Here is a 132,177-nt window from a genome sequence, read left to right on the forward strand (position 1 = left end):
GTATATAGTGAATGCTGCAGGATTTAAAGTTGAGTGGGTGGAGCTTGCACTTGAAAATACGCCAAGACCTCAATATCTGAAATAAGCAAAGACTGTGTCGAAACTCCTTCCTTTTTTTTTTTTTTTCCCTTGCAGTGTTGTGTGTTCTACAGGTTGACATGTCCACATTATTTATCATTAAAAGCTGATCTTTTTCAATCTGTCAGTGTATAGACAATGGTTTACACCAGCATCCCCCAGCATTTAATGCTCTTCTGTATTATATTCCATTTTTCCTGTTGTTTTCCACCCTTCTCCATCAGCACCATGATGTATTTATACTCCTGTGAAAGTGTATTTTAAGTCTCTAATTACCATTTAATATACAGTTAACTAAGTTATAAGAAGTCATGAAAAAAGACTTGATGTTTTGGCAGTAAAAAGCAGAAAAACTCTTTCCAAACAGCCGGCGGAACTGTAAATGGTCGATAACTGTATTTATGGTACTGCTTGATGGGGTGTTCCTCAGTAAACCCCATGTACATGTATGTATATATATATATATTATAAATAGTGCAAATGTTTGCTTCCGCATGTACTTTGTTCCTTTGCAGGTGGTGTAATTATAATATTATAATATGTATTCTTGTTATATTATAATATTATAATGTTTGTGTGCATTTTTATGATTTGAGCCCTAAATATTTTTTCTAATAACCTTAGTCATTTTTGTTGAGATCGGGCTCTTTACCTATATGTGCCAGAGATTATGGCCTCCCATTTCTCAGCTATAATGTATGGCCAGTCTCTCACGCACCGTATGGACTCCAACCTGTCTGCCAAATCTATATAATGTAATGGTGCGTGACCTCCACATTTTATCTAATTGCCATTGCAGTGTTTAGGGTTTTCTACTGAAAATAGACATTTGTGTTTTAAAGCGATGCGTCCGCCAGTATCTGATGCAAATGAGCATGCTGCAGTGTCCATTGACTGTTTTATAGCTGCCCGAAGGGGTGGTTATTTAACTGGCAGTGTATGGACTGCTTTTGTGGTGAAGATCTGGTAGCACAATGTCTTAGCCACACTTTAGCTTTTTGCCAATGATGCCATGGGGCCTTTTCCTGGATTGTCACCTACCAGTGTAGCTTGAGCTTTACTTTGAACCGATGCTGGGACTGTATTGCCTTGTCTAGACCATTGCTTAGATCATCCTTAAGTTGTTGCAGGAGGTAGATGCTTACAAAAAGAAAAAAATCTTGAAATAGATGTTGGTGCTTCACTGTGTTTCTGTGAAGTAGTTGACAGAACTCCTTTTACAGGAAAATTGTCAGGTAGATGAGATTGTTTTATAACTAATTAGCCAATAATCATGATTTTTTTTTTTTTTTTTTGCTGAAAGCTGCAGCATATGGATTTCCCACTGATTTGAGCTTCATCAAACATTCTGTATAATTAGACGATCGTGGACTAGTTTGAGGTGTTCTTATTACCATTTGTTTCCTTCATGATCTAGGTCAGTGATGGCGAACCTCTGCACCCCAGATGTTTTCAAACTACATTTCCCATGCTCAACTACACGAGCATCATGGGAAAGGTAATTCCAAAACATCTGGGGTGCCAAGGTTTGCCATCACTGATCTAGGTGCTCAGGTTTAGAATTCAGAATATGCGGGGCCCATAGTTCTTCTGGCTCAGTTGACTTTCAGCTAATGCAGCCAGTTGCTGACCAGTGAAAGAGTTCTGTCAGTGGCACCAAGAACGTTCTTTTTAAGGTGCAATCTGCAGCTGTCTCGGCAGCAACCTAGCTAGAAGAGAGAAATGCTAAATCAGCAAATGGATGGAAGGAAAAGCATCTGGTTTCCTGTGTGCTTTGTTTGCCTTGATTTTTAAGGTTTATTAAACCTGTCTAGCAAATAAAAGCAATACAGAAATGGAACCACAGGCCTGATATACTGTAATGGTAGAAAAAAATAAAGCTTCAAATTGCAGCATGCTTATTTACACTTCAGGGTAGGTAGATGCCCCTCAACAGAATTCCTGCTTTAAGGGGAACACTTGAAAACTAGTAACTGGCTAAAGCCAAGGAGCAAGCAACATATTTAGTGGTGCCTACAGAATTGAGTTCATTTTAATTCCTTTCTTTTTCATTTTTAAGGAAACCTTTCTGTTTTCGTTTTCTGCTCTCTGAGACTCGCTTCAAATTTATATCTTGAGAAAGTCTGAAAATAGTTTTTGAAAACAATGTTATGGTTAAAAAATAAAATATTTTTATAAATATATAAGCAGTAAAAGTTGTAAATACAGTCACTCAGAAAGCTTTATAAGAACTTCAGAGAGAGAAAAAAAAATGTAAAAAAAAAAAAAAAAAAAATCCAGTGGTACCCTTATATCCTTCGTAGTCATTACTCTTGTAAATCTGTTAATAGAGTAAGCTTATTTCAATATTTCAGGGGGATTTTAAATGGTTTAAGAATAAATATTTAAATTCTGGTTGTCGTGTCATATTTTCTTTTCTCCCCGGACAGAACATCTATGCCTACTGCCATGACATATTTACATATTTGATTTGTAACCATGTGAGCTTAAAGTGTTTCTAAAGCCATATTTTTTGTTAAAATAGACATGTTTTATTTGCCTGCTCTGTGCAATGGTAATGCACAGAGCAGCCTCAAACCACCTCCTCTTCTGGGGTCCGTCACTGGTGAAGTTGGCTCCTCCTGTTCTGTCTACCCCCATAACAAGCCACTTGCTGTGGGGGCAGACATGCAGGGGTGTGAACCTGAGACGGGGCTGTGTCTCTCATGCAGTCGCTGGTGAATGGCTGCAGGAGCTTTCAGTCTTCAATTACTTTCATTGGGAATTCCTGCCTGCAGCTGATAGCAAGGAATGCCTGCAAACCATATTCAAAAGTGTGAATGGGGCCTGTGCATTATGGTGATGGGCAAGAACTTGTGGATCACAAAATATCTTTAATCGTCTGGATGGAAATATCAAGGCCACAGAATTTTCAAAAAAAGTTTTTACTTGCGTATGAAAAATATACACACACTGTATAATGGTTATGTTTTCTTGAGGACATTTATTAGAATAGAGACAGCACAATTTACTGTTATCAATTGTTCTTGTGTGGTGGTTTCTGTTTTGCCTCAATTGTTCCATCCCCTTAAAAGCGGTACTAAACCCAAAACCAAACATGGAATAATATTGCAGCTTACCAATCATTAGATGTGGTGGCTGCATTCATTTTCTTAAGGCTTTTTCTACCTGGTGATCTGGCCAGTAACACACCACACCTGTATTAGGGTGCCTATTGTCTGCCTGAAGGAGCACCTTTAGACAACAGTATTGTCAGTCTTGGGGGAGGGGAGTGTTGGATGTACTAGCAGATTTATATACACTAACAGATTGAAGCCAAAAATCCAGCTCACGCTATAAATACAGCAATATGTTTTTGTTTTTTGTCCTTTGGGATAAATGTTTTATATAAATAACAGCTGCCCATTGTAAGCACCCTTGCTGGTGTTCAATGGTTTGTCTTCAACATTAACTGCTACATTTGTAGGACCGCTTGTTCTCTTCTGAAAACAAACAAAACTTACTGGCTTGATCACCAGTTGAAAGAAGGCCTGAAAAAAAGAAAACAAATGCAGCCATCACATTTATGAATTGGTAAGCTGCAATATATTTGTTAGTTTAATACTGCTTTGAAGAAAGCTCTGTCTCAAACAACCATACCTGGCTCCCTGTATGTGTGGAAACACCCTAGTTATTATTGATGAATGGATCTCTCTGCCAGGTTTCTGTGCACAGGGCCCTGTAGCTGCTGGTTTCCTAAGAACATCAGGATTTTATTTTACAGGGGAACTCTCAGCTCCCCTGTCACCGCCTTTTTCTTTTTGAAACTTTCTCTCAGCAGCACATTGTACACAGTATGGGCATACCACCTGCAGTAGGCAGTTTAACCCCTTCCCGCTGAGAGTACGCAGATGTGCATACTCGGCTTTCCGGGGGTATACCAGATAATGCCCGCAGCTGCAGGCATTATCCCGCTACTGTTTTTTTAGAGCTGGCGATCGGCTATCCAGTTATAACAACCGATGCGGCTAAAAGCCGCTCGGCTGTTCTACCGGAGGAGCGGGAGGGGACGTCCCCCCCTCCCCCCGCTCTTACCGGGCTTCCCGTTCCAATGTCATGACGTCACTTCCCATTTACTCAGCTGCCCATGGCGCCGGTTTAAAAAAAAAAAAAAAACGCAGTATTCAGAATCGCCGTTTTCGGCGATCTGAATACTTTGAAGTGCAAAGGAGGGATGGGGGGTCTTTTAGACCCCCCCCCATCCCTCCATAAAGAGTACCTGTCACCACCTACACAATTAATAAATATAAAAATAAAGTAAATAAGAACAAAAAAACATTTTTTTAAAGCGCCCCCGCGAGCTTGTGCAGCAAAGAAAATGCATATGTAAACGGTGTTCAAATCACACATGTGAGGTATCGCCGCGATCGTCAGAGCGAGAGCAAGAATTCTAGGACTGGACCTCCTCTGTAACTCTCTAATCTGGTAACGTAAAAAAAATTTAAAGCGTCGCCTATGGAGATTTTTAGGTACCGTAGTTTGTCGCCATTCCACGAGTGTGTGCAATTATAAAGCTTGACATGTTTGGTATCGATTTACTCGGCGTAACATCATCTTTTACACTATACAAAATTGGGGTAACTTTACTGTTTGGTTTTTTAAAATTCATGAAAGTGTCCCTTTTCCCAAAAATTTGCGTTTAAAACACCACTGCACAAATACCGTGTGACATAAAATATTGCAACAATCGCCATTTTTTTCTCTAGATTCTCTGCTAAAAAAAAGTATAATTTTTGGGGGCTCTAAGTAATTTTCTAGCAAAAAGTACGGATTTTAACTTGTAAACACCAAATTTCAAAAATAGGCTTAATCATGAAAGAGATAATCGTGGATTCCCAGTGCCACTCTCTGCATACTATAGCCATCACGTCCATGCTGCTCTCCCAGCAGAGGAAGCAGACTGAGATTAGGAAATGGGGTCCCTTATAATAGTTATTATGCACCTACCTATTGAGACATCAGAATGAAAAAAATGACTTGCAAAGCTTTACATGTTTGATGTATTTTACTGAGTTTAGCTTTAAATCAACCAGTCCTCTTGCTAAAACACGGGATATGTGATCGTTATTGCCATGTGTGCACCAGGTGCTGTAAAACGCTTCTGCAGACAAATTTGAGAAAACAGTACTTTTAGGTTTGTGTTTCCATTCACACAACATACCAAAAAATGATTTCCTTTGTAGATGCCTTTTAGGAAAAGGTTTCATATTGAACTGACCAAATCAAGTTGTAAATATTTTTGTAAAGCTATACTATGGGGAAATGCACCAAATATAAAGTAATTATCGCAATTTGGCTGGAAAATTTAAAATATACTTTAAAAAACAGTCTACGTTGTCGCACTATTTCATATTCTACCTTACTGGGTGCATTTACCGGTTGGATATGACATTTACACACTACAGCTGAAAGTCTTTGTTCAAATTTTTGGTTCAATTACTGTTTTATTTGCAGTATTTAACAAATTGTTTAAAATATTTATTTCACTACATATATTCATTTAATCATGACAGTAATGACTAGCCTAAACATGTCCTTTCTGAGCAGTGGCACTGCTGAATAATGTAAAAATCAAGCTGGAATCTTTCAATTAGATGCTAAAGCAGATTTTAGTATTAAGAAAAATAATTGTAGCACTTGCATGTTCTTCAATAAGAGGTTACTTTGATATACAGTTGATGTGATTTGGTAAATATCTGTTTAAAGTGACCCTTCCTGTCACTCATGCAGGTCAAAGAAAAAGGTTCAACTTCTCCCCCTGCAGTAATGATTAAGCACATTTCTGTTGTGTGAAACGCGTCTACCTTGACCACTGCTGGTATCCTCTGGTGTCATTTTGGATATTTTGATATTCCAATAAACGTTACTTGGAGCCTACGTGAGGTGCAGCCATTTCTTATTTTGATGATTTACCACGGAGCTGACTCTGGGCTAGCACTCAGGTGTGTGTATCAGTTACACCTGGAGCGGTTTTCGAGTTCTTTTCACTTCCACTTCTCCCCAGCAGTCCATACTTAACTTTTCTCACTACATCCTTGAACGCCGGCCAACATCGGCCGGTTCAATAAAATCCAGCGGACCTTTGGCCCATGTGTATGCCAGCTGCTCTGACAGAAGGCTGCTGGCTCCTGAGCAACGCTGGCTCGCAGTCAATGGCTGGACACAACAGCTCAGCATTGGGGTGGGGGTCCCTGTACTAATGTTGGATCGTTAGTACAGCTGCTCCAACCGGAGCTGACAGTTTTTTTCCCATTCAACCCAGTAGGTTAAACTAAAAAAAAAAAAAAAAAAACAAGTGTATCCAGGATTTACTGGCTGCAGGGACCAGTGAAAGTAAGCCCCATGTAAGCTCCAAACCAGCTTGCTGAATCTTAACCAGAGCTATGGGTGTCTTTCCCAGCCCAATGTAGCAGTGGTCTATGCTCAACCCCACCCAGATTTCTCAGTAATTTTGCTTGCAGCTGCATGGAATTGTGCAGGGAATGGATTGAATTGATCTTTTTCAAGGAAAGGCCCTGACTTATGACATTCTTTTTCCCATGTTTATGACTCTGAATTGATTCAGTAAACTCGCTCTCCTGTAGCCACCTGGATGCATTAAAAATAAACAGTTATAAACAAATGCAAACTTACCCCATGATTAGATCCCAACCTGCATGATAGTGGTCAATGCCTGGGTAAGCCGCTACCATGGGGAAACCCTGCACAGATCTATGTATCTCCAGTGGAATGAAAACTGACTTCCAATGTGGGATTTGCAAGCAATAAATTACAAATAGACTACTGTATGAATTGTCTTTCACCAATTAAAAAAAAAAAAACTACATGCATCAAATTTGAAAAATTTTAGCTGCCTTTCTACTATATCTGATTGCACACTGTAGAAATAGGAAGAGAGCCCATCCCACGCACACCTCACCCAGCCCCAGTGATTAGCAAGTAAATGTAGTTGTGAAGAAACGTGCAGGGCAGAGCTTGTGATGTCACCATGCTTGTTTGAGGCAGGAAGTGTTTGGAGTGGGGACACAGGAAGGGCGTGTTGTGTTACACCTTGAAAACTTTGGAGCACTTTTGGATTGGAGCACATCAGTCATTTTATATGGACTTTCACTTTTATTAATGAATTGTTTTCAATTTCACTTTTATATTGTGTTTGCTAGCACTGTATTTTTATATATATATATATATATATATATTTGTACTTGTTCAAGTGAATAGCGCCTTGTATACAGCAGCTGCACTTGTCATTTTATTTTTCACTTTATTTTGTACACCATCAGCACGGGTATATATATTTAGAATAAATATTTTTTACAGTGTTTGGATAGATTCCCAGAATTTGTATTTGAGCGCTTTTACATTTTTAATAGTGTGAGTGGCTTCCTATCCTTTTCCCTAAACGTCTTTCAGGACAGCCACCTTTGAGAGACTTCGGCTCCTCCCTTCACAGGAAACGCCGCCTTAGCTTCAAGATTTAAGCCCCTCCTGCCCCACTGGGCCATCAGTTTCAGTGTTTCCTCTGACGGGGAGACATCGCTGGGAGCCAGGGCGGATCAACTGGGGAAGTTGAAGCCAGTTTTTACTGCGGGGAGAAGTGCTCCCTATCTATTTTTTCATTGGCGGAGCCCTGGGCCTTAGGGGAGGTACCGTTTGGTCCACCTCTTAGCCACCCCAGCTTCTCCTGAGGGTGGCGAAGAAGCTTTGGGGCCACGCTCTCATTCTGCCCCGGGGGGGGCATCTTAGGTGCACCGTTCCTCCCCGTGTTGTGTGACCAGTGAGGGAGCTTGAATCTGGGATGGAGGGTGTAGTGACATCATGTCCGGTGGGGGCGTGCACTTCTGCCGGGGCCATGGCTTTGGTTCCAGTAGCAGTTTGAGAGAGGGCAAGGCTTTGGTGCAAGCCTGCAAACACTCTGGATGTCAGCAAGTGGCTCAGGAAGGCGGGACCACCACGATCCTCAGCAGGAGATGGCCAGATGGCAGAGGCGGCCCAGACTACTGGTAATACCAGCACCAGCCACTATGGTGAGAGGAACCCTGTGGTGGGTATTCCCTTTCACCTGCACATCTGCGTAGATCCATGGGTGTAGACCACTCTGGTGGTCAAGGGGGTGGGAGGTGGTACTGGGACCTTAGTGGTGTTTGGTCCTAGGGACACTCCTGGTGACACTCTGCTTTGGATTATGGCCTTGCATTTGGTTTTAAAAGTGAGCTGGAGGACTGCCATGCCCAGCATGCCCTTTGTGCAGCCTGAGGAATTGCAGTGCCCAGCATGCCCTTTGTGTAGTGAGCCTGAGGAACTGCAAATGCCCAGCATTCCCTCCTGTTCAGTGAGCCTGAGGAACTGCAATCCCCAGCATACCCCTTTTTCAGTAGGGTTCAGACCCGGACTAGCCCCCTGCCAGCTCAGCAGAGTATTGCACCTGCCTGCCGGTCTTATCCTCTGCTAATAGGGGGGCACTAGTGACAAGCTGAGGAGGAACCAGTTAGCACTTCTTCAGGCTCCCAGGTGGAGTCATAGGGAGAGGGGTTGGATGGTGAGCCCATTAGCCCCTCTCTCGCTACATGCCTTCCCTTGAGGGGGTGGAGGATCTCTAGGGAGACATCTGTACCATCCTGGGAATCCAGGAGAAGCTGTTATTGTTCCATGACCAGATGTATCAGGGCTTGGGGGAACAGAAGTTGTTCCTGGCTCAGGAAGGTCTGGTGGAAGCCATCAACGATTGGCAAGATCTGGGGAGAAAACTTCCTTTCAGGGGCCCTGAAGCCTAGGTTTTCTTTTCATGGAGGACGTCAGTTGGTAGGGTACTCAGACTGGACGCAGCCTTCTATCAGGTTTCCAGGCATACAGACCTTACCTGGGAGAGACCCCATGGACAAGAGGATGCGCACATAGGGGCAGGGATGGAACGGAGACAATCTTGTCGTACTTTCCCATACTCTTGCAGGGGGTGACATATAGTGTGAATGCCTCGTCTGAGTCACTGCATATGTCTACCAGATCCTAAGCCCTAGTCATCTCAGTTAAAGCTTGGCAGTAGGACAGCGCGTCCAAGGCTAAGCTCTGCGGGATTCTCATGGAGGGCTTGTTTTGGTTAGGTCCTGCTCTAGAAACAGTTTAGATTGGACAGCTGATGGGTGAGAGTCCTTTCCTGTCTGGTGTAGTATGGGGAAGCAAGCAAGGAATAAGTCTCACTCTCAAAGAGAATTCAGGGTCCCAAAGACCTACCTTCCAAAGAGGCCTTTGGGTTAGAAAGACGGGGCAAAATGGGGGGGGGTTCGTCCTCCCGAACAGTCCGAAGGAAGATTGGGGGCCTTCCTCCCATAGAGCAGGTGTCCTCCAATCATTTTTTCTAGGGATGGTAAGGAGGGGTCACCGGCTTGATTTTGCAAGCCTACCCTCCCCGGCCGCTCATCACCAGCTTACCAAACTGCACAGAAAAGCGTCAGCCTTACTACCTTCCTTGAAAAATCCTAAACGTTTTATCAACAGTGGCTTAGTGGCTGGCACTCCGGACTAGCAGCACTCAAACCATGGGTTCAGCCTCGGACAGGGTATCGCCTGCTTGGGGCTTGAATAGTAAACAGCAGAGTATCCTAAAAATAGGCAAGGGCCTAGTTACCAATGCCACATCAGTCTGTTGTTTTAAAAGTGGATACTGCTAATCTGGGAGGACATTCATCTCAGTGCCATTCTGCTGTCCCCAGGTAGAGTGGTGGATTCTCCCTGCATGGCTTCCGAGGAGGAATTGCTAATGGCAAGAGCTTCTCGGATGGGGTAGTGGCCCTGCTAAGTAGCAGGAAAAGGGGAACCCGCTCCATCTACCAGACACATTTGCAACAGCTGGTACGCAGAGGGCATTCCCACTCAGGGGCCCCCTTTTTCTACAAATATTTCCATATCAGGTGTTTTCTTTAAGAGGGTAGCCTCAAAGTTTCACAGAGGCCAAGAAGTTATTTTTTCAACTTTAGGTTCAAATCCTGTGGGTGAACATAAGTTGGATGTTAAAAGGTTGTAGCACCTTTGCCAAACTCTACAGGTTGGACCTGTGGATCGCTAAGGATCGGACCTTCGGGGGAAAAAAAGGGGTCCTACAATCGGTGGTCCTACCCTAGGGTTAAGTACTCGTTTATCCTCTCAAAGGTAGCTGTCCTGAAAGACGTTTAGGGAAAATCAGAGTTGCGTACCGGTAACATCTTTTTCCAGGAGTCTTTCAGGAAAGCACCGATACCCACCCGAAAAATGTGTTAAGGAGCAATAAGGAGACTGCCCACTGGCTAAGTGGGTAGCAGTTTCATTTAGCAGCACTGGGGTTGCTGGTTCAATTCCCCAACATGCTAATGGAGTCCCTGACGGGAACAGTCAGGAGGATTAAAAGAGTATGACATGTTCTTGTGTCTCCCCAGCTGGCCGGAGGTACTCTTAGAAGATTGAGGGCCCGGTGGGGTAGGAGGGGCTTAAATCTTGAAGCAAAGGCAGTGTTTCCTGTGAAGGGAGGAGCCGAGGTCATTCAAAGAAGGCTCTCTTGAAAGACTCCTGGAAAAGACATTACTGGTACGTAACTATAATAAAAAAAGCTTTATACGGTTTCCCGCTGTGATAGTTTTCTCTGATTCTCTTTTACTGTATGGTTAATTATTCTGTGGTACTTGATGGGATATTTCATTGTGTGTGGAGATTTGGCGGTGACAAATCTCCATACATTGAGTTCCCCAGAGGCAAAATATTAAAATCCCATGCGATTTTGACAATTTTTATACGAAGAGTCCTGGTGTTCTTCGAGTCCCCTTCATCTCAGATGGTAATGCACAGTGGTGTTGCAAGCGTCCAGATTTCTTCATTTGCACACTTAGGGAATTTGATTTAGACACACCAGGGCTGTTATTTGCATCTTCACTTTATTTTATTTTTCATGTTTAAGGCAGCAGGTGATATTTACCGGTAATTGTTTTAATGTGTGTTATATTATATTTGGTTATTGGCAGCTGAAAGCAGGATAGGCAAGGTGTGCGACAGCCAGGCTCTCTCTTCCTATTTCTACAGCATGCTTTAGGTCTGGAGGAACCTTTCCCCAGCCCAGTGTTTCTCAACTCCAGTCCTCATGGTGCCCCAACAGGTCATGTTTTCAGCCTGTCCATTATTTTGCACAGATGATTGGATCAGTTTCACTACCTTAGTAATTACCACAGCTGTTTTATCTCAGGGAAATCCTGAAAACATGACCTGTTAGGGCGCCTTGAGGACTGGAGTTGAGAAAACCTGCCCCAGCCTACACCCTCAATAGTCAGTTGCATACAATTCAAGGGACCTTTTAAGCCTGAGTAGGGGTTACTAAGCATATATCTAACTACAGTTACAAAAACAGTACTGATAGTCCTAAAGTAAAATCATAATGATGTCAGGGGCTAATGCAATCAAATCCTTCATTACATTTATAGAGTATTCCTTCATGGCTATTAATCTGCTTGTACCATGTGCCAATGCATTGACTAAACAGCTAAATGCATGTAGGGTGAAGTTTGCTCATCTGGTGTCATTCTGGTTTTAGGCTACAATCACACTTGTCTGCATGGCAAATCTCCATATTTTTATTTTATTTTTTTTAAATGTCAAATAGTTTCCACAGTACACTGTCCATCACACCAGTATTGTGGTATGAATGGGGCACATAGAAAACATTTATTTTCTATGTGACTTGCCATTATCCAGTGCATATAATGTGAATGAGATTTTATGGTACTGTTTTTGTGTTTTTTTTTTTTTTTTCTTCTTTAAAAAGCCCATGGCGTGTGAAACGCACTCAAACTTCACCCAGTGCCAAAAAAAAAAAATGTGCACACACATAAAGATTGAAACACAAAAAAAAAAAAAAAAAAAAAGCAACGGGTACACAAGCCCTCTGAAATCAGAGGGCCTTGCCCTGAATTCCCTGGGGCGTTAGGCTTCTGACGGGGATAAGGGTACTTACACTTGGTCCATCTGGCCAAAGCCTGACGGACCCCTTTCTCTGGAGGGACTGCTGACACAGACCCCCCCCCCCCAAGTACGCGGTTGGGCTCCCCCAAAGAGAGACCCCATGAGAGAGGGCAAACCAAGCCAGAAGGCCATGTCCACCCCCTCCCAAGACTTTCAGGGCAGGCCCAAGTACCTGCAACCCTACCAGTCACACAGTGCAAAACCGTGTACAAACAAAAAAATACAAAAAACCTGACACACAAAGGGAAATAAATAAAAAGAAAGTGGGGGAGAAGGAAGTAGAGGAAGAGTGAAAAGCTGGCCATTGTGCAGCATAATGGCCAGGCCCTCCGCCCAGGAATAAAAAAAATTCCTTCGGTCCCAGACAAAAGGCCCGGCCCAGGAGGCAGGTGCAAAAAAAAAAAGCGTGTAATGGTGCAGTGACCGTGGTGCCTTAAAGTGACCCTCACTCACAGTGATCTTCAGGCACCCCTGGACTGTCACTCCAGGGGCACATACACCATAGGCTTTTGTGACCAGCCCTGGCCAACAACCATTCACCCCTATAGAAGCAGCTTGAGATCTGTTAATATTAATATTGCTCTAATATTGCTCTTCTTTGTTCTGGTGGAAGACTCCCATTTTTTTTTTTTTCCCCTTTTGTGTGCGTGCACTAGGGTGGATATGGGAGAGTGGCATAAGCATGTACCAAATCGCTACTGATATCGGATGTGTGTGTTAATCTTACAGCGTTGGCAGCTTTTGCTTAGGAAGAGTGTAGTTTCCTGATTGTTTTAAGATATGATGTATGATCTAAACACTGCCCTCCTTGTATACTGGATAATGTGACAAGACCGCTCCATGAAGATTTACATTTTGGCAAGGCATACTGGGTAGAAAACTACTTAAGTTTTGTCTCTAAACTCTAAAACAGCTGTTATCCGTTCTTGTAGGTAAGTGATGGATGTGCACTCCTAATTGGTCCCTGTTAAAGTAGACAGGGGGGTAGTTTTATTTACTAAAAGGAATGTGTTGGCTATTATGCTGCAGAAGAACAAGTGCCTGGACAGGCTCATTGTAATGTGAACATGATTATGAATGTGGACTGCTTAGTTCAGATCTTTGAACTGAGCCTACTGCTTTGCAGATTGAGCTGTTTGTGTTCCTAAACTATACCCGTAACCTTATGGCTGCCACAGACCTACCCTGGGTAACACTGCTGGTTCTCGGGGAAGACCAAACCTAAGCAGTGTTATGCAGAGCACTCCTGACAGGGGCCTACTAACCTGCCAAAGGTAACGACGTTGAGTGCTGTCTAATAATAAAAGACAGAGCCAAACAAAGCTACACCTTTCTGTGTTTAGTGCTTCTGCTATAGGCCCCAATGCTGAACTGGTATTTGCGCTTTGGCTCGTAATGTTCAGTCCTCTGCTCCAAAATTTTCAGTTATAAATATCCTTAAGTATAATAATGTTTCCTCTCTGATTTGGGTTTCCTGCTTCCCCATGCAGGAACATTTAGTGGAACCTCCGCTTCGTCATCTAGCTGCAGGCTGCCTGATGACAGCCTGACTCTAGCCATAGGATGGCTTATGTTTTTACCAAAAACGGCATAGTAGTATGGATTTATAATCTCAGATTCAGAGTCACTGGATTCAGTCCCACTGTAGACATATCGTTCTGTCATTTGTGGACCTTTCTTTGAGGAGGATGATGATGGTGCAAGAGTGGGAGGTGGTGGAGGAGGGGGAAGTGGTAATGGAATAAGCTTATGTGGCAAGGGGTTTCTTGAGACACTTGAAGTCCTGGTTAAGATAGGGTAAGGACCTAAAGGTCTGAATTCTGACCCACGTGGGAACCATTCAGACTTCATATCTGAATGACTCCAAGATCTTTTAGGATAAGGATCTTGAGAATCTTCCATATTTGTGATATGTGCATCTGTTTGGTTTACCACACTAGCACTACCTTTGCAGCTTGTCCTCGGGTAGACTGGCTGGTGATACTCCTTCAGTCTTCTAGCACTTGGACTGCGATCTGCTGGCTGCCCTGGAAAAAGCTTAGATTGACTAGTAAGCCTCATGATTTCTTCCACTACAGCAGAGGCCTGTGCTGGCAATTGGGTTATTCCATCTGTATAGCAGTATCTATTGGGTAATCCCTTTTTCACATAATGTCTTGTAAAACATGGGTCAGGGCCTGTATCAGTGTAGTAAGTCCTTGGTGATGAAGGCAAAACCTCTCTCATGCTACCTTCAGATGAGCTTTTGCGGTTTTCAGAGAAATGGTTACTTTCCTCATAACAGGACACAGGTCGCCTCTGGATTTGATGAGATGCATTACTTAGTAGATCACTATAACTACAACCAGGAAATGAGGCACTGCTTTTGGACTGTTGCAAAGCTACTGGCTCCATCTCCTCAGCTTTGAAGCGTTCCACCCCTGTACTGAAGAGTACTTCAACAGCAGAGTTCCTTCTGTTCCTGTCCATAAGTGGATCCCACTCCACACTGTTGACACTTCTAGAACACGGTCTGCTTGTGTACACCAGGCGTAGTTCATTAGGCTGGTGGACATAAAAAAAAAAAAAATAAAATAAAAAATGAATGTATTGAGAACGTGGTACATTTTAATGCAAAACTTTAAGTTCTTCTGCTAACCTTTTTATTTTTTCTCTTTTGTGTCTTGTGAGTTGACTACCTTATCTTTGGCACTTCCAGGTGTGGTCTGCACCCTGGTGGCAGCCAAGTGTGAAGATGGAGAAAAACATATCACCAGAAGTGATATCACAAGGTCCACCCACAAGCAGGTGCCAAAGATGAGGTAAACACAATCCAGGAGCAAGGCTTTATAACATCAGATTCCTTGCACCCAGCACTCAAGGCCAGTTTTAGGCCAGCCAAAATCATACAGCAAACAAACAGGTTCACTTTAATGCCCCCTCTCCAGGTTCATACATACTCTCTGTGCTTAATACAAGACCTTCAGCCATGTTGAAACAACCCTATATGTGCTCCAGTTGAAGTCATGCTATGACTGACTTGTTTCAGAAGTAGTATGCTTTAGCAAGGTCGTTATCCTTCCTCAGAGGGGTTTGACTGACAGCAGCAGAAGCCTGTGTCTCCTGCTGCCCTTAGTGTCCTGTGTGTGTGTGTGTGTGTTTTTTTTCTCACCTTATTTCGGGGAATGCATTGTAAAACACCTTTAGACTTTAGAACTACTTTAAAGGAGAAGTTCACCTTTTAACAAAAAATAAAATAAGTGCATATTTCTTTTGCAGGTTGAAAAAACAAAAAAAAAAAAGTGCATTTACTATTTTTGTGTTTTGGGAGCCTGTAAAGCATTTTACCAGTGATCAGCAGATTGCTAGTACCATGCAGAACTCCTGCAGATCTGTCACTGTATCTGTTTCTTCGTACCCTGTACGGGCATGCAGATTTTCACCAACAGGAAGAATGAATGAATGAACTAACACGGCGCTGTTAAGAACTACAAGCTGACAGACTCAGACTGTCGGGACTTGTAGTTTCCCATTCACAGGACAATGAATGACACGGCCTGGGGAGCAGAGCCCTGCACGGCCACATTAGTTTCAAAGAGTGACAGTGTGTGCCCGGAGAAGATGCCCACTCACTGTCACTGAGAAGGGGTATGGCTGCAGCTGCTGGACCATGTTGCACTCTAAATACAGGTGTAAAGTTAAACGTACCTTTTAAGTACGGGTAGGCTACAAAACTGACCATTTTGTTCTTATGTGTTTGGATACGCTTTATAGATGACCTCCAGGCATAGAACCATTAATTAAAATATATTCCGCGGTAGTCTCAAAGGACACAAATCTACATTTTGTTCACTAAACTCCTTTGGAAATCCAGATGTTATCTTGTAAAACTAGCAGAGGCATCATTCTTATGCTTCACATGGCCCATGCAGGGAGCAAAGCTATGGAAGGGAACCAGCAGGTCCTCTCCATTACCTGCTTTCGGAAGAAAACCAAAGGAGGAGGCACATACAGGACCGGTCCTCTGCACAAGGCTAGAATAACAGGTCTTATTACTCCTGCACAGAGGCAAAGTGCATGACTGGTTTTATGCTGCATTACTGTACACATTTGTGAGAAATACTAAAGTTTTTTTGTTGGCCTGATGTCAGCTTTAAAGTTGTGGGAACCTCACAATAAGTCCACCATTGCAAGACAATTTATGACAATGTAAGCCAACTATTTTAATACCTAACAAATATTGCAAGAATTAACTTATGCTCAAGTAGCCAAGAAATTAAACTAAAAATGATCAGAATCAAGAATCGGCGTCCATATCAGTCCTATCGGGTACACCAGGGGGTTAACGCTGTTCCTTCCCGTGCAATTGCAGCAGCAGTAGCAGTTGCCTCAGAGACTGGAAAAACGCTCCAAATTGTGTAAGACAAAATGAACAGAGGGTGCAATCTAAGCGCAGTACTGATCGCATTTAGACTATTGGCAACTTACAAAATGTTAGGAGAAGCACATATTACATCAACTCTGAACTAACAGGGCTGTCATTTAGGCCTAGTTCACACCTATGCAGGTTGCAGTGGCATATTCATGGTGCATTTTGCGTTTTTTAAAAAAAGGTTTTGATCCATTGAAGTCTGGAACCAAAACTCAGAAAAAAGTCCATAGCCCTTTCCATAAAATGCACAGATGTGAACTACATCCATAGAAAGCCATGTTAAATGGACTGTAGTGTGTGAACCAAGCCTTAAGAATTCATCTTGCTTGCCAGGACAGCAGGGAGACCACCATCCTCCCGTGTCTCGGTGAATACAGCATACTGAGAGCAGCCTGGTTGGCTCAGAGTTGTGCTTCTCCTTCTGTCATTTTGAAAATTGCCGGTTGTGCGCTTAGATTGCGTCCTCACTAATGTCTGATTTCCTGCCTAGTCTGGCTATAACAAAAGCTCAAGCTTTAGCATATAGTTTACATTCTACCTGCTTTGCCACTTCAGAAAGGAGGTCAGGAGAGGATCTACACTGTCTGTCATGAAGATTTGCTTTTAAGTGTTTCCTGGAATGACATAAGAAAATCATTAAGTGTTGAGGAGCAGTTAGTCTGTATCAGGTGTTAGAGACAAATGCTTACCTTTCAAAAGGGAGATTCTTAGCTTTTCCTTTAGTCCAGGAATCAAACAGTTGTTTTTGGGTTCTTCCACTAAAAAAAAATCAAATTTTTATAAATAAGAATGAAATGTTATTCCATACAAAACAGATATTTTAATATCGGATGTTCAGTTTTGTGTTTGATCACTTCCCAACTTTGTACTGTGAAAGTTCCTAGCTCTGCCTACCCGCTGCAGCTTTACAAGAGACTGAATTTAAAGGCCATTTCTAAATGCATTTAAATGTATGTAATTTTCTTTTCAACGTGATCATTCAAACTAAGCACTTACATGCCCTCAGGTGCAGTCAGGTTAGCTGCATTTTGAGACACTACTCCAGGACTGTGCCTCCAGGATCTGATTGCATGTAGTTGCATCTAAACATTTCTAATCGCACCTAAATGTGGCTAATCCCACTCTAAAGCACATCTAAATGTAGAAGAAAGTCATGTTGGAAGATTAAAAAGTTTATACTTCCCAGATAATTTTTCCAGCAGCTGCCCCTTGAGCCCAGGCTACCCGGGAACGTCTGGAGCAGGGCTGGTGCAAGGATGAGTGGAGGTAATCTGACACTGACTGCTTCCAGTGCCCTGCTACAGAGAGCACATGAGGTGTCTCCTGCCTCAGTGTTGTCAGGCTGCCAAAGTTAAGTGCAGCCCGACTCCTCTGCACTGCCTGTTATGCTATCCCTACTCCAGACTCTGCCTTCTCACTTCCATCTGGTTTGCTGCTGTTCCTATCTTGTCCTGCGGGTGGAGATGCTGGTCGGGCTGCTAAAGAATTCTCTCCTCTCTTGTGATGTTCTGCAGAGCTGGGAGAGGGAAGACAGGTGTGATGTTCTGCAGAGCTGATAGAGGGGAGACAGGTGATGTTCTGCAGAGCTGGGGAGATAGGTGTGATGGTCTGCAAAGCTGGGAGAGGGGAGACAGGTATGATGGTCTGCAGGGCAGGGAGAGAGGAGACAGCTGTGACGGTCTGCAGGGCAGGGAGAGAGGAGACAGGTATGATGGTTTGCAGAGCTGGGAGAAGGGAAAATAAGTGTGATATTATGCAGGGCTGGAGACAGGTGTGAAAAAAGTAGTGAACCCGCGCAGTGGAGATGGTGAAGATGTGATTGCAAACAATTTGGAACTGCTGCCACCCAACATGCAGTCACCATAAATGGGGACAGCTAGATTGATTAATTTAATAGAAGGGTATGGCGCTGTTCCTCTATCAAACTTGTGATTTCCTATATATGTGTTATATAATTCATAAAATAAAATGAAAACATGAAAAAATCTGAAAAAATCAAAAACCATGCATAGTGCTGCTGTATATTTCATATGTGTCAAGTAGCACCTTGTGTATGGATGTGCATACCAGTGTGGAAGAAGTGGTGAAGGGGGGGGGGGGGGGGGGGGTGGTTAAAAGACAAAAGTAAATGGAAATAATCCACTGTATGTCCAAAATCAGACTATTAAAAATTGCACTCGTGCAGCCAAAATTATATAAAAGTCCTTATTTGCACAATAAATTGGTACATGTGATGTTCGTGTTTATAATCCTTCTGCTGATAAAATCCCGTGCTCTAAATGTGCAGCCACTCACCAGCTCACTTCACCCCAGTTGGGGTATCAGGCAGTCACAGTCTAAGCCACTGTGCGGCAATCTCTGGCATCGGACGTCTACGGGAGCGTCATCGGACGTCTACCCGCTCCCATAGACGTCCAAAGACGAAACGCGTAGGGCGTGGCCTAATCTGTGCTTCCCAAACAACTCTGAACAGCTGATGGTTAACCGAGAATTTTGTCTTTTTTTGCCTGCTACATGCTTTTAAATTGTGAGTACCTCTCTACTTGTTTTAAATAAACTTTTTTAAACGATCTTACACTATGGGCACCCTTTCTCTTTTTATATGACATACTGCGATCCTGAGACTGCCAGAGATTGCCGCACAGTGGCTTAGACTGTGACTGCCTGATACCCCAACAGGGGTGAAGTGAGCTGGTGAGTGGCTGCACATTTAGAGCATGGGATTTTATCAGCAGAAGGATTATAAACACGAACATCACATGTACCAATTTATTGTGCAAATAACGACTTTTATATAATTTTGGCTGCACGAGTGCACTTTATTAGACTGATTTTGGACATACAGTGGATTATTTCCATTTACTTTTGTCTTTCAACCACCCCCCCCTCCCCTTTCCCTCTTCCCTCCCCCCCTCCCCACCCTTCACCACTTCTTCCACACTGGTATGCACATCCATACACAAGGTGCTACTTGACACATATGAAATATACAGCAGCACTATGCATGGTTTTTGATTTTTTCAGATTTTTTCATGTTTTCATTTTATTTTATGAATTATATAACACATATATAGGAAATCACAAGTTTGATAGTGGAGACAGGTGTGATGGTCTGCAGAGCTGGGAGAGGTGAGACGGGTGTGATGTTCTGCAGGGCAGAAGACAGCGAACAGTAATGTGCTGTAACCTCTAGCAACCAATCGCTGAGCGGTAATGATAGGCAGTAACCTCTATCAACCAATGGGTGAGCAGTAATGATGTACAGTTATGTCTAGCAACCAATCAGTGAGTGTGAACCAGTTCTTTGTTTACATTATTAAAGGTTTTTTTTTTTTAGATAAGTATGTGTGTGCTTTTTTTTGTTTTTTTGTAGCTACTGTAAGTCTGTCTATGTGCAATGGGATTTTGTGGTGGAGAGCAAAATTGCATGTAAGAAAATATCTGCCTTGGGTCCAATCAATATTAAAGAAGACCCTGCCTACAATTTGCAGATCTGGATGTTTATTTGACACAATTTTTATTTATTTTACTTCACATAAATGAGGAACTTTTTAAGTTTTAACCAAAAATCACAGAATCTCACAAAATCCCCTCTAATGTCTGCCTGCTCTACCCCTGAGCCCCCTCTTGGGCACTGAAGGTAATGAGGAGTCTGGGACACTTTCAGCATCAGTGTCTATTTTCAGCACTGGAAGTCATTGATAAAAACAGCGACCATTATACTTATGCTTTGGTAAACCAAGCCTGGGTATGATCTTAATTGTATGGTTACATTGATCCAGTGTAAGCATGCATATCTCATACCTATAGGCTGGTATGTAGGCTATAGGCTGGTATGTAGTAGCAGTTGAGCTATTAGTGACTGCCACCATCTTCCAGATCCTATGCCAAGCAGCTGCCCCACTGCTTGCTGAGCACAGGGGGCTCATTCTGCAATGCCACCATTCAAGGGAATGCCTTGTATTAATTTCAATTAAAAGAACAGAGCAGTCTCTTATTGGAAAAGGTAGAGATTGTGAAGAAAATGAAATGCTTTTAAATGTAGCCTAACAAAGTATTTGGCCTTTGGAGTACACACCCCAGCCACAAGCCCCGCTCCCACGGCAATTTATGTGGAAATAAACCAGCCGAGCTTGGGTAAAGTTTTTTTTTTAAGTTGGAGATGATGTTGTTGCTGTCCCTCCTAGACCTCCTCCAGTCAAAGAACGCTTTGTATTCATTGAAAAAATACATTGCATTCATGAATAGCAGCATTATGGGTGGAACTGCATATAGATGTGCGTAGTTCAAAGTTAATCATTGGAGTTTGTTATAGACCACCCAATGTTAATGAGGAGGTGGAGACTCAGCTCCTTGCACAGATTGAAAGGGCTGCAAGGGCTGGGACGGTGATAATAATGGATTTTAACTACCCAGAAATTGACTGGAGTAATGGCACTGCTGGGAAAGTTAAAGGGCAAAAATTTATAAACCTATTACAGGACAATTTTATGGTCCAGTTTATTGAGGCCCCAACAAGCAATGATGATGTGTTGGACCTGGTAATCTCTAACCATGCAGAGCTTATTGCTAATGTTCATATAAAGCAGAGATGCAATTAGCGGACCTCCAGTTGTTGCAAAACTACATGTCCCATCATGCCTCTGCCTCTGGGTGTCATGCTTTAGGCTGTCAGTCTTGCTATGCCTCATGGGACTTGTAGTTCTGCAACAGCTGGAGGTCCGCTAATTGCATATCCTTGATATAAAGGAACATCTGGGTAGCAGTGACCATAACATGATTTAATTTGATGTTAGCTGTAAGCAAAAAACACTTGACTTCAAGAGAGCAAATTTTCCAAGGATGAGGGCTGCTCTCGAGGACTTGGACTGGGAAGGAATATTGGCATCAATGGGCACAGAACAGAAATGGTAATTCTTCAAAGTGACTGTTTGTGAACTCACTGCAAAGTATATTCCCATGGGCAATACGTTTAAAAGGCTAAAAATATGTGGCTCATGGCCAAAGTTAAAAAAAGCTATAAACAATAAGAAAAGAGCTTTTAAAAAATATAAAAATAAAGGAACACTAGTGTCGTTTAACCACTTCAATACCAGGCACTTATGCACCTTCCCACCCAGACCAATTTTCAGCTTTCAGCGCTCTCACACTTTGACAATTACTCAGTCATGCTACACTGTATCCAAACAAAATGTTTATAATTTTCTTCTTACAAATAGAGCTTTCTTTTGGTGGTATTTAATCACCACTAGGTTTTTTATTTTTTGCAATATAAGCGAAAAAACAGTGAACATTTTGAAAAAAAATAAACTTTTTTTTAGTTTCTATTGTAAAATTTTGCAAATAAGTAATTTTTCTTCATAAATTTGTGGCAAAATTTATATTACTACATATCTTTGGTAAAAATAACCCAAATTAGTGTATATTATTTGGTCTTTGTGAAAGTTATAGTCTACAAACTATGGTGCCAATCACTGAAAATTGATCACATCTGATGTACTGAAGGCCTATCTCATTTCTTGAGACACTAACAAGCCAGGAAAGTACAAATACCCCCCAAATGACCCCTTTTTGGAAAGTAGACAGTCCAAGGTATTTACTAAGAGGCATGGTGAGTTTTTGAAGTTGTAATTTTTTCCCACAATTCTTGGGAAAATTAAGATTATTATTTTTTTTTTTTTACACAAACTGGTCATATTAACAGGTTATTTCTCTCACAGCATAGGCATAATTGCAACTACACCCCAAAATACATTCTGCTACTCCTCCTGAGTATAGCAATACCACATGTGTGAGACTTTTACACAGCCTGGCCGCATACAAAGGCCCAACATTGAAGTAACACGTTCACGCGTTCTACAAGCATAAATTGCACTTATCCTTTCTCAGCACATCACCCATAGTTATTACCTCATGTATCCCTTGACCTTCCCTCTTAGATTGTAAGCTCTAAGGAGCAGGGCCCTCTGATTCCTACTGTATCAAATTGTATTGTATTTGTACTGTTTACCCTCAAGTTGTAAAGCGCTACGTAAACTGTTGGCGCTATATAAATACTGTATAATAATAATAATAATCCTTTTTCAACCACCTATTACACTTTTGAAGGCCCTGGAGCACGAGGACGATGAAATTATTCACAAAATGACCCCATTTTGGAAAGCACACACGCCAACGTATAATCTATGAGGCATAATGAGTCTTTTGAATGGTTCATTTTTTTTTTCCAGAAGGTTTTGGAAAATGTGAAAAAAAATTAAAATGCATTTTTTTTTTTTTTACACAAAGTTGTCAATTTATAAGATATTTCTAACACATAGCATGTACATAGCAAAAATGACACCCCAACATTTTCTGACGACCGATCACATTTTTGAAGGCCTTTCATATTTCTAACACATAGCAGGTACATACCAAATAACAAAAGATTACCTGTGGTTTTAGAAGTGCAGTGGTCCACAGAGGAGAGCATTGGTCCAGGCAGCAGGCAGGAATGAGGTCAGCAAAAGCAATCATCCAGGCAGCAAGCAGGAATACTGTCCATAGTTCGTACAGGCAGAGATACCGTCAGCACAGCCAAAGAACAGGTCCAGGTAGCAGGCAGAGGTGTCCCGGCAGAAATACTGTCCAAAGTCAGTAGAGGCAGCAGTCAGATATATGGTCCTTCCAAAGTATTGGTCCAAACAGCAGGAAGAAACGTGGTACATAATGTCATGGGTCATTACAGGCAGCAATATGGTCAGCACAGCCAAAGTATTGGTCCAGGCAGCAGGAAGGACCATCAAGCTTGGGGACAGGGGTAGAGGCTTCTCCCACCCAAATTGCTTTGAAGCCTCCGGGCAACCAGACCCTTTTTTGGGAGCACAGAAAACGAAAAACTGGTTTTCTCTACTCAGAACGCTATTCTGAAGCCCCTCACATATGTGAGACCCCTGTGTACTAAAGTAGATGGGCAAAAGATCAGTCCAAGTGGCAGACAAAAACATAGTCGATTAACAAGCCAAGGTCGGTGCACGTGGAAGTCAGAAACGTTATTTAAATCTGCAGGCAGAGGCATCGTCGGTAAACAGACTGAGGTTGGTGCACGTGGAAGTCAGAAACGTGGTTTAAATCGGCAAGCAAAGACATCGTCGGTAAACAGGCCAGGGTCAGTTAATTAACATGGTAGCAGGGAAATGGCAGTCTGGTAATAATAAAGGGAACTAATATTGGATGGATGTATAATCATTTTTGAAGCAATCTCCAATGCACAGGCCAGGTTGGGAGAGACATTGGGGACAATAATAGCTGGTATCTCTTCTTACTCTTTCTCTGCTGCATACACGGGAGACAAAGCACTGTCAGTAAACTAAGGAACTTCCAATAGTTTTTACCTTGCTACTGGGCCCCCATATCACGGAGCTCTCCAGACCCGCTTTCACATGGCTGTAAAAACAGGGGATATGTCAGCTATGTCAGCTCCCAGACAATTTTCCCACTGGTTCCAATATATGTGGGGCAGTCATGGGGCTGGAGCTGGAAGTCTTTGCCTTTGTAGATCTGGAATGTGAAGACGTATCCAATGGCTCTATCACATAATTTATTTAACTTCAGCCCATACCTGGCTCTCTTGTTTGGTATATACTGCTTGAAATGCAGTCGGCCAGTGAAATGTATGAGGGACTCGTCCGCACAAATTTTTTGGTCTGGGATGAAAACTTCTCTAAATCGCTGGGAAAGGGAATTGATTAGGGGGCGTATCTTGTACAATTTGTCATGGTTGGGTTGATCTCGGGGAGGGCACTGTGAGTTTTCATTGAAGTGAAGAAAATGCATAATCATGTCGTATCTTGTCCTGGATATTACAGCAGAATATATGGGCATGTGTTGGATGGGGTTGGTGGACCAATATGCATGGACTTCGTTGTTTTTTGTAAGCCCCATATTGAAAGTAAGGCCCAAAAAAAATTTAAATTCATCCAGTGTGACACATCTCCACTGGAACATGCGGGCGTAGGAAGAATTGGGGTTGGCAGCAATAAATTGGGATGCATACAAATTAGTTTGATCCACCATATTCTGCAGAAAATCTTGTGGGAAAAATAAAGAAAAATAATCGAATTGAGAAAAATTTGTAGTGTGGGGCTGCACACCTGGCTGTGCGGTGAAAGGGGGAAGGATAGCAGTTCCTGAGTTGGCAGGCAACCATAAGGGGTTTGCCAGGGCATCGGGATGGTAGGACTGGGGCTGGATACTTTGGGTTGGGCGTGTATTTCCAGTACTTGTACTGGGCTCCTCTTCCTGGGGTCTGGCGCTGCTGGTGGTGGGCAGATCTCCTGATCTCATTCTTTTGGGAGGGACAGTTTTCTCCTCGGACTCTGATCCACTATCCTCCACTGGCTCATATTCCGAACCAGAATCGGATGATGGGAGCTCCCTGCTGCTCTCATCATCCGACATGGCAAGAATATCATATGCCTCCTCAGGTGTGTAAACCCTTTGGGACATTATCGCAGTGCTTAATTACGGGCCTGTGTAATGGTACTGCTGGTGGTAGTGGTACCGATGGAGGTATTAGTGGCGGGCCTGTGTGGTGGTACAGATGGCGGTGGTACTGATGGCGGTACAGGTGGTGGCGGCGGAGGTACCGGTACAGGTGGTGGTACAGATGGCGGTACGGGTGGTGGCGGCGGTGGTACCGGTACAGGTGGTGGTACAGATGGTGGTACGGGTGGTGGTACTGATGGCGGCACTAGTGGCGATACTGGTAGTGGTCTGTGTGGCAGTATGGATGGTGGGCCTGTGACAGATGGGCTGGTTGGCTGGGCTGTGTGACAGGTCCTCTTTATTGGGGGGGCCGTGTTGTGCACAGTACAATACGATACAATATGTCAGGCAGACACTGATTTCACTCACTGATCACTGCTCTCTCCTCACACGATTTGTGTGTGAGGAGAGAGCAGGGATCAGATAGTAACTGAGCGCACCGCCGAGTTTGTTATGACAGGTGATCGGCTGTGACTTTGACACAGCCAATCACGTGGTAAACAGTCAAATTCATTGGCTGTTTACCGTGATCGGGGAAGCGATGTGTCCGAGGGATGTCCGCCGGCATGTTATCCTGCTGGACGTCATATGACGCCCAGTCAGGATAATGCAACCACTTCCCAGACTTCAATATGCTATTGACCGGGCGGGAAGTGGTTAAATGTTACAAAGAATATAACAGAATATGTAAAAAAGAAATCAAGGATGCAAAAACTCAAAACGAACGATAGATTGCAAAAGAAAGTAGGACAAACACCAAAAAATTCTTCAAATATATTAATAGTAAAAAGGTCAGGTCTGAGTATGTAGGCCCTTTACAAAATAATCTAGAGTGGGTGACTGGGGACAAAGAGAATGCACATGTATTAAATACTTTCTTCAGCTTTGTGTATACAAAGGTGCATGGGGGAGCTCATGTCCATAATGGGGTTGGTAGTGACAGCCCCAAATGATCCACACTGGCTCAAAAGGGATATGGTCCAGAAATATTTAGACAGAATAAAGCTGGATAAAGCACCTGGACCAGATTGCATCCACCAACGGATCCTAAAAGAATTGAGCTCTGTAATTTCAAAGCCATTGTATCTAATTAGGGACTTATTAATGATGGGAATTGTACCACTGGATTGGTGTAGGACCAATGTGGTGCCTATATTTAAAAAGGGAATAAAGTCTTTACCAAGTAACTATAGACCTGTTTAACTTCTATAGTCGGAAAGATACTGGAGAGTTTAATAAAAAAAACACAGACGAGTTCTTGCTGGAAAAAAATATTTTAAGCAACAGAGAGCATGGATTCATAAAAGACAGAAGTTGTCAAACAAATCTGATTTCTTTTTATGAGGAGGAAGTAAAACCTTGGACCGAGGGGTGGCAGTGGACATGGTATACTTGGATTTTGCAAAAGCGTTTCACACAGTTCCCCACACACGGCTCAAGTGTAAAGGTAAATTCTACAGGCTTGGAAATAGAAAACTGGCTAAAAGACAGAATTCAGAGAGTAGTGGTTAAGATTCTTACTCTGAATGGTCTAAGGTTATCAGTGGTGTACCCCAAGGTTCAGTGCTGGGACACTTACTTTTTAATATCTTTATAAATTAAATTGGGTCTGGGATTAAAAGTAACATTTCTGTCTTTGCAGATGCCACTAAGCTATGCAGTGGAATAACGTCCTTACAGGATGTCTCCAATTTACAAGCCGACCTCAGTGCACTGATTGTCTAATTGGGCGACTGTGGCAGATGAGGTTTAATGTTGATAAGTGTAAAGTTATGCACTTGGGGGGCTAAGAATATGCATGCATCATACATACTAAGGGAAATTGCTGGTGGAGAAGGATCTGGGGGTTTTGGAAGATCATAAGCTCAATAATGGCATGCAATGCCAAGCTGCGGTTTCCAAAGCAAGCAAAGTTCTTTCTGGTATTAAGAGAGGTATGGACTCCAGAGAGGTAGATATCATTTTGCCCCTGTACAAATCATTAGTAAGACCTCATCTGGAATATGCAGTTCAGTTTTGGGCACCAGTTCTCAAAAAGGATATCGGGGAACTGGAGAAAGTGCAGAGAAGGGCAACCAAACTGATAAGCGGCATGGAGGAGCTCAGCTATGAGGAAAGATTAGAGGGGGGGACGTGTCCTGATGTGAACAATGGCGGATGTGTTTCTGGAGAGCTCCGGATATCCTGCCTGCCATCCGTGCATCTACCAGTCTGGTGAGCATATACATCACCACCAGACTGTTCCTCTCCATCCCCTTCACTTTCCCGGCCCAGTAGTGAGCGGTGTTGCTGCCCGGGAGAGAGGATATTTGGCCGGCCATGATCGGCCTATACCTCCCAGCCGCTGCCATCTTGCCCGACCGGAGTCCCGCAGCGGAGCCCTGGACCCTATCCATCCACACCCCCAGAACACTGCTCAGCCATCCTGAGCCACCATCTCACTCCCCACACCCTGGCTGTGGCCTGAAGGAGCGCTGGGCCAGAACGACTTGTGGAGGGCCTGGTAGCTGCGGCCATTTTGCTGGCCCGGGACTCGCGGCTGTAAAACCCCTATCCCAGGCTCTCGAGCACACACCTGACAGCCCCATTCATCCTGTCACCCCCTTACCCCCCTGTTGGGGCTTGGGCGTCCGCTGAGCCGTCAGTGTCCATAGGAGCCGGCCGCAGCCTGGTAACGGCCACCATCTTCGCTGCCCCCATCCTGCTACATTGCCTTGGACTGCTCACGATTGGGGGCCCAGCAGCACAGTCTCCGCATCTCTAGACTCCCATTCATCACACTGCCAAGTGAGGGAAGCTGCTGAGCCGAGCCTGCACACACCTATCCTGACAAAGGTACATAGGGCCTAGTCAAGACCTCCATCTGGGTGTCCCCTGCCCCTCCCATAGGCGCTGCCTATGTCCTCTCTAGTGCAGATGCCCTCAAAAAAGAGTTACCCCAAGTCTGCCAAGTCTACTACATAGCAGATACCACCGCCATCTCCTTCTCCACAGCCAGACGCCATTTTGGTCAGGAGGCTCCAGGCCTTATTAGCCGAACTAGAAATGAATCCCGGAGATGCTCCGGTGGTGGCGACATCAACCCCCTTACCCCAAGATAGTACAGCCACGATTCTAGCAGCTATTGAACAGCAGGACCTCACTGCTAATGCGCATAGACCATCTTGCTGAAGAATGTAACTTGATAAGGAACAACCTGGATAAGATCAGGGGGCGAATGACAGAGTCTAAGTCTAGGATCTCTGTGACCGAGGATCTTACTGCCACCCACGGCACATCCATTGCCAAGTTACAGCGCATGGTACAGGCCCTGGTCGCGAAATCTGATGATGCTGAAAATCGACTCCGGCGGAACAACATTAGAGTCCTTGGCCTGCCGGAGGGAGAGGAGGAGGACCATCCAGGGGAATTTGCAGAGGAGTTCTTCAAGGGCCTACTGGGTCTTACAGCTGTTACCCCTACATATGTGGTTGAGAGAGCCCATCGGGTATCCACAGGCCGAGCCATCCCTGGGAATTTCCCCAGACCCTTCCTAGTCCACTTTCTCAATTACAGGGAGGGACAGAGACAGGATCTTAGCCGAAGCTCGTAAGCATCCCACACTACCACACGGCAATGCCTCCATCCTCCTCTTCCCTGATTTCTCGGATGAACTGCAGCGGAAGAGGAAATCCTTTAATGATGTCCGCAAAAGGCTTAGAGCAAAAAACATTAAATACGGCATGATTTACCCCAGTCGACTGCGGGTTCAACATGACGGCAATGTCGCTTTTTTTGACACCCCATCTGGGGCAGACGACTGGCTGGCTACTTTGAGATAAAAGTTTCCTGTCACTTAAGATTATCTGATGCACGGATCTTCCACATCCTGAACTCTATTATCCTACCATTCTCATTTCCACTAGTACCGGAGCCATGGCCAGTGCACCTTTACATTGGATACACGCTTACCCCTCAAGGTATGATCTTATGAGGAGACTCCACACCTATCCCTGGTGGACACGAAGTTCTGCATGAAGAAACAGAATTTTTTCATCTGACTATGCCGAACTTTTGACACCACTGGTTGGACCTCTTTAGTTTTTTTGTTCTTTGGGCGCAAGCTGCATACTGGATTGTTTTTGTTTTTTGGTTGTAAGTTTCTGGTATAACAGCAAGGGGGGGGGTACCATATAGCATGTTACTTGACTGCTTCTCTAGATATTTTGCACCAATTACTGCTTTAACTCTGAAAATATGTCCCAGGAGCTGGAAAGCCACTGGATCATATATTCTGCTTATTTCTCAGGTTTATTACCAATGGATAGCAACCTTAAGATAGTGTCCTGGAATGTAAGGGGATTGAATAGTAAATTTAAAAGAGCAGCTATTTTTCAGTACCTTAAACAGGTAAAGCCGCATGTCGTCCTCCTGCAGGAGACACACCTGGAGGGAAGTAAAATTCTATTCCTGCGCAAGGCTTGGATGCAAAGAGCACTCCACTCTACGTATTCCACATACGTTAGAAGAACCTCCATTCTAATTAGCAAAGCTGTCCCTTGCACGATCCACCGGGTGTTCTCGGACTCGGGGGGTCAATATGTGGCTGTGGTGGTAGATATACACTACCAGAAAATGTTGATAGTGAATATATACTTGACCCCTCCTGTGCAGATACAAGTGCTTTTTGACCTTATGGTGAAACTAGCCCCTTTCTTTAATCTGCCTACCATGTTTCTGGGAGATTTTAATGCCATTTTAGATCCTGCACTGGATTCCTCCAATACCAATAGACCGGAATCAACGGATTTATGTAACTGGATGTCTGTGTCAGGCCTCACTGAGTTATGGCGTTGGAGGCACCCAAGTGTTAGATCCTATTCTCACCTCTCCAACACACATAGATCATCTGCCAGAATAGATTTAGCATTTGGCAGCCCTTTGCTGCTAAGATATGTTAAAGAGACAAAATACCTGGCTGGGGGAACTTTAGACCACTGCCCACTCTTAGTCACCCTGGCACTCCCAATTGGGGGGAAGCGGGGAGGCTGGAAGCTGTCACCGGACTGGTTACAAGAAGAACAGGTCACCTCACAGGTACAGGGCTCCATGACAGCATGCTGGTCAACCAATGTGGATACGGCTGATCTGTCCATAGTTTGGGATGCATTTAAAGCGGTGACAAGAGGTGAATGCATCTCTGCGATCAAGGCTGCCAGGAGAGACAATAATGCACAAGGGGAACTACTCCTAAATAAGGAAAGAGAGTGCGCGGGTGTTCATGCTGACTCTCCGACAGAGCCCAATTATACAGCTCTGTTGGAGACTCGGCAACTTGTTTCTGTACACTTCTCGGAACTGGGCCGAGCTGACGTTGGGAAGAAGGCAGAGTCGCTATTTGCTCAAGAGGACAAAAATGGCAAACTTCTAGCCCTTTTAGCGGCAGAACATATAACACCAGTTAGTATTCCTATCATTAAAGCCACTGGAGGGAGTGAGGTTTCAGACCCTTCTGATATACTGGAGGAATTTGTACTATACTGCACTATACTCTCCTATACCTGCGTACGATGCTATTGAGCTAGGTGGGCTATTAAGTGACCTCTCTCTCCCCACGTTATCAGACTCAGATGTTACACTTCTAGATGCTGATATATCTGCTCTAGAAATAGAAGCAGCTTTTCCGCCACACAAGTCTCCGGGCCCCGATGGTTTCCCGGCAGACTTCTATCAACACTATATGGCACAATTAACCCCAAGACTCAGTGTCCCTTTTTACCATTGCCTTAAAAATGGAGCCCTCCCTAGTTCAATGATGGAAGCATATATGGTCCTGTTGTTGAAACCGGGTAAAGACCCACAAGAATGTTCGTCCCATTGCTTTACTAAATGCAGATTTAAAGATACTAACCAAAGTGTTGGCATCACATCTGGCCAAGGTCATTCCTTCACTAGTGGACATTGACCAGACGGGATTTATGCCCAGGAAATCCACGGACACCAACCTTCGGAGATTGTTCACTCATTTACAATTAGATACTGCAGAAACTCCAGAAAAAGTTATAGTGTCTATCGACATTGAAAAAGCCTTTGACTCAGTCGACTGGCTCTATATGCACAAGGTATTGGAGAGTATGGGTTTTGGACCTAATTTCCGGCGATGGGTCACTTTACTGTACAGTGGCCCGCGGACGGCAATTCGATTGGGGCTCCTGACTTCAGAACTTTTTGCAGTTGGAAGGGGAACTAGACAGGGCTGTCCTCTTTCCCCCTTTCTCTTTGCCCTAATGATGGAGCCTATAGCGAGAGCACTACGTCAGTCTCAAGAAGTGGGTGCCATTCAGGTGGGTTCCTATATGGGAGAGCCTTGCTCTCTATGCAGATGACCTGCTTCTGTTCCTCAGAGACCCGGGAACATCGCTACAGGCGGCCTTGCGCATACTCAACAAGTTTGCCACCTTCTTGGGTCTTCAGTGAATTGGACCAAGTCTTCAATACTACTGTTGGGTCCGAGGGCGCAAAGGGTAGATGAGGGCAATCTCCCACTGCAGTGGGTTTCCACCGTCACTTACCTGGGGGTAAAGGTCACGGCTAATATACGGGATTATATATCACTAAACCTACCACTGGTTCCTCGTCTGACGCAAAAAATACAGGTTTGGAAACGGCTCCCTCTATCTCTACTAGGACGTATAAATCTCCTGAAAATGAAGTTCTTGCCAGTAATTCTGTACTTCCTAAGGCACCAGTAAGGGTCCCCAAATCATTTTTCCACAAACTGAACAGTATTATTGGATCCTTTCTGTGGTCTCCCAAATCACCCCGCATAAGCATGAAGGTACTTCAGGAACCATGGGGACAGGGGGGACTAGTACTACCTGATTGGCAGACGTACTACCTAGCTGGTCAGATGGTTTTTGCAAGATGCTGGTTGATGGCGGAGGATGGGGACTCGGCCACGGTCCTTGAGGCTGCTCATTTGGCCTCCTATGAGAATTTGTGGCTTGCACTCTATAGAGGCCCAAAATCCAACCTACCTTTAACAGAATCCATGAAGGCAACAATTAAAGCTTGGGAAATAGCCACGACTCAAATGTCCCCCAGTTATGTGGGAATCACTCCATCTGCCCCATTATGGATGAACCCCAACTTACCTCAATTCTATTCCCTGCCAGATCCCATGGTTTGGGCTAGTAGGGGGGTTAAAGTACTAGGAGATATTACAAGTGAAGGAGAACTCAACGTTTGACCAACTAAAAGCAGGACATAATTTACCTAACTCTCACTTTTTCCGGTATTTACAATTACGCCATGCGTTCCAGATACAATTCTCCACCCGGAAGGTGGAGGCAATAACCTCTGCTCTTGAAGATCTGTTGGCGGGGGAGGAATTGCCCAAACCTTTATCAGTTAGGTATAAGTCCTTTTTAAAAAAAACGCCACCTGCAGTAACTAGATGTAGGGAAAAATGGGTAGCAGATATCCCTAAAATCCAAGGAGAAGATTGGGAAGATATGTAGGACTATCCTTTTAAGCACCTGGTATCTGCTAGGGACCGCCTTATACATTTCAAGTATCTACACAGGATCTACTAATACGCCAGCCAGGCTGGCGCACATATATCCCTCTGCTACAGATGAATGCTGGAGGTGCTCTTCCTCATCTGCAAATGCAGAGCACATTTTCTGGAGTTTCTTGCGGATCAAGAGCTTCTGGTCTGCGATCACCTCTTGCCTGGCAGAGGTTCTCAGTATCCAAATCCCTACAACCCCAAGAGTATGCCTCATAGGTTTAGTGGAGGAGGTAGTCCCTTCTTTGGCTCACCGTATTTTACTTAATATAGGGCTGTTCTATGGTAGGAAGGCTATTCTATTACATTGGAAAAAGGCAAACGCTCCTACAATAGCATACTGGAAAGGTCTAATGAACTCAGTAATCCACCTCTATAAGGCTACCTACATTTCTAGGGGCTGCAAGAAAAAATTCTACAAAGTATAGCAACCATGTTTGGACTCCTCAACGACTGTGATTTGATACAGCCAATTCTAGCCTAAAAGATTACATAATCTCTCAAATAGGAATTAGGTAAGGTAGATTTTTTTTTCCTTGTCAAAAGAAGTTTATTGAGTATACAATGTTATAAAGATACATAAAGTAAGTTTACAAGGATCTATAAAGTAAGCTCATTGTTTTACAGTAGGGTTTATATAGGTAAATATCATGAAATTTCAAATATTAAACATTGGGTTCACGTAAACCTAAATTAAAGATATATATCATTTCCTTAGTTACTTTTGTAGGTATTTAAATGATTTATACCTACTATACATATTGTTTACAAGTAGAGTGTATATAGGTCAAATAAATTCTGATAATGAGCTTTAATCGTAAGGTGGAGAAAAGGAAAGAGAAAGAAGAAAAAGGGTTGAAAGGTAGAGGTATGGTCCACAAGGTTGTCCCGCTCGTCAGTTTATTATTCTTTTTAGTTCTCTTTGAAGCCTTAGAATGGGTGTCTCTGTAAGTCATTTAATCTGTTACCATGGCAACAGGACAGAGTCATTGAAGTTTGACAGGAACCGTTGTTTTATCCAAGGATGCCAAAGTTTTTCAAATTTTGGAATTTGATTTTGATCGATGGCTACCATCTTAGCATGGGACATTGTATTATTAATTCTGTGAATTGTTTCTGCTAGTACCAATGTAGGAGATTTTCATGCCTTGGCCACTGTTTGTTTTGCAGCCGTTATTAGTTGGATCATAAGTTTGAATTGAGAGAGTGTTAACCATTCCGGTTTTAGATTAAGTAAAGTTAAATATGGATCTGGTTGTATTATTTTTTTAAATATTTTAGATGCAATCACGAAGACTTCCTTCCAGAAGGTTTGGATTACTGGGCACGTCCACCATATGTGTAAATATGTGCCTATTTCTGGGCATCCTCGAAAACAAAGAGTTGAGGTATTAGGTGAATATTTTGCCACTCTAGCGGGTACAAGGTACCAGCGAGTTAGGACTTTATAATTTGTCTCCAGTGCTAAGATGTTGGGTGAAGATGACTTAGATGTGAGCCATATGTTAGACCAGTCCGTGTCTTCTAAAGTTCGTCCCAGGTCCTCCTCCCACCTCTGAACGTAAGAGGGTCTATTAAGATTTGCTACTCCATATAATTGATTATAAAGTGATGAAATTGTACCTTTAGCAAATGGATCTTTTGTACAGATTGATTCAAAAATGGATAATTGGGATAATGGTGTATCCCCCTTTAGGAATGGTGTATAGAAATTTTTGATTTGGAGATATCTAAATATCTCAGAGTTTGGTAGATCATATTTTTCTCTAAGCGATGGGAATGAAAGGAATGATTTAGATGCTATGAAGTCATTTAGTGTCTGAATGCCTGATGTTGTCCAAGCTTTAAAAGAATTTGGGTAGATCCTTGCCGGATAAAAGGCCGGATTTCTGATAAAAGAAAGGAGAGGATTGTGTGGAGATTGTAACTGATATTTGGTTTTTAGTTTATCCCAGAGAGATAAGAAGTGTTTAGTTATGGGATTATGAATTTTAAAGCGGTCTTTAGGATCAAGCCATAATAAATTTGATATTAATAGAGGGTCATTTTCTGAAGCCTCTATAAATACCCATAATGGGATTTCCTGTTTTGCATGGTATTTGGACAGACTGGCCAAATGTGCTGCTCTGTAGTAGTTAGTAAAATTAGGGTATCCCAGGCCTCCTTTATTTTTGGGAAGATGTAGTGTGTGTATAGGTATACGTGGTTTAGAAGAGCCCCATATAAACGAAGTTGCTCTTTTTTGTACTATTCTCAAAAAATAGGAAGGAATTGGAATAGGGAGGACTCTGAATAGATAAAGCAATTTGGGTAGAATAGTCATTTTGATTGCATTAATCTTCCCTATCCAGGATAAAGGAAGTTGCGACCATTGTTTTATTAGATTTGTGATCTGTCTTAATACAGGAGGATAATTGGTTGAGAATAAGTCAGAATGAGATGCTGTTAAATGAATTCCAAGATATGGGATTGATTTTTCTGCCCATGTGAATGGGAGTGCAGCCCTAGCCGGGATCAATCCCATGTTTGTGAGTGAAATATTAAGCACTAGGCATTTCTTAGGATTAATCATAAGGCCGGATAGGGCTGCAAATCCATCAAGAGCTGGTATTAAGTTAGGACCAGAGACCTGTGGTGATGATAGAAAAAGTAATATATCGTCTGCAAATATACATAATTTGTGTGTAATACCTCCTACTTCAATGCCAGTTATAGTTTGGTTTGTTCTGATGTATTGGGCCATGGGTTCGAGTATAAGGGCAAATAATAAGGGAGATAATGGGCAACCCTGTCGGGTACCTCTTTCGATATTAAAGGCTTCAGATTTGTATCCAGCATATTTTATATAGGCTTTGGGTTTATTATATAATGCTTTGATCCATGTTAAAAAGTGGGGTCCAAAACTCCATTTTTGTAATGAATATTGCATATATTGCCAGGATACTGTGTCAAATGCCCTCTTAATATCGAGAGATAGAAAACATAAAGGGATTTTCCGTTTTTTAGCAATATGTGCCAATAACACTGCCCTGCGTATATTATCGCCTGCCTGTCTATTTGGCATGAAGCCTACTTGATCTCTATGTATTAATTTTCCTATAATGCTATTGAGGCGTTTTGCTATTATTTTTGCTAATAATTTAATATCGAGGTTTAACAGAGAGATAGGCCGATAATTCACACAGGAAGTATCATCAGAAAGGGGTTTTGGGATCATACAAACAATTGCCATTAGTGTTTCTTGCCGAAAAGAATGTCCATCTAGAAGTTTGTTAAAAGTTTCAGTGAGAATGGGAGAGAGTATTTCTGAGAATGTTTTATAGTATAAAGCCGAGTAGCCGTCTGGGCCTGGTCTTTTGTTAAGTTTTAGGTCTTTTATGGCGTTAGCAACTTCATCTATAGTTATAGGCTCATCCAAACTGCTTTTTTGATTCTGAGATAACTCAAGGTTATTTTTGAGAAGAAGGATTCAGCTTCTGTAGGATTAAATTCATTGTTTGTCTTGTATAAAGTTGCGAGATGTGAGTGAAATTTATGGACTATTTTAACTGGATTACAAGTGTAAACATTTTTTGATAATTTCAAACGTATTGGTTTGAAAGATTTGTTAGTTGAATTTAATGCCCGAGCCAAATATGTACCTGGTTTGTTTGTATTCATGTAGAAATTGTGTTTGGAGCGTTTGAGGGATTTATCAACTGACTCAGTGAGAAATAGATCGTATTCCAATTTAGATTTTTCCAGATTAGATTTTGTACTCTGAGATGGATTATCTTGAAATGATATGTAGGCTGCATTAAAATTGTTCTAGTTTTTTTGCTAGATTTTTGCGTTCCCGTTTAAATAGTGCCATTTGTCTTTGTATTGTACCACGCAAGACAGGCTTATGAGCTTCCCACAGTGTTATTGGGGAGATGTCTGTTGTATTATTAATTGATATGTATTCCTTTAAAGCTTGTTCAATGGCCATCTGATGTAGTGGGTGTTTGAGCATTATGTCCGGTAAGTACCACGTTGGGTCATGCGCTTTTGGTATGGCTGAGGCTATAGTAGTGTATACTGCATTATGGTCAGACCACGGAATCGGAATTATATCTGATGCAATAATTTCTGGTATCATTCCTATTGTTAGAAAAATATGATCTATTCTGGTGAAGGTTTGATGAGGGTGTGAGAAATAAGTGAATTTCTTTTTCATTGGGTTACTTTCTCTCCATGAATCTACCAGATTGTATTTGGAAAGAAGTTGAGAAAAAGGTAATCTAGAGGTTATTTTGGATGGTGATTTATCTAGAAATGGGAGGAGGACCTGATTCGAATCCCCACACATTATCACTGTTCCTATTTTGTGTGTATTAATCACTTGTAATATATGTGAGAGGAATGGTGTAGGTTGTTTGTTAGGAGCGTAGTAGGAAATCACCGTGATTGCTGTATCCATTATATAACCCATGAGTATCAGGTATCTACCTTCTGGGTCTTTAATTTCTGATGATAAGGTGAATGGTGTGGATCGGTGAAATGCAATTAGAGTTCCCCTTTGCTTGGTACAGGCAGAAGCCGTGTAAATTTGTTGATAAAAAGGAGAAATATATTTTGGAGTAGAATCTTTGGTGAAGTGTGTTTCTTGGAGGCATACTATGTGAGCCTTCTTGTTATGGAAAGTACGGAAGGCTTTGGTCCTTTTTTGAGGGACATTTATTCCCTGAACATTCAGGGAAAGTATATTCAGTGGTGCCATGGCAACAGATCAAATAGTTTTGACTTACTTTTTGTTATGCAGAGCTGACTGCGCAGATCAACCTGTGTGGACTGAAGAGATGAATAGATAGAAAAGAAACCAGTGAATTCTGGAGTAAAGAGTAAACAAAAAACATATGAGATTAGATGATACATTGTATAAATTATTTTTTGCAAGTAATCACAATTTACCCGTGAAAGAGAATAAATATCTCTCTCAGGGGAATAAGTGCCTTCGTCACACTCCCACATAATATGGTTGGGAGAATGAGGAGGGCTAATGGGGGTACACGGATCTTCCGCTTACAGGAGAGAAGTGCTATGTCAAAATGATGTTTCATTAATTGGAGTGCAGAATATAGTTTCTGTTGAAATTATTTATTCCAGGGTGGTTGTATATGGTTAGTCTTGCCCTAGGCTAAATAATCCAGTTAGAAAGGTACTGTTAATAACTTTGGTATTGATGAAGATAGTTTGAATTATTTTGGGATTTTAACCCTTTTAGAGTAAACAATTACATATTTTATTCATATGTAACTGTTTAGATATGTTAACTCATAAAATTGAGGTTGTATTGCTTCAGATTAGAATAAACAAAAACATAATTCTAGGAACTAGTTAGGTAATAATATATTTGTTTTAAGAAAAGAAAGAAAAAGCTTCCATTACTTCTGGATTATTGAACATATTTGTCCTAAAAAGTAATAAATCTATTGTTATTACCTGATAATATATAACTGAACAAGAATGTCCTTATTTCACTTATATATTCTAAGGCTATATGAATCAGAAGTAATAAGAAATATAACTGGAATGTAACATGATCCCACACAGTGTGTGACTATCAGAATGCAGTTACATTCAGTTATAAATATAGGTTTTTTATAGAGAACCATCTCTTAGTATAATAAATGAAGAGATATCAGGAATTAGGATGTCAGTCCATTGAATCTTCTTGGTCCATGGATGATGTGGCATAACGGCCTCTTTTGTGAGAATGATGATTCCCATTTTGTTCTGAAATTTTCTGGGTGCTGCCTGAAGGTGAAGATGACGCCATTCTTCTGCGTGTGGGAGTGTTGCTGCTTGTGGGTTCTGTCAGATTTAATTTTAAAAGGGTTTGTTGTAGTTCATCTGCTGATCTGCTTCTGTAAATTGTACCTTGGTAGTTAAATCTGACTGAAAAGGGGAAGCCCCATTGATACATAATGTTGTGGCGTTGCAGTTCCATTAGTTGGGGTTTCATGGATCGTCTTTTAGTAATAGTAAGTTGGGATAGGTCAGCAAAAATTTGATAATTGTGTCCTTGAAAATTAAGTTCCTTTTTTTCTCTTGCAGCAATTAGTATTTGTTCTTTCGTTCTGTAATAATGAAATTTTGTGATTATATCACGTGGGGGTCCATCTTTCTTTTTGGCTGTGAGGGCTCTGTGTACTCTGTCCAGTTCTAAACGCTCAATAGGGATATCTGGCTTTAGTTCTTGTAATAGAGCAGCAATAGTAGATTGCAGGTCTGTCACAGTTTCAGGTATTCCCCTTATGCGCAAGTTTGAACGTCTGGCTCTATTTTCGTAATCTTCGAGCTTAGTTTGAAGTATTAAATTCTCTTTTTTTAATTGTTCCAATTCTGTTATATTTTCTTGGGTTGTAATTTCAATTTCATCCATTTTTATTTCTAAGGCTGCGGTGCGGTTTCCCAGCTCTCTTATTTCTTTGGTTAGGCTTTTTGTTATTTGGTCTGAGGTTTGTTTTAAAGCCTTATGAAGCATCTTTTCAAATTGTAATAATATTACTGGGGATACTGAGGAGGCTTGTGGAGAAGTTTGTGAGAGGATTTGTTCTGTATCTGACTCAAATGGAGAGTCTTGCTGTGACATTTTCTGTCTGTGAGAGCGCCCTAATGCTGTATCTTGTGAGGTGACTGGAGCTGCTTCAGCTGCAGTGAGTGCCTGTGAGCTCTTTGTGAGGTGATTTTTATTTCTGCCACGGTTTCCTCCCAGTACCATATTTCCTGCCCAAACTTTCACAGTTTGTTCCCTGGGGCAAAAAGGTTCAAATGGATACCTTTTGAGCCTGCAGGCTCCGCTTTGTCCTTCTCTTCTCTCCTCAGCGGTGTGGAGCTCTAACAATGCATGTCTGCTCTGCTAGGCTCCGCCTCCTGCCCCCCCAGGTAAGGTAGATTTTTAATACTGATGTTGAAAGACCTGCTCTGCCCTGCTCTGCATGTATATATGATTGCTCTACTAACTATTCCCAAGTGTTGCAGATGGACAAGTGGCACAAATGAGCTCTGATTACAATTTTCTGGTGCTTCATTCATTCTGGACTTGTGCTGATGGTTGAGTTTTTTTTGGGGGGGAGGGGGGGGGTTTAGATTCCACTTAGGTGGTTAGTTGGACTATGTTAGTTCCAAATGTTGGCCCTGTGAGGCCAGGAGGAGAGAGGGTATGTTGCCCTCTTGACCTCTATATTTTTGACTGTATAATATGTGTGAAAAAACTGAATAAAAAAAACTTTTTAAAAAAAAAAAAAAAAAAAAAAAGGAAAGATTAGAGGAACTGAATTGATTCACTCTTGAGAAGAGGAGATTAAGGGGGGGGGGGGGTATGATCACCATGTATAAATCTATAAGGGGTCCATATAGTGAACTTAGTATTGAGTTATTCACTTTTACGGTCAACGCTGAGGACAAGGTGGCACTCTTTACGTCTAGAGGAAAAGAGATTTCATCTCCAAGTAGGGAAAGGTTTCTTCACAGTAAGAGCTGTGAAAATGTGGAATAGACTCCCTCCAGAGGTGGTTCTGTCCAGCTCAGTAAATTGCTTTAAGAAAAGCCTGGATTCATTCCTAAATGTACATAATATAACTGGGTTTTTACATTTATAGGTAAAGTTGATTCAGGGAAAATCCAATTGACCCTCTGGGACCAGGAAGGAATTTTTTCCCCTGCTGTAGCAAATTGGATCATGCTTTGCTGAGGGTTTTTTCACCTTCCTCTGGATCAACTGTGGGTATAGGATTGGGTATATGGGATTGTATGATATTTTTATTTTATTTTATTTTATTTTTTACGGTTGAACTAGATGGACTTGTCTTTTTTCAACCTAACTATGTAAGTTGCCAAGCGAACAACCCCCTGTGGTCAGTATGCATTGGGGTTGGCACAGAACCCGGAAAAGATCTCATCACTGTAGTAGTGCCAACTATTATAGTGATCATCAGCCTGCACAGCGGTCCCTTAGATATGAAATATTCATACACGCTGAACAAATGTAACTATGCATTTAAGATGATACCTGAAGTATCGCTTTAAGGATCTGTATTTTTCTTTCTCCTTTAATGGTAATTTCATCAATGCAGTTTGAAAGCTATGTAGAAGTTAGTGAGTCACTATGTGTTGCACTTTGCCCTCAAGCATCTGTTCTCCGCATTACAATGATTCTCTATACAGCAGTTTTTTAAAAATTTTCAAAATAAGAAAACCCAGTGGTAAATAGCACCAAAAGAAAGCTCTATTTGTGTGAAAAAATGATAAAAATGTCATTTGGGTACAGTGTAGCATGACCACACATCATTCAAAGTGTGAGAATGCTGAAAGCTGAAAATTGGCCTGGGCAAGAAGGGGTTATAAGTGCCTGGTAAGCAATTGGTTAAATAACTAGATAAACAACCCTTACAATATCTTCATTGCATTAATAGTGGTTACTATTGTGCTGGATGTGACAACTTCACTCTTCTTTGTAAAGGATTATAACTATTAGAAAATTAAGCTCTATGGTATATAAGTTTAGATGTAAATACAGTATTATGTATTAACCACTATCTATCCATCAGAATCATTATAATTAAACTGCCCACTTTTCCTTGTTCATATATTACTTCAGTCACTGAATATTGCATAATACTTTACTCAACTGAACAATTGTTTTCAGCAACCAAAGTGTGTAAAACCACAAATTAATCAAGACTGATAATGTTTTTAGCTGGCTAGAGAAGGTAGGGCCATCCCACTTTTTGAAAGTCCAACCTCTTGTTTGCTAGCTACAGCTTGGTGAGAGACAGGAAGGGCTGAGGGAAACATGAAAGAAAAAATTGCTATGAAACTAGGGCACAATCTTATTATTTGTGGCCAGGGCTTTTTTTCAGCGAGAACGCGGGGGAACGCAGTTCCGGCACCTCCAGCACTGACTGTATGTAACGGTAAGGGGTGCTGGGGTGTGCTGCAGGGTCTATTGATGCTGGTTATCAATAGGAATGGTGCAGTGCTAAAAAATATTAATGTAAAAATGTCCCAATAAGAACCAAAATAAATGTGGTCAAACAAAAGTCCTCTCCGTCAGGAAGAAATAATACTCTAATCTAATCACTCTATAATAATAATAATAAAATAATAATAATACTCTAATCTTTTTTCGTCCTCACTCAAGACACCTTTTAAAGTTTATTTTTATTTATTTTCTCTTCTCCATCCATCCTGTCGGGTTCAGCCTCTCCCAATTCAGAAGACCCCCCCATATAGGCTGTAAATCTCCTGAGGAGAAATTGCTAAGGACTGCCGCACAGTGGCATACACTGTGACTGCGTGTTACCCCCGCAGGGGTTAAAGAAGCTGGTGAGTGTCTGCATGATCACAACACAAGACACGAGCACCCGGTCACTAAAATTAATACAGGCAGCAGATGCATGTATGGTTACACCTGCCTAGGTCTAAAGAAACACCAAGAATTTTACAAGGACTGTTTAAAATCACTTATGTTGCACTGAGCACCAGTCACGGTTTATTTCATCCAGTTTATTACAAGTGTCTGATAAATAATTTTTTATGTCAATTAATTTTTTATGTCAAACAATTTATGAGTATTATATATATACTATTTCAACCGCACTGAGCACAAGTCACGTATTATATGTGGTTTTGAAACTTTATTGAATATATGTAGCACAGTCACTTTGGACGTTGCCAATTGAGATTTTCCCTATCCCTTCCACTCCCCCCCCCTCCACCCCCACTCAAGTGGATCACCTTTCATATGGTTATTTGGTTTATATGCAATTTATATGGTATCCATTAGTTTTATTTAGGACAGTGCCACACCCACTATTAACCCTTTATTCATTAGGCTATAATAAGATTACTAGGACCCTGAAACTGAGCCAAGACCATACAGCTGTTTAACAGGACAGGTTCTACTCAGAACAGGTCTTGCCATGGTCGACCAAAGAAGTTGAGTGCAAATGCTCAGCGTCATATCCAGAGGTTGTCCTTGGGAAATAGACTAATGAGTGCTGCCAGCATTGCTGCAGTTTTTGAAGGGGTGGGGGGTCAGCCTGTCAGTGCTCAGACCATAAGCCGCACGTTGCATCAAATTGGTCTGCGTGGCTGTCTTCCCAGAAGGAAGCCTCTTCTAAAGAAGATGCACAAGAAAGCCCACAAACAGTTTGCTGAAGACAAGCAGACTAGACATGGATTACTGGAACCATGTCCTGTTGTCTGATGAGACCAAGATAAACTTATTTGGTTCAGTTGGTGTCAAGCATGTGTGTTGGCAACCAGGTGATGAGTACAAAGACAAGTGTATCTTGTCTACAATCAAGCATGTTGGTGGGAGTGTCATGGTCTGGGGCTGCAAGAGTGCTGCCGGCACTGGGGAGCGACAGTTCATTGGGAGAACCATGAATGCCAACATGTACTGTGACATACTGAAGCAGAGCATGATCCCCTTCCTTCAGAGACTGGGCCACAGGGCAGTATTCCAATATAACAACCCCAAACACACCTCCAAGATGACCACTACCTTGCTAAAGAAGCTGAGGGTAAAGGTGATGGACTGGCCAAGCATGTCTCTAGCCCTAAACCCTATTGAGCATCTGTGAGGCATCCTCAAACGGAAGGTGGAGGAGCGCAAGGTCTCTAACATCCACCAGCTCAGTGATGTCGTCATGGAGGACTGGAAGAGGACTCCAGTGGCAACCTGTGAAGCTCTGGTGAACTTCATGCCCAGGAAGGTTATAGCAGTGCTGGAAAATAATGGTGACCACACAAAATATTGACACTTTGATCCCAATTTGGACATTTTCACTTTGGGGTGTACTCACTTTTGTTGCCAGCGGTTTAGACATTAATGGTTGTGTGTTGAGTTATTTTGAGGGGACAGCAAATTTACACTGTTATACAAGCTGTACACTCACTACTTTACATTGTAGCAAAGTATAATTTCTTTAGTGTTGCCATATGAAAAGATATAATAAAATAATGTGAGGGGTGTACTCACTTTTGTGAGATACTGTATATATAAATAAAATAATATATGCAGGTTTTAGCTCTGAACTTTTCCCTATTTTCCAAGGCACTTGCCAGGGCTGCTCTTTATCCCCAATCTTCTTTATCTTGGCCTTAGAGCCTCTCACTGTTGCAATTCAAGCAAACACCTCAGTTTTTGGTCTTGAGTTTGCAGACACCCAACCCAAAGTCATGCTTTTTGCTAATGACATTTTTTTGAATATTTACAATCCACGCATTACTCAACCAAACCTTTTTAACATCCTATTGGAATTCGTAGTTGTTTCAGGATTTACAGTGGGGACGGAAAGTATTCAGACCCCCTTAAATTTTTCACTCTTTGTTATATTGCAGCCATTTGCTAAAATCATTTAAATTCATTTTTTTCCTCATTAATGTACACACAGCACCCCATATTGACAGAAAAACACAGAATTGTTGACATTTTTGCAGATTTATTAAAAAAGAAAAACTGAAATATCGCATGGGCCTAAGTATTTAGACCCTTTGCTGTGACACTCATATATTTAACTCAGGTGCTGTCAATTTCCTCTGATCATCCTTGAGATGGTTCTACACCTTCATTTGAGTCCAGCTGTGTTTGATTATACTGATTGGACTTGATTAGGAAAGCCACACACCTGTCTATATAAGACCTTACAGCTCACAGTGCATGTCAGAGCAGATGAGAATCATGAGGTCAAAGGAACTGCCTGAAGAGCTCAGAGACAGAATTGTGGCAAGGCACAGATCTGGCCAAGGTTACAAAAAAATTTCTGCTGCACTTAAGGTTCCTAAGAGCACAGTGGCCTCCATAATCCTTAAATGGAAGACATTTGGGACGACCAGAACCCTTCCTAGAGCTGGCCGTCCGGCCAAACTGAGCTATCAGGGGAGAAGAGCCTTGGTGAGAGAGGTAAAGAAGAACCCAAAGATCACTGTGGCTGAGCTCCAGAGATGCAGTTGGAAGATGAGAGAAAGTTGTAGAAAGTCAACCACCACTGCTTTATGGCAGAGTGGCCCGACGGAAGTCTCTCCTCAGTGCAAGACACATGAAAGCCCGCATGGAGTTTGTTAAAAAAAACACCAGAAGGACTCCAAGATGGTGAGAAATAAGATTCTTTGGTCTGATGAGACCAAGATAGAACTTTTTGGCCTTAATTCTAAGTGGTATGTGTGGAGAAAACCAGGCACTGCTCATCACCTGTCCAATACAGTCCCAACAGTGAAGCATGGTGGTGGCAGCATTATGCTGTGGGGTGTTTTTCAGCTGCAGGGACAGGATGACTGGTTGCAATCGAGGGAAAGATGAATGCGGCCAAGTACAGGGATATCCTGGACAAAAACCTTCTCCAGACTGCTCAGGACCTCCAGACTGCTCAGGACTGGGCCGAAGGTTTACCTTCCAACAAGACAATGACCCTAAGCACACAGCTAAAATAACGAAGGAATGGCTTCACAACAATGCCGTGACTGTTCTTGACTGGCCCAGCCACAGCCCTGACTTAAACCCAATTGAGCATCTCTGGAGAGACCTAAAAATGGCTGTCCACCAACGTTTACCATCCAACCTGACAGAACTGGAGAGGATCTACAAGGAGGAATGGCAGAGGATCCCCAAATCCAGGTGTGAAAAACTTGTTGCATCTTTCCCAAAAAGACTCATGGCTGTATTAGATCAAAAGGGTGCTTCTACTAAATACTGAGCAAAGAGTCTGAATACTTAGGACCATGTGATATTTCAGTTTTTTTTTTTTTTAATAAATCTGCAAAAATTTCAACAATTCTGTGTTTTTCTGTCAATGCGGGGTGCTGTGTGTACATTACTGAGGAAAAAATGAACTTAAATGATTTTAGCAAATGGCTGCAAGATAACAGAGTAAAAAATTTAAGGGGGTCTGACTACTTTCCGTCCCCACTGTAAGTCAACATAGCTAAGTCCAAAGCTTTAAATATCACTCTAAACCCCCAATTATGCACCAGGAGAACTACCACTGCACTTGACCCTTCAGCCTTACCTCACTTAGGCATCAATATCCCCCCTCATTTGGTTCCCTATACAAAGCACACTAAATATTCCTTATCATGGAACTCTCAAGTCTAATAACTGTCTGCCATTCTTTCCCTGTGTTCTGGTTTGGCAGGGGACACACTAGCAAAATGTCATATCTCCCTAAACCTCTTTATTTTAGGGATTTAAAAATGTCCATACCCAGATATATTCTTAGATTGAACAGGGGAAAATCGTAAAATTTGTATGGGGCTTGCAGAGATTGAGTAAGCAGACTAGAAACACACTCTCAGCATCTTTCCAGGCTAGAGAATATAGTGTAATCCCTTGCGCCACTAAGTGAACAAACAAATAAAATCAAATATAAGTGAATAGAATATAATCAAATATAAGTGGATAGAATATACATGCAAATTGCTGCTAGACCTTTAGTGTACACAGTGCACAAAAAAAAATGGGTATAAAGGTAATAGTGATCAGCGCAACTTCCTATAATTGGATAACATACACTGAAATGATTACTGTGACAAAATCCATCAAAAAATGCACAAAAATTATAATGATAACGGTCAGTCAATTGCTGTGAAAGAAAGTCCTTTTCAAACAATGTGCCAAAATTCCTGTGAGGTAAGAGCTCTGGGAGCATTAAATTCACACGAAGATCACATATAGAAGAATCATTCATTACAAGAATTGTTTTTCACAAGATTTGTAGATCACGGGAATTTTGGCACATTGTTTGAAAAGGACTTTCTTTCACAGCAATTGACTGATCATTATTATAATTTTTGTGCATTTTTTGATGGATTTTGTCACAGTAATGATTTCAGTGTATGTTATCCAATTATAGGAAGTTGCGCTGATCACTATTACATTTATACCCATCTTTCCAGGCTAAATCAGAACATCAAGTGTGGTCCAACATTATGTTCAGCTTCCTATCCCAAGCTATAACAGTCCAGAAATGATCGATCCAGGTATATGATTTAATCAGAGCTATTCTCAACAAAAAATCTAATCCATAACCCTTGGGAAGCCTTACTTCATAGACCTATTTCTGACCTCACCATACGCAATAGGAGTCTCTAGCCAGGCCCCCCGACACTCGTTTTCCCTCCCTCCCCCTTCCTAGACTCCCTCCTACTTCTTCTGTATCCTATTACTCTCTACATCTTACATTTAGGCTGGCATTAACCCTCTCTCCCCTTCCCTGGCCCTTACTCAACTGCCCTAATTTTTGCCAAATTACCTCTGAAGTCCACTTTAATATCCTGAACCCTAGGCAGCTATACACAGAGATCTTGACCCACACATTGTAGACCCCATTGTGTGCAGGTAGTATAGTACAGATACATCCCCCCCCCCCGTTCCCACCCAACCAACAATTATCTATATCCTTAGGTTTCCCCTGCTGGAATTTGCCTTTAGCATGTCTAGTTGACGGCATGTATATTCTTCTATTCATTTGTACTTGCAGCACTTGATATCTGAAATGTTAATATATAATTTGTTTGCTCTGCCTTCATTGTATCAAACCTTATCAAAATTCCAATTGGCTGGTATAGCATTGCTCTTTGCTTTATTCAGTAAGCTTACAGTACAGGAGATTTTTCCTTACCTGTATCTGAAATTGGAACCCTTACTACACAGGAAAGGCCTTGTTTTGCACTTAGGCTCTTCAGACAGACGAAAGAAGGCATGATATTCCACACAGGTTTTCCAGAAGGCTTTACAGGCATCCCGAGTAACCATAGTGAATTCCAGGGTATCCTTGCATAAGGTCTGCAAAATTCAATGATTGTCAGACTTTTAGGATACTGAAAAGATGATCAACACATAGTATTTCCCTTTGTAAATACTTTTTATGCAATGCATTATTATACAGCCCCAGATCCAACAAAGCATCTCAAAGAATTATTGTTTTTGTTTCTGTGGTCACCTTTCCCCAGAGGGAAGGGGGGTGGTAAAAACAAGTCATTACTGCACATGCCAATTTCATTGTTCACTAAGTTAATTTGCTCTGTGTGCTACTTTAGTAATACATTTAACCACTTGCTTACTGGGCACTTAAACCCCCCTCCTGTCCAGACCAATTTTCAGCTTTCAGCAGATGCACTTTGAATGACAATTGTGCAGTCATAAAACACTGTACCCAAATGAAATTTTTATCATTTTTTTCCAAACAAATAGAGCTTTCTTTTGGTGGTATTTGATCGCCTCTGCGGTTTTAATTTTTTGTTAAAATTTTTTTTAAAAGACCGATTTTTTTTTTTTTTTTGTAATTATATTTTGTTATGAAATTTTGCAAACGGGTAATTTTGCTCCTTCATTGATGTACGCTGATGAGGTGGCACTGATGGGTGGGCACTGATGGGTGGCAGTGATGAGCATTGATCGGTACTTGTTAGTTACACTGATAGGCAGCACTGCTAGCTGGCACTGATTGGCACCACTGGTGGGCATTGATAGGTGGCACTTGTGGGCATTGATAGGTGGCACTGTGGGTACTGGCAGGTGGCAATGGCAGGTGGCACTGGTAGGGGGTAGTGGTGGGCACAGATGCCTTTGGGACCGATGTCCCTTGCACATAAGCCAGTGATCCACTTTTTTTTCTCCTCGCGTTGTCAGCGTGAGGAGAAAAAAAAAATCGATTATCGAGCTTTTGTTTACATCATGTGATCAGCTGTCATTGGCTGACAGCTGATCACGTAGTAAGGGGCCGGGATCGGCTCCTTACTCGGATCTGTGATCACCTGAGTCTCAGTGACTCGTGATCACAGAGCGCACCCTGCAGGGCGCCCGCAGGGAGCGTGCAAAGGGGAGGCTGTCATATGACGGCCTCCCAGAAATTCAGGTCCGCGGTGTGGCTGTCATTCAGCATTAGCGCAGACGCCAAGTGGGTAAACAATATTTAGGATTATTTCCTGCGTTGTTTAAATTGGCACAATTTCATACCACTGGGCTGGTGCCTTTAGAGCTTGCAAAGAATTATGGACTATTCTACTCCAGGAAAAGATAGGATTTTGCTGGTTGAAGTAATGCTGGGTTAAATCAAAGAACAATAAAAAAAGAAAGCTGCTTCCACTGTGGATACCTTACAAGCACATAGTAAATACATTGCATCGTCTAATAAGAGATATTCTACAACTTAGCATGAACAAACAACTTAGGAAATGCTCACATCAATATGGGGATGAAGTTTGATCAGGAAATGTTTCCTTTTGAAGCTCAGCTTTCTGATAGTAGCCCAGTTGAAGGTATTTATTTTAGTGTTTCCCTAGAAAATGAAAAAAGAGAAAAAATGATTTCAAGTGAACCTAAACTTAGGCAACCCTATTTTTTAAAGAAAGACAAATCAGTTATAGCACTTACAGTGGGCATTCTGTTTCTGCTTTTTCCAAGCCCCACTTTATCATCTATTCAGCATTGCTGTGTGGCTATAAAGTAGCTGCTATACTATTGGAAACATAACTTTGTCCCTGGGCAGCACTCCCAGTTCTTAGAACCAGCCTCTAATCACATCATTGTAAACCAGTGATCAGCAATGGGCAGGATATGCCTCTTATTTCAAATACATAAAAGGCTCTTGTAAAAGTAGAATACAGAACTATACCTAAGCACTGTCACATGTGCAGGGGGGATCTGCTGCTTTTAATCAGAAATAATATGCGAACAGGATTTTTATACCTCATTTATGCGACCATGTAACATCAAACATCGTCAAAAATTACATATTTGTTCAGGGGGTAGCACAGGTAAATGCGATCACCTGTGCTACACGCTGCACCAATGCTCTCATTTTTTGGATGTGTATGGCCCTGCTCGACTGTGTAAATAACACCTAATTTTTCTAATTGGATAGCCACACTTTAATTTTAAGTATAGATTTGATTTTAATAATTTAAATGACAGGACAACTAAAACGGTAGATTGGCAAATATAAAGCTTGATGTACATTACATTTATGTGTATTGTTTACTCATCTACAGCCTTAAAGTGGTTGTTAAGCCACTGTAATATAATTCTCTTATTCCCTATGTATCATAAGATCATGTGTCCCTGTGCTTGTGTAATATAAAAGTCAGCCGATCTGTAACAATATAAGCTCCACTCCGGGCGCACCGCTGATTGCTCTCCTCTCTTCTGTTTCGGCTCACAGCTGAAGTGGGTGGGGCTGAGCTGTCCCGCTGACGTCAGCTGGGGAGGCAGGGGAGAGAGAGAGACGACGATCAGCTGGCACCGGGAGCCGTTTATACAGGTACAGATCGGTGGAGTTTTTACATTACACAGGGACAGATGTTCTAACGATACAGAGGGGATAAGAAGATTTATGATAGGTAAGACAGGAGAGGGGGGGGGGGGAGGACAGAGGACACAGACAGGGAGAGCTGCGGCTGATGAAATCATGCAAATAGACCACGGTATCAGGGGCTTAGCAGTCATGATTATCGTGGTCTGTTTGCAGGGGGGAGGGTATAGCCAGGCAGGATCAGACAGGTTTTTTAGGGTATACAGGGGGCCAAATGACACAGCACAAGCACTGTGCTGTATAATATGCTTTAAGGGAACAGGATCAGGTTATTTGTTAACCCAAAAAAAGCTTTAAAGCTTTTGAAACTGCTACATCTTGCCACTTTGTGTCACTTGTGTTGGGGGATTTCACCTTAGATAGAAATGGATCTGATACCTACAGTATACCATGAAAATTAATAGCCAACAGTACCAATCTGTGGATGAAGGGCACCAAGTTAGGTGTAAATGAATATGTGAACAGGAAGTGACTCCTGCCTTCCCTAAACTTGAGGTTGGTTGCCGTTTAAAGTTAAACTCCAAGACACAAACAAATTTCATACATCATAAAATATATTTTTTTTTCAAAGCAAGTAGTGCATGTACCTTTATGTGACTTGGCATTAGTCTCTTGCAGTCTCTGTCTACCCAGAGCCCAGAGCCCAGGGCTTTATTGTGTGACAGAGCTCTGTAAGTCTCAGGACTGGATGGACAGAACTGAAAATCGTTTTGCAGGTAAAACAACCCCTCTATCAGCTTTAAAAAATACTCCCAACTGTAACAGAGAGTTCATGGCCTCAGTGGCGTTGCTATGGGGGTGCGGCCCACTCCGGGTGACACCCTCCAGAAGGGTGACACCGGGGCCGCCACTAAACACTACTATAGCTTGCAGCGGAGCGGTGTGTGCAGGGCATCCAGCAGTGCGAGGGAAGCTGCCTATAACATTCCAACTTCAGGTTAAGCTGTCACTCGGGGATCTCCAATATCTCCCGAGGCAGCCGAAGTTGGTGGGCGGAGCTGAGGGTGTGGCCGTGCCGCCTCCTCCACTCCTCCCACAGACCCCTTCACACTGGCTGATCCTGCAGCTGAAGGAGTTAGAGGCCAGGACACAGCAGACCTGACCAAGTCTTCATCTGCAGGCATGAGGCATGCTGTAAGTTACTGCACAGCACACTCTCACTGCATAGATTCCTAACCTGCTCTATACCACCTCAACCTGACCTGTGTTATCCGAACCTGGACTGTGCCACTCCAACCTGCCCTGTACCACCCCATTCTGCCCTGTGCCACCCCAACCTGCTCTATACCACTCCAACCTGCCCTGTGCTACCCACACCTGCCCTATACCACCCCAACCTGCCCTGTACCACCCCAACCTGCCCTGTGCCACTCCAACCTGCCCTGTGCCACCCCAACCTCCTTTGTACCACCCCAACCTGCCCTGTGCGCCACTCCAACCTGCCCTGTGCCACTCCAACCTGCCCCGTGCCACCCCAACCTGCCCTATACCACTCCAACCTGCCCTGTGCCAGCCTAACTTGCCCTGTGCCACCCTAACTTGCCCTGTACCACCCCCATTTGTCCTGTACCACTCCAACCTGCCCTGTGCCACCCCAACCTGCCCTATACCACTCCAACCTGCCCTATGCCGCTCCAACCTGCCCTGTGCCGCTCCAACCTGCCCTGTGCCACCCCAACCTGCCCTGTTCCATTCCAACCTGTCCTATACCACTCCAACCTGCCATGTGCCACTCCAACCTGCCCTGTACCAGCCCAACCTGCCCTGTGCCACCCCAACCTGCCCTGTGCCACCCCAACCTGCTCTATACCACTCCAACCTGCCCTGTGCCACTCCAACCTACCCTGTGCCACCCCAACATGCCCTGTGTCACCCCAACCTGCCCTGTGTCACCCCAACCTGCCCTATACCACCCCAACCTTCCCTGTGCCACCCCAACCTGCCCTGTGCCACCCCAACCTGCCCTGTGCCATCCCAACCTGCCCTATACCACCCCAACCTGCCATGTGCCACCCCAACCTGCCTTTTACCACACCAACCTGCCCTATACCACTCCAACCTGCCCTGTACCACCCCAGTCTGCCAATATACCACCCTAACCTGCCAATATACCACCCCAACCTGCCACTATACCACTCTATACTACCCTAACCTGCCCTGTGCCACCCTAACCTGCCCTATACAACCCCAACCTGCCGCTATACCACCCCAATATGCCAATATACCACCCTATACTACCCTAACCTACCACTATATCACCATACACTATAATTTACAGGGGCCGGTTTGGGGTGCGCCCCATAACTGTGCGCTACATGCAGGGTGCTGGGCAGCCCAGACAGGAGGGGGTGACACCATGTTTTACCGCACCAGGTGATACCAACCCTAGTGATGCCACTGCATGGCGGCCTGCCTTTAAAAGGACAAACCACAACTGTAAAACCTTAAAATTCTTGAAGCATTTATGGCATGTTTTATTTACAAAATTAACAAGACAGAGTGACATAACCAACATTCAGAATAAAGGTCCAGTTATCTAAAATATTTAATTTGGTCCGAGATTGTAGTAAAGTGCCCTTATATAATACTTCCTAGTAATAGGCCTACACATGATTGTACTGACCCGTATCACTAGGACTCCCATATGAGCAACTGCAAGATTGATTTGCATGTTCTCTCCATCGATGGCCTGATGAGATTTGATTCCATACATGTCCAGTTTCCGAGCTATGTCTAACAGCTGCATGTCTGCCTCTGCTGGTGATTTCCCTCTGTAAGAAAAGCATACCTAGTAAAGGCTGTCATCCGAACTATACTACCGTAGCAATGACCAATTCCAGTATAGACCTTTTATGCTCCAAATTGTATAATCAAGAGTAGATTTACATTGATAAAAATAAACATTTGTGCTCCAAATCTGTCTCTTCTAGTACACCTGTCAATTTTACACAGAAGGTTTTCTTCCTTTTTGAGTCCTGCTTTAGGTCTCTTGTACACAGGCATTTGAGATCCTGCAACTTATACCGTACAAGTGTATGCAAAAGAAAAAAAAGGAAATTTTCTATTCTTTGCATACGACCGTAAACTATACTTGTGTTTATGCAAACACTGGCATATGCCTGAGTACATTGGTGCACAGCCAATCATGTCTATGGGTACACACAACACCTGGACTCTGAGTGGGGGAAATACTCTGAAACGTAAGGTGCACGGACACCCATGTCTGCAAGGCCTAGAGAAGAGCAAGTGGCAATATTTTAACAAGTGGACCCTTGAGTAACTTTACAAGTCTACTTCAGTACATTCCTGGAATATCACATTATACAGCAACAGTATAACCTCTTATAATTAAGAATAAGCCCTTGCTCTCCGGTCAAGTGACTTTGTCCTGGGTGAGGTGATATCATCAGCCTGCTAAAGGCAGGAGGAAGCATTTCCTTAGTCCTCTCTCCCCTGGTTTTCAGATATTGTAACTCTGCAGCAAGCCACAAGATGAAAGCAGAGGTCTGATCTGTGGCAGACATTGGTGAAAGCTTTATTTTACCCAGGTAACGATAAATAAAACCAGAAGTAGTTATTTACATTTAGCTGGACTTGATCTGTAACGTTTCACCACTCATCCGAGTGGCTTCCTCGGTTCTCTAGTTTCAGGAACATGATAAATGAGGTAACACATTCAACACTACTGAACAAGTCCAACTGTAGGTGACTAACAGCTACTAGTCATTTTGGTCCCACATTGGCCTGGTGGCTTTTCCTGTTTTCCAAGGTCTTACATTAAAAGGGGTTTTCATTTAATGAATACAAAGAGATTTTGACTTACACATGTCGCTGATAATATTTAAGGATCTTGTTGTCCAGATACTCCTGGTTTGGCAAGTACTGATTCTGTTCCAAATGTTTCTTGGCAGTTTCCTCTTCATAATCTCCCAACTCAGCTACAGTAGCAAAAAAAACAAAAGAACATGCAAATTCCTTCCAGCAGACACATATTGTACCCTTAGCTCTGAGAGAAATCCCAACCTGCATCTTGGAACAGTGCAATAGAAATAAAATATTACTTACCCTGAATGATGTAAGATGTCATTAAGGCACCACTGTTGTCATTACAAGGTAGTTTCCCAGATGCTAGATCTTTTTTTATTTGTAAAGCGAAGAGATACCTGAAAAAATACATTGTATAACAAATATATGGTACACTCCTCTCACCTGTATTTTAACAAAACTTAATAAAAAATGCAGCCTGACCAATCACATGGGATGCTGGGCTCCTGCTCCATATGGGCTCCTGCTCCATACGGAAAGCAATTCTTGTACTACTGACCAGCTTGTTTGCCCAAATCTTTGCACTGTATGTAGAAGATCAGTTTGGAATGGTTCTCTTTAACCATCTAAATACAGTGCATTTTCACCCCCTTCCTGCCCAAGCCATTTTTCAGCTTTCAGCGTTGTCACACTTTGAATGACAATTGCACGGTCATGCAACACTGTACCCAAATGAAATTGTTATCATTTTTTCCCCACAAATAGACTTTCTTTTGGTGGTATTTGATCACCTCTGCGGTTTTAATTTTTTGCGCTATAAACAAAAGAAGAGTGACAAGTTTGAAAAAAAAAAAAACGCAATATTTTTTACGTTTTGCTATCATAAATATCCAATTTTTTTTTTTATTTTAATTTTTCCTCAGTTTAGGCCGATATGTATTCTTCTACATATTTTTGGTAAAAAAATCGCATTAAGCGTATATTGATTGGTTTGCGCAAAAGTTATAGCGTCTACAAAATAGAGGATAGATTTATAGCATTTTTATTTTATTTTTATTTTTTTACTAGTAATGGCGGCAATCTACGATTTTACGATTCTAACTGTAGGGGGAGGAAATTCACAATGGGAGGAGACCGATCGGTGTTCCTCTACTGGGAACACACCATCGGTCTCCTCTCCTCTGACAGGACCATGGATCTGTGTGTTTACACACACAGATCCACGGTCCTGCTGTGTTACCGGGCAATCGCAGGTGCCCGGCGGACAACGCGGCTGCCAGGCACGCGCACCAAGTCCCCAGTGACACGGCGGGCCGAGAAGGCGAGGGCGTCATATGACACCCTCCCAGAACGAGAGCCGCGCCGCCTGGCTGACATATGACAGCCGGCGGGCGGCAAGCGGTTAAAGACCAACTTTAGCTTTAGCTACATGTTACTCCACCTGACCCCAGAAGGGATCCCCTGTGACAGCGTGCAGGCCCTCCACCCGGTTGCTGCTGCCACCACATTTGCAGTTGGGTTGGCTATGTGGGGCTCTGCTGACACAGCAATGTCATTCGTTCACAGAGATCTGTGAATGAACTACAAGTCCTGTCTTCCACCAAAGCATGCAAATCCAGAGATCCCGATTGCCTTTTATTGTTAACAGTAATAACACCAAAGACACCAACATGAGGTCACGTAGACGCGTTTCACACATACATCTTGTGCTTAATCATTACCTGCCACCAAAGCAAACAGACTTGTAATTCTCAATGGAACGTGAGTGCAGTAATTACTGCATTCATAGAGCTAAGGTGTGAATGCAGTATTAGAGTCTTTGTTAAGATCTTTGAGAATGAATTACAGCACAGTACAAGCAGCAAGAGAAGTAAAGGATGGCTTGTTATCAAGTTATTTTATTGCCTTTTAAATATTTAATGGTACTTTATAGATCATAGTCTAGGCACAGGCACTTTAAGTTTATTTAGACTTTCAGAGCTGATCCATGTATCAAACTGTGCCTTCCACACATGGACAATCACAGGCTATAGCCAGGAATGCTTTAGGTGTGTTATGTCAAACAAGGATAGTGTCCTGATTGAGGCATATTACATTAAAAAACACAAAAGTAAATAGAACGTATTACCTAGTTAACTCACTCCGCAGTTGTCCCGGGTCCACTGGGAAGAACTTAACCATGAATTTGAAAATGGTTTCCTTAGGATCTTAAAGAAAAAGCACATTCTACACAGGGAAGTAATGCTCTGGCCTGTTATGCAAGTAAAATACATTTTTCTTTAGAGTACTTTTACAAGTTTTAAATATTTTTCCTAAGTTTTACAAACTTACTTTTCACCTGTTTGGTTATGGGTTTCAGAAGTCCCAGCCACACCTGCAACAATAAGAGGATTCACTCTTTAGTATATACAGTTGTGCTCATAAGTTTACATACCCTGGCAGAATTTGATTTTTTTGCCCATTTTTCAGTGAATATGAATACACAAACTTTTCTTTCACTCATGGTTAGTGTTTGGCTGAAGCCATTTATTATCAATCAACTGTGTTTACACTTTTTAAATCATAATGACAACAGAAACTAGCCAAATGACCGTGATCAAAGGTATACTTACCCCAGTTCTTAATACTGTGTATTGCCCTCTTTAACATCAATGACAGCTTGAAGTCTTTTGTGGTATTTGTGGATGAGGCTCTTTATCTTCTCAGATGGTAAAGCTGCCCATTCCTCTTGGCAAAAAGCCTCCAGTTCCTGTAAATTCTTGGGCTGTCTTGCATGAACTGCACGTTTGAGATCTCCCCAGAGTGGCTCAATGATATTGAGGTCCAGGGACTGAGACCAGGGACTTCCGTGTTTCACAGTAGGAATGGTGTACCTTTCATGATAGGCCTTGTTGACTCCTCTCCAAATGTAGTTTTTTTGGTTGTGGCCAAAAAGCACAATTTCGGTCTCATCACACCAAATGACTTTGTGCCAGAAGGTTTAAGGCTTGTCTCTGTGCTGTTTTCCGTATTGCAAGCTGGATACTTTGTGGCATTTGCATAGTAATGGCTTTCTTCTGGTGACTCGACCATGCAGCCCATCTTTCTTCAAGTGCCTCATTATTGTGCATCTTGAAACAGCCACACCACATGTTTTCAGAAAGTCCTCGAGAATGAGAGTGCAAGGCATTTAAATTTGGTGAGTGCGTTTTCTTAAGGGGAGCGGAATCATTGTCACTAACAGTGTGGTGGAAGTAAATTTCTTTAAGATATTTATTATAGAAGAATTATCACTGAGTCAATCACTTGAAGTTTATCACTTTTATGGACTTTAATTTTATTGAAATTTCTTTCATTTATTTTTTGCTATCTTTATTTTTAATTATGGTTCTCACTATTCACATGGTGTTATTGTATATTAGTACACTGTTTAGTATTTCATTCACTATTACATTGTGATATCAGCGCCACTATTTTTTCATTTAAAATAAATTTATATTTCATTATCATTCTAAGTGGCAGCTCTAGATTATTATTTGCATGAGCGCAGTGGTGAGACTTCAAGCATGGGCATGCTAGACTTGCTGACCAACAGTTAGATACACTAATTATAAGCAAACAGATCACAGATGAGGATGGTTACCTTTAAAAGCCATTCAAACCCTTTTGTGTCAACTTGTGTGCATGCTATCAGGCCAAAATCACCAGGGTATGTAAACTTTTCATCAGGGTCATTTGGGTAGATTCTGTTCTCATTATGATTTAAAAGAGTAAACGCAGTTGATTGATAATAAATGGCTTCAGCCAAACACCATGAGTGAAAGAAATGTTTTTGTGTTATTCATATTCTCTGAAAAATTACCAAGAAATCATAAATTCTGATAACTTAGAGCACACTATGCATGTGAGTGAGCAAGCTTTGAAGCAGTAAATGGCTATGAAGGCTCAAATGCATAGATGTAATTATTGTGACAGATTCCAGACAGGGAAATTTACAGTTGTTACACTTTAACAAGCCTACTGAATACCACTGTGCAATGTTCCATAACCCTACACAAGCCAAGTTTTGCCCAAATCAGATTGTCTTGCCACACAAGCTCAGGGTAACTGGCAGCTGGTGTACAGTGTGCACACATTTTGGGTTGTCACCAGAACAGGAATAGAGTGTCCCATGGGGACACTAGTTCTGGTGACCCCAGTGACATCCAGGGATTTCCTCCATTTGGAGGGTTTTCCTTTCACTTCTTATGGCTTTGCAACAGAAAGCAAGGGGAAATCTTCCCAATGCCAAAACCAAAAACTTGACAGGGTTTATAACCCTCCCCTACCTCAAAAAAGATTTGCCTTTAGTTCTACTTTAAGGTTATGTTTTAGAGGTAATTGAATTTTAAATGGTATGGAATATGTATGACTGGGTTCGAAGCAGTGTGCTCTGGTTTGGGTGCAGCACAATTATACACATTTTCCGGTGTGCTCCTATCGACTTCTATTGGATTGTGAGTTTTAATGAAAGTGCATCAAATTCCTGCATAGTGCATCTTTAATGCACTTTTAAAAAATGCATGGTTTAATAGAAGTCAGTGGGAGTGCACCTAAAAGCACATTTCAAACGCAATTACAATTGCGCTGTGCCCAAATTGCAGCACACCGGTGTGAACCCAGCCTTAGATTAAGTGTTAGGTACTGTATAGGTTACAGTTCAGGGACATTCTTACACATGATTACTTTTTCACTTGTTTTTGGAACCAAAAGACCACAGCTAGGACTGTAAAGACTGTGCTTTGCCTGTTCAGACATAGGATCACTCAGGTTTTGTATGCAGGTGGTAAGTGTTGTATCCTTGACTTACCACAAGATGGTGCTGTCACAGAAACATACATTTTTCAGGAACACAACTGCAACATGACATACACGTCAATCTACTATAGCATAGTATAAAATATATATATATTTTTAAAACAAACTTGATAGAAAATGTATTAAAACATATATGCTAAAGAGTATATAGGTTAGACAGTACCATATAACATATTATAGTAAAGAACAATTTTCCAATAGAATTGAATGCATTTGAAAAGTGAGCAAGTCTGAGCCCCTGGCTAATTTGGCAATTCAAACATTTTCAATTTGCCAGAAATAAGTGCATGGTTATTTCTCTGATCGGTGTATATTCATGCATACCTGCAATCCTCAATACTTGGATCACCATACTTGTTACACTTTTTCTTCAAATAGATCATTTTGATTATGTCTTTAGGTTTCTACAATGTAATTAACCATTTTTCTCAGGGTGTGAAAATATGTCAATGTAAACATCTGTAATTTCATATATATTAGTCATCTGTGCAGTACATTTCTACAATATACAATCTGAAATTCTCCTTAATTATACTTATCCCTACAATAAAGCACTACAGTCCGACTCTGTAATTTGTGGGTACTGTAGAAAGGAAAGAATATCTATTTAGTGTGTAGGGGCGTGCAATTAGGTCAACTAACATATGTGTAGCGGTGGTCTGCTCTGCCACCCTCGTGGCTCCCGCGCCTCCTGTTGTCCCTGCTGGTGACCACAAGGCAGAGACTGACAGTAATGGATGGGCCTGTCAGCCCCAGTGCAGGTTTTCTCCTCTCACCCTCTAGTTTCCCTGTGTGAAGAGTGACACACACACAGGCACTCTGCCCTTTCCCCTGCCTCCCTATTGCAGAGGCAGAGAGCCAATCATCAGGGAACATCAGAAGAGAACTGTGGGATAAGAAGTCCCAGCACAGAGCAGCCGGCCTGAATTTTAAGGTGACAGGACCACAGATCCCAGGCTGCACTGCAGAGTCGAGAGAATTGTGGGAGAGACTATAAAAGTACAGGGCAGATTAGGCCCAGCTCTTTGCTTCCTGGATCCCCTCATGTGGAGGCCACCCCGCCGCTCTGACAGGGGTATTGTGGCCTACCACGCATTTCAACCTGGACGAGGGGGGCCTAGCTCTGCATGCTGTTAATCTGACATCCATCCAGCACCACTCTGGTCGCCTGCCGACCTGTGTGCTGAGCTTCACATCAGGAAATCGATAAGGCGGGTCCACTGCACGGATGTTACTGCATGAGCTGCTGTCCAGAGGGCATCGAATCGGCCTGGTCATTAGTGAGAGGGCAGTTGCCCACCTTTACAAATCATTTCTCACTGTTTTACTGGGACACTTTGCACAGATGTCTCTACCTTAGGAATACTTTGCTGAACCTACTTTGAATACTGTGCAGAGACACCTTTATCTCTCTTCATTTCAATAAACCTATTGCTTGCTACTACACCTCACTGGATAAAAGTTAATGAGCTCCTCCATGCCGGTGAAGACAATCAGATCTGTAACGTGGACATTACTGTCATTGCTGCTATAAGGGCCTTTATACCACTCCCTTTAAGTCAGACCTCTCAGAGTTAATGGTTAATAGTTTGGCCTGGGGTTCCCCTTTAGTATTGGTAATATCTACAAGTACTCAATAGTTTTGAAGAAGGTATTTACAGATTATCTGTCACTGACTGTATTGATGCTGTTATTTGCATATTTGTTTGAGCATTATTAAAATCACTTCAACCAAATCCTGGTTGTTTGTCCGGGATCTGGCTGACCAATAATATTTTGAGTTTTTACTGCCTAAGAAAATTGAAAGAAACATTAATACTTGAACTGTGTCAGTGTGTCATTACTGTAGTATTCCATTAATCACATTGCTAGGTGTGCCAGAGGGGCTGAGACAGTTCTTTGGGGTTGAGAGGCAGAGTAACGGACTGAACAAACAAAAGCAGCTCCTTCAGGGGTATCACTACACGTGGGGGCTCGTCCGGGATATAACCCTACTCTGCAGTCAACTTCCTTAGTCAGCTTCCCTGCAAGCACCAGGATGGACCCTGCAGCTGCGATCCAGTGGTGTGAAGAAGCAGGCACCCACTCAGAGCCGAGTGTGGTGATTGAGCTCCCAGGGGAGACCTGGACTGAAGAACAAATCAGCCATGTAGTGAAGACGCTGTCCCCAGACAGGAAGGTCTGGGTGATTGCTGTCAAAACAAACCATGGGGCCTCCCGCGCCTATGCGCTGTTAGTGGAGACAAGGAGTCCCTGAAAGCTTTAAAGGTGCCAGTGTGCAATTGGCCAACAAGACGGAGCTTTGTATAATCCATCTGAAGGCTCCAGATGAGGGCCTCCCAGCTCCAATCAAGCTACGGAAAAAGTTCCCTCCCCGTCACCTCTGACCACAATTGGACCAGAATTCTTTGCTGCCCTGGGAGACTTCATGTCAAAATGTCAGAAAGACCGTCTAAAATACTCTGGAACTGGGTATCGGAAGCTAAGGGTCTTCTCTGGAAGACAATCAGTGCCTACAGGGGAGGACAACTTTGAAGAGTGGCTGGACCAGGCAACACAAGCCTTGGATGAATGGGACATTCCTGAGACCCACAAGAAACAGAGAATCACAGAGTTTAAATGGGCCTGCCTCAGAAGCCATCCGCAATTTGAAGCTCAATAAGCAGGATTATGTTGCCAAGGACTACCTGAAAATTCAGCATGATGTGTTTGGGCGCACAGAGAAGTTTTCTGATCTCATGTACCATTGGAGCACACTTACCAAAATGAGGGAGAGAAGTTGTCGGAGTACATGAGACGTTTGGACAAAATTATGCACCAGATCTTGTTGAAGATGGGTCTAGACCCCGGAAAGTGGATGAGGTCCGTGCCCAGCAAGTCTTGAGGGGTGCCCAACCCTTGGACCCCATCACCCTCCTGTTGAGAACCCATGAAGATGGTGGCATCTTGAAGTACCCAGATCTGATCCGGATTGTGCGGGAAGAGGAGGCCATGCTGCAAAACAAAAAAAAAAGTCAGAGGTCAGAATCTGTCATTGGGGTCATGGTGGCCAGTGCAGCTGATGGTGACCCCGAGGTCGAGCTTCTTAAAACCCAGGTGTCGCAGCTGATAGAGATGATGGCCCTGTTGACCGCCAAGTCCACTGTCCTACCAAGCGATGAAGTTTCAGTGCCCAAGAAGTCCTCAAGCTCTACGGTTGCTAAGGTGGAGAAGCCAGCAAACCAAGGAATCTGCTTCAACTGCGGAGGAGTTGGACATTATTGACAAGTATGCCCAAGCCCAGTGAAGCCTGATGTACAGCACCAGAAGCCGGTGGGAAACTTCAGAGGGCCCCGGTGAAGGAGCCAGCCGGGTGTCCATTTACAGTAGCTAGCTCCAAAGCCAAAGACATGAAGAGACAGCAGCGGGAGTCCAAACCCTCTCAGAGGGCTCCCGTTGTTGCCTCGGAGCGGCCCAGTGTCCCGCTCCCTTTGACACATGCTACCCGGCGTCAGAAAGTCAATGCACACCAGACTCCCTGAGCTCAACAGAGACTCAAGCCGGATCAGAACTTCCGCAAGGAAGAAGTGCGGATACAAACCACTGAACGGGCCAAGACCACCACTTCCTCCAAGCTCCCTGATAAGCAGGTGGGACCTTCTCCTGTTGTCTCCATCCAAGTAAAGGGAATCTACACCAAGGCCCTTCTGGATACTGGAGCTCAAGTGCCCCTCCTCTACAGAGACTTCTATGACAGGCACCTCAAACACCCGCCATTACAAAAGTTAGAAGAGCTAGAGATATGGGGCATTGGGAATCAGAACTTTCCCTATGATGGCTATCTACCAGTCAGGCTGACCTTCGATCCCTCTGTAGCTGGGAAAGCTGAGACCCTTGACACTTTGGCAGTGGTCTGTCCTCGCCCACCAGGGGCCAGTAAGAGTTCTCTCATCATCGGGACTAATACTGATCTTGTCAGAAGACTGTTAACACCTCTTGTCCAAGAGCCGGACACTTTAACTACAAGTGTGCACCCCATGTTGAGACAAGCCTATCAGCACCTATCAGCAGAAGAGAAGGCCCCGTCTGGAGAAGTGGGAAAGATCTGGCACTTGGACTGGAGTGAGAAGGTGTTACAGCCTGGTGAAGTGGCCTGTTTACGGGTATCTGTCAAACTAAATTGGAAACAACCAGGTCATTTCATTGTCCTTGAAGCAGACAGAGAGAAGACATGGGAGTGGAGATGTTTCCCGAAGTGGTTCCGTCCAAAGCCTTGCAGAGAAGTCACGGGAGGATCTCGGTCAGTGTCTGCAACATAAGGGCCTCGCCAGTGAAGATGCCAGCTCGGATGTTGCTGGGACTGGTAAATCCGGCTACCCCAGTCCCACCTTCTGATTTGGTGGGGGGAGAAAAGGATGGGATCCCCGTCAAGGAGTTCTATCCGAAGAACACTCCTCTTTCACCCAAATGGAGAGAAAGAGCCAAGACTCCTGAAATGGCAGGCTGCATTCTAGAAGAGTGAATTTGATGTGGGATGTGCAAAGAGTGCCAACCACCAGATCAGTCTTCAGGAGCATAAGTCGTTCAGAGAAAGAGTCCGGCGGATTCCTTTAGGAGACTTGGAAGACCTGCATGAACAATTGGCAGAATTGAAGGGAGCAGGTATCATCCGGGAATACCGAAGTCCATATGCTTCTCCGATAGTGGTGGCACGGGTCGCTGAGGCTGTGTATCGACTACAGGACACTGAACAGAAGGACCATTCCCAACCAGTACACCACCCCATGGATAGAGGATGCCTTGCAGAGCCTGTCAGGGGCAAAATGGTTCAGCGTGCTGGACCTGAAGAGTGGGTAATATCAAATCTTCATACATCCTGAGGATCGGGAGAGCACCACCTTTATTACCCCGGTGGGGTCCTTTGAATTTTACCTTATGCCTCAGGGCTTGTTCGGCACCCCAGCCGCTTTCCAAAGGCTCATGGAGAAGATGGTGGGTGACATGAACCTGATAAAAGTGTTGGTGTATCTAGACGACATCATTGTCTTTGGGAAGACCTTGGAGGAGCACGAAGAGCATCTGGAGAAGGTCCTTAAGAGACTTCATGACGAGAGGGTGAAGCTGTCTCTGGAGAAGTGCCAGTTTTATCAACCCTTGGTCAACTACCCTGGTCACATCGTGTCTGCCGACAAAGTGGCCACTGACCCCCAGAAGCTGGAAGCCGTCACCTCCTGGACGAGGCCTATTAATGTGACCGAGCTCAGGTCGTTTCTGGGATTCTGTTCTTATTACAGAAGTTTTGTTGTGGGATTCGCTAAAATACCTCGCCCACTCAATGAGCTAATGAAAAGCAAAGAGGAAGATGGTCACTCAGATCTGACGAAGCCTGTCAGACCAGCTGGAGGGCCTAGAAAACTAAGAGAGTCCATTCAGGAACAGTGGACTGCCCAATGTGAAGAGGCCTTTAGGTAGTTGAAATGGAGCCTAACAACTGCTCCAGTCCTGGCCAATGCAGATCCAACAAGCCATATGAACTACACGTTAACGCCAGTCAAGATGGGTTAGGCGGGGAGCTGTATCAGGAGCACGACAGCCACCTACGGCCTGTTGCCTATGTGGGTCGGAGCTTGGCACCCACCGAGAAGAACTACCCCACACACAAACTCGAGTTTCTGGCCTTGAAGTGGGCAGTAGTGGATAAACTGAAGGATTATCTATACGGAGCAGAGTTCATGATTACATCCTCACCACTGCCAAGTTGGACGCCACAGGTCACAGATGGTTGGCTGTCCTTTCGGGGTTTACTTTCAGCCTGAAGTATCGAACCGGGGGTTAGGAACAAAGACGAGGATGCTCTGTCAAGAAGGCCCCATTGCCCCACTGACCCTCCAGAAGAATGAGCCCAGCTGACACCTGAAGGGGTACGAGCCTTATGTCAAGGAGCAGAACACCAAGCTGGAGGGATGATCCAGGACCGAAGAGTTTCAGCTGCTGGTGCCCCCAAATGTTATTGCAATGTCACCCAAGTTGGGGATGAAGGTCTGCTAAAGCTTTCTAAGAAAGACTTGCAAAGGGACCAGTTGGAAGAGCCTCTTTGTAGCTTGGCATTGAAGGCCTTGGAGAGCCAACGCCCTGATTTGCTCCTTACTGATTCCCCGAAGGAGGCCCATCTACTGCACCGACAGTGGGATCGTCTGCAGCTGCATCAAGGGGTGGTCTACCGAAGGGGCCCCTCTGACGATCCTGAAGAAAAATGGCAGTTATTTCTACCGGAAAAACATAGGGAGACGGTTTTAACTGCCCTACACGACAACCATGGCCACCCAGGGCCCGAGAGGACTTTCCACCTGGTGATGGACCGATTCTACTGGCCCTGCATGTGAGCTGAAGTCGAGAGCTATTGCCACTCCTGCATCAGATGTATCCAAAGAAAAAGTTTGCTCACCGAGCTGCCCCAATGGGCCATCTTCAAAGTCAGGGGTCCATGGAGCTGGTGTGCATTGACTTTCTGTGCTTGGAGCCTGATCTGAGTGGACAGGGAAATATCCTGGTAGTGACTGACCACTTCACTCGGTATGTCCAGGCATTTCCCACAAAGGATCAACAGGCATCCACAGTGGCCAAGATCTTAGTGGAGAAGTTCTTTTGTACACTATGGCCTGCCCCAACGTATCCACTCTGATCAAGGGAGAGACTTCAAGAGCATCCTCATCAAGAGACTTTTAGACCTGTTAGGCATTAAGAAGTCCAGAACCGGCAGTGTGCATGTGCAGAGGATCCAAAATGGCCGCTTGAGCCAGGAGCTCCGTTCCTCCCAGGACAAATGGCGCCCGAAGAAGGAAACTGAGCCCCTAGAAATGAGCATCCTTCGGTGCACAGGACCCCTAAACAGCCAGGGAGTCCCCCCGCATGTCCGGAATCCCGGTCCGCAGAGACCTTGGACCGCAATTTGCCTCGGCATCGCCGGCGGGGTGTACCTAGATGGCCACCACGGCCCAGCAGCATGCTTCAAGCGCTGAGGGACATCCAGAACACAGGCAAGTGATTGCCCCAGCATCCCTCACATACACCCCTGCAAGCCTACATGGCCCCCAACAGAGGATGACACCTTCCACAGAATCCCTCCTGGGCCCTGACTTTGGGGACAGTGCCTTCTCCCCAGCAGGGCCTTCTCTCCACCCACACCAGGGAGCCTCGGTCATGTCCACCCCAGCACAAGACATATACCCCCACCCAGAAGACCTCTTCCTGAAATTCTCTGAACTACTAGAGAAGGGTTTGGCCGCCACGGCTGCAAGAATAACAGGAGATATTAAAGCTGCTTCCATTCTGTGGCCCAGGTTTTGGAAGTCAATCGAGAACAAATTAGATATGACTGTGGCTACCACTAACCAGAACTCTGACCATATCCAGACTCTGCAGGACAGGCTAGATCTAGCCATTTCCAGGATTGACGAACTTGAAAACAGATCCAGAAGATACAATTTCCGGATCAGGGGGCTCCCTGAGTCCATCACAGAAGTACCCCAGGCAGCCCAAGTGGCCTTAAGGCCTTAATTCCTAACATACCACAGCACCGCTTGGAATCAGATAGAGTACACCGAGCCCTGGGACCCCCACAGAAGGACAGTTCCCCTTGGGACATCATCGTTAAACCACACTTCTACTCGGTTAAGGAAGAGATAATGAAGCAATCCAGAGCGGTGAAACAGATAACTTGCCGGGGTCACCCAATCCTCATCTTTGCAGACCTGTCCCCATCTACGATCCAGAGAAGACGGCCTTGAAACCTCTCCTCAAAGTCATATCCCAAAAGGAGATAAAGTACTGGTGGGTCTTCCTATTCGCTATCAAGTTCTCCCTCAAGAGCAAGCAGTATTCCTTCTCAACTATTCAGGAGGGAGAGAGAATCCTTCTCTCTCTGAAGCTCATCTCGCAGGAAGCGGACATGGACATATCCAACTATAATCTCAACGCCGAGAAATGACCATTGCCCACGAGCCCTAAAACTCCCCTGTGGAACAAGCCAAGGACCAAGAGAATTAAAGACAATGGCCCGACCTGAAGCGGGGAGACTACTGCGGCTGCAGTCCCAATTTCCCTCACCTCCTTCAGGTTGAAGTAATTTGTTTCTCCTCATTCATTGAGTGGGGTCCTTGCTCCAAAGGGCCGGTTGTTATTTTTTTACTGTTCCTTATTTGTTTCTCTTGCCCAAGAGAGGACCAAATTTAAGGGTTTTTCTATGGGGTCCCGAGTCGATTTGAGCTTGGGTCTCCGTGTTCAAATTTTTTTCTTCTCAAAACATTTTTTGGTTTCACTTTATAGTCTTCAGGTGGACTGTTATCCCCACTCCGTTTAGCCTATGGACTTGAAACAGGCCCAAGTTATGGGCCTGCTCCAGATTATACCCGGGACAATCCAACATGTATAGACTGCTAGCCTTAACGTGAGACTGAGTTTTGCCCCGGGGTCTCCCGGTCTCTCCATCCTTCGGAAGTGGAGGAGGAGGGATCCTGACAACTTAGAGTTCCCCAGGGTTCATTTTAGAACCTACCTACTTTTTTCTTTATTATTGTTTTTTTAAAGTTTTTAAGGGCGCCTAAGTCCTGAGTGCTGAATATGTGCCTCAGCCTATCCCTCAGACCCTTTTGTCTCTGGGGGGTAGGTTGTCTGCTCCTTGTGGATCAGACACTACTTGTTTGACAAGAACTCCAGGGGGGGATTTTCACCCTGGATTTGGGTCAAAACCTTATGATGAGGCTTCAGTTTGCCTCCTCACCTCTACTTGTCTTCTTTCTCTTTCTTTCCTTCTTTTCTCACTTTCCTTTCCCTGTCCTTTTCCCCCCGCAGATATTAACATTTGTTTTTTATTAAGTCACTCACCAGGTTCCCTCCCAGCCTACCACGCTTCCTGCGGCCCAGCGCAACCGAACTCCCCCCTCACAGGGCGACTACAAGGTCCTCCCTAACGTAGGTGACATGGGGTGTGGCAGCTTCCCTCATCCTCTGCTCCAGACACTGATACCACACTCCAGATAGCTACACACAATGTTCAGGGCCTGAACTCCCCTGAACTGGTCGGCTTTCAGATAAAAGTGGTCTCTGCGGCGGAATCGCCGCGAGATCACTTTTATCGGTGGCAGGAGAGGGGGCCCCCCTCCCGCCGCGATCCAGTGCCCCCCACCGCTTACTGGAGCCGTTGGTAGCGGCAGAGGCGATCGCGTCTATCTCCTTGCTGTGCCTGGAGACGAGTGAGGCTAAGATGGCGCCCACCCGTCTCCATGACACTGCAGGGCGGAATCGACGTCAAAACATCACTTCCGCCCATATGTCTTAAAGGCACATTTTTTTCAATGTCATTTTTTTAAATGACTTTTTTTTTATTCCATTTTAGTGTAAATATGAGATCTGAGGTCTTTTTGACCCCAGATCTCATATTTAAGAGTTTCTGTCATGATTTTTTCTATTACAAGGGATGTTTACATTCCTTGTAATAGGAATAAAAGTGACACAATTTTTTTTTAAAACAGTGTAAAAATAAATAAAATAATGTAAAATAAATAATGAAAAAAAAAAAAAATTTTTTTAAAACCCCCCCGTCCCGACAAACTCGCACGCAGAAGCGAACGCATACGTGAGTAGCGCCCGCATATGAAAACGGTGGTCAAACCACACATGTGAGGGATCGCCGCAATCGTTAGAGCGAGAGCAATAATTCTAGCCCTAGACCTCCTATATAACGCAAAACATGCAACCTGTAGAATTTTTTAAACGTCGCCTATGGAGATTTTTGAGGGTAAATGTTTGACGCCATTCCACGAGCGGGCGCAATTTTGAAGTGTGACATGTTGGGTATCAATTTACTCGGCGTAGCATTATCTTTCACAATATAAAAAAAAAATTGGGCTAACTTTACTGTTGTCTTATTTTTTTTTATTCAAGTGTATAGACAGCTGCTCAAATGCGGTGTGAAAAAAAAGTATTGCAATGACCGCCATTTTATTCTCTAGGGTGTTAGAAAAAAAAACAATATATAATGTTTGGGGGTTCTAAGTAATTTTATAGCAAAAAAACCTGTTTTAAACATGTAAACACCTAAATTCCAAAACGAGGCTGGTCCTTAAGTTGGTAATACCACAGGCAGGCAGCTTAAAGTATTTACAGTTAGTGTACTGTGTACCCTGCACAGTGTGCACCTATAGCTACCTGAAGACAAGTGCTGGTGTTCTCCTTCTGATGCTATTAATACCACAGGCAGACAGCTTTAAGTATTTACAGTTAGTGTACTGTGTACCCTGCACCGTGTGCACCTATAGCTACCTGAAGACAAGTGCTGGTCTTCTTCTTCTTATCCTATTAATACCACAGGCAGGCAGCTTTAAGTATTTACAGTCAGTGTACTGTGTACCCTGCACAGTGTGCACCTAAAGCTACCTGAAGACAATTGCTGGTGTTCTCATACTAATAATACTACAGGCAGGCAGTTGATTCTGCTAACTGCAGTATAATCAGTATATATACATCCCAGTTTTGTGCAGTTACATCTCACTGCAGGCCATTAGTATGTCTGGAAGGCCAACAAGGAGAGGCAGACAGTCACAAGCCAATAAAAAAAGGGCAAGCAGGCTCTGTGTCTAGAGGCAACAGTGCTGGTCGTGGACACGGTGCATCCTCATCAGCACGTGGCCGTGGAACACGCTTGTCCTTTTTTTCGGCAGCTGGCCGTGTTGAGCCACAACATGCGAAAGACTTGGTAGAGTGGATGACCAAGCCGTCCTCATCCTCCTCATCCTCTCTCACTCAGGCTCAGGGTACTTTGTCTGGCAAAGCAGCTGCCAACGCGGCCTCTTCCCTCAGCTCAATGGCATCAGTCACTCCTTCCCTAGCCCCACCATGTCCTCCTGAGGAGTCCTCCGAACTGTTTGACCTCAGTGTTGGGTACATGCTCCAGGAGAATGCCCAGCGTTTTGAAGGCTCCGATGATGGTACTCAGCTAGAGGAAGGCAGTAACGTGAGCCCAGAGAGAGCGGGTGCCCAAGAAGGACAGCAATCTGGCAGTCATGTTCCCCCAGCTGCAGCATACAGCCAGGCTTGCTCCAGTGATGAGGAGGGAGGGGATGATGAGTTCACTGACTTCACATGGGTGCCTGATAGGAGAGAGGAGGAGGTACATCACCAACGAGGCAGGGTGCCCTCCAGGGGCCAGCTTAAGGGCAGCACACTGACAGCATCACACAGCAGAGCTACACATGTGCAGGGCGCTGCTGTCTCTGCGCGTTATTCCAAAAGCATTTGGTGTAGGCCTTTTTTGAGACAAGTGCATCAGATAGCACCGCTGCTATTTGCAACATATGTCTCAAGCGTATCTCGCATGGCCAAAACATCACCCGCTTGGGCACCACATGCTTGACCAGACATATGTCGACCTGCCATGCTGTTCGTTGGCAAGTGTACCTAAAAGACCCACACCAAAGAACAAAGAGGACCTCTCTTTGCTCCTCATCATCTGGGATCTCCAACCCCACTATACCTTCAGTCCTCTCTGAAACCTGCACTGAGAGGAATGAAGGTGTGGAATTAGGTGTGTCACAGCCAAGTACTTGCAGGCAATCTGCTATCAGTACACCGATGTCAGATTGTACCAGGCAAATTTCCCTGCCCCAGCTGCTGCACTGCCGAAAGAAATTCGCTCCCAGCCATTCACATGCCCAGTGGTTGAATGCTAGCTTGGCTAAATTGCTAGCACTTCAACTGCTGCCTTTTCAGTTGGTAGACTCTGCCCCCTTCCGTGAGTTTGTGGAATGTGCGGTTCCTCAGTGGCAGGTTCCCAAATGCCACTTTTTCTCACAGAAGGTGATTCCGGCTCTCTACCGGCATGTGGAAGGCAATGTCTTGGCCTCGCTGGATAGGGCGGTCAGCGGTAAGGTGTATATTACCGCTGACTCATGGTCCAGCAGGCATGGACAGGGACGTTACCTATCTTTCACAGCGCATTGGGTGACTCTGCTGGCAGCTGGGAAGGATGCAGGACAATGTGCAGTAGTGTTGGAGGTTGTTCCACCACCACGCTTCCAAAATGCTACTACTGGTGATTCTAACACACCTCTCTCCTCCACCCCCTCCTGGCTGACCTCCAAAAGGAATTTAACCTGCCCAAGAACCGCCTAATCTATGCCATGCCCACCAGGTGGAACTCAACGTTGGTCATGCTGCAGCGGCTGCACACGCAGCAGAAGGCCATCAATGAGTACCTGTGCGAGTATGGCACCAGGACAGGGTCAGGAGAGCTTGTTTTTTTTTCCCCACGCCAGTGGGCCATGATCAGGGATGCATGCACGGTCCTGTCACCATTTGAGGAGGCCACGAGGATGGTGAGCAGTGACAGTGCATGCATCAGTGACACTGTCCCTCTTGTCCACCTGTTGGAGCACACGCTGCGTGGAATAATGGACAGGGCACATGAGGCAGAACAGAGGCAGGAAGAGGAGGACTTCCTTAGCTCTCAAGGCCCCTTTATCCAGACAGTGTTCCTGCTTGCCGCCAATCACACAGGAAGAGGATGAGGAGGAGGATTGTGTCAGCATGGAGCTGGAGCCTGGCACTCAGCATCAGCAGCACTCTTCAAGGGATAATTTACAGTCCCAAGAAACCCATGGACTTGTACATGGCTGGGAGGAGGTGGCTGCGGATCATGTCGTTCTTAGTGACCCAGAGGACTCCGGACCGAATGCCTCAGCAAACCTACGCTGCATGGCCTCCCTGATCCTGCAAAGCCTGCGGAAGGATCCTCGTATTCGTGGTATCAAGGAGAGGGATCATTACTGGCTGGCAACCCTCCTTGACACACGTTACAAGGGTAAGGTTGTGGACCTTATATTGCCATCGCAGAGGGAGCAGAGGATGAAACATCTTCGGGAGGCCTTGCAGAAAGGTCTGTGCAATGCGTTCCCAGAGACTGGGAGGTTACAAACTCCTGTTCCTGGACAACGTGTTGCTGAGGCTTCGGTCCGTCAAAGAAGGAGGGGTGGAGAAGGTGGCCGTCTGACCGATGCGGTCAGACAATTTTTTAGTCCGCAGCCCCATGGTATGATCGGTTCCAGCAACCATCGCCAACGTCTGTTTTACATGGTGCAGGAATACCTAGGGGCAAGACCTGACTTGGACACCTTTCCCATCGAAAATCCTCTGGGTAACTGGGTCTTGAGGATGGATCACTGGCCAGAGCTTGCATAGTATGCCATTGAGCTACTAGCTTATCTTGAATCCAGCGTTCTTTTGGAACGCACATTCAGTGCTGCTGGAGGCTTTGTAACCGATCACAGGGTGCGCCTGTCCACCGACTCGGTCGATCGACTGACCTTCATAAAAATGAATCAGTCTTGGATCACCACCAGCTACCAAGCACCTGATGCTGATGTAACCGAATAATTTTTTTTGAAATGTCAGATCTCTTCAAGACTGCCTATGTTGATGCTGAGTGACTATCCTGTTATGCTGAGTGACTATCCTCTTCCTCCTAAATGATCATGCTGATAGCTTGTAAGAACATTTTTGATTCTGGGCGCCGCCACCAGTGGCTAAGGCCCAATTTTTCATCCCCTGTTTAACAGGGGCGTGTAATTACAATTTTTGATGCAATATTTTGCAGGAGGGTTCATTGCTGCGCTCAACTAGAATATCTGTGAGGGGTTGCAATGTTGTGGCACCAGTGCCTAAGGCCCAATTTTTCTGCCCCTGTTCAACAGGGACATGTAATTACAATTCTCGATCTAATATTTCACAGCAGGGCCCGTTCCTGCGCCCACCAAGAGTAACTGTGAGGACTTATAGTGTTGTGGCACCACCACCAAAGGCCCAATTTTTCTACCACTGTTCAACAATGGCATGTAATTACAATTCTTGATCTAATATTTCACAGCAGGGCCTGTTCCTGCGCCCACCAAGAGTAACTGTGAGGGCTTACAGTCTTGTGGCAACACCAACACCTAAGGCCCAAATTTCTGCAGGGTATATAGGGCAGGCCCCTACTTTCAAACATCCAACTTACAAATGACTCCTACATGCAAACGGAAGGAGACAACAGGAAGTGAGATGAAATCTACCCCTAGGAAGGGAAATTCTCTCTTGTAAGAGTTAATATGGGAAAAAAAGTGTCTCCTCTCCACTGATGCTTTATCACCAATCCTTGTTTCACTAAAAACCCCACATTTTCAAAAAACATTTGTCATTGGGACAGAAAGTGAAGTGAAATCTTCTGAAGAGGTGCACAGACAGCAAAACAAATGTTACAGGGGTGATAACCCTTCCCTATGTTTTCCAAAAAGCTTGGCTGGAGATACACTTTAAAAATGTACCAGTTCAAAATTACAAACAGATTCTACTTAACAACAAACCTACAGGATTGGCGAATGCAGCAGGAAGGGCACTATGGGCACGACGGGCCTGTGTTTGTCTTCTTGGTGGCAGCGGGTGCAGCTGTTATCCTGGGCCGCCATCATATGACGTGACAGCCTTCCAGGCCCCCCAGGGGGCGCGTGCGTGCGCCCACCATGTCACTCGGGTCCTGGTGCGCGTGCCCAGCGGCCGCGATGTCCGCCGGGCACCCGCGATTGCCCGGTAGCGGAGCAGGACCGTGAATCTGTGTATGTAAACACACAGATCCTCGTCCTGTCAGGTGGGAGGAGACCGATGGTGTGTTCCTGGCAAGCACCAGCGGCCTAGTACACCCCGGTCGTAGTCAAACCAGCACTGCAGTAACACTTGGTGACGTGGCGAGTCCCATAAGTGCAGTTCAAGCTGGTGAGGTGGCAAGCACAAGTAGTGTCCCGCTGCCACCAAGAAGACAAACACAGGCCCGTCGTGCCCATAGTGCCCTTCCTGTTGCATTCGCCAATCCTAATTGGGAACCCACCGCTTCTGCAGCACCCGTACTTCCCCCATTCACATCCCCAACCAAATGCAGTCGGCTGCATGAGAGGCATTTTCTTTATGTCCTCCCGAGTACCCCTACCCAACAAACCCCCCCCAAAAAAATGTTGTGTCTGCAGCAAGCGCGGATATAGGCGTGACTATTATTGTCCCTCCTGTCCTGACAATCCTGGTCTTTGCATTGGTGAATGTTTTGAACGCTACCATACACTAGTTGAGTATTAGCGTAGGGTACAGCATTGCACAGACTAGGCACACTAAACACAAGGTCTCCCAAGATGCCATCGCATTTTGAGAGACCCGAACCTGGAACCGGTTACAGTTACAAAAGTTACAGGTGATATATGCCTAAGCATGGGGGCAGCAGGCGCGGAGGAGCGATTTGCTCCTACCTTTTGCAGGAGGATGCCCCCCTGCTTCAGCATATATAAATGGTGCATGTATGCCCATCATTAGAAGTGGGTGGATGAAGGGAGGTATTCTAATGGTGGGCATACCCACCGATCAATCTCTTTTTTTAGTTCAGCCCACAGGCTGCATGAAAAAAAAAAAGATTACAATATATGCCCAACAAGGACCAGCAATGTACTGGTATGTTGCTGGACTTTGAGTGGTTATAGCAGAATGATGCCTGCAGGTTTAGGTATCATCTTGGTGTCATTCTTTTCAACCAGTGGTCGGCTTTCATGTAAAAGCAATCCTAGCGGCTAATTCGCCGCTAGACTGCCTTTACAAGCAGTGGGAGGGAATGCCCCCTTCACCGGCTCTGGCTGGTTTTTCTCTTCCCAACAGGGAACCTGAGAATGCAGCCGGTGATTCAGCCAGCTGATCATAGAGCTGATCAGAGACCAGAGTGGCTCCAAACATCTCTATGGCCTAAGAAACCGGAAGCTACGAGCATTTCATGACTTAGATTTCGCCGGATGTAAACAGCGCCATTGGGAAATTGGGAAGGCATTTTATCACACCGATCTTGGTGTGGTCAGATGCTTTGAGGGCAGAGGAGAGATCTAGGGTCTAATAGACCCCAATTTTTTCAAAAAAAGAGTACCTGTCACTACCTATTGCTATCATAGGGGATATTTACATTCCCTGAGATAACAATAAAAATGCTAAAAAAAAAAAAAAAAAAATGAAAGGAACAGTTTAAAAATAAGATAAAAAAGAAAAAAATTAATAAAATAAAAAAAAGCACCCCTGTCCTCCCCTGCTCTCGCGCAAAGGCGAACGCAAGCATCGGTCTGGCGTCAAATGTAAACAGCAATTGCACCATGCACGTGAGGTATCACCGCGAAGGTCAGATCGAGGGCAGTAATTTTAGCAGTAGACCTCCTCTGTAAATCTAAAGTGGTAACCTGTAAAGGCTTTTAAAAGCTTTTAAAAATGTATTTAGTTTGTCGCCACTGCACGTTTGTGCCCAATTTTAAAGCATGTCATGTTTGGTATCCATGTACTTGGCTTAAGATCATCTTTTTTATTTCATCAAATATTTGGGCAATATAGTGTGTTTTAGTGCATTAAAATTTTAAAAAGTGTGTTTTTTCCCAAAAAAATGCGTTTGAAAAATCGCTGCGCAAATACTGTGTGAAAAAAAAACTGAAACACCCACCATTTTAATCTGTAGGGAATTTGCTTTAAAAAAATATATAATGTTTGGGGGTTCAAAGTAATTTTCTTGCAAAAAAAATATTTTTTTCATGTAAACAAAAAGTGTCAGAAAGGGCTTTGTCTTCAAGTGGTTAGAAGAGTGGGTGATGTGTGGCATAAGCTTCTAAATGTTGTGCATAAAATGCCAGGACAGTTCAAACCCCCCCCCCCCCAAATGACCCCATTTTGGAAAGTAGACACCCCAAGCTATTTGCTGAGAGGCATGTCGAGTCCATGGAATATTTTATATTGTGACACAAGTTGCGGGAAAAAGACACATTTTTTTTTTTGCACAAAGTTGTCACTAAATGATATATTGCTCAAACATGCCATGGGAATATGTGAAATTACACCCCAAAATACATTCTGTTGCTTCTCCTGAGTACGGGGATACCACATGTGTGAGACTTTTTGGGACCCTTTCTAAGGGCGTAAATTTTTGATTTCACGCTTCACTGCCTATCACAGTTTCGGAGGCCATGGAATGCCCAGGTGGCACAAAACCCCCCCCAAATGATCCTATTTTGGAAAGTAGACACCCCAAACTATTTGCTGAGAGGTATAGTGAGCATTTTGCAGACCTCACTTTTTGTCACAAAGTTTTGAAATTTGAAAAAAGAAAAAACATTTTTTTTTTCTTGTCTTTCTTCATTTTCAAAAACAAATGAGAGCTGCAAAATACTCACCATGCCTCTCAGCAAATAGCTTGGGGTCATTTGGGGGGGTTTGTGCCACCTGGGCATTCCATGGCCTCCGAAACTGTGATAGGCAGTGAAGAGTGAAATCAAAAATTTACGCCCTTAGAAAGCCTGAAGGCGGTGATTGGTTTTTGGAGACCCGTACGCGGCTAGGCTCCCAAAAAGTCCCACACATGTGGTATCCCCATACTCAGGAGAAGCAGCTAAATGTATTTTGGGGTGCAATTCCACATATGCCCATGGCCTGTGTGAGCAATATATCATTTAGTGACAACTTTGTGCAAAAAAAAAAAAATGTGTCACTTTCCCGCAACTTGTGTCAAAATATAAAATATTCCATGGACTCAACATGCCCCTCAGCAAATAGCTTGGGGTGTCTACTTTCCAAAATGGGGTCATTTGGGGGGGGGGTTGTGCCATCTGGGCATTTTATGGCCTTCAAAACTGTGATAGGTAGAGAGAAGTGAAATCAAAAATTTACGCCCTTAGAAATCCTGATGGCGGTGATTGGTTTTCGGGGCCCCGTACGCGGCTAGGCTCCCAAAAAGCCCCACACATGTGGTATCCCCATACTTAGGAGAATCAGCTGAATTTATTTTGGGGTGCAATTCCACATATGCCCATGGCCTGTGTGAGCAATATATCATTTAGTGACAACTGTTTGTAATTTTTTTTTTTTGTCATTATTCAATCACTTGGGACAAAAAAATTAATATTCAATGGGCTCAACATGCCTCTCAGCCATTTCCTTGGAGTGTCTACTTTCCAAAATGGGGTCATTTGGGGGGGGTTTGTACTGCCCTGCCACTTTAGCATCTCAAGAAATGACATAGGCAGTCATAAACTAAAAGCTGTGTAAATTCCAGAAAATGTACCCTAGTTTGTAGGCGCTATAACTTTTGCGCAAACCAATAAATATACACTTATTGACATTTTTTTTACCAAAGACATGTGGCTGAATAAATTTTGGCCTAAATGTATGACTAAAATTGAGTTTATTGGATTTTTTTAATAACAAAAAGTAGAAAATATCATTTTTTTTCAAAATTTTCAGTCTTTTTCCGTTTATAGCGCAAAAAATAAAAACGGCAGAGGTGATCAAATAACATCAAAAGAAAGCTCTATTTGTGGGAAGAAAAGAACGCAAATTTTGTTTGGGTACAGCATTGCATGACCGTGCAATTAGCAGTTAAAGCGACGCAGTGCCAAATTGTAAAAAGTGCTCTGGTCAGGAATGGGGTAAATCCTTCCGGGGCTGAAGTGGTTAAAAAAAAAAAAAAATTGGATATTTATTATAGTAAAAAATATTGTTTTTTTCAAACTTGTCACTCTTGTTTTGTTTATAGCACAAGAAATAAAAACAGCAGGGGTGATCAAATACCACCAAAAGAAAGCTCTATTAGTGGGGAAAAAATGATAAAAATTTCATTTGGGTACAATGTTGCATGACCGCGCAATTGTTATGCAAAATGCGACAGCGCTGAAAGCTGAAAATTGGCTTTGGCAGGAAGGGGGTGAAAATGCCCTGTATGGAAGTGGTTAAAGGGATATTTCACTTTTTTTTTTTTCACTTTAAGCATCATTAAAATCACTGCTCCCGAAAAAACTGCCATTTTTAAAACTTTTATTTGCATTGATACATGTCCCCTGGGGCAGGACTCGGGTCCCAAAACCCTTTTTAGGACAATAACTTGCATATAAGCCTTTAAAATTAGCACTTTTGATTTCGAACGTTCGAGTCCCATAGACTTTAACGGGGTTCTAAAGTTCACGCGAACTTTCGGTCTGTTCGCAGGTTCTGGTGAAAACCGAACCGGGGGGTTTTCGGCTCATCCCTAAACAAAACTTTAAATTCAACTGGAACGACTCATCCATCAAATACCTAGGTATAACTCTTACCCCCAAGTTTGAAATGTTGTATTCCAGTAACTACCCCCCTATGTACCGCAAACTAGAACAAGATCTAAAAACTTGGTCTAAACAAAACCTATCATGGTTAGGGAGAATAAATGCAGTCAAAATGACACTTCTACCTAGAATTCTCTACCTGTTCCGTTCGTTACCCATTCCAATTAGAAAAGTTCCCCTTAGGTCCTTCCAGAGCAAAATTCTCAAGTTTATTTGGGGCTCAACAGGCTACAGGATAAGACAACAACCTCTGTACTGCTCCCGTAAACAAGGCGGGCTGGACCTCCCCCACCTCCACAGATACTACCAAGCCTCCATATTAGCCCAACTATCCACAATTTATTCCTACGGGGAAAAACCTGACTGGGTTCAGATGGAGCGCCAGGCTGTTCCCCACTATACGCTGGATTTTTTCCTCTGGTGTTCCCCCAGACGCTGTCCTCCAATCCTAGCTCCCTCCCTGTCCAACTCCTTTGGGACACACTAAGACAGAACCCTCACCTCATTTCAGATATGAGACAGTTATCACATCTATTCCGTAACCCGAACTTTCCCCCAGGGCAGGACATCAAAGCCTTCCAGTAGCGGCTGGACAAAGGGCTGTACCGGACAATTCTTCACATTAAGAGGCCCCATCTCCCTGGCCCACTGTGTAAGCAAATTAGATCTTCCTGACTCGGAACGTTTCCGATACCACCAAATCTCTCACTTCCTTAACAGCATCTGGAGAAATAAACCAATTCCTCCCAAGTTTACAGCATACGAATTATGGTGTGGTCAAGCCATGGAGCGGAGGGGTGGGATTTCGGTCATCTACACGTCACTCTCCACCCAGTCAAGCAAATCCCCTTACATGAAGGCCTGGGAGGAAGACCTCCAATTTCAGTGGGACCTGGAGACCTGCCATTCGACTCTGGCCTCCTCATACAAGGGTTTCCTCAACATTACCCTAATGGAAGCTAACATAAAAGGTCATGACCAGATGGTACTTGACCCCCTTCAGATTAGCCACAATTTATCCCTCAGCTGATCCGCTATGCTTTAGGGTTTGCCAAATGGTGTGCACATTAGCCCACGTCTGGTGGGAACGTCCTAACATCAGACCTTTCTAGAGGAGGATTTTTAACCTTATGCGGAAGGTCATGGGATGTGAGGTCGCCAGCTCTATTAAATTCTCAGATCCTGAGGATCTCTGGAAGCAACCGTAAACTGATACAATTCATACTGGTAGGAGCATAATTAACTCTTGCAAAGGCCTGGAAACAACCCTTAGTCTCCATAAAGGCTGCCAAACGGAAGGTCTCCTGGATTATGACCCAAGAAAAGTTAGCTAGTATTATTTCAGACTCGACACACAAGTTTGAGATTATTTGGGAACCATGGGCCAGATTCATGGGAATTTCAATCATCCCGGGTATTATACCCTCCAAGGAAATTTCAAACCAACACTCAGGTGAATGGATCTACCTCGATATCTCCACCTCCTCCTCTCTACACTCCTTCTCTCTCCTCTTTCTTACTTTCCTTTCTCTCTCCATGCATGAGAGTCTCTCCACTTAATACAGGGAGTACACTGGGGCGCTCCCTTAGAACACAATAGTGGCTTGGGGGTGTCCCGGCCTGGGGGGGTACAGGGGCGGGGGGGACCCGTCATTCGGCACAGTATGATCCCACTAGGGGTGCCAGAGGGGGGCAGTCCCCCCTAGTCTTCGTGCCCATCCCGGGTCGGGACCTCTCCCAGGTCTTAGGAGCTTATTACCCTGGGCGGCTTCTTTAGCCTGGGGAGGTAGAGGCTTAAGAATGTTACTGCACTCCAAAGTCTTGTGGACAACATTGTTCTTTTCTCTGACTTTTAGGCAAGTCCCTTTTCTATTTTGTCCACCAGTTCCACATGACTTGTATCTCACTTACTCCTTTTGTATTATCAATGTTTCTCTCTGCCATATATGAGAGTCTCTCTGTTATGTCCTTTTTTGAAAATAAAATACTTTGAAAATAAAGAAGTCCAGAACCACCCCATACCATCCTCAAGGGGATCCTCAGCCAGAGGGGTTCAACCAAACCCTCCTAGATATTCTTGGGACTTTTAATTCAGAACAAAAGCAGCACTGGAGCAAGCATATAGTTGCTATCGTGTATGCTTATAACAGCACCGCAAATGATGCTCTCTCTATCGTCTGATGTTTGGACGGGAGGCCCAGCTGCCAGAAGACTCGGCCTTTGGCACATCTTTAGACCATACCTTGACAGCCTCCCACAGAGGGTATGTGGACCGCTTACGGAAAAGTCTGCAGACCGCCTATCACAAGGCCCAAGCAGCCTCAGATGCCCGAGGACAGAGGAACAAGAGAAACTTTGACCTCAGAGTACAAGTGCAGGACTTGAAACCAGGTGACAGAGTACTGCTGCGAAACCTGGGTGTCCCTGGAAATCACAAGTTGTCTGACCGCTGGAAGTCAGAGCCCAATGTTGTTTGCAAACAGCTGGCAGGACTCCCAGTATATCAAATCTGGCCAGAAGGGAGCACAGGCCCGCTGAAGACTTGGCACCACAACCATCTGTTGCCTCTGTCAGAAGCAGTTTGTGTGCCACCATAGCCAGATTCAAAGTCCACATCCATAGCCTCTAAGAGACCCAGGCCAGTGACTAGGTCTCAGTTGATGCTTCTTGCTAAAGAGGATGTGAAGAGTGAGGGTGAAAAGATGGGAATGGATTGGCTGTGGCCATCCCAAATACCAGGGCCTGCCACTCCCCCCCTCTTTCCCTCCCAAAGGGATTGACACCGGGACACTCAGGCCAGAAGCTCTTGAGTTTGTGCCTCAGAGCCCACCTTTCGAAGAGTTGGAAGACCTTCAATCTTCTATGCTGGCAGCAGACCCGAAGACTTCCCATCCTTCACTGAAGAGGAAGCTGAGTCTGTTATGCAGGGAGGAGAGAAAGCTGTGGATGAAGCACAGGCCAGTGTGCCTGTAACTCTAGAGCCTAAAGAGCAGAGAGAGAGAATAGCTTTTTACCCACCTAAGAGACTGACCTATGATACTCTAGGTGAACGCTCTGAGGAAACTGTTTTCACTTCAAAAAGGACTCTTAAAGTGCCTGGTTCTTCCACCACAGATTTGGTGGAGGACAACCCCAACTCACCCCCTGGCACATCTAGTTGGGCCATACCAATTCAGGTGTCCTGTAGGCAAGACAACTTCTCCTCCTATGCTAACTGGTGGGAAGTTCCCCTGCCAGGGTTTTATGTAGATGCAAACTGTCTGATTTCCTGTGCACACTAACCTGCTTCTCTCCGCTTGTAGATAAAAAGCATGCAACAAGTGACAGACTTTCTACCTCCTTTGGAGGACCAAAGGTCCTTTGGTGAGGGGAGGGTGTAGCAGGGGGTCTGCTCTGCCACCTGTGGATCCCGCACCTCCTGTTGTCACCACTGGTGGCCACCAGGCAGAGACTGACACAGGAATGGACGCGCCTGTCAGCCCCTGAGCGGGTTTTCTCCTCTCACCCTCTTGTTTCCCTGTGTGCAGAGTGACACATACACACAGGCATCCACCCACTCTGCTCTTTCCCCTGCCTCCTTATTGACAGAGGTAGAGGGCCAATCATCAGGGAGCAGCAGAAGAGAACTGTGGGATAGGAAGTGCCAGCACAAAGCAGCCTGATTAACTTTTAAGGTGACAAGATCGCAGATCCCAGGTTGCACTGCAGAGTCGAGAGAATTGTGGGAGAGACTATAAAAGTACAGGGCGGATTAGGCCCTGTACTGCTTCCTGGATCCCCTCATGTAGAGGCCATCCCGCCGATGTGAGAGGGGGATTGCGGCCTACCACGCAGAATACCACATTTCAACCCAAATGAGAGGGGCCTAGCTCTGCTTGCTGTTGATCTGACATCCATCCAGCACCACTCCGGTTTCCTGCCGACCTCTGTGCTGAGCTTCACATCGGGAGATCGCGGGTCTGCTGTCCGGGTGTCACTGCACGAGCTGCTGTCCGGAGGGCATCGAATCGGCCTGGTTGTTGGTGAGAGGGCAGTTGCCCACCTTTACAAATCCTTTCTCAGTTTTACTGGGACACTTTGCACAGACATCTCTACCTTAGGAATTCTTTGCTGAACCTACTTTGAACACTGTGCAGAGACACCTTTAGCTCTCCTTATTTCAAGAAACCTATTGCTTGGTACTACACCTCATTGGATAAAAGTTAATGAGCTCCTCTATGCTGGTGAAGACAATCAGATCTGCAATGGGGACAGGCCCATTACAGGCCCTTATACCACTATCTTTAAGTCAGACCTCTCATTAGAGTTAACGGTTGATAGTTTGGCCTGGCGTTCTCCTTTAATATTGGTAATATCTACAAGTACTCAATAGTTTTGAAGAATGTATTTACGGATTATCTGTCACTGGCTAACTGTTGTTGCTGTCATTTGCATATTTGTTTGAGCATTTTTAAAATCACTTCAACCAAATCCTGGTTGTTTGTCCGGGATCTGGCTGACCAATACCATTTTGAGTTCTTACTGCCTAAGTAAATTGAAAGAAACCTTAATACTTGAACTGTGTCAGTATGTCATTACTGTGGTATTCCATTAATCACATTGCTAGATGTGCCAGAGGGGCTGAGACAGTTCCTTGGGGTTGAGAGGCAGAGTAACGGACTGAACAAACAAAAGCAGCTCCTTTGGGGGTATCTCTACATATAAGAAGGTGCGATAAAAGTCCAGCAATAGTGTATAACCAGAAAGTACAAAAATAAACAATAAATAAAAAAAAAGATCAGATAATACCTGATAAGGGGAGGTGCAATAAGACCCAAAATAGCTGGTAAGGGGAAGGTGCAATAAGGTTCAGTAATAAATGATAAGGTAGAGGTGCAATAAGGTTCAGTATTAACTGATAAGGGGGAGGTGCATTAAGGTCCAATAATAGCTGATCAGGAGGAGTGCAATAGGGTCCGGCGATAAATGCTGAGAAGGTGTAATAAGTTTCAGCAATAGCTGAAAAGCAGGAGATGCAATAGGAACTAGCTATTGCCCATAAGCAGGCAGTGTAGTAAGGCCCAGCAATAGCTTATAAGGGCAGATGCATAAAGATCTAGCAATAGATGATGCAATAAGATCCTGCAAGGTTGTCATAATGAACATGGATTACTAACTCGGCAGCAACATTTTTGTGAAATCTGTTTCAAAGTGATCACTCAATTAAAGGGAATGTACATATTTTGATTATTTATTTATTATTAATGAGTAAACTGAGTGACTCTTTTTTTGTTATCAAAAGGTTTGGCTTCAGTCATACAGATAGTGTTTGGATGGGTTAGCTAAAATGACAGACTTTCATTCACTCACCATAACATTCCCACTAATTGTGAAAAAAAACAAAACAATGATGGTCACTTTTAAGTATACAATAAAAAAGCTGATTACTTACATGGTATCCTGTGTTGTTTTTGAATTCCAAGCCAAAGTATTCTTTCTCTGTTAGGTTTAAATGGCTGCAGCTCATGTTGAATAATTCCTTTCCAGGAGCTTTTTGCTGTAAAAAACATTGAAAATATTAAAGTGTTAAATCTTTTTTTTTTTCTCGCGCGCCTTCTCTTGCTGAGGTCAGCCACTGCAGGCAGAAAAGGAGAAATTGTACTGTAGAGTGGCCACAAATTTAGTGCCCATCCCCATCCCATCCTGAAAGGATGGAGAGTGATAAAGGGGTCGGCAGTATTTGTGGCAAGCCACCTACCTCCCTCCACAGCTGCATGCGTAATGGGAAGAAGTGCAACATTTGAAATGGAGAGCTGTTATGTGCTATTCAGTAGTAATAGAATTGCATAGAGGGATTGTTGAAAAATGTTGCTGAAGGTGAACTTAGACTTTATATTTGTTGTATTTTTTTGCACAAAAAAGAAATATAATATAATTTAACTTTACAGCCAATCTATGACGTGAAGTAGGGTGACAGTTTTGTAAAGCAGACTAAAAACATTTTTTAAAGTGGAACTCCAGGCAGACGGCTAGATACACAATTACAATGCATATATTTTGTCTGTTTTACCTGCCAAAGTTAATGTTGCTCTGTCTACTTCCTGAGTAAGGCCCCTGTGCATCTGGGCAGAATACAGAAGTCAAGGGCTTGACGGGGGTGGGGGGCTAGAGGCGGAACTGGAGCTGCCCTCTGGGATATACTGTATATACGGCCCTACTCCGCCTTTTGTTGGCGTTGTTATTTTCACATAAGGCTGGGCCGGAGCACACCGAGGTGTTAAGGGCAGTTGCACTATTGATTTAACTCCTTATTTTCATGTGACTGTGTTTCTTTGGGGTCTACTGTGGGGAAAATAATTAATTGATCCCCTGCAGATTTTGTAAGTTTGCCACTTACAAAGAAATGAAGGGTCTAAAATTTTTATCATAGGTGTATTTTAAATAATAGAGACAGAATATCAACCAAAAAATCCAGAAAAAGCATGATACAAACTATATAAATTGAGTTGCAGTTCAGTGAGTAAAATAAGTATTTGATCCCCTACCAACCAACAATAATTCTGTCTCCCACAGACTGGTTACAGTATGTGCTCATGTGGTACACAGATTAGTCCTGTCAATTTAAGAAGATGCTCCTATCGACAATTCGTTATGCCTATAAAAGACATCTTCCCATAGAATCTCTTTTTTCCATTCAAACCTGCAAGACCAAAGAGCTGTCAAAGGACGTCAGGGACAAGATTGTAGACCTGCACAAGGCTGGAATGGGCTACAAGACCATCAGCAAGAAGCTTAATGAGAAGGAGACAACTTTTGGTTATCTTGTATTTCTTCCATTTGGGGATAATCTCTGTATCAATCACCCTCGGTCTTGAGCTCCATGCTGGATTTTGCCTCATGAGGTAAGGATGATCATGAGAAAAGTGAGGGATCAGCCCAGAACTACATGGGAGGAGCTTGTGAATAATCTCAATTCAATGTATGTGAATGCATGGAGGGCCACATTCACATGCTAATAAATGAAGATTACATTACACAGTCCCCGCACCTCTGGTCCCCTTTACATTACACAGCCCCCACACCTCTGTCCCCCTTTACATTACACAGCCCCCGCACCTTTGGCCCCCTTTACATTACACAGCCCCCTGCACCTCTGGACCCCTTTACATTACACAGCCTCCACACCTCTGGACCACTTTATTTTACAGATGCCCCCCCCCTGCATATTACACAGCCCCCCCCACAGCTGTGTGAGCACCTGTTTGAGGGCTGGGGCACTTTTTTTTTTCTTATTTTTCTTATTTTTTTATTTTTTATTTTTTTACACTGTCCCTTCGAAAAAAGATTCTGATCGCATTTATTGCTGTCACAAGGAACGTAAACATCCCTTATGTCAGTAATAGGCAGTGACAGCTACTCTTTATGGGGGGGGGGGTCTGGGGTCTAAGACCCCAAATCCCTCCTTTGCACTTAAAAGCATTCAAAATGTCAAGTTTGGCTGTTTTGAATACTGACTTTTTTTTATAAAAAGGGGGGCATTGAGGCCATACATACGGCCCCGGGACTTTTAACGGTGCTTTAGTAAGCAAATGAGGAATAATGGAATTAAAAAAATCTTTTATTGAACAATCTTAAAAGAGAACAGACATAAAGCAAAACACTAATAAATGTTTACAGAGCAAATTAAATAACTAATTGATACAAAGGTTGATACCACTTTCTCAACATGTTTCCCTTTAAGCTTCTTCAGGAGTTACAGTGTGGCGTTTGATCAACTATAAAGTAAAAAAATAGTAATGATAATAGGAACAAAAAAAACTTATGTCTGGTAATATATTGCAATCATAATGTATAGTGGGTACATCAAAACAAAACATTTACAGGTATGAATCAAAAAATCAATATACACGTAAATATGGTTGCTGAGTATTTGTAATGAAAACAGAAAAAGAAAAAAAAACCACAACACACACCACATCAAAAATCCACCTTACCCATATCAAAAAGGTAGTTGTCAATATATGTTAAAAACTTGGAATTGTGCACAGAAGAAAAAAGCCCTCCAGCCCACACCTCACTGACAAAGCATGCAGAGAGGGATAAAAATTCAAAAAGTAGATGAAATTCTCTGAAAAGAGACTAAATCAAATACAAGGATATCAAAAACAGGAAGAAGAGCCAGTACATAATAAGAAGAATAATTGCCAATGTAGGCTGTCATTAATTATGCACCAAAAGGGTAATGCAACTAAAAATAATAAAAAAAAAAATACAAAAATAATACTAAATACCTTATGAGGTTGACAGAATCAATCATATGACAAAGATCACATCCGAAGGATGGTATGAAGCCAAATCGCCTTTTGTGAGAGTAAAGGGTTCTTTGGATGCAGCAGGCTGCAAACGAAGAATTGGGCAGAATACAGGATAGGGACCCCACAAGCGACCTGCGGGTCACCAAGCCTGGAAAATAGTTATGCTTCCTACAACAGAGAACCTAAAAATTTTTTGAAAAGAGAAAAGAATAGGCTAAATATAATTTAGCAAGTCTATAGAGGATAACACAACCTAGTTATCATGGGATGACGGGACTTAATTGTAGGGATTGCCATAGTTGTAAGAACACAAGAGTCAGGAAGTTGGTTCATCCAGAAAGCTACAGCGTTGTCTGCCTGCCCTACATATTGGAGGGGAATGACAGAGGGTGGCGGGGATATCCCCGCTTTATAAGACTCTCCAGCGTGACGGTGTCTGACTCGCCGTCACGCTGAGGACCAAGTATGAAGAGAGGCGGTGACGTCAGCGACGTCAATGCGTTCACTGACTCGCTGCCATTTTTAAAAGTTAGGCACAACGGAAGCCCTTGAGCAGGGTAATGAGAAGGCAATAATGCCTAGGTGATTCCTGAAAACAAAACGGGCCACAAATAATGTTTTAAAGAGCTGGGGAACGCGAACTGACACTGGTCCTCAGTAGTGGGGCAACAGAGCAGTCGGGATATTGATTAAAACCATACTGCTGGGTGCCCCAGGTGTCCATACATGCCAGAAACACTGGGGAGTGGGCTGGAGAAGCAAAACGGCACAGAAACCAAAAAATGATTTTTAGGAGCATGTATGAAAAGTGAAAATAATAATATAAATCAGAAAAATATATATAATCAGAAATCAATACCTTGATTATGACATACTCAGATCAAGGTAGGTGGCGGTGTGGGAAAAAAAAAATTATATATATTACATAAATTAAAGAAATCACATAAACAAACAATAATTAAAGAAATGGTTTATAACTTAAAACATCATTTAGCCCCGGATATTTGAGAGCGTTTAGGGTGAAAATCCACTTCGTCTCACGCTGCAATAAAACCCTATCGTAATCTCCACCTCTTTCGTTTGAAGGGGCCTATTCGAGGGCAAAAAAGTGCATTTTTTTATCATCAAATTGGTGACCAAGGCCAACCCTGACAGAACTATAGGGACAACTCTCTTTCGGAAGCCCTCAGCAGGAAACTCTCTCCTGCATGCCACTAGCTCACATCCCCTTCCATTGATTAACAATGTCTCGTATGGGCAATACTTGAGGTTAAGGAGAAATCGTAGTGAAAATGCCCACTTTGAATCCGAGGCAGAAGCACTGAGGGAGCGTCTTAGAATGCGTGGCTACAGTAATAAATGCCTCAAAAGAGCCTACCTCAGGGCCAAAAAACAGGATCGTACCCAGCTTATCCATGGCCGAGCCACCCCAAAATCAAAGCCTGGTTTAAGATTAATTACTACTTTTTCTGGACAACACCAGCAAATACGGGATCTTTTACAGAAACATTGGTATTTATTGATGGGTGATCCTAATGTATCCAAACATTTAAAGAACCATCCTGAGATCACCTACAGACGATCTCGGTCAATTAGGGACCATATTGTTCACAGTCATCATGTCCCCTGGTCCAGAAATAATACCAAAATTAAGGGGACTAGACCTTGCCATAAGTGTGACTTCTGCAGATATATTTATGCATCGCGCAGTATCATTCTCACTAACGGACAACTTTACAATCCCAACTTTCTAGCCACATGCCAATCCATCGGCGTGGTCTATTTAATGATATGCGAGTGCAATGCCTTCTACGTGGGGAAAACTAAACGTCCCTTTTTTCATCGAATTAGAGACCATGTCTCTCTAGTTACGAAGAAAAAGATGGAAACTCCCCATTAGCCGGCACTTAGGCCTTTGTCACCAATTTGATGATAAAAAAATGCACTTTTTTGCCCTTGAATACGCCCCTCCAAACGAAAGAGGTGGAGATTACGATAGGGTTTTATTGCAGCGTGAGACGAAGTGAATTTTCACCTTAAACGCTCTCAAATATCCGGGGCTAAATTATGTTTTACGTTATAAACCATTTCTTTAATTATTGTTTGTTTATGTGATTTATTTAATTTATGTAATATATATATATATATTTTTTTTTTTTTCCACACCGCCACCTACCTTGATCTGAGTATGTCATAATCAAGGTATTGATATTGATATCTGATATATATATTTTTCTGATTTATATTATTATTTTCACTTTTCATACATGCTCCTAAAAATCATTTTTTGGTTTCTGTGCCGTTTTGCTTCTCCAGCCCACTCCCCAGTGTTTCTGGCATGTACGGACACCCGGGACACCCAGCAGTATGGTTTTTAATCAATATCCCGACTGCTCTGTTGCCCCACTACTGAGGACCAGTGTCGGTTCGCGTTCCCCAGCTCTTTAAAACATTATTTGTGGCCCATTTTGTTTTCAGGAATCACCTAGGCATTATTGCCTCCTCATTACCCTGCTCAAGGGCTTCCGTTGTGCCTAACTCAGGGCACCGGACTTTTAAAAATGTCCGCGATTCAGTGAACGCATTGATGTCGCTGCCTCTCTGGAGTCTGGATGCGCGCACATGCGCGGTCTTCATACTTGGTCCGCAGCGTGACGGCGAGTCAGACGCCGTCACGCTGGAGAGGCTTATAAAGCGGGGATATCCCCGCCACCCTCTGTCATTCCCCTCCGATACGTAGGGTAGGCAGACAATGCTGTAGCTTTCTGGATGAACCAATTTCCTGACTTTTGTGTTTTTACAACTATGGCGATCCCTACAAGTAAGTCCCGTCATCCCATGATAACTAGGTTGTGTTATCCTCTATAGACTTGCTAAATTATATTTAGCCTATTCTTTTCTCTTTTCAAAAATTTTAAGGTTCTCTGTTGTAGGAAGCATAACTATTTTCCAGGCTTGGTGACCCACAGGTCGCTTGTGGGGTCCCTATCCTGTATTCTGTCCAATTCTTCGTTTGCATCCTGCTGCATCCAAAGAACCCTTTACTCTCACAAAAGGCGATTTGGCTTCATACCATCCTTCGGATGTGATCTTTGTCATATGATTGATTCTACCTACCTCATAAGGTATTTAATATTTATTTATTTTATTATTTTTAGTTGCATTACCCTTTTGGTGCATAATTAATGACAGCCTACATTAGCAATTATTCATCTTATTATGTACTGGCTCTTCTTCCTGTTTTTGATATCCTTGTATTTGATTTTGTCTCTTTTCAGAGAATTTCATCTACTTTTTGAATTTTTATCCCTCTCTGCATGCTTTGTCAGTGAGGTGTGGGCTGGAGGGCTTATTTCTTCTGTGCACAATTCCAAGTTTTTAACATATATTGACAACTACCTTCTTTTTGATACGGGTAAGGTGGATTTTTGATGTGGTGTGTTGTGTTTTTTTGTTTTTGTTTTGTAATTCTGTTTTCATTACAAATACTCAGAAGCCATATTTACGTGTATATTGATTTTTTGATTCATACCTGTAAATGTTTTGTTTTGATGTACCCGCTATACATTATGATTGCAATATATTACCAGACATAAGTTTTTTTTGTTCCTATTATCATTACTATTTTTTTACTTTATAGTTGATCAAACGCCACACTGTATCTCCTGAAGAAGCTTAAGAAAGCGAAACATGTTGAGAAAGTGGTATCAACCTTTGTATCAATTAGTTATTTAATTTGCTCTGTAAACATTTATTAGTGTTTTGCTTTATGTCTGTTCTCTTTTAAGATTGTTCAATAAAAGATTTTTTTATTCTATTATTCCTCATTTGCTTACTAAAGCACCGTTAAAAGTCCCGGGGCCGTATGTATGGCCCCAATGCCCCCCTTTTTATAAACTTACATATTGGGATGTGGTGCTTTTGCTTTGATTCCTCCCCTCTACTATTATAACTGACTTTTTTTAAATTTTGCGCTTTTAAGTCTTCTGTAAACCGGAAGTGATGTCATGACATCGCTTCCGTATTACTAGATACGAGACCCGATTAAAGCCAGTTCCCTCTTTGTTCGGGTCTCCGGCCAGATGGCGGACATGTTGGCTGGCGCTTAGCCTCCCGGTGGGAAAGGAGAGCCCGGGTGAGTCGCTGAAGGCGGCGGGAGGGGGGGGGGGAACGTTCCTATGTCCAGAAAAAAATTTCTGGACATAGCTGAAGGATTATCTATCTATTTTATGGTTATGGGTTTAGCCTTTAGATCTTGGCTATTACCTGATTCCTTCTCTTTACCCCTGTGTCATGAATCTGCAGTAATGTTCATGTCTATCTGTCTGTCTGCTTACCTCTCTGTTGTGTTCAGCTTAGAGATGGATCTCTGTTCCCCTGTGTGCTTAAAGGGGTTGTAAACCCTCATGTTTTTTCACCTTAATGCATGCTATGGTGGTATTTAATCACTACTTTTTTGTTTCTGTTATAAAATTTTGCAAATTAGTAATTTTTCTTCATAAATGTTGGCTAACATCTCTTTTGCTACATATCTTTGGTAAAAAATAACCTAAATCAGTGTATATTATTTGGTCTTTGTGAAAGTTATAGAGTCTACAAGCTATGGTGCAAATCATTGAAAATTGATCACACCTGATGTACTGACGGCCCATCTCATTTCTTGACACAAGCCAGGAAACTACAAATAACCCCTTTTTGGAAAGTAGACATTCCAAGGTATTTAGTAAGATGCATGGTGTGTTTTTTGAAGTTGTCATTTTTTCCCACAATTCTTTGCAAAATGAAGATTTTTTATTTTTATACAAAATTGTCATATTGACAGGTTATTTCTCTCACATGGCACATGCATACTTGCAACTACACCCAAAAAAATGACCCCATTTCGGAAAGCAAACACTCCAATGTATATTCTATGAGGCATAATGAGTCTTTTGAACATGTCATTTTTTGAAAATTGTGAAAAGAAAATGAAAACGCAATTTTTTTTACACAAAGCTGACCATTTATGCAATATTCCTAACACATAGCATGTACATAGCAAAAATTGCACCCCAAAATACATTCTTCTACTCCTCCTGAGTACAGCGATACCACATATGTGAGACTTTTACACAGCCTAGGCACATACAGAGGCCCAACAAGTAGCACCTTCAAGTGTTCTAGGTGCATAAATTACACATCTAATGTCATGATGATCTATCACACTTTTGAAGGCCCTGGAGCACCAGAACAATGGAAACGCCCACAAAATTAACCCATTTTGGAAAGTGAACACCCTAGCGTATTCAAGTAGCACCTTCAGGCATAAATTACACAACTAATGTCATGAGGACCTATCACACTTTTAAAAGCCCTTTATATTTTATAGCACGTACATACCAAGAATTACACTCCAAAATAAATTCTATTGAGGAAAGGGTAAAAAAAATATTACCTGTTTTTAGTAGTGCAGTTGTCCACAGAGGAGAGCATTGTTCCAGGCAGCAGGCAGGGACGTGCTTAGCGACAACAAAAGTAATTATCCAGGCAGCAGGCAGGAATATTGTCTATAGAACAGGCCTCGCCATGGTCGACCACAGAAGTTGAGTGCACATGCTCAGCGTCATATCTAGAGGTTGTCTTTGGGAAATAGACGTATGAGTGCTGCCAGCATTGCTGCAGAGGTTGTAGGAGTGGGGGGTCAGCCTGTCAGTGCTCAGACCATACGCCGCGCACTGCATCAAATCGGTCTGCATGGCTGTCATCCCATAAGGAAGCCTCTTCTAAAGATGATGCACAAGAAAGTCCGCAAACAGTTTGCCGAAGACAAGCAGACTAAGGACATGGATTACTGGAACCATGTCCTGTGGTCTGACGAGACCAAGATAAACTTATTTGGTTTAGATGGTGTCAAGCATGTGCCGCGGAGTGAGGAGCAGGTGAGGAGTACAAAGACAAGTTTGTCTTGCCTATAGTCAAGCATGGTGGTAAGAGTGTCATGGTCTGGGGCTGCATGAGTGCTGCCAGCACTGGGGAGCTACAGTTCATCGAGGGAACCATGAATGCCAACATGTACTGTGACATACTAAAGCAGAGCACGATCCCCTCTTCTCAGAGACTGGGCTGCAGGGCAGTATTCCAACATGATAACGACCCCAAACACACCTCCAAGATGACCACTGCCTTGCTAAAGAAGCTGAGGGTAAAGGTGATGGACTGGCCAAGCATGTCTCCAGACCTAAACCCTATTGAGCATCTGTGGAAGGTGGAGGAGCGCAAGGTCTCTAACATCCACCAGCTCTGTGTTGAAATAATTGAGGAGTGGAAGAGGACTCCAGTGGCAACTTGTGAATCTCTGGTGAACTCCATGCCCAAGAGGGTTAGGGTAGTGCTGGAAAATAATGGTGGTTACACAAAATATTGACACTTTGGGCCCAATGTGGACATTTTCACTTAGGGGTGTACTCACTTTTGTTGCCAGCGGTTCAGACATTAATGGCTGCATGTTGAGTTATTTTGAGGGGACAGCAAATTTACACTGTTATACAAGCTGTACACTCACTAATTTACATTGTAGAATAGTGTAATTTCTTCAGTGTTGTCGCATGAGATATAATATACATAGATATAATAAAATATTTACAAAAATGTGAGGGGTGTACTCACTTTTATGAGATACTGTATATTCTGATCAGGGACATAAAGTTTAGCAAATCTTTGGGAAAAAAAATGTATAAGTGGGCAAATTTTATATAATTTGTCATAATTTGGATGATCTCGGGGAGAGCACTGGGTGTTGTCGCTGAAGTGAAGGAAGCGCATAATCATCTCATATCGGGACCTGGGCATTACTGAAGAATAAATGGGCATGTGGTGGATGGAGTGGGTGGACCAGTAGGCATGTTCTTAATTTTTTTTTAAGCCCCCATGTTAAGGGTGAGGCCCATAAACAATTTAAATTCCTCCAAAGTCAGATTTCTCCACTTATAAGGACGGGCATAGGATGATTGGGGGTTGTTAGAAATATACTGCTGGGCATATAGATTTGTCTGGTCCACAATAAATTGAAGCAAAGTGTCTGGCAAAAATAAATAAAAAAATAATAATTTCAGAGAAATTCTCGGTATTGGCCTGCACACCTTGCTTGCGGTGAAAGGGGGAATACTTGCTGATCCCGAGTTGGAAGGCAGCCATGTTGGGTTGGCAAGAGCATCTGAGAGGTATGTAGTGGCCCTGACTATTGGGGGATGTGACACTCCAGTGCTAGTGCTAGGCATCTCATCCTGGGGTCTATCGCTGGCGGTTGCCCGGTTTTCAGAGTGCCATACCCTTTTAGGAGGGACCCTTTCTTCCTCAGATTCGGTTGCTGGTCCACTGCTTTCAATCAGTTCAAACTTCAAATCGGATTCGGAATCAGAATTGGAATCCGACTGTGAGAACTCTCCGCTACTCTCATCAGTCATGCTGAGGATCTGAAACGCCTCCTCACTGCTGTAAACTCTTTTAGACATGGCTGGTACTGGACTGCTGATGGTGGCTGTGCGATGGATACTTTGGTGATGGGCTGTGCAACGGGTGACAGATAACTGCTGACAGTCTCTGATAGGTGGCAGGTGACAGTCACTGATGGGAGACTGATAGGTGACAGGTGACGGTCACTGATGGATAACTGATGGGTGACAGGTGCACCGCTGATGGTCACTGATAGCAGTCTCTCATGGTGACAGGTGACGGTCACTGATAGGTGACAGGGGAATGTCACTGATGGGTGACAGGAGACGGTCACTGATGGGTGACGGGTGCACCGCTGACGGTCACGGATGGCAGTCTCTAATAGTGACAGATGACAGTCACTGATGGGTGACAGGTGCACCACTGACGGTCACTGATGGCAGTCTTTGATGGTGACAGGTGCACTCTATGGGCACTGATAGGTGACAGTCACTGATGGGTGACAGGTGCACCACTAGCCATCACTGATAGTCTCTGATGGTGACAGGTGCACTTTATGGGCACTGATGGGTACTGATGTGGTGACTGATGGGTGACAGATGCACGGGGGGGGCACAGTAACACTGCTGGGCACTGATGAGGACTGTTACATTGCTGATGGGGCGATGTGACAGGTTCTCTTTGTGTGCTTTGGTGCAGTACAATACAGACACAAATCAGTAACTCACTAATCCTGGCTCTTCCCTCCTCACACTGGCAATGGTGTGTGAGGAGAGAAGAGCCGGTAACAGCCAGTTACTGGTCTGTGTTTACATTTGTGATTGGCTGTGATTGGATCACGGCCTATCATGTGGTAAACAGCCACGGTCATTTGGTGTTTACCCACTGTCAGTGATGAGCTGTGTCCTGGGAACATGCCGCCACCTACAGCGCCTCGCGCTCCTGATCGCATGCATGCACCATTTGAAAGGGCCAACGTCATATGACATCAGCCCAGAACAAGAGCCGCCCGCTCCGCCATCATTGTACTCTAAGGCGGGCAGAAGAAGGTTAATGTAGTTCTTCTGAATGGTACTTATTTATTTCTTTTGAGTTAGTAAATGTACCCCATGGCAGTAGCCATTTTTCTATGACCTTTTATCTCATGGCCTGAACAATGATCTGCATATGGCCTGAACGATGTCCTAGAAAAGATTAGACATATTTGGATCATAGTGATATTTTAAACCATTTTCTGTAATTAGTAGTATACATGCCTTCAATCTTGTAATCAATCAGCCTATTTTATAGTAGTCACTCTGCTGTTTGATATCATTGTGTGCACCATATGGAACATGGACCAGAGAAAGCAAAGGACAGAGTTGCCTGAGGAAATCCAGAAACCTCAACCAACTTGTCAAAAGTAAGGCTAAGACCATTTCCAAGCAGCTTGATGTTCCTATGACTACAATTGCAAATAATATTAGGAAGTTTAAGAGCCAAGGAAAACTTCCAAAAAGATACAAGCTGAACTTCAAGGTCAAGGTACATCAGTGTCTAATCGAACATCCATTATGACAATGGGCTCAAAGGAATAAGACTCAGGAGATTCCAGTGTTACAAAAAAAACACACATCAAACCCAGGTTGGAATTTGCTAAAATACATATTGACAAGCCACAATGTTTCTGGGAGTGTTAAAGAAAATAACACCATATTGACTGTAAAACAAGGAGGAGGTTGGGTTATATTTTGGGGCTGCTTGCTGGGTCTGGCACAGGGTGCCCGAATCTGTGCAGGGCACAACAAAATCTTAAAGCGGTTTTAACCCTAAAAGGTAAAAAAAAAAGCTTCTGTTTCTTTAAGGCATGATCTATAGCACAGTGCTTGTGCCATGTAATTTGTCCTTTTTTATGCTGTAAAATTCCTGGTTGATCCTGCCTGCTCTTGTGTGTGCTGACCACGGTAATCTTGGCTGCTGATCCAGGATACCATGGTCAGTTTATGTGCCTCCATCATTCCGCTCTCTGCTATAAGTCTCTCTCCCTTCCTCACTGACTGGCAGTTCCGAAGTCTGTGTGTGATAGCCGATTTCCTCCCCGCCCCTCCTGCTGCTCTTCCCTTTGGCTTGAAAATAATATTTAAAAATAACTGTTACCCCCTCTGATTTATCAAGATATAAGGTGCTGTGTGTCCGTTTGTAAAAATTCTAATCCCAAATACCTTTTCTCACAGCATGTGCGGTCACGTGACCTCCCTCTGCTGGCTGGCTGACGTCAGAGGAAAATCTTAGCCCCTCCAGTCGCTGTCCTATTTTTTTTTTTTTTTTTAACCAGATACTTTTTTTTTTCAATAAATCTTTATTTAGCAAAACATTTTTACAATTATTATCCAACATTTACAAATCCATTCTTTGTCTAGCAGTATATTTGGAATACAATCTATTTTCACATAAACACATAAAATCAATTCCTAAACTCTATTTTCTAATTTCCATATATTATGCTTTTATTAAATCCATATCACTGCTATTCTAAACCTACTTCACATTCATACAACCCCCGCTCTCTTCCACATTCACACACCATACCCATAAGTACCAAAAAAAAAAAACCCCGCCCACCCTCGCCCTCCGTTACTCTCTCCTTTGCCTCTATTTGGGCTAGCATCCTATACTTCTCTCAATAGTGACGGAGATGCTCTAAATTTTTAACCAGATACTTTTTTATTGAAAATATTTTTTTTACTTTACAACACTATTACATACAAAACATATCCACTGAACATTTAAAAATTACATTAACATCAAAACAAAAACAAAAAAAAAAAAAGAAAATTCAGGTAGACTATACAACTTCCTGATTATGCTATCATTGTTACTTAAGATCTTTCAACATAATAAATTACTGATTACACCCTTCATATAAAAATTTGGACTGCATTATAGGACAAGCCATTATATTCAGTTTAACAATTAAACCTTAACGAGTTAATGGATTATATCTACTGCTATCCCCTACCAGGGGTCTATCCCTCCGCTAACTTTCAATAAACTCAACGGTCGGCTCAGCTTGTTTACACGTATAAATTAGAGTCTAGCCAACGAGACCAAATTTCCTGAAATTTTTTGGGGCATTTTCTATGTTTATATGTCAATTCCTCCCTTCTTAAATTAAAATTAATCACATCAGACCATTGAGCAATTGTTGTTGGGGAGTTTGATATCCATTTCTGCAATATGAGTTTATGGGCTATGTACTTGGACTGCAGCCACATCACATGCATTTCAGATGGGGGAATATCTTCTGGTATGAATCAGAATGAACATTTGTAGAGCTTAGAGTATTTAAGGTGTCAAATATATATACTCCCAATATTGATGCAGTTTTGGGCAACGCCCCATCATATGTATAAAAGTGTGCCCGTTTCAGTAGAACATCTTGGAAAGTTTGGTGTAACTGCTTTGCCCCAAGTATGTCATTTTTTAGGAGTATAGTGAGACCTGTGAATAATAAATAGCTGAGTCAAACACTGTGAAGAGGATAAGGAGACTCTGGTCAAATTCTCCAAAGCTTGCTTCCATTCCTCATCACTAATAGTCTCCAGATACCTACGCCACTGCCCAACACTACCACCCTGTGTATTAGCGTTAGTTGTTGTCTGTAAGGAGTAATATATGTCACTAATAAGTCCCTTTTTGGAACTCCTAGTATACACTGCTAAAGTTAAACTTGTGGAAGGATTATATTTTAATGGGAAAGTAGGGGAACAGGTAACATCTGCATGAGGAAGAGCACCCTAGGGAGAACCTTCCTTTTAAAAATAATATTTACACAGCCCAGCCACGTAAAAGCCATCTTTGTCCAAATCTGAAAGTCTCTTTGCAACACGCGTAACAACGCAGAATAATTAGCAGAATACAGTGTCTCAAAGCAGTCAGTTGAACCCCCAAGTATTTAATGGAAGATTTAGCCCATGTAAAGGGGAAGGTCTCCCGTGAGATAGAAGCTAGCAACTCCGGCAAAGTAATTGGTAAGACTTCAGTCTTGGCATTATTTATCTTGAAATTAGATAACCTCCCAAAAGTCCGAAGTTCCCGCATCAAGTTTGGCAGCGAGACAAGGGGGTCCATGAGATGAAAAAGGACATCATCAGTGTAAGCCGATAGCTTATGTTCGGTTGTCCCCACTGTTATCCCTCTAATGCCTTCAAAATTAGGGCAAAGGACAATCAAGGAAAACAGCATGTCAGTGAGCAAACAAACAGAGGAAGCAAACAGCCCCCAGAGGAGAGAAATCACTGGCAAAAACAAATAAATTCCCCACATTATCCGCAACGGCAGAAAGTGTAACCCCCACCCCACAAAAGCAAGAAATGCATATTATTCCCCAAACCCCCAACTGTAACAGAACTAGGGAGGGCATGTACCCTTAAAGGATAAGTTCACCTTTTTTTTTTCTGAATTCCAGCTCACCTATGTACCAATATAGCAGCAATGTACTTTTTTTTCAAAAATATCAAAGCTTTCAATTAAATCTACAATCACTTACTTCACTTGTCCTCATACATGTTTCCAAACGTATCAATTGGGATTGCTGGTGCAACGCGTTTCTGAAATGCAAGGAGACGCACAGATGTGAATGGAGCTTCATTGTTCTTGTGTTAATGCACCAAATATCACTTTCGGGCCCCATTCACATCTAGCATAGTGGGAGCGCACATATTGTGGCTGTTTTCCTTTGACACACATAGGGCAGCCTGTTGATTTCAATGGGCTGCACTACATGTGGCTTATGGGACATTTTGGCTTTTTGTGGGTTGCATGTTTTTTACTGTGCATTTAGCAGCTTTCACTGTGAATTTTCTTCATCCCGATGTTTGCACTACTTGGTTCAACTGTCCAACCTTGGTTTAACCCTGGTATGTGGCATACCACATCACTATACTCTATACTTCACAGCCTTTTTCTACTTAATGGTCACGATTTGGGCCCTACATCCACTTCCACGCTCTATTGATTTCTACTTCCCTTTATTTGGTTATGGGCTCGTCCTATTTTCTTATTTTATATACTATCATAGATAGTTACACATTACACATTTATACCCACAGATAGTGGTGCCCATTCTCATTACCACTTGGACATCTTCTTTGGGGACTTTATGTGCTCCCTGTATCTTCCTGCGCCCAATACCTCAGCTGCCGCGGGGGACATTTCTAGTGGTCCTCGCCATCGAGCCGCACATACCAGGCCGACGTAAGTATCCAGGGATGTTATTTGTCCTCTACTTCAATCATCCCCCTTTCCCTGGGTCAACTATTTGAATACTTTTAAATTTATTCTGTTTTATTATAGATTTATGCAGCATCCGCCCCTGAAGAGTGGGTATTATCCCACGAAACGCATCAGGCTTACGCTGATGCTACATGCTCTACAGTTGGTTCCATGTGTTTCAATTGTACTATATTGTAAGACTGTAATTCAATGTTGTGGTATGTTGCCCCATTGATCTGTTGATATGGAGGACAGTTTTATTTATTTATTTTTACCATGCAATACGTTATGACATTGCTGACATGCACTATGATTATCCACATGGTTTTGCTCTACTATGCTTTCCATGTTTCTATCCATGTATGATGCTACAATTTTGCCATTCATGGTTGTAGAGAAATAAAACATTTTTTCTACCTTGACTGCTTGCTGGTCCTGACTTTATGCCTCATTAAAAGTCACAAACCTTTCTTTTCCTATATAAAAGATGAAGTTAGCCTTTAAGCAGCTAGGAGAAAGAGAAACCTCTAGCAAGATCAACAGAGTTGCTAGTACAAATGCAAGAATCCATATTCTCCTGGGTAACCCCAGGGGCATACACTTAGTTACATGCTTCAAAACGAAGAGAAAAAATATATATAGAAATTGAAAAGTCAAAGACCCCCCCACACCACACACACATCCGCTGTGAGATAAGCCGCCATCGCAGGACTGTAGAAAGGCAAAAACATAACTGTGACTTAGCCACAGTCCGCCAAGGCGTGGAGTAGTTCAGTGGTATCCAGTCAGGTCAATGAAATTAATCTCCATCTGTCAATTCAATAATCAAACTGCTGCAAAAGGCAGATAGGGCAGACATCACAACATGGAGGAGGCAACAGCGATAGCAGCGTGAACAGCAATAAACATAGGTATAACTTGGGTGTGGACACAAGTGACCCAGCTGCTATTCCAAGGCATAAGCCAGTACACTGCAGTCCCAGACATTATCATTTTTAATAGAAGTATTTTATAATGAAATCAGAAGAAAACAGAATTGTAAGATTAGGGTAAAATATTTTGAGGCCAACACAAATTTGGGGATTAGGTTTTAGCAGTGAATTCTTACCTAAATTTCAACAGGTTACATGGGTACACGGGTACAGGCAATAGGCTGACGCGTTTCGGCTAAGAGGCAGAAGCAATCAAAAACAATTAAAAACACATGGAGAGAAGAAAGGAAGAAGCACAGCAGGTATATGAAGGACATATCATGAACAAATAAAACATGTTCAAAGTAGTACAATCAATGTATCAAACAATGCTATTTTTTGTTAGAAAAAGATTTATGTCCATCCTATCATTCAAGCCATACGGTTTTCTAGTATTGAGTGTATGGATCCACCACACTTCACGTTTAAGCAAAATACGATGAGTGTCACCTCCTCTTGGGGTTTTTTTAACCTGTTCAGCACCAAAAAAGCCAGTAAAAGGGAATTCCCTGCACAGGGCTTCCTAAAAGTTCTGGAAGTCATTGTGTTGCTATCTAAATGCCCCATCAAGGTCAAATCCAAAAAGTATATTTGGGTTGGGTGGTGCACACAGGTGAACACCAAATTTAGAGAGTTAGTGTTAATATATTTCATAAAATCACCAATGGCATCACCCGATCCATGCCATACTACAATCAGGTCATCAATGAAACGACCATGCCAGGCGATATTGGTTTACATGTGTGGCCTAATACCTGCAGGCAGTGTCATAGACATAAAAAAAGCACCTCTGTTTTTTCCTTTTCTACTAAGAAAACATATACCATCAAACAGTATAGTAACTGCAATTCTAAATCGGTGGTTTATGTTATTCAATGTTATGCCTGCAGCCTGCAATACGTTGGGTGTACTATACGCCCTTTGAGAGTCAGAATCTCGTAACATGTGAATGACACTACAAATATTAATGCCATAAATATCTCAAATGTGTTAAAACATTTCCGAGAATTTCATCATGGTAATCTCGATACTTTTTCCTTTTTTGGTGCTGAACATGTTAAAAAAACCCCAAGAGGAGGTGACACTCATCATATTTTGCTTAAACGTGAAGTGTGGTGGATCCATACTCTCAATACTAGAAAACCGTATGGCTTGAATGATAGGATGGACATATATCTTTTTCTAACATAATCGCATTGTTTGATACATTTATTGTACTACTTTGAACATGTTTTATTTGTTCATGATATGTCCTTCATATGCCTGCTGTGCTTCTTCCTTGCTTCTCTCCATGTGTTTTTAATTGTCTTTGATTGCTTCTGATCAGGATGCATTTGGAGTGCTTACTTTGTTATAAATATCAGATTATAAATCAAACATGTATGCTTTGATGAAGACTTCTTAGCCAAAACATGTCAGCGTATAGCCTGTACCCGTGTACCCATGTAACTAATAAAGGACTTTTATTCAAGAGCATCCGAGTTGCCAGCCCTTTTTTAATCAAATATGGAAGGTGGTAGTCAGAGGAAAGATTTGTCTGAATATCATAAACAATATTTTATTGATATTCTGGTTTTAGTCGTGGCAACCTGAAAATCTCATGTATATGCTTTTTTCTTCTATTTACAAAAATACTAAAAACACTTCCTGTCCTGTACACAGGAAATCAGGGAAAATCTCTCCAGTGAAATCTTCTCTCAGACAGCTGTCATCAGAACAAGTGTCCACACTGAAAAATTTCCCCTAGACTCCTTTCACACTGCAGAGCAGTGTACACCTGATTTGTTTGTGTGTTACCCACACTTTCACTATTTGACTGTGTGTTTTTGGTGCATTTTCTGAAACATGCAGCATGCAGGATTTTTGGTGCGCTTTCAGAAAATGAACCAGAATGTGTGATCTAATAGAAGTCTATGATGGGCACACTACACTACACACTCGCTGCAGCCAAACTGCAGCGTGGGCAGTTTTAATCCCCCCATAATCCTTGTTCAGTGACAACTGAAATGTTGGAATGTCCCTCACTTTCAGTCACAGTGACAATACTGAGCCTGGAGAACTGAAACTGTTAACCCACGCAGCAACGAAAGTTCAGCAACAGGAAGAGGACAGGACAGCCCAGCAGAGAAGTGTTCTACAAAATCCAGGAGCCTGTATATTGTGGGACATCCAGGTTAGAAACTGTATAACATAACCAAGATATGAATGATCTAGGACTTCACCTTTTTTTCAGTCACTGCACTCTTTAAACGTATGTAAAATCTGGAGGCACACCAGATTAAAAAACTAAAATATTGCTTATCAATAGGGAAACCTGAGCTTGGGACAATGCACTCAACTACTGCCCCCCCCCCCCCCCCCAACAACCAAATTAGAGTACTCCCTTCATGTCAGAATGCCCCTATGAATGGGAGCTCCCTCATCACTTCGGTGTCACCCCATCACCGCAGAGGCTCCCCATCACCATGAAATCCCCCATCACAGTGTCCCCACATCACAGAACTGCCCAATCACACAGTCCCCTCTGCACATCAGAGGCCTACTTATTGGCTCCAGCAGCATGGCAGTGGGCAGGGGGTAGAGGAGGCGGACTTCTGTCTTCTCCTAAATGCTAGTGGGTGGCTCTGCATGCCACCTGCCCTGCTGAGCCAGCTCCCATCACCACAGCAAGAGAGGATGAAAGGCATCCTGGCCCGAGAGCATCATTGGTTATTTTGGTGCTGGCAGCCAGCCCTCCAGTGCCATGACAGGGAACGAGAACCAGGACACTTATCCTGGGCACCCTAGGAGAGCCTGGACAGTACCCAGGTTGAGAAACACTGCTCTTGGACTTCAGCTGTCAAATAGTACTGTAGTCACAAACCACTGATGCTTTATTTGAAGCATAGATTCAAGAAATTGATTAACACATACTGCATACATCCTCTTAAAGACATGGGTGTTTTACCAGATTAAGAACTACTATAGCATCTAACAAAGTGTTAGTCTGGGGCACCTAATGAAGCAAAACTTTAAATAGGCCTCTGTTAGATTAAAACATCTCTAGAGGTGATATACAGCCAAAAATGGGATTATCAAGAAATGAATGAACAATATAGTTCCGCTGTCATTTGGCACAGCAGAGATATAACTCAGCGATCACTTGAACTGTTTATTGGTAGAATAAGCATAACAAGTTTCCAGAAAATAAGAGATGTTGGATAAAATTGCTATGCTATGGCATTTAGCTGCCTCTATAGTGACATGCTAATAGTGGGTTCTGCTGTATAACTGTGCTAGTTCCTGTCGTTGTTAAGAAGCCTCATGTAATTAAAACAATTATAACATTCAGTAATGGAACATCCCATGTGCTCAATGCCCTGAATATCTATGGAAATCAAGACAATGCCAGCAATAACTACAATGCCATTAACCCATACAAAGATCGGGAGTATATTAATGCCTATAGAATGTGTACATCTTTGTTATAGAAAGGGCAGGCAATTCTCCATACAGGACCAGGAAATCCAAAACTGATGTAGTTGTGTCAGCAATAATCTTCATAAATATGTACATAAGACAGCAGGGCCTTAGTAAATGCTAAGATATTTAAAGGTAATTTAGTCTAATGCTGAAGAAGTCTATTGATTTAAAAAAAAGGGGGCTTTGAAAACACCTAATACTATTAACTGGCTTTAACAAAGCTTGCCATGAACTGGCTGAGCAGCTAATATTCAGTGCAAGAAGATGACAAGCAAATTGTGTGTCTGTGCTCACCCCTCCGATCCATCATGCTAATGGACTCCACTGATTATACATAAGCTAAGGAGGAGGAGTGATCATGCCTTGAAAACATCTTTACATAACTTCTAGCAGTTGGATACCTTCTCCTCTAATTAGCTTTTTACATACCCTCATCCTACACATATGCATGTGCTGTGAACCACATTGTTGCTGTTACATCAGCACCATTGGAGAACAATAGTTCGTTGGCCTAACAACTCTAACCTGCCCAATATGCATTTTATTTGACACAGGTTTGAAGGAAATCTGTCATGAGATTAAAACTGTATATAAGCTGCTCTTTCTGGCCTTCATCTGCAAGTGCTAGTTGCCTGGCTGTCAAGCAGAGCTCCTGACTTTAATATTTTTGAGTCACTGGCCCTTTGCCTGTATGTAGCCAATGAAGGTCAGTAAATATTAGGGTTCTCCCGATACCACTTTATTAGGACCGAGTACAAGTACCGATACTTTTTTCAAGTACTCGCCGATACCGATTACCGATACTTTTTTTTTAATGTCACGTGACAGTGTTTTTTTTAAATTTATTTTTAGGGGGGGGGGGGTGAACGGTGTCTGTGTGTTTCTTTTTATTATTTACATTTATTATTTTTTACAATAAATTTATTCTTTATTGCAATATGTGTGTTTTTTTTTTTTTAATCAGCCCTGTTGGGGGACCCCCTGATATCTCCCCCTTGAGACAGAGAAAGAGACCGAGGATAGAGATTCCCTAGTCCCTTTCTCTGCAGCCTCAGCTGCACTGAGAATGAATGGAGAGAAGACAGCGGCTCCTCTCCATTCATAAACTGAGACATCGTAAACTGAGACATCGTAATCACAGGAGATTACAATGTTTCAGTTATGTGAATGGACAGAGTCAGCTGAACGGAGGGGGACAGCAGAGGGGGACAGAGGAGCAGAGGGGGACAGAGGAACGGAGAGGGACAGCGGAGGGGGACAGAGGAACGGAGAGGGACAGCGGAGGGGGACAGAGGAACGGAGAGGGACAGCGGAGGGGGACAGAGGAACGGAGAGGGACAGCGGAGGGGGACAGAGGAACGGAGGGGGCATGGAGGATGAGGTGACAGTCAGCGGTGCTCGCGTGTGGGGGAGTTACAAGTACCGATCACCGCTGTATGTCACTAAGCAGCTGAAAGCCGCGGGGGGAGAAGCTTGTAACTCCCCCACGCGCCGATCACCGCTGACTGTCCAGGTATCGGCAGAAGTATCGGGAGCATTTGCCCGAGTACAAGTACTTGGGCAAATGCTCGGTATTGGTGCCAATACCGATACTAGTATCGGTATCGGGACAACCCTAGTAAATATACAGACCTTTACTGTTTTTCCAGGTTAGTGAAAAAACTGGAGTCATCTGATTAGTGTGACAGCCTTTCCAATTGCTGGTCAGGAATGATAATCTATATATTTTTTTGACAGGTGCCCTTTACACTTTAGAGGTTAAAGGCAGCCTAAAGTGATATTTCAATTTGGAATGTAAGAAATGGGGTGCTCTGGACATATCCTTTAAATTTTTATGAGAATAATACAATTCTATGCCAGTTGAAAAGGAGAGTCACACACACCGCTGTTATCATAAGTTATTACTAAAACCAAAATAGTTGAATGCAGGAGCAATTATTTAATATGATAAAGAGTAGATTTGTATAGTCTTACATATATAGAAAAAACTTGGTTTAACCCATCATCTAAGTTTAACAAATAGAGAAGTATCTAAACTTAAAAAAAAAAAAAAAAAATGCATTATCAAAATATGAACAGCAGTTATCTCATGATCATGCTGGAGAGGAACAAAGTTCCCCACTATCTAAATCTGACCTCCTAAAGGAGATTCGGATGCTGAAAACTCCAAATAATAGAATATACAGTACACTAGATAAAAATAAGAACTACAGGACTTCTATTTAAACTCAAAACTCTCCCTGAATTCCACACCTAACCTCTACTAAGAAGCCACTCTAACTACTCTCCTTTTCTCCTATCCCCACTCCTCCTCTTTCCTCCTGCTGTTGCACTGGTTGCCAGATTAAGCAACTAACTATCATGTGATTCCCAACAACCAACACTAAACTGAAGCATATAGGTCATTATAGAAATCGGTCTTAAATTTGTAGATAGTTCCTATAGATTTAGGAATACCCCTTGTTTATAGAACTAGGTACACATATTTGCCTTATCCTGTTGGCCCACAAACTTCTTAGTTCTTACTCAAACAGTGTACCTATGGCCACACAGGTCATATAACAATAACAAAAATGTAAAAAAATGTATAACAAAATAAAAAATAAAAACATGTCTTTGTCCTTTTTTCGTTTGGTAAGGCAAGGGTGAAGTAAAACTCCTAACAGTGTCCTCAAATGATATAAAAAAAAAACACGGGGAAAAAGAAAATGCCTGAATCCACCCAAAATATTAATTTTTGTGGTAAATTCTGCAGGTCTACTACAAGAAGATCATGGCACAACCCCATCTTTTGATTCTTGAGAACATCTAAGTGATTCAATATTTTTACTGCTGACTTCTTCACAGCATTCTGTTATAGAATGAGGTCTTGTCATGTATTAGTGCCGGCCCCGTGTGCCCCAGGCCACTCTCCCTTTCATCCTGCCTGAACTCACAAGCTCCTTACGTGCACAGCACAATTCCCTTCAAATGGATGAAATGCCTGCAAGTGAAGAGCCAGATCTGTTCATACTCTGGAAGAATAGCTGGCATGCACAAGCTTTAATGGACACATTAGCTACAATAACATATACTTGACCACTAGGCTAATTTGCTTTACTCCAAAGAAACTATTTATAGATCTCCATGTGTTTAATATATAGTCCGCCTCAGCTTATAATAATAGGTACATGCATGTAAAGTAAATGCAGTGTACTCTGCATTAGACATACTAAGCTCTCACATATGTCCATACATTTATTGGTGGGACCTAAACCAGAAACCGAAAAAACATTTAGTTATACTGCCTTAAACAAGGATATCAAATTAGAACACAGAAAAAGTTAAACTTAAATAAATATTTATGTTTATGGCCACATAAACCAGAAGGAGATAAAAAAAGTTACCTAAATACACATACATTGTAAAAATAGTAAATACACTAATTCATAACACCAATTCTTAAAATAAATATGCCATTATTATACAATATGTTTAGACAAGGTAAACAATTATTAGGAGTGTGCTATTATAAACTGGCTGTACAAATCAGTGGGAAATAACTTTGAAAAGCAGATTCTGCAAGTAGCAGAATCAAACTTTTTTTGGAGACTACATATTGTTAAAAAAATTAGAATCTGTCCAGTTATAATAACAAAGGTCACTATTTTATACCAAGTGGTAATATAATCTTCAGGAAACTGTTTTCCAGGGTAAAAAAAATTATGATTGAAGTATACTTTTGATTATTCCCTTGCTTCCATCAATACAGGCTCTTATTTAAAATTTCTGACTATATAAATGCTTTGGAATAATGTACTTGGAAAACTAATGATGCATATCAAGACAGAAAAAAAGAACATGCAAAGAACAAAAAGTCAGTTTCCTTGTGATTTGCAAGTTGAGTTTTAAAATACGTTGATGTATTTATTTTTATTTTTTTTTAACTAAGCTGGCTCCTATGCATAGCAATGTTACCCTACTTACTTTACTAAAGGATGGAGGTATGAAGGTTTGTTTTGTTTTTAAAGAAACTATTAGATATAATTCTGAGTTGGATGTATGCAAAGGATTGTTCTTGGAATTCCCTCAGATGCTATCTAATCACTATACTGTATATGACCATTTATTTTATCATACAACACTACAAAAGAACCTGCTTTGGCTGTGTCTCTTTAAAACTTTAATATTATTGAAACAGAAAAGCAGATAATTGTCCTAGTAAATGCAAACAAATTTGTAAAGGACATTATGTAGACTGCAAGCATGTATTCATTTAAGCAATAGCTTATACTACATTATATGCATTTCTAATGTCAAATCCTGTAGTCATACATATGATGGAAATGGGTCTGATAGATCTACTTACATCCACAACAAAGGTCTTCTGAGAGTCATCCAAAAACTGGACTTTCAAGTGAAGCATCCTGTAAGATTGTGACCTGCTGAGCAGCAGAGCAGCTGGGTAGCAGAATGTGTAGTGTCACAGGCTCTCCTCCAGCATATTCATCAGCTGCTGGTTTAGGCTTTGAGGCTCTGCTTATGGACGAAACATCTACAAGCAGCACATACATCACAATATTTTTTTTATGTATGTACATACAACTGTTGGAAAATCTTAAGGATTTTCTCCATTTGTACATGAATAGGTATTAAAATGTGATTTGATCCCCATTAAAGCCCTCATAATGAACAGAAAAAAAATAACATTCATTAAACAGATAAAAATATACAAAAACGATGAATAAAAATGTACAACAGTGTAAAAAAAAAAAAAAAAGACCCAACAGTGTCACACGTATATTGACAATGCTGTATTCTGAAAAATGTACATCACTCATGTTAAAACACTAACAATACCTCTGATAATGTGCAAGACCTAAAAATGTCTATTGCCCTATACAGTTACCATTCCCCTTGTGAATGCCCTGTTCAGCTGCTGTGTTCCAGTGGAGTTGCCATGCCCATTGTGGAATAGTCTGAGAGCTTTCTATGTGGGAGGCAGGGTGGCAATGCAATTGCTTTATCCCTGGTGCTGTGCCCCATTTGTTGTCATGGTACCTCATGTAGTTTCAATGTCCATGCATTTGGTGTGCCCCTGGCAGGATGCACCATGTAGTCGTCATGTCCAAAGCCAAGGCAATGTGGACATCCCTGATACATAAGTCACTTGCCATGTCCTTGACAGGGAAACTGGTGAAATTCTAGACAATGCAATATTTCCAATACAATACAATAACTAGGAGGAAGGAAACCATCGTTTACAGCACTACAAACAATGAACAGTCTTACAGCACTACTTAAGAATGTTCTATGGTTAGATGAGGCTATGGTCAGATGAGGTTGTGCCTTTTCAAGACCTGGACAGCTTTACATTACTTTGAAACTACTAAAATCCAAGTTGTATCAGGAAATTCTATTGCAAAATGTCAAGAAACCTGTCTGTGATCCAAAATTTTAACAATTAGCTCATGCAACATGACAATGAGCCATAGCACACCAGCAAATCAACAAGAATAGCTTAAACAGAAGGCATTCCTTGCTTAAGAATGGCCAATTTAGAGTCCTGACCTCAATGACATTGAAATGCTAATTGAAGCAGCTGTAGTGCCCCTGCCTGGGGCAGGCTGCATTTAGTATATGGCTCTGCTACAACTAGCTGAGCTGCAATTAATTATTCAGGTCTATTCAGGGTTTTCCTAGACCTGGTGGTTGATTGCTCCTGTCTGCTGCTAGAAAAAGTTCCAGCAAAAGTGTGGGAGGGTCAATCATTGGAAATATGAATAATTATCTGACCCTAGCCAATCCTTGGGAAGCTGATGCAGAAGGTTTGACTGGGGAGAAGATAAATATTTGTGAGGTTTGGATGAGTCTCTCTCTTTCCCTGGGGCTTCCCCTTTAGGAGGCATGTGTTTTATGTTCCAGAGAAGCTGCTACTACTAGTCCTGATTGGCTGAAGGAGACATGCCTGAAGGAACCTTGCCTGTGGAAGCTCAACTGGAGAGGTGGATGTCTTTCACCTGCAGCTCCAGGTATGAAAGTACTTCTTGAGTAGGAGATAACAGAAATTGCTGCAAGGAATGTGACAACTTTCATAGGGTCACAGATTGATTGGATAACCCCTCTTTCTTCAGTATAATTTTGTGGCTGCTAATATAGGGTCTATTACTGCTAGAACAAGGATTTTTCAGGAAGCTGTCCTCCAGGATATTTGTGAGTTCCTTTGGGTATCTATCACCCTAAATCCTCATTCCTGCATTTGTTCAAAATCTGCAGTAAACCTTAAAAAGATTCCTAGACTGAGCCTGAATTTGTTGGTGTGCTTCTGGATCTAGAGACAGTGCAGGTGGGGTCAGGTCTCTCACTTACCAGACCGGTGAGTCCGCTTGGGCAGAGGGTAGACTCCCTTACGTATCCGACTCGGGACCCCTGATAGATTAGACAGGGAGCCCACGAGCGTGGAGTGGTATGAGAGCCTGGTGCAGGGATCTGGATGCCGGAAGAGAGGTGGTTCTCTGAACAGCAGGTAGTAATCAGAACACCGGGAACAGATGCTGAGCAGGAGCTGTTTAGACTGGTCACACACAGGCAGAGGTTGGCAACGGGCAGGCAGCAGAGGTACAAGAGGAGCAGGCAGAAGCGGGGTCAAACAAGCCAGGGTCAGGTTCAGGCAGCAGTCAGGAAGGTCCAATAGGCAAGCCGGGTCGTAACAGATCAGAACTCAGGAACACAGAGACACAGAGAGGGTAACAGAACTTGGCACAGGAGCGGTTGATCAGGCAGCACTGAGCAGAGATTGCAGCAAGCCTAAATAGGCTGGTAGGCGCCAAACGCAGCGCACGTGTGTACCCTGATACGCCCAGGCGCACGCGACCCAGCGTGCTCCCGGCGCGCACACCAGCACCACCAGGCACACGCATCCCAATGCCCATAGGAGGACGTGTGCTTACGCGCGCGCGGGCACCACCGCGCACACCATGGCCAGCCGGATCAGACACACCAGTGCCCCCAGAAGTACGCGCCCCAGCACACACAGGAATGCGAGCACCGACGCCCAACCAGGTAACCTCTCTGACAGTGCCCCCTCCTCAAGGGCAGACTCCGGATGCCCAGTTGGGCCAACTTGGAGGCATGTGATTCTTTGAATGCTTGCAAGAGTTCTCTGGCATGCAAGTTGCTTTCTGGCTCCCATGAGTTGTCTTCAGGCCCATACCCTTTCCACTTAATGAGGTATTGGGTTTGATTGCGCCTTCTTCTGCAATCTAAAATTGCTTCCACTTCAAACTCCTCCTCGCTGTTAACTAGAATAGACTTGGGTGGACCGACACTACGGCCAGCAAAAGAATTGGGAGTAACCGGTTTCAAGAGAGACACGTGGAAGACTGGGTGTACCTTCAGAGAGTTAGGCAGGTCAAGTTCATAGGCTACATTGTTAATTTTCCTCCTTACCAAGAAAGGACCCAAGAACTTGGGGCCTAGTTTTTTGGACGGACAGGCCAACTTCAGATTAGCGATGGATAACCATACTGGGTTGCCTGGTTCTAAACCAAGCTCTCCACGCCTCTTCCTGTCAAATATCCTCTTGTAGTATTCTAGGGCCTTGGCCATGGTATCCTGTAGTAGCTTGTTGTTTGCTGAAAAGAAATCCAAGGTTTCGGATACTGCAGGAACGGAGCACTCGGTTATTGACCCAAAAGTACGGATGGAAGCCATAGTTGGCATAGAATGGTGTATGATTGGTAGCTGAGTATAAGGAATTGTTGTAGGAAAACTCCGCGATAGGGAGCAGGGAGGCCCGATCGTCCTGGGAGAACGCAGAAAAACAGCGGAGATATTGCTCCAGAGTTTGATTCGTCCTTTCAGTTTGCCCATTTGACTGGGGTGATAGGCCGAGGAGAATGCCAATTCGATTTCCAAGGAGCCGCAGAGGGCTTTCCAGAATCTGGAGGTGAACTGGACACCTCGGTCAGAAACTATGTTCGTTGGAACTCCATGTAATCTAATGATTTCCTTAATAAAGATACTAGCTGTTTCCATAGCCGAGGGGGTACCTTTCATGGGAAGGAAATGGGCCATCTTAGACAGCCTATCTACCACAACGAAGATGGAGGAAAAGCCTTCTGATGGGGGGAGTTCAATGATAAAGTCCATTGAAATCATGCTCCACAGCCTCTCTGGGACCAGTAAAGGTTTTAATAGACCCCAAGCCCTTGCCCGGCTGTTCTTGCTTCTGGCGCAGGTATTACAAGAGTCAACATACTCCTTACAATCCTTAACAAGATGAGGCCACCAGAAGGTATGTTGATTGTTTTTCGTGCGCCAAAGTGTCCGGCCAACTTATGGTCATGGCAAAGTTCTAACACCTGTACCTTTAGCTCCTCAGGGACCACAATTTTGTTTTCACACCAAAACAGCCCATCTTTGGCACAAGCCTCAGCAGGTGGGGTCATCCCCATAGAGGCCCGTCTAATTTGAGAAACAAGATCTTCTTGAAGAAGCAGGAAATTCCCAGAGGGGAGGATGGTGTCTGGAGGTAGGGCTTTTTCTGAGTCGTGGAACATGCGGGAGAGTGCGTCAGACTTAACATTCTTGGATCCGGGTCTGTAGGTAATGTGGAACTGGAATCGGGAAAAAAAAAGTGCCGTCTGGCCTGCTGAGGTTTTAGTCTCTTAGCCATTCTCAGGTATTCTAAGTTCTTATGGTCCGTGTAGACCAGAATGGGGTGAGCAGCACCCTCCAGAAGATAACACCATTCCTCTAAAGCTGCTTTAATGGCCAGGAGTTCCCGATCCCTCACATCATAATTCCTCTGAGGATGAAAGTTTACGTGAGAAAAAACCCACAGGGTACAAGAGGGCTTTGGCGCCTTGCCTTTGTGAGAGCACAGCTCCTACTGCAATTTCAGATGCGTCAACCTCTAGTACGAAAGGTAGGGCTGGATTGGGCTGCATAAGAATAGTGGCAGAGGTAAACAGAGCTTTGAGTTCTTCGAAGGCCAACTGTGCCTTTGGAGTCCAGCAAAACCGGGTTCCTTGTCTGATGAACTCAGTGATGTGGGTAATTATTGAGGAGAATCCTTTAATAAACTTCCTATAGAAATTGGCGAAGCCAATAAAGCGCTGTACCTCTTTCTTATCTACAGGTGCAGGCCAGTCCAGGATAGCGGATACTTTTTGAGGGTCCATCTTGATACCCTCAGGAGAGATTACCAGGCCCAGAAACTGAATAGATTGGAGATCAAACTCGCATTATTCGAGTTTGGCGTAGAGCCCATGTTGCCTGAGTCGGGTAAGTAAATTTCGTACGTGCCTTCGGTGATCAATCAGGGAAGCGGAGAAAACCAGGATATCGCCCAAATAGACTATGACATACAGGTCCAGAAAGTCACAAAAAACGTCATTGAGGAAGTGCTGGAAGGTTGCTGGCGCGTTACACAGGCCAAAGGGCATGACAAGGAAGTGCCCGAATCGAGTACGTAAAGCCGTCTTCCACTCATCCCCTTCTCTTCCCTTATGCGAATTAAATTGTAAGCTCCGCAGAGATCCAACTTGGTGAAAACTGTAGCGGTCCCTAATCTCTGAAACAGTTCAGGTACTAAGGGTAGCGGGTATCTGTTATTGATAGTAATTTTATTCAACTCCCGGTAGTCGATACAGGGACGAAGGGAGTGATCCTTCAAGACGAAGAAGATGCTGCTGGAGATGTGGAGGGACGTGGAGGGACGAATGAAACCCTTCTTCAGATTTTCATCAATATAGGCTTTCAGGGTGCCCAGCTCCTGCTCAGTTAACGGAAAAATCCTTCCGAAGGGAACTTCGGTTCCGGGTAAGCGTTCTATTGGGCAGTCGTAAGGCCTATGTACCGGGAGAGTCTCTGCCCCCTTCTTGCTGAATACATCCAGGAAGTCCCGGTAGGGCTCGGGAAGGGATTGACAAAGCTTGGTGTCAGAGTCCAAGCAAAGACACTGGGATGGTGTTATGGGTGTTCCATGTAAGCAGTGCTGTCTGCAGTAATCAGAGAGAAATTGAATCTTTCCTGTAGACCAGTCAATGCTGGGATTGTGAGCCTGCAGCCAAGGCATTCCTAGGATGATTGGGAAGAGAGGAGATGACATCCAAGCGTAAGAGTTCCTGGTGTTCCGGGCCTATGGTGGCCAGTAAAGGAATGGTCTCCTGGGTAACTGGACCGGGGCTGAGGGTGGAGCCATCTGCTAGAAATACTGCAAGTCCCTGGGCCTTGGGTTGGAGAGGAATGCCATGGTTATTAATGAAGGTCTGGTCAATGAAGCCACTGCATGCTCCAGAATCAATAATGACCGGCACCGGGATGTTCCTTCCAGGAAGCTGCAACATAACAGAGAGTGTCAAGTGATTACCAGATCTGGGCAAGATTGCACATAAAGAAGAGGACAGCAGGCACTTACGTCTCTTGTTGGGGCAGGCCCTCACTAAATGTCCTTGTTCTCTGCAGTACAGACATAAATTGTGGGTACGTCTGCGCATCTTTTCTTCCAAGGTAAGGGATGGACGGAGCAAACCAAGCTGCATAGGTTCTGGAGCTTCTGTGACCGGAGCAGAAGAGACAGAAGGAAATTGGTTGGGTGCACTGGGAAACCTGGGCAGCATCCAAGTAGGACGAGGGTGGCTAGTGGACCTTTCTGAGCGTCTCTCTCTTAGGCAGCGGTCAATCTGGATAGACAAGTTGATGAGCTCATCCAGAGTCTGGGGTATCCCAACACGTGCCAGTTCATCTTTGAGGGAGTCGGATAACCCTATCTGAAATTGGTGACGCAGGGCAGCGTTGTTCCACTCTGTATCAGAGCTCCAACGTCTGAACTCTACTGCGTAATCTTCGGCCGCTTTGCGACCTTGCTGCAGGGAGTGCAAGGCGGCCTCAGCAGTGGCCGTTAGTCGGGGGTCCTCATATAACTGAGACATCACTAGGAAGAAGTCATCCAGGGAATCCAGGGATCTGGATTTTTGCTCCAGTAGACGGTGAGCCCAAGTTTGAGGCTCGTCGGTCAGTAGTGATATGACAAAACCCACTTTTGTGGCATCCAGGGAAAACGTGCGGGGTAGTAAAGCAAAATAGAGCTCACAAGCGTTGCGGAACGCCCGGTATTTGCAACGTTCACCAGAGAACTTTTCGGGTGTGGGTACCCTGGGCTCGGGAGGGAGCATTACTACAGAGGGTGCTGAAGAAGGTCCGGCAGACGCTGTTCCCTGAGGAGATGCTGAGAGAGCCTGGACCCGTCCCTCTAATCTGGTGTAGCCTTCCTGTAGGCTTTTGACTGCTTGGGTGAGGCCCGCTAGGTGCCTACAAAGTTCATCCATGGGGGAGGCCCCCTGCCCGGACTCGGTCATGGCTGCCTGATACGGTCAGGTCTCTCACTTACCAGACCGGTGAGTTCGCTTGGGCAGAGGGTAGGCTCCCTTACGTATCCGACTCGGGACCCCTGATAGAGTAGACAGGGAGCCCACGAGTGCGGAGTGGTATGAGAGCTTGGTGCAGGGATCCGGATGCCGGAAGAGAGGTGGTTCTCCGAACAGCAGGTAGTAATCAGAACACCGGGAACAGATGCAGAGCAGGAGCTGTTTAGACTGGTCACACACAGGCAGAGGTTGGCAACAGGCAGGCAGCAGAGGTACAAGAGGAGCAGGCAGAAGCGGGGTCAAACAAGCCGGGGTCAGGTTCAGGCAACAGTCAGGAAGGTCCAATAGGCAAGCCGGGTCGTAACAGATCAGAACTCAGGAACACAGGGACACAGAGAGGGTAACGGAACTTGGCACAGGAGCTGTTGATCAGGCAGCACTGAGCAGAGATTGCAGCAAGCCTAAATAGGCTGATTGGCGCCAAACGCCGCGCACGTGTGTACGCCGATACACCCAGGTGCCCGAGCGCACCCCGGCGCGCACACCAGCACCACCAGGCACATGCATCCCAATGCCCATAGGAGGACGCGTGCTAACGTGGACGCGCGCCCGGGCACCACCGCGCACACCATGGCCAGCCGGATCAGACACACCAGTGCCCCCAGAAGCACGCGCCCCAGCACACACAGGAACGCACGCACAAACGCGCCCCGACGCCCAACCAGGTAACCTCTCTGACAGGCGGCCTCTGAATAGGTAAGTAATCTTTTCTAGTGGTCCCTTCGGGGATTATCACTAACAATAAACAGGAACTAAAATGGTTGTGAATACAGGTATGTGGCAAATTTAAGTCATCACAGATCCGAAAAGCATCTACAGAAAGTATTAAACTTTGGTTATCACAAACCAAAAAGTTGTAAGAAAAAATACTAGATATGTTGTACAGCAATGACCTTATTCATTCAAAAAAAATATTGGACTTGTGTTCATAGACCATGGATTTTATACAGGCTACCTTGTGGTGATTGGGCAAAAAACTTGCTTGGGTCTCCCCTAGAGAACAGTCATATAACCCTTGCCCAGTCTACGAGATTCAGTTTTTTTAGGAAGCTAAAGGAGTGATCAAGACACAGAGCAGAGGGGCCTGTGTACTGTACTCCAAGATAATGAATTTACAAGTAAGTCTACATTCTTATATCTTAGCTGTACAAAATAGGGCACAGGACTTGTATTCATAGAACATAGGATGTCCCCACTGAGGTGGAAAGGAAGATGTGGTTTTCAAAACCACCTTGTCCGTGTGCTAAACAAGAAAGGGCTCTGTACAAGAAAGAGCGCTGTACAAGAAAGAGCTGCCAACTTAGAAATTTGCTGAAATAATGGCGACCAGGAAGGCAATGTCTCTAATCAGTTCAAAGGGGGGTCTCTGAAGGACAGAGACCACCAGGTTGAGATCTCAAGATGACGAATGAAGTTGAATTGGGGAATATATACTGTATGAGCAACTTGAAGAGAAGTCTTGAAAAGGGATTGTGAGGCATGAGGCTTCTGGAAGAGAATGGATAAGGACAAAAGCTGCCCCTTGATGGTACTCTGTGCCGGATGGTGGTCAAGACCAGATTGAAGAAATGCCAAAATATGAGTGATAGAGTATTCCCTTGGGTTTATTAGTCTTTGTACACACCAGGCAAGGTAAGCCTTCCTTTACAAAAGGTAAATCTTGCAAGGATTGGATTTTCTTGTTCTGAATAAGGTGGGAGTAACAGTAAGAAATACCCCTTTGGAGAACAGACATGGGAAAGTTGATTATCTAGCAAAGCGTTTGAAAGATCCATATCATCCTTTGGACGTAAGCAGACAAGGTTGTTGCTGATGAGGCTTTCAATAGGAGGTCATCTAGGTAACCCATGACATGAATGCCCTGGTTTTGCAGAAAAGCCAGAAGAGGGGCGAGCACTTACATGAACACTCAGGGTGCAGAGGAGAGTCCAAATGGTAGTACTACAGATTAAAAATGTTGGTCTCCCACAGCAAAAGGCAGAAAGCGTTCATGCAAGGGGACGATGGGGATGTGTACTTAGTCATCTTGTATATCTACTGATGCCAGAAATTCCCCTTGTCTGGGGAAAGCAATGACAGATCTTGTTGATTCAATCTAGAATGTTGATACACAAAAGAATGTTTACATTTTTTAATCTGGTAGTAAGTGGATGCTCTCTTTTAGAACTGGTAAAGCCACTTTTTGTGCTTGAAGATGATGTATTGTGGTCATTAACCACTTCAGCCCCGGAAGGATTTACCCACTTCCTGACCAGGCCATTTTTTGCGATACGGCACTGCATTACTTTACTTTTCAATATTTTTATTGAACTAACAATGTTTTTCTTTTTTCTTTTTTTTCTTTTTTAGATGCCTTTTAAAACTCTAAAAATAGGCTCTTGGAACATAAGGGGTATGGGTGTCCCTGCTAAGAGGGCAGCTGTGTTTTCGGTGATGGAAGACTATGGTGTTGAACTGGCTTGTCTGCAGGAAACCCACCTCACTAATGAAACTAAACTATATGTTCGGAGTAATACATTTCAAGAACAGTACCACTCAGTTCATACCTATTATTCAAGAGGGGTGAGTATCTTGGTCAGGAGAGGTATTTCATTTTCCTGCAGAGAAGCCAGGATAGACATGTTGGGAAGGTATGTCTTCCTAAGCTGCGTTGTGGAGAATAAACCTCTGGTGATAGCAAATGTTTATATCCCTCCTCCGTTCAAAACAGAGATCATGCTGGATCTGTTGGAGTTTGTGGATAGTATGGTGGATACTCCTATAATAGTAGTGGGGGACTTTAACGCAGTCCTAGATAACAGCATGGATCGGTTCCCGCCCGTAATCCGCGCGGAGAGGGTATCAGAGGGGCGACTAGGCCAACTTCTCGAAGAGATTGGATGGTGCGATTTGTGGAGATCTCACAATCCAAACATTCGGCAGTATTCCTGCTACTCAGGGTCATACTCTACTCTCTCGCGTATAGATATGGCAGTGGGTAACAGTGAAGCCCTGCGATTATTAGGAAACATAGAGTATAGACCGAGGGGAATATCGGACCACTCACCCCTGACCTTGACCTTAAATTTAAGCACCAGATCTTGCCAGAAAAGGTGGACAATAAATCCACTATGGTTGGACCTGATTAGCAGTCCAGCAGAAGTAGCCTCCAAGCTAAAAGAGTTTGTAACATTCAATTCAGGTACAGCACCAGTAGGGGTAGTGTGGGATACCCTAAAAGCATACCTTAGGGGGCTACTACACCAGCAGGTTGCTATAGTAAAGAAAACATCAAGGGACTGGGAGGTGAGGGCCAGTAGGGAAGCCATGGAAGCGGAAGCACAATATGTGTTAGATCCAACCCCGGAAAAACAGAAGACTTGGCTCAATAAACAACAAGAGCACAAAGAAGTAATCAATTGAAGAGTAGAGAACAAGAGACTTTTTCAGAAACAAAACTATTTTGGTGAGGGAGAGAGAGTAGGCCGGACGCTTGCTCTCTTAACTAGGTCTAACTTATTCTCACCAGCCATCTCCTCAAGACATCGGCTGGAAAGATTACATCTGATCCCGCCGAGGTCCTAGAAACTTTCTCTATATTCTATAGAGACCTGTACAGATCGCGCTGGGGTCCGAACCAGTGCGAGATGGACGGGTTCTTAGAAGGGGTAGATTTGCCCGTACTCTCGGAGAGAGATAGAAGCGAGGTGGATTCTCCTCTGGCTGTGGAGGAGCTACAAAAGGCAGTCGCAGAGTTGTCAGGCCAGAAATCTCCGGGCCCGGATGGGCTGCCACTGGAGATTTATAGGAAATACAGGGAGGTCCTGCTACCGGAGCTCCTAAAAGTGCTAGAGCAGACGACCAGGGATGGAAGGCTGCCCCTATCAATGTCAGAGGCCGATTTAGTAGTGATCCCAAAGGAGGGAAAGGATCAATCGGAAGTCTCTTCATACAGACCGATATCACTGCTGTGTACAGATGTCAAGATCATTGCAAGGGTGCTGGCATCCAGACTAAACAAATGTATTGCGAAACTTGTGCACCCGGACCAAATCGGGGTTTATCCCCGGTCGGTCCACTAGCATAAATATCAGAAGGGCCTATCTGAACCTTCAGGTACCAACAGACAATGCGGGATCCAGAGCTATGTTGTCCTTGGATGCTGCCAAGGCCTTCGATAGCCTGGAGTGAGAATATCTCTGGAGGGTGCTAGAGAAGTTTGGATTTGGCCCCGTATTTATCAGCTGGCTAAAAATCCTATACAATCACCCAAGGGCTCGGCTCAAGATAAACGGCGAATACTCGGAAAGTTTCCCCCTTGAAAGAGGGACAAGGCAGGGCTGCCCCTTATCTCCTTTGCTGTTTGTATTGGCTATGGAACCATTGGCGGGAGCAGTGAGATCATCAACTGAAATACAGGGATTTCAAAGTAAAGGGAGGGAAGAGAGAATAGCGCTTTTTGCGGATGATGTTATATTTTTCCTGGGGGACACGACCTCCTCGCTGGAGAAAGTGATGCACTTAGTGGAGGACTTCAGAAAGTTCTCGGGATTAACTATTAATTGGGAGAAGTCATCGCTCCTACCGGTTGACCTACTGGCCAACCCTACCCCGATGTGTCTGCCTCATCTGAAGGTTACGGGGAAAATGAAATATCTTGGCGTTGTGTTGTCCAAGGACCCTGGTGCGTTTATTGAGGACAACCTGCTCCCTCTCTTATCAAAGTTTAAGAGAAAATGTGATATTTGGAGTAAACTCCCTCTGTCCGTGGCGGGCCGAGCCAATCTGATAAAAATGGTTTGGATGCCGCAGTTGTTATACCTACTCCACAACTCACCAGTTTGGATCGGAGAGAAGTGGTTTCAAAAGATTCAATCCCTTTTTAGGGAATTAATATGGAAAAAAGGACAGGCCAGGATTGGCCTACAAAAACTGCAGCGCCCCGACACGGAGGGGGGACTGGGGGTTCCTCAACCGTTTATCTACTATCTGGCAGCCCAGCTACAACAATTGGGTGGATGTGCCACTGAGAGAGGGGGGGAAGTAATAACATCAAAACTGTTCTACAGGGGAATCCACACAGCTCATTAGTGGGAGCACTGGAGGCAGACTCATTGCAAGGGGAAATCCCGACATTTAAAATGATCACCAGGGTTTGGCAGGCAGCTAAGAAAATAATGGGGTATAAAGGAATCTCAGAATACGCGCCAATCTGGAACAACAAGCAATTGCACGAACTATTAACAGTCGATAGGAACAGGACGTGGGAAAGTTGTGGGGTAAGCCGGCTGATACAATTATATGAAGGGGACACTCTGAAATCTTTTGAGGATCTGAGGCACGAGTATGGGATACCAAATCAGGTATTCTATAGTTATTTACAGATTAGGCATGCCTTAAGCAAGCAATTTAGCAGACAACCCCCAATATGGTGTAGAACCCCACTACTACAAACAATAATCAAATCAGAGACCACCAAGGGTTTAATTTCAGAGATATATACCCAACTAACAAAGAGAGGAAATACGAAGGCAAGCCTATCAGGGGTAAGGGGCAGATGGGCGACCAACGTGGGGGAGATAACGGACGAACAATGGGAGAGGAGTCTTGAATTTAGATCAGAGGTGTCGGTTTCTCCCTCACAAAAAGCCTCACACTTGATGTTGCTGCACAGATCCTACTATACACCAAAAAAGTTGTTTATGTTTGGCCGTAGTACCAACGATGAGTGCCCTAGATGTAGAGGAACAGGCGACCTAATCCACATCGTTTGGAGGTGTCCAAAACTAGTCAGGTATTGGACCGAGATTCTAAAGAAAATAAATGCCACGTTTAGAGTTAACCTAGAGCTTGATCCTAAGATCTGTGTGCTGGGCTACATCAACAACGGGCTGAGGGATAGGAGTACAGCCGTATCAATAGTAAGATGCTTGTTTCAAGCTAGAAAACTAATAGCACAAGCCTGGCAATCAAGAACACCCCCAACCCCGGAAGCTTGGGTTGGAACGGTTAACTCCACAATATGGAGTGAAAGGACATTCTATACAAGGCTAGGCAATTATAACACGTTCGTGAAACTTTGGAACCCATGGGTCCAAGCAATGCCATGCCCCTTACCAGTGTTACTTTAGCGCAGAGGGCAACTGTCTTTCTACCAGGGCAGAGATGATGCACTAAGCGCAGTCTAGAGTTTTGAAACTAAGAGAGAATAATGAAAAGAACAATAGCTTGATATAAGGTGTGCCTTGGAACAATTAGGGTGGGTCACTGGGAGGTGGGGGGCTTATTAGATTGAAAAGCAATAATATACAGCCACGTACTGAAACTACAAGAGATTGTGTGGCCGGCTGGCCGTGACGTACATAGCGGGTGCTTTTTTTATTATGTTACACTTTTGTATAATAGTAATCACTTATATATGGAACGTATAAAGCAAGAGAAAAGTCGGAAAGGCCACAATGATGAGAATCGGCAAGAGACAAATATGACCATCAATCTGAAAGATGTCTCTGGATCAAGGTAACTGAGTGGCAAAAAAAAAAAAGAAAGAAAAAAATAAAGAAAAAAAAGAATGTTATTTAAGGCACAATCAAAAAGCAGTGACAAAAACAGAAGTGAAAATCAAGCACCCTCAGAGAGTGCCTTTCTTTCAAATGATCATAAACATAGGACCTTTGAATAAGAGACAGAGCAATCTCAACATTAAATGTGTTTGGTGGGAGTGCCAATTAACATGACCATATAATATAAGCATACAAATAAGAAATTAAGTCTTTTCCTGTAGAGTAAAGAAATACATCTTCAATCAACTAGGGACCGGTTGTAGATTGTCCCATCAAGCTACTTTAACTTATAACATTAGGAATGACTTTCACAGGGAGAAAGAAATATGTTGTAAGGAATAGAGGGGGGGGGGGGGTAAGGAAATGAAGAAAGTTGGGGAGGAGAAGGGAAAAGGGGTCAAAGAAATGGAACCCCGGTATACATTTCTACTAGTATCATGTCATCATCTGGATCTATGTTCTGTCAAAGCATCTTGCAGTTAGCAACAATAACCAAATCAGCAACAATTTAAATGATAAAAGAAAAAAAAAGGAAGTAAATCGAGAGAAGGGAAGAGCGAGAGAGAGAAAAGGAGGAAAGAAGAGAGATAAAGGCCGGAAGCGCTTTAAGGTGTAGATAAATGACGTATCCATGGATCCCATGTTGCATTGAATTTCTTAGTAGAATTGTGAAGGATACAGGTAAGTCTATCGTTAACCATAATTCAGTTTATTCTTCACGTCAAGGGGAACAATCCTCTGCTTCCAATATTTAGTGATAGTTATGTTATGTAAGGGAGCTTAGCATTCGGGTCAGTAAGGGTAGTAGATATTGTAGATATTCTTCCCCGTAAGAGGCCCTTCGTTTGACAAGATAGTTTAAAATTTGTAAGTATAAGGGGTCCGTCTAACAGGTTAAGTTTATATCGTACAAAAGAAATAATCTGATTGTACCTAAATAGTTTGCCGGAGGACATCTGAAACGTGTCTTTAAAATATTGCAATGAGAGTGGTTGATCCCCACTAAGGTAGTCTCCTATCCTAAGGAGCTCTTTGTTGAGCTGCCATAGGAATAGCGTTGGAGTCATTCCAGGAGAGAACTCAGGGTTAAAGAATATGGGAGCTAGGGGGGTATACAGGGAGGACAGAGGTTTGTGATTTTGAACTCTATCCCAGACCGCTAGTGAATGAGACAGGCAGGGTAGGACACAAAATAGTAGGATGAAGACGGTTATGGAGCCACATTAGAGAACCTATGGCGAAAGGGTGGCATGAAAGAGCCTCAATAGAGACCCAGAGGGATGTAGATCCTTTGGCCGTTGTGTAAGAAAGCCGAGTTATTTGAGCCGCTTGATAATAAGCTTTAGGGGGGCCAAGCCCACCAGACGGTTTCGAGACGTACAGTGTCATTTTATTCATTTGTGGTTTCTTGTTGCTCCAAATAAAATGAAGGACGTCTTATTGTAGTCGCTGTATAGCTCCCCTCGGAACCGCAATGGGTAAGGTCCTAAAATAATAAAAGTATCCTAGGTAGAAAGATCATCTTAATAGAATTGATTCTGCCAAACCAAGACAAGGGATAGTCTTCTGCCCATTGTTGAAGATTTTTCCGGAGTCGACGGAAGAGTGGAGGATAATTAGCCCGATAGAGAGTATCGATCGAGGGTGTCAGCTGGATGCCTAAATATGGGAGGGAGCTTTGTGCCCATTGAAAATTATAAGTGTTTTGTAAGGTTGAGACCGTTGAGGGGGTAAAGAAATATTAAGAGCTGTCATTTTTTGGGTATTTAAAGAAAGCCCTGAGATCAGGGAAAATTGATGGAACAGGGTCAAAACATTAGGTAAAGTAATTTGAGGATTTGTAACATACATGAGGATGTCATCGGCAAACAAGGAACATTTGTGTTCCTGTTGCCCACAACATATGCCATGTATAGTAGAATGAGATTGAATTGCTGCAGCTAGGGGTTCAATTGCTAGGGCAAATAGCAATGGGAAGCAAGCAACCCTGTCTCGTTCCGCAATGGATAGGAAACGATGCCGATTTATGACCTGGCACTGCGTTACTTTAACTGACAATGGCGTGGTCCTGCAACGCTGTACCCAAATAAAATGTATGTCCTTTTTTTCGCACACAAATACAGCTTTCTTTTGGTTGTATTTGATCATCACTGCGGTTTTTATTTTTTATATAAACAAAAAAAGACCGACAATTTTGAAAAAATATATATATTTTTTACTTTCTGCTATAAAACACACCCAATAAAAAAAAATTTAATAATCTAGTTTCTTCATAAATGTAGGCCAATTTGTATTCTGCTACATAGCGTTTATTGATTGGTTTGCGCAAAAGTTATAGCATCTACAAAATAAGGGATAGATTTATGGCATTTTTATTATTTATTTATTTTTTACTAGTAATGGCGGTGATCAGCGATTTTTAGCGGGACTGCTACATTTCAGTGGACAGATCGGACACCAGGACATTTTTTACACCAGTGACATTATTACAGTGATCAGTGCTAAAAATATGCACTGACATTGTACTAATGGCACTGACAGGGAAGGAGTTAACATCAGGGCGTTCAAGGGGTTAACTGTGTTCCCTGAGTGTGTTTCTAACTGTGTAGGGGGGTGGGCTGCCTGGGACAACACACAGATCTATCTTCCTGCATAGCAGAAAGACAGAATCTGTGTGATCTCCTGTCAGAATGGAGATTTGCCTCGTTTACTATGGCAGATCCCCGTTCTGTCACTGCAGGGAACGATCGCAGGCGTCCGGCGGGCAACGAGTCCGTCGGACCCGCTGATTTGCTCCCCCACTGGCCAATCGGCGAGCGTGCGCCTACAGATCGCCGTGTATGAGTCGACGTACAGCTATGTCAATTTGCACAGCCAAGCCAACCTTCTGCAGTATAACTGCAGCGGCTGCATGACGAGCGGTTAAATCTGCTTTCTTTTAGTATGAAACTGGTAGATTGGAGAGTAAAAAGCAAGGTGGGGCAAAGATAAAAACTCTATTTTGTACCCCTTTGAAATGACAGATTGGACCCAATGGTTAAGATGTTTTTCAATACAGACTGGCGCAATTGCCAACAGACATCCCCTTATTCTGAGGAGTAGGGGTGCCCCTTCATTGTGAAGAGGACTACTAGCTAGACTTGTGTGTTGCATTTGGAGAGCAAGGTCATCACAGACAGGTTCTTGGTCTCTGTTCATTTGTTTTTTCCAGTTAGCAATAGTCCGGCAAATAGACATGGCAGCAATTGCTGGTTATAGGGCTTGACCTGCAAGAGCAAAGAAAGTCTCTATAAGGGATTCAGGACAAATATCAACAGGATTCTTAAAAGAATGAACATCAAGAATAGGAACTGTCAGGTGTATATTGAGACTTGGCAGGATCTACTATCGGAATAGCCCATTTCTTCTTAAACTCCTTTTCCGTAGGATAAATCTTAGCAAACAGATGAGGAGGAGTGAATACTCCTTTTAGGCCCTTTTGTCCTAGCTCCCTTGTGCCAGTGATCTGCCATTGCTAAGGGATGGGCTCCCCAGTTGGATACTCATGGAATGGAATGCGAAAAGGTTGAGGTTTTGCATATCCAGTGCTGACTGTATTTCTGTGGCTGTGTCTCTGTAGAAGATTGCAGAAGGAGCGTAGCAATATATTGTGTGCATTTGTGGCAGCAAAGGCAGATGGTAATGTGTCAGCCAGAAGCCGAGATGCAGTTACCTCATCCTCCTGAGACCATGTCTAGATAGGAGAAAAAAAAAAGCCAAATTAAAATTGCAAGAATTAGGCTTTCTAGCTGTTACAAAAAGGTGTAGAAATCACAAATTTGGAGATGTCCCTGTGCCTGAGAAGATGGACTTTAACAGCCATACCTTTAAGCCCACAAAGTGCCCACCAGGAGTCTTACTGGGTTGGAGTCTCACATGAGCCCGAACCAGTCCTCAATCTCAATCCTGCGAAGCTGACAAGGAAGATTTTTCTGGGGATGGAAAGGCATAGATCAGAGTGTACTGATACCATAAACCACCAGAGCATCCAATGCTTCCACTTAAAGTAGAACTATAGGCACAACTTTTTTTTTTTTCATTTTGGATAGAGCAAGGGAGGGTTATAATCCCGGTCAGGTTTTTTTCACCATCTGCGTCCCATTGAGATTTCCCTTTGCTTCCTGTCGCATAGCCAAACAGGAAGTGAGAGGAAATCAGTGCAAATTAAGGTAATACCTTGTGGCCCCCCAGGTCACTAGAACTAGTGTCCCTATTGGAAGATTCCCCCTCTATTACCTTTCTGGGGACAAACCAAAATTTTAGATTTGGGATCTTTAACTTTGACTTTCAATGATAATGGTAAACAAGACAAATAGAGAGGGTGAATCTCCCTAACAGTGGCACAGACAGCAATAAAAACTGACAGGGGTTCTAATTCCTCTGTGCTTCATCCAAAACTAAGCTTTTGGTTATACTTTAAGGATCACTGTACCTATAGACACAGTGTCACTGAACACCCTTGGGTGTAGGGACCACTCCCCCGAGTTCAGAAACTGCCGGCTGAGGAAGTCTACTTGCCAATTGTCCATGCCTGAAATTTAAATGGTGGGCAAGGCTCAAATTTGAAGTTCTGCCCAGGAGAGTATCAGGTTTACCTCTCTTGCCATGGAGAGACTTCTGGTTTCTCCCTGATGGTTGCTGCATGCCACTACCACAGCATTGTCCAACTGAGTCTGGATTGAATTACCCTCTAGCAGGACTGGTCAACACTGTAGAGACAGTCAAATGACCCCAAGAACTTCCTGTTGGCAGCAGTACAACCCAGAGGTTAATGACTTGTACCTCAATGGAAATAGGATTTTTGTCTTACCTTTGAAATCTTCAAGTACTTTACAGGACACAGGCTCTTTAAATCTGAAAATGCAATTGCCTTCAGGTGATTGGACACTGACAAACAAAGCTCTCAGGACAGCTCTAAAAAAAAAAACAAAACAAAAAAGAAAGAAAGGTCCCACTCCCAACATGCCAACCTTTTCCGTAAGCAATAATAGGAGTGGATCATAAGAAACAGAGGCAAGGGGGCCTATGTCCTGTTATGTACTCGATGAAAAGGACAAAAACAAAATTACAAAAATCTTATTTTCTTAATGATGCAATACAGGACACAGGCCCTTTAAGTCCATTTAGTCCTTTTAGGGCCAATGGGACATCCAAAAGTAGTCCAATTGAGGGGAGGGGAATGAAGCAAACACATGCCAACAGGACCAAGTTGAAACAGGCCAAGGAAGGAACCAAAGGAACTCAAGAGCGACTTACTAGAAGCACCTTACAACCAAAACTGTCATCAGAAGATGCCTGAACATCCATCTCACAAAAGTAACAAATACGAACAGAAGACTAGGTGGATGCCTTGCAAATTAGGGAAACAAATGTATGCTGTTGAAACTCCCTTGAAGCACTAAAAAATCTGGTGAAATGTGCTTGGTCAGGAAAGGCTGGAACTTCATCCCTGCCTGCATCCTGACCCCACCCCGCCAATTGCTGAATTTGGGAGGCTGGAAAGTACATTTTGGCATCCGATCTTTCCTGTATTGTAAAGTACACAAGCTGATCCTAGCCTTTTTCTTCTTCCAGATTAGATCTCGTATCAGGGAGTCAATGCGTTTGAACCATTTGTTAGAAATCCACATGGGTGAATTTTGGAATACGTATAAGAGCTGTACAGCCCATACCATTTTTATTAGGTTGACCCTTTCCACAACCGAGAGGGGGAGCTTGCACCAGCTATTATATTTTTCCCGCTGTCTATCCAGTAGTGGGCCCAAATTTAACCGAAGGTAGTCAGCAGGGTCTGGTAACACCATCACACCCAAATATCTAAAGTTACTGATCCCCCAGACCAAACCTGGACAGTATTTCCAGGAGTTAGGGCCACTCAACACTGTCAAAAGCCTTTGCGGCATCCAGCGACAGAATGGCACTACCACAAGGATTATCTGCCAGCACCTGCAGGTTCATGAATAATCGCTGAATATTATCGGCAGTGGATCGGGTGGGAATAAACCCATATTGGTCCTGATGGCCCAGTCCACCTATTATCTCGGAGAGTCTGGTGGCCAGGACTCAAGCCAGTAGCTTAACGTCCGAGTTCAATAAAGAAATCGGACGATATGAATCCGGCAAAAGTCTGTCCTTACCTGGCTTGGGAAGCACCACTATAATGGCTTCCTGCATACTATCAGGTAAACAACCCATCTCAACAGCCTCAGACAGGGCCTGCAGCAGGGGTGGAAGAAGAACATCGCCGTAGCGAGAGTACACCTCGGCTGGCAGACCATCAGAGCCCAGAGATTTATGATGTGGGGCCTCCGCTAAAGCCTCTGTCAGCTCTTCCAGGGTAATTGGGGAGTTCAGTGTATCCCTTTCAGCATCAGTTATCTGGGGTAAAGGACAATTTTGTAAGAACAGTGCTAACTCAGAGAAAGTATATCTAGTTTTGGAGGCATACAAGTCTGTGAAATTATGAAAATCATTCGGTATATCAGGATTAAGGGTGTGTAGCTCACCCGCTGCGGACCGAATAGCTGAGATTGTGGAGGAGTCCTGCTGTTCCCTAGCCACGAGGTGGCCAGTGTTTTCACCCTCCTCAAAATAGCCCTGCTGGAGGAAGTATCTCCTCTTCTCTGCTGCGGACATTATTACGGAATTGTACAGGGATTGAGCCTCAGTCCAAGCCTCATGATTAGATTGAGTAGGATCAGTGACCATTGCCTGTTCTCTGCGCTGCAGCTCAGAGCGTACACTATCCTCCCACTCCCCTGAATGCCTCTTGATGCCTGTAATTTCCCGAATAAGGCAGGAATGCCTTGAGAGTCCCACACCACAGCCACGCTAGCGGAGTGTCTGTTAAATTGGAGGACCTCCATCAATGCACCCGAAATGTCATCAGGGGACGGGAACAATGTTAACCACAGTGGCTGACCCAAGGATACCGTTACATCTAGCCATACCCAAAAGGGGAAGTGATCAGAGAGCAGACGGGGTTCATGCGCTGTATCCCGTACATGCTGCAGAAGCACCGCATTCCCCAGACCTAGGTCAATACAGGAGAGTCCATCATTTGTGGCTGAGTAGCAAAAGTAACATCTATCAGTAGTGTGCCTCTCTCGCCAGACATCATGAAGTCCCAGTTTGGAGAGCAGGGAGGAAAAAATGGTTTTACCAGTGGCAGACTTAGCAGGCCCTGGCGTCAGTGACAATCTATCTAGGTGTGGATCCAAGGTGTTGCTAAAATCACCCAAAGCTATCACCGGCACATCAGGAAGGAACACCATAAGTTGAGCTAGTTTCTTAAGGGAGTCCACCGAGAAGAGCGGAGGGATATATATTGCTGCAATGATACATGTAAAACCATTTAACTTGCATAATAAAAAGACAAATCTGCCCTCTCTGTCAATCCGCTGCTGAATACACTCAAAGGAAACATTGACAGATGTCAACTCACCAGCTCCTCTGGAGCAAGATGAGTGAGTAGAGTGGAATTGTGTTGGGAATTTGCGAGAACGCAGCAGATGGACAGAGTCAGGCTGCAGATGCGTCTCCTGAAGACAGAGCAAATGAGGCTGTAACCTACTGAAATATTTGAAAATTGTGCCCCTCTTAATTTTGTCCCCCATGCCTCTTACATACCATGACATAAATGACAAACCCTTGGCAGTGTTAGGGGACATCCTGGACACTGTTGGAGATGGAGGAAAAGCCTAGGGGCTCTCCTCCACCATAGGATTTAACTGCCACATTACCAAAATCAAGCTTTAGGCTGAGGTAAATACAATATTAACCTGAACATACCAATCTCACCAAGAGACAAATGATGAAAGTCTTACGCCACCTAGTGGAAGCTTGGATCATAGTTAGTGATGTTAAAATCATTAAAAGTCCAACCTGTGAAGAGAAAGGAGTTAAGGGGAGAGAGGAAGGGAGAATCGCATGTATGAGGTCAGAGTTAGTACAGTTTTCGGCCAACTGGGCCCTAGAAAAACAAAAACATTCCAAAACATATAGGGGAAAGAGTCCACGCAGGACCATCCGGAGGGGGCACAAATGTAGCCCTGGGGCAAGGAACCAGTTTGTGCTACAGAACCAGAACTGAGGTAAAAGAACAGTTACTTTGTGCAATGTAGGGAAACCAAACTGCTAGGGCTGTCCCCGCCGGATTGCTAATTATCATCAAAAGCACCCATGAAACAAGGAAGATTACAGAGACATCTCACTGTTCCTAAGGGGGGTGTTGTGCCAGGTGCTGTTCCTCTCTGTCGAGCCAGTGCACTGCAGCCACAGGAATTTCAAAGTAATGCGAGGTGCCATTGGCAATGACCTTCAGCGTTGCAGGATAGAGTATGAAGTATTAGATGTTGAGGGCACACAGCCTTTTATTTATATCCATGAATTTGGATCTCTGCTGCTGTACCTCCACAAAAAAAATCCGGAAATAGGGAAACTTTGGTGTTGTCCACTTTAAGGATATCAACCGCTCTTTATTCAGTATAGCATCTCGGTCTTTGTAATTCAGGAGACGGAACAAAAAGGGGCACGGTGGGGCACACTGTTGTGGCGGCCTCGCTGGGACCCTGTGCGCCCTCTCCACCGCGAACATGAGTGAAAATGCGTCTCAGCCAAAAGGTGTCACTGAGCCATGCTTCAAAGAAGGTCACTGGATTTTTGCCCTCTGCCCATTCAGGGATGCCCACCGCACGCACATTATTCCGGCGTAAGCAATTTTCCATGTCCTCCAGGTAGGACGCATTAGCAGTGGCCACTGATTGTATATGTCTGACATCACTCTGCAGAGGCTGCCACTCATCCTCTAATGTACCAAGGCGTCCCTCCAGGGCAGAGGTGCGCTCCTGCAATTTCTGCATGTCATTCCTGATTAGGGATATTTCAACCTTCATACCCTTCATCTCCCCTTTTAGATCAGCAATAGAAGAGCTGCAGGTGGTCACTGCAGTGAAAATGTCCCTTAATGTGGGCTCAGGGTCAGCACTGTCTCGCTGGGGTGCCACCGCCAAATTGGAGGCCTGAGGCCCAGTACTCACATGAGAAGTGGCCTGCGTCTCATCCAGGAGCCGGGGGACGCCATCCAAGGATCACATTTTAGACTCCAGAAGCCCTTCTCCCATCAACAGTCAGCCAATGTGATGACAGGTCTTTCAGGGAGAGATATTTGCCGAGTGGGGCGGGAGGCCGCCATCATGGCCGGAGGTGTCGGGTGAGATCTTGGGTCCTGTCCCTCGTCTGGCCATGGCAGCACAGCGATATACCCAGCTGGGTGTAGCAGAGCAGCTGCGGCAGCGGGTGAGAGGTGTCCCGGGTCAGTACAAGGAAGGATGGCGGTGCTTTAAGCAGGATTCTGCAGGATTCACAGCGGAGCTAGCTCCAGCATGTCCTACTGCATGCCGTGCGTAGCCACGCCCCTAAAAGATTGTCAATTTTCAAAGGGCATGCACACAAGATGCTTCTTGCAAAGAAGTTCCGTTGACCATCATCAATGCCAGAGGGCCTCATGTGCACTAAAAGGGTTTCCCATCCTGGAAATGTAGGAAAGGGAGTCTGCTAGGCTATCAACACAATATTGCAAGGCCACAGCAAGAGCTCTAGTTGTTGGAGGATAGACTGATCCATCAGTATGGATCCAAGATCAGGCAGCCGAGTTTGGTAGATTGATATGCCTGCAACAGTAGGTTGCATAGTGGGGTCTGTTAGAGAGAAAAAGGCATTAAAGATGGCCTCTAACCTCTTGTTCTCAGAGTCTTTGAATACAGGGACATCCTCCACCAGTGTCTCGTTAGGGCATGAGATGTCTGGGTTCACAATTGGGACAGCCCCCTTTTTCAGGAAACCCTCCCCAATAGGAAAACATTTCAGGAAGGAGGATTTCCAAAACCAGCCCAACTGGGGTGTGTGCAACATACCAAACAAAGACTAACAGGCCCAGGAAAGCCAAACAGGTTAACAGAGAACCTTAAGATTAAATTGGCATACAACTAAGGAGCTGTAACGGGCTCTCATTAAGCCTAACTATGCCCACCCCCCGCACTGAAAAGTTAGGCGCGAGGGGAGCATGGACAGAGGAGGATTTCAAAAAAGGAATCAGCTCAAGGGACACATCACAACAACTGTAGCCATGTCCTTTGTGCTGACTTTTCTTTTTATTTTAGTTACACAGTTCTTTAAATATGTAGACAAAAGACCAGGTTGCAACCATGCAAATCTGTAAAAATGGATGCATGATGCTGTAAAACTGAACAACTTTGTCTTTGTGTAGCACAAGAAAGGTTTCCTTATAGGATAAATCCACCAGTTCAGACACTCTTTTTGCAGAAGTGATCACAAGGATAAAGGCAACCTCGTGAGTAAGGGTTGACAGAGGGTATCTCTAATACGGACAAAGGGCAGTGATTAAAGAACTGTCAAGACCAGGTTGATATCCCAGAAAGACACTGGGGAACACAAATGAGGAACAATGTTACACCGTTCAAAGGCCTTCAATAAAGGACCTCCCATGTCAAATGTTGACCCTTGATGGTACTTAAGGCCAAATGCTGATCCAGACCAGACTGGAGAACAGGTCCCTGGACCTCAGGACCTTGGCTTCTACAGTCAGGCTGCCAAAACCAGTGACCACGAAGCAGGGTGGCAATTAGGTCTTTTGGATAGAAGATCTGGATGAACCAATAGGGCCCATTAAGAGTCTTGCAAGAGTCTGATAAGGTCCGAGTATAACATCTATCCTTTTGGGCCAGTTCAGTGCAATGAGAATGACAGAAAACATCGACCATCTCAAAGCAGTCGAAAAAAGAACTTCAGAGGAGTGAAGGCTTAGATCAGGTTGAACTCATCCAACGCAGTCATCAGAGCAGCCACTGTGAAGGCTAGAGATCCCTGAAACTGAAAACAAGTACCTGCTGTTGAACCTGGAAACCAGGAGGTCCACATCTAGCATCTCCCACATGCGACAGAGCTCTTGAAACACTTTGAAGCGAAGAGACCCCTCTCCTGAGTCTAGATGTTGACTGAGAAAAATCTGCCTGCCGTATGTCCACACCCAGAATGTGCACTACAATGCCACAGACAGGACCAGGCCGTGAAGTTT

General features: G+C 43.6%; 1 protein-coding gene across 3 annotated transcripts; it reads right to left on the minus strand.

The window, feature by feature from the left end:
- Positions 1-5,026: 5,026 nt before the first annotated feature.
- Positions 5,027-108,537, minus strand: FRMD7 (FERM domain containing 7). Of its 3 annotated transcripts, none has more exons than XM_073599165.1 (14): positions 107,979-108,537; positions 107,439-107,624; positions 97,933-97,993; positions 83,111-83,215; positions 56,015-56,057; positions 55,812-55,890; positions 53,984-54,081; positions 53,742-53,856; positions 52,542-52,689; positions 48,791-48,886; positions 47,228-47,391; positions 17,194-17,262; positions 17,043-17,118; positions 5,027-14,637 (listed from the first exon to the last, which is right to left on the minus strand). In XM_073599165.1, exons 2-14 carry the CDS (start codon positions 107,465-107,467, stop codon positions 13,531-13,533), a joined length of 2,190 nt encoding a protein of 729 aa, XP_073455266.1. In that variant the 5' UTR covers positions 107,468-107,624; positions 107,979-108,537; the 3' UTR covers positions 5,027-13,530. The 3 variants fall into 3 exon arrangements, with proteins under 3 accessions (XP_073455266.1, XP_073455265.1, XP_073455267.1); XM_073599164.1 differs by having other exon boundaries at positions 107,930-108,537; XM_073599166.1 differs by lacking the exon at positions 97,933-97,993 and having other exon boundaries at positions 107,930-108,536.
- Positions 108,538-132,177: the final 23,640 nt, after the last annotated feature.

This window comes from Aquarana catesbeiana, linkage group LG09 (genome assembly GCF_042186555.1).
Source record: "Aquarana catesbeiana isolate 2022-GZ linkage group LG09, ASM4218655v1, whole genome shotgun sequence".
Classification (NCBI taxonomy): domain Eukaryota; kingdom Metazoa; phylum Chordata; class Amphibia; order Anura; family Ranidae; genus Aquarana; species Aquarana catesbeiana.

Bases quoted from the DNA above. Each gene is read 5' to 3' on its own strand.
- FRMD7 (XM_073599165.1), bottom strand. From the start codon at position 107,467: ATGACTCTCAGAAGACCTTTGTTGTGGAT. The intron at 55,891-56,014 runs GTAAGTTTGTAA...TTTTTCTTTAAG, and splicing joins CATAACCAAACAGGTGAAAA to ATCCTAAGGAAACCATTTTC. The intron at 17,263-47,227 runs GTAAGGAAAAAT...ATTTTTTTTTAG, and splicing joins GGTTCCAATTTCAGATACAG to TGGAAGAACCCAAAAACAAC.